The sequence below is a fragment of the Triticum aestivum genome, chromosome 6A (assembly GCF_018294505.1).
Source record: "Triticum aestivum cultivar Chinese Spring chromosome 6A, IWGSC CS RefSeq v2.1, whole genome shotgun sequence".
NCBI lineage: Eukaryota > Viridiplantae > Streptophyta > Magnoliopsida > Poales > Poaceae > Triticum > Triticum aestivum.
In genome coordinates this window covers 53,925,322-54,069,500 of record NC_057809.1, presented here as the reverse complement: position 1 = coordinate 54,069,500, position 144,179 = coordinate 53,925,322, and positions in this window count along the sequence as shown.

The window sequence follows — 144,179 nt, the reverse complement described above, 5'->3', positions numbered from 1 at the left end:
CTTCATCATATTAATCTCCCAATACTTAGTTTTTTCCTTTGCTTTTTACTTTGCTTTTATTTTACTTTGCATCTTTATCACAAAAATACCAAAAATATTATCTTATCATATCTATCAGATCTCACTCTCGTAAGTGGCCGTGTAGGGATTGACAACCCCTTATCGCATTGGTTGCAAGGATTTATTTGTTTTGTGCAGGTGCGAGGGACTCGCGCGTAGCCTCCTACTGGATTGATACCTTGGTTCTCAAAAACTAAGGGAAATACTTACGCTACTTTGTTGCATCATCCCTTCCTCTTCGGGAAAAACCAACGCAGTGCTCAAGAGGTAGCAAGAAGGATTTCTGGCGCCATTGCCGGGGAGGTTCACGCAAGTCAAGATTTGACTCCCGACAACGAGCCATTTCTGGCGCCATTGTCGGGGTGGTCTATGCAAACGTCAATATACCAAGTACCCATCACATAGCCTTATCTCCCGCATTACATTATTTGCCATTTGCCTCTCGTTTTCCTCTCCCCCACTTCACCCTTGCCGTTTTATTCGCCCTCTCTCTCTCTACCCTCCTTCTCTTTCCCGTTTGCCTCTTTTTGCCCACTTGCTTTTTGTTTGCTTGTGCGTTAGTTCGTTTGCTTGTCGTTATGGCTAGCCCCTCATCTTCTCCGTTGTCTCCCGAGAATGAAATTCTAAATTTTAATTAAAGGGAGGGGGAAAATCTAAAAGATGCTTGGTATAGAATTTGCAATGCTCAAAATAGATCTACCAGGAAGCAATCTACTTCCGTTGTTCTTCGCAATTTTTATGTAGGCATTACTCCTTGGCACAGATATGTCCTTGATACTATTACTGGAGGAAACTTCTTGGGTAGCCATACTTTTGATTCTTATAATGCTATGATAGATTTGTTTGGCTCACCCCCTCTTTTGGTTAATGGAACTGTATTAACTTTGGAGCATGTAATGCAAAGACTTGAAATTATTGAAAATAAGGTTGCCACCATAGAGTTAACTGAAAATTTGGATAAAAAGATCCACAACCGGATCTCTCAATATGGATCTAAAGTAGGAGTCAGTTTGAAAAATATTAAAGAGAAGGAACCCATAGTTAATGAGAAAATAAATCACGATTCCACTAGAATCGATAAACTTGAGTATATTATTACCAACTTGGAAACCGCTTTTTCTTCCGTAAAGAATACTCCAAGTCCTCCCACTAAAATTGCCAAGCTTATGTATGTTCCTAAAAATAAGGGTGAATCCTCTAGTAAGGAAACTGCGAATCTCAAATCTATAAGTATTCATCCCAATCTTTTTTCTATCATTAAGGAACCATTTGTTACAAATGATTTCTTCACTCTTGTGCCTAAAAGTTTGATAATCAATAAAAATAAAGAAATTCCTAAAGATGTTAGATGCTTCATTGAAGAATTTCCTACCAAAGATGGCAATACCTAGATCTATCCTTGCTTGTTATGCCTAGCTAGGGGCGTTAAACGATAGCGCATGTTGGGAGGCAACCCAATTTTATTTTTATTCCTTGCTTTTTGCTCCTGTTTAGTAATAAATAATTTATCTAGCCTCTGTTTCGGTTGTGGTCTTTTGTGTTTAATTAGTGTTTGTGCCAAGTAGAACCGTTGGGAAGACTTGGGGAAAGTCTTGTTACTCTTGCTGTAAAAAACAGAAACTTTAGCGCTCACAAGAACTGCTGCCACTTTTATTTGGAATTTAACAGTTAAATTACTCACGTCCATAAATTTATTTTAGAATTTTTGGGGTTCCAGATCTTGCGCTAGCTACAGATTACTACAGACTGTTCTGTTTTTGACGGATTCTGTTTTTCATGTGTTGTTTGCTTATTTTGATGAATCTATGGCTAGTAAAATAGTTTATAAACCATAGAGAAGTTGGAATACAGTAGGTTTGAACACCAATATAAATAAAGAATGAGTTCATTACAGTACCTTGAAGTGGTCTTTTGTTTTCTTTCGCTAATGGAGCTCACGAGATTTTCTACTTTGAGTTTTGTGTTGTAAATTTTTCAAGTTTTGGGTAAAGATTTGATGGATTATGGAACAAGGAGTGGAAAGAGCCTAAGATTAGGGATTCCCATGGCACCCCTAAGATAATCTAATTACACCTCAAAGCCAAAGCTTGGGGATGCCCCGGAAGGCATCCCCTCTTTTGTCTACTTCTATCGGTAACTTTACTTGGACCTATATTTTTATTCACCACATGATATGTGTTTTTCTTGAAGCATCTTGTATGATTTGAGTCTTTAATTTTTAGTTTACCACAATCATCCTTGCTGTACACACCTTTTGAGAGAGCCATACATGATTTGGAATTTGTTAGAATACTCTATGTGCTTCGCTTATATCTTTTGAGTTATATAGTTTTGCTCTAGTACTTCACTTATATCTTTTAGAGCACGGTGGTGAATTTGTTTTATAGAAACTATTGATCTCTCATGCTTCACTTAGATTATTTTGAGAGTCTTACATAGCATGGTAATTTGCTTAAAATCCTAATATGCTAGGTATTCAAGATTAGTAAAATTTTCTTATGAGTGTTTTGAATACTAAGAGAAGTTTGATGCTTGATGATTGTTTTGACATATGGAGGTAATAATATCAAAGTCGTGCTAGTTGAGTAGTTGTGAAATTGAGAAATGCTTGTGTTGAAGTTTGCAAGTCCCGTAGCATGCACGTATGGTAAACGTTATGTAACAAATTTGAAACATGAGGTGTTATTTGATTGTCCTCCTTATGAGTGGCGGTCGGGGACGAGCGATGGTCTTTTCCTATCAATCTATCCCCCTAGGAGCATGCGCGTAGTGCCAAGGTTTTTGATGACTTATAGCTTTTTGCAATAAGTATGTGAGTTCTTTATGACTAATGTTGAGTCCATGGATTATACGCACTCTCACCCTTCCATCCTTGCTAGCCTCTTCGGTACCGTGCATTGCCCTTTCTCACATTGGGAGTTGGCGCAAACTTCGCCGGTGCATCCAAACCCTGTGATATGATACGCTCTTTCACACATAAACATCCTTATATCTTCCTCAAAACAGCCACCATACCTACCTATTATGGCATTTCCATAGCCATTCCAAGATATATTGCCATGCAACTTTCCACCATTCTGTTTATCATGACACAATCATTATTGTCATATTCCTTAGCATGATCATGTAGTTGACATAGTATTTTTGGCAAAGCCACCATTCATAATTCTTTCATACATGTCACTCTTGGTCCATTGCATATCCCGGTACACTGCCAGAGGCATCCATATAGAGTCATCTTTTGTTCTAGTATCGAGTTGTAATCATTGAGTTGTAAATAAATAGAAGTGTGATGATCATCATTTTCTAGAGAATTGTCCCAAGTGAGGAAATAAATAAATAAATAAAAAGAGAGAAAGTCCATATAAAAAAATAGAAAGGCCAAATAAAAAAATGAGAGAAAAAGAGAGAAGGGACAATGTTACTATCCTTTGCCACACTTGTGCTTCAAAGTAGCACCTAATCTTTATGATAGAGAGTCTCTTGTTTTGTCACTTTCATATACTAGTGGGAATTTTCATTATAGAACTTGGCTTGTATATTCCAACAATGGGCCTCCTCAAGTGCCCTAGGTCTTCGTGAGCAAGCAAGTTGGATGCACACCCACTTAGTTTCTTTTGTTGAGCTTTCATACATTTATAGCTCTAGTGCATCTGTTGCATGGCAATCCCTACTCCTTGCATTAACATCAATCGGTGGACATCTCCATAGCCTATTGATTAGCCTCGTTGATGTGAGACTTTCTCCTTTTTGTCTTCTCCACATAACCCCCTCATTATATTCTATTCCACCGATAGTTCTATGTCCATGGTTCGCGCTCATATATTGCGTGAAAGTTTATAGGTTTGAGATTACTAAAGTATGAAACAATTGCTTGGCTTGTCATCGGGGTTGTGCATGATGAGAGCATTCTTGTGTGATGAAAATGGAGCATGACTAAACTATATGATTTTGCGGGGATGAACTTTCTTTGGCCATGTTATTTTGAGAAGACATAATTGCTTTGTTAGTATGCTTGAAGTATTATTATTTTTATGTCAATATGAACTTTTGTCTTGAATCTTTTGGATCTGAATATTCATACCACAATTAAGAAGAATTACATTAAAATTATGCCAAGTAGCACTACGCATCAAAAATTCTGTTTTTATCATTTACCTACTCGAGGACGAGCAAGAACTAAGCTTGGGGATGCTTGATACATCTCCAACGTATCTATAATTTTTGATTGCTCCATGCTATATTACCTACTATTTTGGACATTATTGGGCTTTATTACACACTTTTGTATTATTTTTGGGACTAACCTATTAACCGGAGGCCCAGCCCAGAATTGTTTTTTTTTCCTGTTTTAGGGTTTCCAAGAAAAGGAATATCAAACGGAGTCCAAACAGAATGAAACCTTCGGGAACGTGATTTTCTCAACGAACAAGACCCAGGAGGCTTGGACCCTACATCAAGACACAAAAGAGGAGGCCACGAGGTAGGGGCGTGCCTACCCCCCCCCCCCCCCAGGCACCCCCTCCACCCTCGTGGGCCCCCTATTGCTCCATCGACGTACTCCTTCCTCCTATATATACCTACGTACCCCCAAACATTCAGATACGGAGCCAAAAACCTAATTCCACCACCGCAACTTTCTGTATCCACGAGATCCCATCTTGGGGCCTGTTCCGGAGTTCCGCCGGAGGGTGCATCGATCACGGAGGGCTTCTACATCAACACCATAGCCCCTCCGATGAAGTGTGAGTAGTTCACCTCAGACCTACGGGTCCATAGTTAGTAGCTAGATGGCTTCTTCTCTCTTTTTGGATCTCAATACAATGTTCTCCCCCTCTCTTGTGGAGATCTATTCGATGTAATCTTATTTTTGCTGTGTGTTTGTTGAGACCGATGAAGTGTGGGTTTATGATCAAGTCTATCTATGAACACTATTTGAATCTTCTCTGAATTCTTTTATGTATGATTGGTTATCTTTGCAAGTCTCTTCGAATTATCAGTTTGGTTTGACCTACTAGATTGATGTTTCTTGCAATGGGAGAAGTGCTTAGCTTTGGGTTCAATCTTACGGTGTCCTTTCCCAGTGACAGTAGGGGCAGCAAGGCACGTATTGTATTGTTGCCATCGAGGATAACAAGATGGGGTTTTCATCATATTGCATGAGTTTATCCCTCTACATCATGTCATCTTGCTTAAGGCGTTACTCTATTTTCATTAACTTAATACTTTAGATGCATGCTAGATAGCGGTCGATGAGTGGAGTAATAGTAGTAGATGTAGGCAGGAGTCGGTCTACTTGTCTCGGACGTGATGCCTATATACATGATCATACCTAGATATTCTCATAACTATTCTCAATTTTGTCAGTTGCTCAACAGTAATTTGTTCACCCACCGTAGAATACTTATGCTCTCGAGAGAAGCCACTAGTGAAACCTATGGCCCCGGGGTCTATCTTCATCATATTAATCTCCCAATACTTAGTTATTTCCTTTGCTTTTATTTTAATTTGCATCTTTATCACAAAAATACAAAAAATATTATCTTATCATATCTATCAGATCTCACTCTCGTAAGTGGCCTTGTAGGGATTGACAACCCCTTATCGCATTGGTTGCGAGGATTTATTTGTTTTGTGCAGGTGCGAGGGACTCATACGTAGCCTCCTACTGGATTGATACCTTGGTTCTCAAAAACTGAAGGAAATACTTACGCTACTTTGCTGCATCATCCCTTCCTCTTCGGGGAAAACCAACGCAGTGCTCAAGAGGTAGCAGACGGTCATGGGTTGGATGAGATTTACGATGTAATTGAGTTAGTTTTGTTAGGGTTTGATCCCTAGTATCCACTACGTTCTATGATTTATGTTGCTATGACTTTGCTATGCCTAATGCTTGTCACTAGGGCCCGAGTGCCATGATTACAGATCTGAACCTATTATGTTTTCATGAATATATTTGTGTTCTTGATCCTATCTTGCAAGTCAATAGTCACCTACTACGTGTTGTGATCCGGCAACCTTGGAGTGACAATAGTCGGGACCACACCTGGTGATGACCATAGTTTGAGGAGTTCATGTATTCACTAAGTGCTAATGCTTTGGTCTGGTACTCTACTAAAAGGAGGCCTTAATATCCCTTAGTTTCCAATAGGACCCAGCTGTCACGGGAGGGTACGACAAAAGATGCCATGCAAGTTATCTTCCACAAGCACGTATGACTATATTCGGAATATATGCCTACATTATATTGATGAACTGGAGCTAGTTCTGTGTCACCCTATGTTATAACTGTTGCATGATGAATGCCATCCGACATAATTATCCATTATTGATCCATTGCCTACTAACTTTTCACATATTGATCTTTGCTTCGTTACTTTGCCGTTGCCACTGTTACAATTGCTACAATACTGCTACTGTTACTTTTGCCACCGTTACTGTTACTTCCATACTACTTTGGTACTAAATACTTTGCTGTAGGTATTAAGTCTTTTAGCTGTGGTTGAATTGACAACTCAGATGCTAATACTCGAGAATATTCTTTGGCTCCCCTTGTGTCGAATACTCTACCCTCGAAAACTGATGTGATCCCCTATACTTGTGGGTTATCAAGACCTTTTTCTGGCACCGTTGCCGGGGAGAATAGCTCTATTATCTGATTCACTTGAGATTTATATCTGTTGATCACTATGAGGAATCTGAAAGACAACAAAACCAAGATCTATCCCTCAACTACGAGGGGAGGTAAGGAACTGCCATCTATCTCTACACTTGATTCACCTTCTGTTTTGAGTAAACTTGCGACACCTACACCTGCTATTGATTCTGATATGTCCCATGTTATTGATGATGCCACTTCTGCTATGCATGATGCTTATGATGAAACTACTTCTCTACTTAGTAATACTATGCCACTAGGTGAATTTCTTGATGAACAACTTGCTAGGGTTAGAGAGAATTAAATTACTGAAACTGATGATCTTATTGAAACTTAAGATTATGATTCTCCCCCTAGATATGAATTGCATGTTGTACCTGAGGGTTATGCTATGGATGAAGAAACTGCTAGAGACGTCTTTGCTTGCAATGATAGAGAGGATCTTAAAAAATTGTTAGCTAAGCTGAAAGAAAAATCCTTGAATGCTAGAATGAAATCTAATCCTGCTTTTTCTACTTCACCTATCTTTGTTACTAATAAGGATTATGAATTCTCTGTCGATCCTGAGTTAGTTACTTTGGTTGAATCGGATCCTTTCTATGGTAATGAATCTAAAACTTTTGTGGCATATCTTACTAAATTGAATGATATAGCCACCCTATTTGCTCATGAGGAATAAATTTGCTATTACTATATTCTTAAATTGTGTCCTTTCTCATTAAAGGGTGATGCTAAGATGTGGTTTAATTCTCTTGATCCTGGTTGTGTGTGTAGTCCCCAGGATATGATTTACTACTTTTCTGCAAAATATTTCCATGCTCATAATAAACAATATTTCCCTGCTCATAAGAAACAAGCTGCCCTAAGAGAAATATTTAATTTTGTGCAAATTGAAGAAGAGAGTCTCCCACAAGCTTGTGGGAGGCTTCTCCAATTACTTAATGCTTTGCCTGATCACCCTCTCAAGAAAAATGAAATACTTGATATCTTTTATAATGGACTACCCGATGCTTCCAGAGACCACCTGGATAGTTCTGCTGGTTGTGTTTTTAGGGAAAGAACTATTGAGCAAGCTGGATTGTTATTGAATAATATATTGAGTAATGATAATGATTGGACACTTCCTGAACCAACTCCTAAGACAGCTCCAAAGAAAAGGGCTATTCTATTTCTCAATCCTGAAGATATGCATGCAAGAGGCAAAGAAATCTATGAAAGAAAAAGGTATTAAAGCTGAAGATGTTAAAAATTTACCGCCTATTGAAGAAATACATGGTCATGATAACCCGACACAGGTAGTAGAGGTAAACTCTCTCCGTAGATTTGATGAAGGTGATACTCCTCATAATAAGTCTGCTAGTCAATGCTTGGATGAGTTTGATAATTTTATTGTTAAACAAGAAAACCTCAATGCTTATGTTAGTAGACAATTGAGACGTAATGTTTACATGCTTGACCACTTGGGTGATTATATTATTAAACATGCTTACATGGTTACAACTCAAGTAGAACATGTACTTAAAGATCATGATGATTTTCTTAATGAGTTGAATAGTAAGAACAATGATAATGTTATTAGGGTTATGACTAGAGGTGGTAAAATGACCTAGGAACCTTTGTATCTTGAGGGCCATCCTAAGAGAGTTGAGCAAGATTCTCGGAGAATTGATACTGATGCACATACTCCATGTATTAAAAAGAAGAAGAAAACTGATAAGACTTTGCATGCTAGTGAACCTGCTTTAGACACACCTGAGAATCCTAATGACATTCCTATTTCTCATGCTGAGACACAAGATGGCAATGAACATGAACCTAGTGCTAATTTTAATGATGATGTTCATGTTGATGGTCAACCTAGTAATGATAATGATGTGTATATTGAACCTACTGTTGATCTTGATAACCCACAATCAAAGAATCAATGTTATGATAAGAGAGACTTCGTTGCTAGAAAACATGGTCAAGAAAGAGAACCATGGGTTCAGAAACCCATGCCTTTCCTCCTAAGCCATCCAAGAAAAAGGATGATGAGGATTTTGAGCGCTTTGCTGAAATGGTTTGAACTATCTTTTGCGTATGCATTTGATGGATATGCTTAAAATGCCTCCTTATGCTAAGTATATGAAAGATATTGTTACTAATAAAAGAAAGATACCCAAAGGTGATTGTAACAAGTATGCAGCAAGGTAGCCCAATCCTTTTGAGTCAAAGGACAGGTAAAAACGGTCTCTTATGATAAGCAAAGCATTCTTGAGGGTACACTGGAATTTCATCTAGTCACTTTCATCATGTTGGTTTGATTTGTGTTCACTACTTTGATAATTTCATATGTGGGTGGACTGGTGCTTAGGTGTTGTTCTTACTTGAACAAGCCTCCTACGTATGATTAACCCTCATGCAAGCATCCACAACTATAAGAAAAGTACTAAGGATAAATCCTAACCATAGCATTAAACTCTAGGATCCAGTCGATCCCTTATGGAATAGTGCATAAACCGAGGTTTAAGTTTCTGTCACTCTCGCAACCCACCATCTATTTAATACTCCAAAATGCATTCCCTTAGGCCCAAATATGGTGAAGTGTCATGTAGTCGACGTTCACATGACACCACTAAGGGAATCACAACATACATACTATCAAAATATCGAACACATATCAAATTCACATGATTACTTGAAACATGATTTATCCCGTGACACCAAGAACAAAAGTAACTACTCACAATAAACAAACATGCTCATGATCAGAGGGGTATTAATATGCATAATGGATCTGAACATATAATCTGCCACAAAATAAACCATATAATAATCAACTACAAGTTGTAATCAACAATACTAGCCACCCCTAGCAACAATCTATAGTTCCGGTAATAAGATTGAATACAAGAGATGAACTAGGGTTTGAGATGAGATGGTGCTGGTGAAGATGTTGATGCAGATTAACCTCCTCAAGATGGGAGAGTTGTTGGTGAATCATGATTTGGGTCAATAGTTGGGTTTGCCCGGCTCCTATGTTTTGGTGCCTTACGTTCCGCTATATCGGCTAAGGTAGCACTAGGAGACCTACTGTGATTGTGCCCTAGTTGAGATGGGCTGAGCACCTCAGTAGAGAAAGCTAAAACTGACTATCATGATGAGGCGAGAGACCGGTCACTGTTCGAGAGGTTTTTTGAGACCTTAAAGACTTATGCCCCTTTGAGCGAGGAACTGGCTTTGTCCGGCCAAGGCGTGGATAGCGCCCCGAACTCGGTCTTCTGAATACTAGGGGCTTCGCCGAAATTTAAAATTATAGAGTTCTATGGCTAAGTGAGAGTGTTCAAGCATTATAGTTCCCCTGGCAGAATCGCTCCGCCGGAGGGCGAAAGTGCTCTTGCGCAAGTTCCGCCTCGAGACGGCGGGGCTCTGTCCCGAAAGTATTATTCTTGTTTTTTCTAGGTCAAAACCACTTATATACCAGAAGATGGGCATCGGAGGTGGGCCGAGGAGGCGACAACCCACCAGGGCGCGCCAGGGGGGCCTGGCGCGCCCAGGTGGGTTGTGCCCACCTGGTGGGCCCCCTCTGGTACTTATTGGCTGCAATATTTCTTATTCAGCTCATTTGGAGTTGTGCAGAATAGGTGGCCTGACATAGATTTTTCAGGTCCAAATTTCCAGCTGTCGGAATTCTCCCTCTTTGTGTGTACCTTGCAAATTATGAGAGAAAAGGCATTCTAATTACTCCAAGGAGCATTATTATGGAAAAAAACATTGTTAATAATAGTAAGAAAACATGATGCAAAATGGACGTATCAACTCCCCCAAGCTTAGACCTTGCTTGTCCTCAAGCGAAAACCGAAATCGAAAAACATGTCTACATGCTTTGAGAGAGAGAGAGAGGTGTCGATAAAAACAAAATACGGACATAAAAGCATCATCTTGATTATTATAACAGCAACCAATTTTGAACACATGACTTTTATCATATGCTTCCTATGAATAAGTAATAGTTCATCACACAATCGAAGTATAAAGCAAAAACTTTATTAGGAATCAACAAACTATACTCGCAGTCAACTTTCAACTACAATTCATCATCTTTTCAGGAAGGGTCACATGTCGGAGCCTTTAGGCAAGTCCACATACTCAACCATCATATAGTCTTCTATGATTTCTAACACTCACCTTGTACCCATGAGCAAAACGTTTCAACCAGACACATAGAAAGATAGGGGCTTATAGTTTCGCCTCCCAACATACTCACCTCAAGGGTGATGTCAACAATAATAACTCATGCTATCTATATCCAACTGGACATATGTGCCTAGATGTTTCCTCACCACATGAGGCTTGCCAAAAGAGAAAAATAAAAGGAATAGAAGGAGAACTTTGACTCTTTGCATAAAAGTTAATACATACAAGTAAAAGATAGGCCCTTCGCAGAGGGAAGCAGAGGTTAACATGCGCTTATTTGTTTGCATGCTCAACACCTTAGTGCAAAAGAACGTCATGTTACATTGCCCCTTAAGATGACAACCTTTATTATGTAGTATGTCACTTTATTCGTTGTCATCCAAGTTCATGCAACGCTTAATTTTCTCTAACACTAAAAGATCTCGCATATTTAGAAGCAATTTTTTATTGCCTTTTTGCACCGATGACAACTTACTTGAGGGATCTTGTTCAATACCTACGTAGGTATGGTGGACACTTGAAAAAGATTTGGATTAAGGTTTTTGGATGCACAAGTAGTATCTCTACTTGGTGCGGAATTTTTGGCTAGCAAAGATAGGGGACAAGCACCACATGTCGAAGGATATATGACAATATGACTTCTATGTGAATATAAACATACATAAACCATTACTGTCTTCCTTGTCCAAAGTCAACAATTTTGGCATATAATATTTTGATGAGGGCTCACAATCACAAAAGATTTCTAGGATAGTATATATATATATATATATATATATATATATATATATATATATATATATATATATGAATCTCCCCCTCCCTTATTAATTTTTTCATGAATTGCATCACTGACCAATGCTATGTTTGTCAATCTCTAATAAAAATTTCTTACTTATACTTTTCCTTAGGGATTTTTGTATTCGTGCCCCTAGTTGGGTCACGCTTGACTGATTTGCCCCTATTTTTTCAACAATTGTGGTTTTGCCCAGCTCACTTCACTCGCCTTGTGTTTTTGCCCTTCCGGGGCGGTTCCGACTAGTGAGCAGTCACCACGTGGCGAACCGTGATTGGTCAGAACCGCCCCGGAAGGGCAAAAACACAAGGCGAGTGAAGTGAGCTGGGCAAAACCGAATTGTTGAAAAAATAGGGGCAAATCAGTCGAGCATGACCCAACTAGGGGCACGAATACAATTGTTCCTTTTCCTTATGTGGTGCTATCACCTACGATAGGATTAGTATATGATCTTATTGATCCATTTACTTTCTTTTATTTGCTTCCTTCCTCTTTTTCTTTTCTTTATTTGCAACATGAAAGTAAAGAAAGCAAAAAATCCAACTAGACTTTATTATATAACTTGCACACGATAACAATGATAGATCACTAAGCAAACTCTCAGAGAAGAAAAGATCGAACCAAACTTTATTCATCTAAGCAAAAGATTGAGCTAAGGTAAGTAACATCAAAAAGAAAGTGGGATGATATGATACCGGGGCACCTCCCCCAAGCTTGGCGAAAGCCAAGGGGGATGCCCATACCCGTTACTCAGGTCTCCTCTGGTGGTGTCCATAGGACCCTCCCTCTTCGTCTCGATCTTCATTAGCCAAACATCTTCTTCCATGTGGTTGGAGGAGCAGGAAGAGATGATGCCTAGCTTGATAAATCTGACCAGAAACAACAAGAAAAGAGAACATAGGATTTTCTCCATGATACGGTGGTTAACAAGTTAGGGAAGTATATATAGAATTTTTTATCTTGGAGGACAAGCATACAGAAGAGAAATGGAGTACGGGAGGTGTCACAGGTGGGCACAACCCACCTGGGCGTGCCAGGCATGCCTGGCGCGTCCTGGGGTCTTGTGCCAACCAGGGGACGCTTCCTGGAAGTTTCTTTATTTCCATAATTTTAAAATATTCCAAAACTAATGAAAAATATTTTTGCAGATTTTTCGGAGTCCATTTGCTTACCATACTACATACCTCCTTATTTTGATGATTCTGAAGTGTTCCGGAAGGACTCTTTTATGTATTCTTTTGGTGTCAAAGTTTCGATAATATTTCTTTCAACATTAATAGGTGTACCTGAGATATAATGCTTTGTTTGCTCGGCATTGACAACCTTCGGGTTAGTACCTTCAGAATTATTTATTTTGTTGGCACCGGACCGGTAAACCTCCTCGATGACATATGGGCCTTCCCATTTCGAGAGGAGTTTCCCTGCAAAAAATCTAAAACGAGAGTTGTACAAAAGAACATATTCTCCGACTTTAAACTCACGCTTTTGGATTCTTTTGTCATGACATCTTTTAACTTTTTCTTTGAATAAATTTGCATTCTCATATGCTTGGGGTTCTCCATTCATCTAATGAGCTTATATCAAATAACCTCTTTTCACCAGCAAGTTTGAAATCATAATTGAGTTCTTTCACTTCCCAGTATGCTTTATGTTCTAACTCAATAGGGAAATGAAAAGCCTTTCCATAAACCATTTTATAAGGAGATAAGCGGTCCGGCGAGTGCAGCTCCAGGCGGCGGTGATTCGGTGACGAGGTCCAGCACGTCGAGGTGGCGGGCCGTGACAGAGGCGGGATGGAGCATGCGGTGGGGCGCCGGAGATAGTGCGGTGTCGGGGCGAGGTGGCGCCGATGATCCGGCGACAGCGCACAATGGTTGGGGTGAAGCGGTCGGGGCTCGCTGCCCCGATCCAGACAAGGGATGGGAGAGAGGCGGGAGGGATCGAGGGGAGTGGGGGGAGAATCGTGGGGCGAGTGGGGTTGGGCTAGGGTTAGGTCAGGGGGAGCCGGGCCATATAGGCCAGGGAGGGGTGTCGGGAGTGGGCCGTCCTGACTGGTGGCCAGGTTGGCCGTGGCCCATTAGGGGGGTCTTAATCCCTTTTCTTTCAAAAACTTTTTTCTTTTATTTACTTTTTGAGCATTTAATCATTTTGTAAAAAGATGATTTCTCCACTAATATTACTAAATGACTATTTGCAACAACTTGAACATTTTTGTTTGCATGTTTGATAAATTTGAATCTTGACTTTAATTTGGATTTGAAATTTGAGTGATCTTTGAAAGCCAGTGAGGATTAGCAATAGTAAGAGCGATGACATGGCATCATTAGTAGGGGATCACTATAGCTTAATTACCCGGGTGTTATAAGTCTCCTCCACTACAAGAAATCTCGTCCCGAGATGTAGGAGCTAGAAGGAAACAAAGAGGGGTATTCGTCACGCAGGCGATCCTCGCATTCGCAAGTGGCTTAGTCTTCAGAGTGGCGCGACCATTGGACCTTGAGGAACTTGATTGCGTTCTGACGTGTGCGGCGTTCAGCTTGGTCGAGAATGCGGACCGGATGCTCTTTATATGAAAGGTCCTATTGTAACTCGAGCACTTCATGATCCACTACTCGGATTGGGTCCTTGAAGCAGCAGTGGAGCTGTGACATGTGGAACACATCGTGGACCTGAGAAAGGTTCGATGGAAGCTCCAACTGGTATGCCACTTTTCCACGCCTTTTGAGAATAGTGAATTGACCAATATAGCGAGGAGCTAGCTTGCCCTTTATCCCGAAGCGGTGAGCACCCTTCATTGGTGTGACCCAAAGATAAGCCTTTTCGCCAGGTTGAAAGACCATGTCGGTCATACTGACTTTTATGACTTGACTGAGCAGTTTCGAGATTCTCGCGAATGACGCGGACTTGTTCTTCGCCGTTTTGGATAATATCCAGACCGAAGAGTGGACGTTCCCTGGTTTCTGACCAGTTCAGAGGGGTTCGGCACTTTCGTCCATATAACACTTCGAAGGGAGCCATCTTCAGACTAGCTTGATAGCTATTGTTGTAGGAGAATTCAGCATACGGGAGGGGTTCCTCCCATTTCTAGCCGAAGGAAACAACACAAGCTCGAAGCATGTCTTTGAGAACTTGATTGATGCATTCAACTTGTCCCTGCAACTGAGGGTGAAAAGCAGTACTGAAAGACAGATGAGTTCCCATAGTGAGGGAGTCCTGGATTAGGGGGTGTTCGGGTAGCTGGACTATACCTTCAGCCGGACTCCAGGACTATGAAGATACAAGATTGAAGACGTCGTCCCGTGTCCGAATGGGACTTTCCTTGGCATGGAAGGCAAGCTTGGCGATGCGGATATTCAAGATCTCCTACCATTGTAACCGACTTTGTGTAACCCTAACCCTCTCCGGTGTCTATATAAACCGGAGGGTTTTAGTCCATAGGACAACTTCATCATACAACAATCATACCATAGGCTAGCTTCTAGGGTTTAGCCTCCTTGATCTCGTGGTAGATCTACTCTTGTACTACCCATATCATCAATATTAATCAAGAAGGACGTAGGGTTTTACCTCCACCAAGAGGGCCCGAACCTAGGTAAAACATTGTGTCCCTCGTCTCCTGTTACCATCCGCCTAGACGCACAGTTCGGGACCCCCTACCCGAGATCCGCCGGTTTTGACACCGACATTGGTGCTTTCATGAGTTCATCTGTGTCATCGCTTTTAGGCCCAATGGCTCCTTCGATCATCAACAACGATGCAGTCCAAGGTGAGACTTTTCTCCACGGATAGATCTTCGTCTTCGGCGGCTTCGCACTGCGGGCCAATTCACTTGGCCACCTTGAGCAGATCGAAAGCTACGCCCCTGGCCATCAGGTCAGGTTTGGAAGCCTAAACTACACGGCTGACATCCGCGGGGACTTGATCTTCGACGGATTCGAGCCATAGTCAAGCGCGCCGCACTGTCTCGATGGGCATGATATAGCTCTGCCGCCGAACAATGCCTTGGAGGCCGCACGCGCATCGGTTCCGACCATTGATTCGGAGCCTACTGCGTCGATCGAGGATCAGCGGTTGGACGCTGCCTCAAGGGCTGCGATCTCAGAGGCGATCGAGCCGAACTCCAGCCCCACACCCCGCATGGCCCGTGACTCCGAGGAGCCGGATTCCTCTCCGAACTCCGAGCCCCCGCGCCCCTACCGATCGAATCCGATTGGGCGCTGATAATGGAGTTCACCGCCGCGGACATCTTTCAGCACTCGCCCTTCTGCGACATCCTGAATTCTCTAGAGTCTCTCTCTTTATCAGGAGAGCCCTGGCCAGACTACGATCAGCAAGGTTGGGATACGGACGATGAAGAAATTCAAAACCCACCCACCACCCACTTCATAGCCACTGTCGACGACTTAACCGACATGCTTGGCTTTGACTCCGAAGACATCGACGGCATGGACGACGATGCAGGAGACGAACAAGAACCAGCACCTGTAGGGCGTTGGAAGGCTACCTCGTCATATGACATATATATGGTGGACAGTCCAAAGGATGGAGATGGCGATGGAACAGCGGGGGACGATAACTCTAAGAAACAGCCCAAGCGCCGGCGTCAGCGGCGCCGCTCTAAATCCCGCCAAAGCAAAAACGGTGATTCCGGCACGGGAGATAATACTACTCCGGATAGCACCGAAGAACACCCCCTCCAGCAAGATTCAGCACAGGAGGACAGAGAAGCCAGCCCTCACGAGAGGGCGGCGGACCAAGAGGTTGAGGACGATAATTATACATCTCCCTCCGAAGACGAGGCAAGCCTCGACGACGACGAGTTCGTCGTGCCAGAGGATCTCGCCGAACAAGAGCGTTTTAAACGCAGGCTTATGGCCACGGCAAGCAGCCTCAAGAAAAAGTAGCAACAGCTTAGAGCTGATCAGGATTTGCTAGCTGACAGATGGACTGAAGTCCTTGCGGCCGAAGAGTATGAACTCGAACGCCCCTCCAAGAGTTACCCAAAGCGCAGGCTGCTACCCCGACTAGAGGAGGAAGCACCTACGTCACCAGCGCATGACATGGCCGACCGGCCACCTCGTGGCCGCGATAGAGAGGCCTCTTGGCCCTCCACTCAAGCCATGCCCCGACGCCGCGTCAAGCATACTAAGGCACGGGAACATGCGCCCGACCTACGTGACATACTGGAGGACAAGGAAAGGCAAACAAGATCGATCTACGGATCGTGCAGGCGCCCCACGGCACGTGACGGTGATCGTCACTCCGGATGCAATAAACTCGGCCGAGCCGAACTCAACAGACAAAGCTCCTTCGTGCTGCGTCGTGATATAGCCCAATACAGAGGCGCCGCACACCCGCTATGCTTCACAGATGAAGTAATGTATCATAAGATCCCTGAGGGCTTCAAACCCGTAAACATTGAATCGTACGATGGCACAACAGATCCTACGGTATGGATCGAGGATTATCTCCTTCATATCCACATGGCCCGCGGTGATGATCTACACGCCATCAAATACCTCCCACACGAACTTAAGGGACCGGCCCGGCATTGGCTTAACAGCTTGCCAGCAGACTCAATCTGTTCTTGGGAGGACCTGGAAGCCGCATTCCTTGACAACTTCCAGGGCACCTATGTGCGACCACCGAACGCCGATGACCTAAGCCACATAATTCAGTAGCCAGAGGAATCTTCCAGGCAATTCTGGACACGGTTCCTAACAAAGAAAAACCAGATAGTCGACTGTCCGGATGCAGAGGCCTTAGCGGCCTTCAAGCATAATATCCGTGACGAGTGGCTTGCACGGCACCTGGGACAGGAAAAGCCGAAACCTATGGCAGCCCTCACGACACTCATGACCCGCTTTTGCGCGGGAGAAGACAACTGGCTAGCTCGCAGCAACAACTTAACCAAGAACCCTGGTAATCCGAATACCAAGGACAAAAGTGACAGGTCGCGTCGGAACAAACAAAAGCACCGCGTTAACAGCGACAGCAACGAGGATACGACAGTTAATGCCGTATTCCGAGGCTACAAATCCGGTCAACGGAAAAAGCCATTCAAAAGAAATACTCATGGCCCGTCCAGTTTGAACCGAATACTCGACCGCTTGTGCCAGATACATGGCACCCCCGAAAAGCCAGCCAATCACACCAACAGGGATTGTTGGGTGTTCAAGCAGGCAGGCAAGTTAAGAGCCGAAAACAAAGACAAGGGGCTGCATAGCGACAACGAGGAGGAGCCCAGGCTGCCAAACAACAGTGGACAGAAGGTATTTCCCCCGCAAGTGCGGACGGTGAACATGATATACGCAACCCACATCCCCAAGAGGGACCGGAAGCGTGCGTTGCGGGACATATATGCGATGGAGCCAGTCGCCCCAAAGTTCAACCCATGGTCCTCCTGCCCGATCACCTTTGATCGAAGGGACCACGCCACTAGCATCCATCACGGCGGCTTCGCCGCATTGGTTCTAGGCCCAATCATTGACGGATTTCATCTCACAAGTGTCCTCATGGACGGCGGCAGCAGACTGAACCTGCTTTACCAGGATACAGTGCGAAAAATGGGCATAGATCCCTCGAGGATCAAGCCCACCAAAACGACCTTTAAAGGTGTCATACCAGGTGTAGAAGCCAACTGTACAGGCTCAGTCACACTAGAAGTGGTCTTCGGATCTCCGGATAACTTCTAAAGCGAGGAGTTAATCTTTGACATAGTCCCGTTCCGTAGTGGCTATCACGCACTGCTCGGGCGAACCGCATTCGCAAAATTCAACGTGGTACCGCACTATGCATACCTCAAGCTCAAGATGCCAGGCCCTAGAGGAGTAATCATGGTCAATGGGAACACTGAACGCTCCCTCCGAACGGAGGAACACACGGCAGCGCTCGCAGCAGAAGTACAAAGCAGCCTCTCTAGGCAGTTCTCCATTTCGGCCTTCAAAAAGCCGGACACTGTCAAGCACGCCCGGAGTACCCTACAACAAGACTGCCTGGCACGTTCTGAGCTAGCGTAGCCCTCGCGATATAGCGAAACCAGTGCTTCGTGTACATAACTACGCTCTTGAAATACCATGGCCACAGGGGAAGGGGCACTATCACGGCACGCTCGAAATATAGCTTAAACCGCACCAGGGGCTGCCAGATTCCTTTTTTTCTTTTTTTCCTCTTACTCTCAGGACTCCATACTTCGGATGACCCGTTCAGCAATTCAACTGCCGCACAAACGATGCAAGATCCAGGAAAGCAGACAAGCCACGCCGCATTATGGAACTCCCAAGTGGTCTCTATTGCGAGAAGTATACCTGTTTTTGAATACAATTCCGCGACCTGCCCCTGGCCAGGACATGTTAAATAGTCCAATCTCTTTTGCTTATCACACTATTTGTATCGTTCTGCTTTCATAGCAGCCTTTCTATAAACAATGCATAGCTCTTTGTCTATTTTTTGCATTATCCTCTTTTTTATATATATGTTTATTAATAACATGTTGCATCCGTACACTGTGGTACGGAAAAAATATGCCAGGGGCTTCAGTACCCATCAATATGGCGTGAGAAGTCCGTACACTTTCACAAGTGCGGCACCCCGAACTTATAGCACTATATGCATCGGCTCTGAATCATGATTTGGGTCAATAGTTGGGTTTGCCCGGCTCCTATGTTTTGGTGCCTTACGTTCTGCTATATCGGCTAAGGTAGCACAAGGAGAACTACTGCGATTGTGCCCCAGTTGAGCTGGGCTGAGCACCTCAGTAGAGAAAGCTAAAACTGACTGTCATGATGAGGCGAGGGACCGGTCACTGTTCGAGAGGTTTTTCAAGTCCTTAAAGACTTATGCCGCTTTGAGCGAGGAACCGGCTTTGTCCGGCCAAGGCGTGGATAGCACCCCGAACTCGGTCTTCTGAATACTAGGGGCTTCGCTGAAATTTAAAATTATAGAGTTCTATGGCTAAGTGAGAGTGTTCAAGCATTATAGTCCGATTGCCTTGTTCGTTGTGCTGAGCGCCTCCCTCGACGGACCCAATCATGGGAAAAAGAGCGCTCAGGTTTATCCCGAACACCCCAGCACTAGTGGCATGGGGGTAGAAGCCGACGACTGGCCATCTGTCAATTTTTTGATTAACGGCCGCACAGAAAGTAATATTTTAAATTCAACAAGCATTGCTTAGCGCATATGAACAAGTTTTCAGCGCACAGGATAACACGAGTGAGTTCATTAAAAAATTACATCCTTGGTACATTCATCCGCCATAAGGCGGGCACCAGCCAGAACATCCTTGTAATAGTTCTCGGGCTTGCGATGCTCCTTCCCCGGCGGGGGCCCGTCCCTCACAAGCTTCTCACCGTCTAGCTTACCCCAGTGCATCTTTGCACTGGCAAGGGCCCTACGGGCACCTTCGATGCAGACGGAGCGCTTGATGACCTCGAGCCTTGGACAAGCCTCCACCAGCCGCCGCACCAGTACGAAGTAGCTCCCAGGCGGGGCCTCTCCAGGCCACAGCCGAACTATGAAGCCCTTCAGGGCTTGTTCGGCCGCCTTGTGGAGCTCGACCAGCTGCTTCAGCTGGTCGCTCAAGGGCACAGGGTGTCCGGCCTCAGCGTACTGAGACCAGAACACCTTCTTTGTCGAGCTGCCTTCCTCAGCTCGGTAGAATGTGGTGGCATCGGATACGCTGCGGGGAAGTTCTGCGAATGCCCCTGGAGAGCTCCGAATTCGGGTAAGTAACAAGTAGTTTACTTTTATATGTCTGCTTTGCATAGAGAATGCCTTACCTGCCGCTATCTTTTTCACCACATCCAATTCCTGGAGGGCCTTCTGGGCTTCGGCCTTGGCAGATTTGGCAGTTTTAAGGGCCACAGCAAGCTCGGACGCTCGCGTCTTCGAGTTGAGCTCCAAACTCTCATGTTTTTTCATGAGAGCCTGAAGCTCTTGCTGCACCTCGCCGACCTGCACCTCAAATTTCTCCCGCTCGGTGCGCTCCGTGGCCGCTTTCTTCTCGGCCTCGGACAGCGCCTGCTTGAGGGTCGCCACCTCAGTTGTGGCCCCTACAATAAGCAGTGTACTCCTGTCATTTTTTGCAATTGAGTCTTCTTATAGGCATTTTTTCTATAAGGTATCTCTTACCTTCTTTCTCCTCGAGCTGCCGTTTGACAAGGCCGAGCTTTTGCTCGGTCCGCTCGAGGCCCTGCTTCAGGGCACCCACCTCCGCAGTCAGTGCGGCTGTGGCCAGCAGCGATGCCTGCATACGTATATTGACTCCTTTTTAGTTAGACTCCTGCGATATTTAATAGATCCTCTATTCGGCTTTTCTTTCCGAACGCCAAACAGAGCATCAGGGGCTACTGTCTATGTGGTAATATTTTTACATATTTTTTACTTACCTCGAAGCCTGTTAGAAGGCTAGCACAAGCTTCAGTCAGTCCGCTTTTGGCGGACCGAACCTTCTGTACCACCGTACTCATGATGGCACGGTGCTCCTCGTCGATGGAGGCGCCCTTAAGCCCCTCCAGCAGATTGTCCGGCGCCTCCGGTTGGACGGAGGACGCCGGCTCGATAGGCTTGCTCCTCTTGGCAAGAGTTCGCCTGGCGCGGTCCAGAACCGTTGATGATTCCGGCGCGGTGTCCGGCTTAAAGCCGGACTTGGAGCCCTGGGGGGTCTTGTCCCCTTTACTCCTGGAGTCCGGGAGGTCGCCTCGCGGTTCCTCCTGGACCACCTCCTCTTGCCCCGGAGCTTGTCGCGACGCCACTTGAGCGTCATCCGCAGCACAGGGGGAGGTAGCGGGTGGAACTGAATTCACGTCTGATGAATCCAGGGAGCCACTCGATGACTCGTCGAACCCGCCCTTGGGCGGGCTGCATTGTTATATTCGACATTAGGGAAAGCTGCGCAACAAAAGGAATATCATGAGTTACTCTGGTATCCGAACACTTACGATTTCGCCGGACGCTTGGCCCTGTCCGGCCACTCCTCTTCGTCCTCGTCGGTGTCAGGGGCGTAGTCCGGCGGAGGGGTTTTCCTCTTCTTGGGGCGGCCTTCCTCTTCTTTCCTCCCCCCGCTGGAGGGGGAGAGGTCTCTTCTTCCTCCTCCTCGTCTTCACGGGAGGAGTGCGTCTCGGACTCGTCGGACGACGAGTCCGACACCACCATATGCCGGGAATTCTTTCGAGTCCCCGTGGCCTTCTTCTTCTTGGCCTTCTTCTCCGGCACCACATAAGGTGCCGGAACCAGCAGCTTCACTAGAAGAGCAGGGGATGGGTCTTCGGGCAAGGGAGCCGGACAGTTAATCAGTCTGGACTGCGCCTGCCAATCCTGTCAAAGGTGAGGGTGTTTAGATCCCGCATAGAGTCAAACTATGAAGAAAACTTAACATCATGTAAAAGATGAAAATATTTTACCTCGCCAGCAGGACGCTACGAGCTGAATCCGCGGTCTTCGGAGGCGGATGTGGGAGCCTCGGCGCCTTTGGTTAGCCCCCTCCAGACATCTTCGTACGTCGTGTCAAAGAGCCTGCTCAGAGTTCGGTGCTGCGCCGGGTTGAACTCCCACAAATTGAAGTCCCATTCTTGACACGGAAGGATCCGGCGGACGAGCATGACCTGGACTACGTTGACAAGCTTGAGCTACTTGTTCACCAGGGACTGGATGCATTTTTGTAGTCCGGTCACCTCTTCTTCGTCGCCCCACGACAAGCCCGTCTCCTTCCAGGACGTGAGCCGCGTAGGGGGTCCGGATCAGAATTCAGGGGCTGCAATCCACTTCGGATCACGTGGCTCGGTGATGTAAAACCACCCTGACTGCCACCCCTTCAAGGTCTTCACAAAGGAGCCCTCGAGCCATAGGACGTTGGCTATTTTGCCCGCCATGGCACCTCCGCACTCCGCCTGGTTGCCGCGCACCACCTTGGGCTTGACGTTGAAGGTCTTGAGCCAGAGGCCGAAATGGGGGCGGATGCAGAGGAAAGCCTCGCACACGACGATAAACGCCGAGATATTGAGGATGAAGTTCGGGGCCAGATCATGGAAATCTAGGCCGTAGTAGAACATGAGCCCGCGAACAAATGGGTGGAGAGGAAAACCCAGTCCGTGGACGAAGTGGGTTAGAAATACTACCCTCTCATGGGGCCTTGGGGTGGGGAGAAGCTGCCCCTCCTTAGGAAGCCGGTGCGTGATGTCTTTGGACAGGTATCCGGCCTTCCTTAGCCTTTTGACATGGCCCTCCGTGACGGAGGAGACCATCCACTTGCCTCCCGCTCTGGACATTGTTGGAGAGGGTTGAGGTAGGAAGTGCGGGCTTGGGTGCTGGAGCTCGGGTGCGCAGAAGATGGATAGGCAAAGGAGGAAGAAGGCATAGGTAAAAAGGTGGATCCTTATCCCCTTATATGGGCGGATGCGACTATGCGTCCCCACCAGCCTAGTAAAACTCACTTGCCTCCCAAGCGCCCTAATAAATGGCGCGGTTGGGTTACCCGTGTCCGTATTGATGAGAATCCCGTAAATGGGGAACACGATCTCTGCTTTGACAAGACGTGCCAAGGAAACCGCCTCGCAAAACACGCTGAGGTGGAAAAGTGAAAACGACTCGAATAAAGGCTTGGCCGTAGTGTGATGTCACGCTGCGGAATACGTCAGCAGATTAGATTTGTGTTAATATCATTCTCTCTGTGGCAATACGTGGAAACTTATTTTGCCGATGGGACTTTCCTTGGCGTGGAAGGCAAGCTTGGCGATGCGGATATTCAAGATCTCCTACCATTGTAACCGACTTTGTGTAACCCTAACCCTCTCCGGTGTCTATATAAACCGGAGGGTTTTAGTCCATAGGACAACTTCATCATACAACAATCATACCATAGGCTAGCTTCTAGGGTTTAGCCTCCTTGATCTCGTGGTAGATCTACTCTTGTACTACCCATATCATCAATATTAATCAAGAAGGACGTAGGGTTTTACCTCCACCAAGAGGGCCCGAACCTGGGTAAAACATTGTGTCCCTCGTCTCCTGTTACCATCCGCCTAGACGCACAGTTCGGGACCCCCTACCCGAGATCCACCGGTTTTGACACCGACACATAGCTTCTTGGAAACTTGCCCAGAATCTTGAAGTGAATAAGCTGCCATGATCTGAACTGATTACCAATGGAATACCGTGAAGTGAAACAATTCTGGACATATAGAGAGTTGCCAGCTGACTAGCAGTGATCGTTTCTTTGACAACTAGAAAGTGTGCAACTTTCAAAAGCCGGTCAATGACAACAAGAATAGCATCATTACCTTTCTATGATATGGCAAATCCAGTAACGAAGTCCATTTCAACATGGTCCCATTTCCATTCGGGAATAGAGATAGGTTGCAGAGTTCCAGCAGGCCTTTGATGTTCTACTTTGATACTGCTACCTCTTGAGCATGTATTGGTTTCCCCTTGAAGAGGAAAGGATGATGCAGCAAAGTAGCGTAAGTATTTCCCTCAGTTTTTGAGAACCAAGGTATCAATCCAGTAGGAGACTACACGCAAATCGCCTAGTACCTGCACAAACAATCAAGAACCTTGCAACCAACGCGATAAAGGTGTTTTCAATCCCTTCACGGCCACTTGCAAAAGTGAGATCTGATAGAGATAATAAGATAAATATTTTTGGTATTTTTGTTGTATAGATTGGCAAGTAAAGATTGTAAAACAAACGGAGGCAAGTTGACAAGAAACTAATATGATGTAAAATAGACCCGGGGGCCATAAGTTTCACTAGTGGCTTCTCTCACGATAGCATATATTACGGTGGGTGAACAAATTACTCCTGAGCAATTGATAGAAAAGCGCATAGTTATGAGAATATCTAGGCATGATCATGAACATAGGCATCACGTTCGTGTCAAGTAGACCGAAACGATTCTGCATCTACTACTATTACTCCACACATCAACTGCTATCCAGCATGCATCTAGAGTATTAAGTTCATATGAACAAAGTAACGCATTAGACAAGATGACATGATGTAGAGGGATAAAATCAAGAAATATGATATAAACCCCATCTTTTTATCCTCGATGGCAACAATACAATACGTGCCTTGCTGCCCCTGCTTTCACTGGGAAAGGACACCACAAGATTGAACCCAAAGCTAAGCACTTCTCCCATTGCAAGAAAGATCAGTCTAGTAGGCCAAACTAAACCGATAATTTGAAGAGAATTGCAAAGATATCAAATCACGCATATAAGAATTCAAAGAAGAAGCAAATATTGTTCATAGATAATATTGATCATAAACCCACAATTCATCGGGTCTCGGCAAACACACCGCAAAAAGTAATACATCGAATAGATCTCCAAGAACATCGAGGAGAACATTGTATTGAGAACCAAAGAGATTGAAGAAGCCATCTCGCTAATAATTATGGACCCAAAGGTCTATGGTAAACTACTCACACATCATCAGAGAGGCTATGGTGTTGATGTAGAAGCCCTCCGTGATGGAACCCCCCTCCGGCAGATTACCGGAAAAGGCCCCAAGATGGGATCTCACGGGTACAGAAGGTTGTGGCAGAGGAAAAGTGGTTTCGTGGCTCCCCCTGATGTTTTAGGGTATAAGAGTATATATAGGCGAAAGAAGTAGGTTGGTGGAGCTACGAGGGGCCCACGAGGGTGCGGGCACGCCTACCCCCCTAGGCGTGCCCTCCTACCTCGTGGCCGCCTCGTTGCGTCTCTGACTTCCACTCCAAGTCTCCTAGATGACGTTTGTTCCAAGAAAGATCCTCGCGAAGGTTTCGTTCCATTTGATATTCCTTTTCCGTGAAACACTGAAAGAGGCAAAAAAAACAAAAATTTGCACTAGGCCTTCAGTTAATAGGTTAGTCCCAAAAATAATATAAAAGTGCATATTAAAGCCCATTAAACATCCAAAACAGATAATATAGTAGCATGGAACAATAAAAAATTATAGATACGTTGGAGACGTATCAACATCCCCAAGCTTAATTCCTACTCGTCCTCGAGTAGGTAAATGATAAAAAAACAAAAAATTTGATGTGGAATGCTACCTAACATAATTTTCAATGTAATTTTCTTTATTGTGGCATGAGTGTTCAGATCCGAAAGATTTAAGACAAAAGTTTAATATTGACATAAAAATAATAATACTTTAAGCATACTAATCAAGCAATTATGTCTTCTCAAAATAACACAGCCAAAGAAAGCTCGTCCCTACAAAATGATATAGTTTGGCCATGCTTCATTTTCGTCACACAAAATGCTCTCATCATGCACAACCCCGATGACAAGCCAAGCAATTGTTTCATACTTTAGTATTCTCAAACTTCTTCAACTTTCACGCAATATATGAGCGCGAGCCATGGACATAGCACTATGGGTGGAATAGAATATGATGATGGAGGTTGTGTGGAGAAGACAAAAAAGGAGAAAGTCTCACATTGACGCGGCTAATCAACGGGCTATGGAGATGCCCATCAATTGATGTCAATGCAAGGAGTAGGGATTGCCATGCAACGGATGCACTAGAGCTATAAATGTATGAAAGCTCAACAGAAGAAACTAAGTGGGTGTGCATCCAACTCTCTTTCTCACAAAGACCTAGGGCATTTTGAGGAAGCCCATCATTGGAATATACAAGCCAAGTTCTATCATGAAAAATTCCACTAGTATATGAAAGTGACAAAATAGGAGACTCTCTATTATGAATATCATGGTGCTGCTTTGAAACACAACTGTGGAAAAAGGATAGTAACATTGTCCCTTCTCTCTTTTTCTCTCATTTTTTGGTGGCCTTCTTTGGCCTCTTTTCTTTTATTATTTTTGTCCGGAGTCTCAACCCGACTTATGGGGGAATCATAGTCTCCATCATCCTTTCCTCACATGGAACAATGCTCTAATAATGAAGATCATCACACTTTTATTTACTTACAACTCAAGAATTACAACTCAATACTTAGAACAAATATGACTCTATGTGACTGCCTCCGGTGGTGTACCAGGATATGCAATGAATCGAAAGGGACATGTATGAAAAATGAATGGTGGCCTTGCTACAAATATCATGACAACTACATGATCATGCAAGGCAATATGACAATGATGGAGCGTGTCATAATAAACTGAACGATGGAAAGTTGCATGGCAATATATCTTGGCATGGCTATGGAAATGCTATAATAAGTAGGTATGGTGGCTGTTTTGAGGAAGATATAAAGAGGCTTATAGCAAGGTATTCTCTGCAAATACTGAAACAAGTGGTAACAGATAGTTTTGTGATAGGATAATTTGTAACGAGTAACAAGTAACAAAAGTAAATAAAGTGCAGAAAGGTGGCCCAATCCTTTTTGTAGAAAAGGACAAGCCTGGACAAACTCTTATATAGAGAAAAGCGCTCCCGAGGACACATGGGAATATCGTCAAGGTAGTTTTCATCACGCTCATATGATTCGCGTTTGGTACTTTGATAATTTGGTACGTGGGTGGACCGGTGCTTCGGTACTGTCCTTACTAGGACAAGAATCCCACTTATGATTAACCTCTATTGCAAGCATCCGCAACTACAACAAAAGTATTAAGGTAAACCTAACCATAGCATGAAACATATGGATCCAAATCAGCCCCTTACGAAGCAACGCATAAACTAACACCACTAGAGGAGAGACAACATACATCTCATCAAAATATCGAACAAATACCAAATTCACATGCCTACTAATAGAAAGACTTCTCCAATGTCCTCAGGAACAAACGTAACTACTCACAAAGCATAAACATGTTCATAATCAGAGGGGTATTAATATGCATATAGGATCTGAACATACGATCTTCCACCAAATAAACCAACTAGCATTAACTACAAGGAGTAATTAACACTACTAGCAACCCACATGTACCAATCCGGGACTTGCAGACAAGAATTGGATACAAGAGATGAACTAGGGTTTTGAGAGGAGATGGTGCTGATGAAGATGTTGATGGAGATTGCCCTCTCCCGATGAGAGGAGCGTTTGTGATGATGATGTGGATGATTTCCCCCTCCGGGAGGGAAGTTTCCTCGGTAGAACAGCTCCGCCAGAGCCCTAGATTGGTTCCGCCAAGGTTCCGCCTCGTGGCGGTGGAGTTTCGTCCGAGAAGATGGCTTCCTTTTTTCCGATCGAAAGACTTCATATAGCAGAAGATGGCCACCGGAGAGCCACCAGGGGACCCACGAGGTAGGGGGCTCGCCTAGGGGGGTAGGGCGCGCCCCCACCCTCGTGGGCAGGGTGTGGCCCCCCTGATGAATCTCTTCCGCTAAGTATTTGTTATATATTCTGAAAACGTCTTCCTTGAAGTTTGAGGACTTTTGGAGCTGTGCAGAATATGTCTCTAACATTTGCTCCTTTTCCAGCCCAGAATCCCAGCTGCCCGCATTCTCCCTCTTTATGTAAACCTTGTAAAATAAGAGAGAATAGGCATAAGTATTGTGACATATTGTGTAATAACAGCCCATAATGCAATAAATATCGATATAAAAGCATGATGCAAAATGGACGTATCAACTCCCCCAAGCTTAGACCTTGCTTGTCCTCAAGTGAAAAGCCGAAATCGAAAAATATGTCCACATGTTTAGAGATAGAGGCGTCGATAAAAATAAAATACGGACATGAGGGCATCATGATCATTCTTAGAACAACAACTTACATAATTCTTGTCATATGATTTCTTATGCTAGAGTAATAATTCAATCACAATTTCAAGTAAGAATCGTAAACTTCATTGAAAACTAACAAACTATAATCTCAGTCATTGGAGCAATTGCAATTTATCATAACATAGGAAAGAGTCAATATATAAGAGCTTTTCAGCAAGTCCACATACTCAACTATCATATAGTCTTTCACAATTGCTGACACTCACGCAATACTTATGGGTATGGAGTTTTAATCGGACACAGAGAAAAATAGGGGCTTATAGTTTTGCCTCCCAACGTTTTACCTCAAGGGTAATGTCAACAATAATAGTTCATGAAAACTCACATCCAATTAGCCATATATACCAGGATCTTTCTAACATACTGTGCTTGCCAAAGGATAAAATGTAAAAAGGAAGGGTGAAGATCACCATGACTCTTATGCAAGGTAGGAGATAAAAGTAGAAGATAGGCCCTTCGCAGAGGGAAGCAGAGGTTGTCATGCGCTTTAATGGTTGGATGCAAAAAATCTTAATGCGAAAGAACATCACTTTATATTGCCACTTGTGATATGGACCTTTATTATGCAGTCTGTCGCTTTTATTTCTTCCATATCACACGATCGTATAAATCTTATTTTCTCCCATGCTAATAAGTCATACATATTTAGAGAGCAATTTTTATTGCTTGCACCAATGACAACTTACTTAGAGGATCTTACTCAATCCATAGGTAGGTATAGTGGACTCTCATGATAAAACTGGTTTAAGGGTATTTGGAAGCACAAGTAGTATCTCTACTTGGTGCGATCAATTTGGCTAGCACGAGGGGGAAAGGCAAGCTCAACCATGTTGGATGATCCATGATAATATAATTTATCTCAGATGTAAGAAAACATAACCTATTATGTTGTCTTCCTTGTCCAACGTCAACTCTTTAGCATGTCATATTTTAATGAGTGCTCACAATCATAAAAGATGTCCAATATAGTATATTTATATGTGAAGACCTCTCTTTCTTTATTACTTCCTATTAATTGCAACGATGACCAAAACTATGTTTGTCAACCCTCAACAACTTTTATTCATCATACTTTTTCCTATGTGAGCTCATTACTCTCCATAAGACTCACATGATGTCTTTGTTTCTTTTTATTTCTTTCTCTTTTCTTTTATTCACTTAGGATCATGGCTAAAGAATCAAGCCCTTGACTCAACACTAATCTTTATTATATAACTCACGGACTCGATTACATAGAGGAATTATAAAGCAAAACTCACAACTAGATCATACTAAGAACTTTTATTCTACTCGATCAAGATATTACCAAAAGGATCGAACTAAGAAAAATGGTAAAGGTAAAAGTGATGGTGATACGATACTGGGGCACTCCCCCAAGCTTGGCAGTTGCCAAGGGGAGTGCCCATACCCGTGTGATTATGTCTCTCTTTTCGGGGATGGTGATGTGATATTCTTGGTGATGATGCCCCTCAGGATACGATTCTCCTCCTCAAGTTTATTGACTTGCTGCTTGAGGTACATTATTTCCTTTCGGAGTTTTCCTGTAACAGCCAAAGCTCCCTGCACCCAAGGGTGTTGCATAGCTGCGGGAGAACCAGTGACACTCTTTTTCATATTCTCATAAGAAAGAAATCTAACATTGGAAGAAATAACCGAATTTGGAATAGCTGAGCTCTGCAGTTCTCCCATTGTGAATCCAGCTCGGAAGCGGGAAGTGACTTCTTGATCCTCTTCCATGGCATCTGTCCTCTTCAATTCAGCCTCCATCTCTTCCTCCGTTGCTGGCCCAAAGAGGTCAACATTGTTGTTTGTAATTGATCTCGGTGCCAGATGAGACACCCGGCTCTCCCCGACTGACTCTTGCGAAGACATCTTGCCCTAATCTGCACCAGCAACGGCTCGAAACACAAACAGAAGATTTTTGCGTGATACGGGAGTCAAAACCCCCAGGAGATTATATAATGAATTTTTGCCGACCAAAATACGTAACGTGTAAGAAAACGGAGTCCGGAAAGCGCACGAGGTGCCCACGAGGTAGGGGGCGCGCCTAGGGTGGGTAGGGCGCGCCCTCCACCCTCGTGGAGCCCTCATGTCCTTCCCGGACTGCTTCTTATTTTTCTATTTTTCTAAATATTCCAAAACGGAGAAATATCGCCATAAAAACTGTTTTGGAGTCGGTTTACTTACCGTACCACATACCTATTCCTTTTCGGAGTCTGAAACGTTCCGGAAAGTGTCCCTTATGTATTCCCCCGACGTTACGGTTTCAATAACATTGGTTTCAACATTTATGGGATTACCTGAGATATAATGTTTGATTCTTTGACCGTTCACCACCTTCGGATTTGTGCCTTCAAAGTTGTTGATTTTTATGGCACCGAAACGATAGACCTCCTCGATAACGTAAGGGCCTTCCCATTTAGAGAGAAGTTTTCCTGCAAAAAAATCTTAAACGAGAGTTGTATAGCAATACATAATCACCTACATTAAACTCATGCTTTTGTATTCTTTTGTCATGCCATCTTTTAACTTTTTCTTTAAACAACTTGGCATTTTCATAGGCTTGGGTTCTCCATTCATCGAGTGAGCTAATATCAAATAACCTCTTCTCACCGGCAAGTTTAATATCATAATTGAGCTCTTTAATAGCCCAATATGCCTTGTGTTCTAGTTCGAGAGGTAAGTGAAATGTTTTTCCATAAACCATTTTATGTGGAGACATACCCATAGGATTTTTATATGCAGTTCTATAGGCCCATAATGCATCATCAAGTTTCTTGGACCAATTCTTTCTAGATCTATTAACAGTCTTTTGCAAAATTAATTTGAGTTCTCTATTACTCAATTCAACTTGACCACTAGACTGTGGGTGATAAGGAGATGCAATTCTATGATTAACATCATATTTAGCAAGCATTTTACGGAAAGCACCATGAATAAAATGTGAGCCACCATCAGTCATTAAATATCTAGGGACTCCAAACCTTGGAAAAATAACTTCTTTAAGCATTTTAATAGATGTGTTATGATCAACACTACTAGTTGGAATAGCTTCTACCCACTTAGTAACATAATCAACAACAACTAAAATATGTGTATATCCATTAGAGGAAGGAAAAGGTCCCATATAATCAAAGCCCCATACATCAAATGGTTCAATAACAAGTGAATAGTTCATAGGCATTTCTTGACGTCTACTAATATTACCAATTCTTTGACATTCATCACAAGATAAGACAAACTTACGTGCATCCTTGAAGAGAGTAGGCCAATAAAAACCAGATTGCAATACCTTATGTGCAGTTCTATCTCCAGCATGGTGTCCTCCATAAGCTTCGGAGTGACACTTGCGTAGGATCTATTCCTGTTCATGCTCAGGTACACAATGTCTAATAACACCATCTACTCCTTCTTTATAAAGATGTGGGTCATCCCAAAAGTAATGCCTCAAATCATAGAAGAACTTTTTCTTTTGCTGGTATGTGAAACTAGGTGGTATAAACTTAGCAACAATGTAATTAGCATAATCAGCATACCATGGAGTAGTATGAGAAGCATTTATGACATTTAATTGCTCATCAGGAAAGCTATCATCAATAGGAAGTGGGTCATCAAGCACATTTTCTAACCTAGACAAGTTGTCTGCAACGGGGTTCTCAGCTCCCTTTCTATCAACAATATGTAAGTCAAATTCTTGTAGCAAGAGAACCCATCTAATAAGTCTAGGTTTAGCATCTTTCTTTTCCATGAGATATTTAATAGCAGCATGATCAGTGTGAATAGTTACTTTAGAATCAACAATATAAGGTCTGAACTTATCACAAGCAAATACAACTGCTAAGAATTCTTTTTCAGTGGTAGCATAATTTCTTTGAGCATTGTCTAGGGTTTTACTAGCATATTGAATAACATTTATTTTCTTATCAACTCTTTGCCCTAGAATAGCACCTACAGCATAATCACTAGCATCACACATAATTTCAAAGGGTAAATTCCAATTAGGTGGCTGAACAATAGGTGCAGAGATCAGTGCTTTCTTAAGTATTTCAAATGCTTCTACACAATCGTCATAAAAACAAATGGTATATCTTTTTGTAATAAATTAGTCAGAGGCCGAGAAATTTTTGAGAAGTCCTTAATGAACCTCCTATAAAATCCGGCGTGACCAAGGAAACTTCTTATACCTTTGATGTCCTTGGGGCATGTCATCTTTTCAATAGCATCAACCTTGGCTTTATCAACTTCAATACCTCTTTCAGAAACTTTATGCCCCAAGATAATACCTTCATTAACCATAAAGTGGCACTTTTCCCAATTCAAGACAAGATTAGTTTCTTCACATCTCTGCAAAACTCGATCAAGGTTGCTCAAGAAATCATCAAAAGAAGGTCCATAGACAGAGAAATCGTCCATGAAAACCTCACAAATCTTTTCACAAAAGTCAGAGAATATAGCCATCATGCATCTTTGAATGGTAGCAGGTGCATTACATAAACCAAAAGGCATACGTCTATAAGCAAAGGTACCAAAAGGGCAAGTAAAAGTAGTCTTGGATTGATCTTTGGCTGACACAGGTATTTGAGAGAAACCAGAATAACCATCTAGAAAGCAAAAATGTGTAAGTTTGGATAGTCTTTCTAGCATTTGATCGATAAAAGGTAAGGGGTAATGATCCTTTTTAGTGGCCTTATTTAATTTGCGGAAATCAATTACCATCCTATAACCTGTAATAATTCTTTGAGGAATCAATTCATCTTTATCATTAGGAACAACAGTAATACCTCCCTTCTAGGGGACACAATGGACATGACTTACCCACTGACTATCAGCAACGGGATAAATTATACCTACCTCAAGGAGCTTTAGTATTTCCTTTCTTACCACTTCTTTCATTTTAGGATTCAGCTGTCGTTGATGATCACAAACTGGTTTAACATCTTCTTCCAAATTAATTTTATGTTGACATAGAGTGGGACTAATGCCCTTAAGATCATAGAGAGTATACCCAATAGCAGCACAATGCTTCTTTAGAATTTTCAATAATCTCTCTTCCTCATGCTCTGAAAGGTTAGCACTAATAATAACATGATATATCTTTTTCTCATCAATATAAGCATATTTAAGAGTATCAGGCAATGGTTTAAGCTCAAACATGGGATCACCCTTGGGTGGAGGAAGATCCCCTAGGATTTCAACAGGCAAATTGTGTTTCAGAATAGGTTCTTGTTTAAATAATACTTCATCTATTTCCCTTCTTTCATTCATAAACATGTCATTTTCATGGTCTAGCAAATATTGTTCTAAAGGATCACTAGAAGGTACGACAATAGAAGCAAGACCAATAATTTCATCCTTACTAGGTAATTCTTCTTCACGGTTTTGTCTACTAAATTTAGAGAAATTAAATTCATGAGTCATATCATCTAAACCGATAGTAACAACATCCCTTTTGCAATCTATGGTAGCATTAACAGTACCAAATATAAAGGGACAAAAGCTATCTTGTGGGGAACCAAGAACAAGAAAATCAGCAGGATATTTAGTTTTCCCACACAAGACTTCAACATATCTAACAATTCCCATTGGTGAAATAGTATTTCCATTGGCATGTTTAATTGTGACATCAATATCTTCTAACTCAACAGGTGCAATATCATGCATAACTTCTCTATAAAGGCTAATAGGTATTGCACTAGCACTGGCACCCATATCACATAAGCCATGATAAAAATGATCTCCTATTTTAACAGAAATAACAGGCATGCCTACCACATGTCTAGGTTTATCTTTAGCACACGGTTTAGCAATTCTAGTAGTTTCATCACAGAAATAAATAACATGCCCATCAATATTATCAGACAAGAGATCTTTAACAATAGCAATATTAGGTTCAACTTTAACTTGCTCAGGAGGTGTATAAGTTTTAATATTGCTTTTACGAACCACAATTGAAGCTTTAGCATGATCCTTTATCCTAACAGGGAAAGGTGGTTTCTCAACATAAGCAGTAGGAACAATAGGATCATTATAAGTTACAATATTTTCTTCAACTTTATTAGGTGTAGCTACTTTTACTTCTATGGGAGGATGATATTTAAACCACTTATCCTTGGGGAGATCAACATAAGTAGCAAAATATTCATAGAAAGAAGCTACTATCTCAGAGTCAAGTCCATATTTAGTGCTAAATTTACGGAAAACATCGGTATCCACAAAATATTTAACACAATCAAACTTAGGTGTCATACCTGACTCCTTACCTTCGTCGAGGTCCCAATCTTTAGAGTTGCATTTAATTCTTTCCAATAAATCCCATTTGAATTCAATAGTCTTCATCATAAAAGAGCCAACACAAGAAGTATCGAGCATGATGCGATTGTTATCAGAAAGCCGAGCATATAAATTTTGAATAATCATTTCTGTTGAGAGCTCATGATTGGGTCATGAATATAACATTGATTTAAGCCTCCCCCAAGCTTGAGCGATGCTTTCTCCATCACGAGGCCAAAAATTATATATATAATTGCGATCACAATGAACAAGATGCATAGGATAAAACTTCTGATGAAATTCCAATTTCAATCGTTTGTAATTCCAAGACCCCATATCATAACATAGCCTATACCATGTCGACGCATCTCCCTTCAAAGATAAAGGGAAGACCTTCTTCTTAACAACATCTCCGGGTACACCTGCAAGCTTAAATAATCCACAAAGTTCATCCACATATATTATATGCACATCAGGATGTTTTGTTCCATCTCCTAAAAAGGGATTAGCTAGCAGTTTTTCTATCATACCCGAAGGAATTTCAAAGCATACATTTTCATTTTCAGTAGGTTCAGTAGGTTGAGGAGCAACTCTTTGCTCTACTGGTCGGGGTGAAGATACCCCGAATAAGCCCCTCTGAGGATTACTTTCCATAGTAATAAGTGACAGTAAATTTCAGCACACTATATAAAGTTTTCCTTACCAAATTCCACCTACCAAAGGCGCTTAACTCCCCGGCAACGGCGCCAGAAAAGAGTCTTGATGACCCACAAGTATAGGGGATCTATCATAGTACTTTCGATAAGTAAGAGTGTCGAACCCAACGAGGAGCAGAAGGAAATGATAAGCGGTTTCCAGAAAGGTATTCTCTGCAAGTACTGAAACAAGTGGTAACAGATAGTTTTGTGATAGGATAATTTGTAACGAGCAACAAGTAACAAAACTAAATAAAGTGCATCAAGGTGGCCCAATCCTTTTTGTAGGAAAGGACAAGCCTGGACAAACTCTTATATAGAGAAAAGCGCTCCCGAGGACACATGGGAATATCGTCAAGGTAGTTTTCATCACGCTCATATGAGTCGCGTTCGGTACTTTGATAATTTGGTATGTGGGTGGACCGGTGCTTCGGTACTATCCTTACTTGGACAAGCATCCCACTTATGATTAACCTCTATTGCAAGCATCCACAACTACAACAAAAGTATTAAGGTAAACCTAACCATAGCATGAAACATATGGATCCAAATCAGCCCCTTACGAAGCAACGGATAAACTAGGGTTTAAGCTTCTGTCACTCTAGCAACCCATCATCTACTTATTACTTCCCAATGCCTTCCTCTAGGCCCAAATAATGGTGAAGTGTCATGTAGTCGATGTTCACATAACACCACTAGAGGAGAGACAACATACATCTCATCAAAATATCGAACGAATACCAAATTCACATGGCTACGAATAGCAAGACTTCTCCCATGTCCTCAGGAACAAACGTAACTACTCATAAAGCATAAACATGTTCATAATCAGAGGGGTATTAATATGCATATAGGATCTGAACATATGATCTTCCACCAAATAAACCAACTAGCATCAACTACAAGGAGTAATTAACACTACTAGCAACCCACAGGTACCAATCCCGGACTTGGAGACAAGAATTGGATACAAGAGATAAACTAGGGTTTTGAGAGGAGATGGTGCTGATGAAGATGTTGATGGAGATTGCCCTCTCCCGATGAGAGGAGCGTTGGTGATGACGATGGCGATGATTTCCCCCTCCGGGAGGGAAGTTTCCCCGGGAGAACAGCTCCGCCAGAGCCCTAGATTTGTTCCACCAAGGTTCCGCCTCATGGCGGCGGAGTTTCGTCTGAGAAGTTGGCTTCTTATTTTTTTCCCATCGAAAGACTTCATATAGCAGAAGATGGCCACCGGAGAGCCACCAGGGGGCCCATGAGGTAGGGGGCACGCCCAGGGGGTAGAGCGTGCCTCCACCCTCGTGGGCAGGGTGTGCCCCCTTGGTGAATCTCTTCTGCTGAGTATTTTTTATATATTATAGAAACATCTTCCGTGAAGTTTCAGGACTTCTGGAGCTGTGTAGAATATGTCTCTAATATTTGCTCCTTTTTTAGCCCAGAATCCCAGCTGCCGGCATTCTCCCTCTTTATGTAAACCTTGTAAAATAAGAGAGAATAGGCATAAGTATTGTGACGTGATGTGTAATAACAGCCCATAATGCAATAAATATCGATATAAAAGCATGATGCAAAATGGACATATCACTTATGTGTGATAGAGTGTATCATATCATGAGGTTTGGATGCATCGGCGAAGTTTGCACCAACTCTCGAGGTTAGAAAGGGAATGCATGGTACCGAAGAGGCTAGCAATGATGGAAGGTTGAGAGTGCGTATAATCCATGGACTCAACATTAGTCATAAAGAACCCACATACTTATTGCAAAAATCTACAAGTCATCAAACCTAAAGCACTAGCCGCATGCTCCTAGGGGGATAGATTGGTAGGAAAAGACCATCGCTCGTCCCCGACTGCCACTCATAAGGAAAGCAATCAAAGAACACCTCATGCTTCAAATTTGTCACACAACGGTTACCATACGTGCATGCTACGGGACTTGCAAACCTCAACACAAGTATTTATAAATTTCACAATTACTCAACTAGCATGACTCTAATATTACCATCTTTATATCTCAAAACAATTATCAAGTATCCAACTTCTCATAGTATTTAATGCACCCTATATGAAAGTTTTTATTATACCCATCTTGGATGCCTATCATATTAGGACTAATTTTATAACCAAAGTAAATTACCATGTTGTTCTAAAAGACTCTCAAAATAATATAAGTGAAGCATGAGAGATCAAAAATTTCTGTAAAATAAAACCACCACCGTGCTCTAAAAGATATAAGTAAAGCACTGGAGCAAAATTATCTAGCTCAAAATATATAAGTGAAGCACATAGAGTATTGTAATAAATTCCAATTCATGTGTGTCTCTCCAAAAGGTGTGTACAGCAAGGATGATTGTGGTAAACTAAAAATCAAAGCCTCAAATCATACAATACTCTCCAAGCAAAACACATATCATGTGGTGAATAAAAATATTTCCTCAAGTAAAGTTACTAATAGACGAAGACGAAAGAGGGGATGCCTTCCGGGGCATCCCCAAGCTTAGGCTTTTGGTTGTCCTTGAATGTTACCTTGGGGTGCCTTGGGCATCCCCAAGCTTAGGCTCTTGCCACTCCTTGTTCCAAAATCCATCAAATCTTTACCAAAAACTTGAAAACTTCACAACACAAGACTCAACAGAAAATCTCATGAGCTCCATTAGTATAAGAAAACAAACCACCACTTTAATGTACTGTAATTAACTCATTCTTTATTTATATTGGTATTAAATCTACTATATTCCAACTTCTCTATGGTTCATACCCCCCGATACTAGCCATAGATTCATCAAAATAAGGAAACAACACACAAAAAATAGAACAGTCAGTAGTAATCTGGAGGTTTCAAATACTTCTATAACTCCAAAAATTCTGAAAAATTAGGATGTCCTAAATAATTTGTATATTGATATACTGCAATTGGAATTGGTATTTTATTTCTCTCTTGTAAAAAATTAAAATTATTCTCATGAGCGCATACTTTCTGTGTTTTGAGCAAGATCAAACAACAATCTCCCAAGAAGATCCTAAAGGCTTTACTTGGCACAAGAACTAATTAAAACATAAAAAACAGAATCATAACAAAGGCTAGATAAATTATTTATTATTAAAAAGGAACAAAAAGTAAAGAACAAAATTAAAATCGGGTTGCCTCCAAACAAGCGCTATTGTTTAACGCCCCTAGCTAGGCATTGATAATTTCAATGATGCTCGCATGAAAGACAATAATTGAAGCACAAAGAGGGCATCATGAAACACGTGAAAAACACATCTAAGTCCAACATACTCCCTATTCATAGGCATCTTATAGACAAACAAATTATCATAGCAAGCAGAAACTAGCATATGCAAGGAAGCGGAAAGAGACAATAGCAATCTCAACATAACGAGAGGTAATTTAGTAACATGCAAATTTTTACAATCATATTTTCCTCTATCATAATAATTACATGTGGGATCATAAGCAAATTAAACAAAATAGCTGCACATAAAATATTCTCAACACGATCCACATGCATGCAAAGTTGACACTCTTCCAAAATAGTGGGATTAACATTTTAACTAAAGTCATGACCTCTCCAAACCCACTTTTATCAAAAACTTCATAAGATTGAACATTCTCCAAATATGTGGGATCTAAAGTTGTCATTCTTCCAAACCCACTTTCAATATTTTTGCAAACATTATTATCAATCTCATATTCATCATGGGGCTTAAATAAATTTTCAAGATCGTAAGAAGTATCACCCCAATCATGATCATTGCAACAAATAGTAGTCATAGCAAAACTAGCATCCCCAAGATTAGGGTTTTGCATATTATTAGCACAATTTACATCAATAGAATTTATAATAAAATCATTGTCGGGTGGTTGGTGCGACATATGCCAATGGGTGGCTTATCATTGTGGGAGCCAATAAAACATCACCGGTGCCTGGAAACGGGATAAGGCGAAGACATGCATGCCGGCGGATCTTACCCAGCTTCAGGGCTCTCCGTGGAGATAACACCCATACTGCTGCTCTGCCCGGTCTCCGCATGGTCACTAGATCGACAAGTAGCTACAAGAGGCTCCTTAAGCTGTTCGGTGAAAGGATGAAGAAGGGCAAGGCTAGCCCACTTCTCCTCTCAATGTGGTGTCTAAAACTACTGAAAAAGGATCCTCCTACATGGGTGCCCTGGGGGGTTTATATAGGCCTACCCCCCAGGGGTACAATGGTAATCCGGCTGGGCGTGAGCCCCAGCCGTCTGTGTCTATGCTCGCCGGCTTCTCCACCGACTGATGGGGCCCGCCGACTGGTGGACCCCGCCGGCTGCCGGCCTTCTGGTCGACAGGCCGGTCCCACCGCTCGGGGGTCTTGTCGGAGGCTGGTCATTGTTGCCTCGCCTCTGGTGACAAGGGCCTTGTCGTGGTAAGCATGGCTATAGGGCTGCCGCCTGGCGGCTTATTGCTACAGCCTTACCTCGTCTTATCTCCTTAATGGGGCGCCTCCTTCGAGGGTGTGAACTAGCCGGCTATTGGAAGTCAGCCATACGCCAGGCCGACTGGGGGAGGCCTAGCCGCCTTTAGGTGTCTCCCTGACTGAGGGGGCCCGCCACCCACGGGTCGTACTGACAGCTCGCCGTGGGTGACGTCATGGTCAACATTGCAACAGTGTCGCGCCGGACGGGTGATGGCTGCCCCGTACGGTGCACTGTGGCCATGCGCGTCCCGGGATTCGGGGGTGGTAGGTTTCACTGTAGTCACGCCCCGTCTCAACGCCATTATGTGGGTGCAGACTCTGAGGGCACGATCTTGGCCGCCTGCTGGGGGGCCGGCTTCTTGGAGTCGGCCTTCTCGTGGCCGGCTTCTTGGAGCCGGCCCTCTTGTGGTTTCCTTCACGAGGATTTTAGGGCTGGGCCGCCTTCGTGCAGCCGACCTGAGAGGTAACCGGCTGGGGGAAGGCGGCCCTACGTCTTGGATGCTTGAAGGCTCGATCGGCCTATAATTTTTCTGAAGAGCCAGGGGAAGCCGGCTAGGCTACCCGTGGTCATTTACTTCGACAGTAGTCCCCGAAGCTGGTTGGGTTCCGAGGCAGAAAAAAGAGGAGAATCTCAATCAGCTTCCTATCTTGAGGAGCCGGAAACTGGGAGCCGGCTTTGATTAGGTGTGCCGTCCTTTGGAGGTTTCATAGCTTGAAGGTGGGAACCAGGCGGCGCACAAGTCAGGCTGCGAGCTGACCGCTTGTTGCCTGTGCGCCATGTGGCACCCTACGGCTGGAAGGGTCTACCAGCCCACACGCGCGACTGGACGCCGCCGCAGTCCGGGGCCCGCCACTACCGAGCCTTGGTCCACGCACGGATCTTCTGTGGCTCGGATGGACCACGCGCCTCCCAGCGGCGGTTACCGCATGCCATGAAGGCACAATAATCACGGGGCATGGGGGAGTGGGTGCAGTTAATCCCGCGTCCCCCCACGCCTCGCATCCTCGGCTTCGCCGCACGAGGCTATAAGTAGGGGGGAGGAGGGGAGTGACAAACACTCCCTTCCTTCTTCTTCTTTCTCTCCATCGCCACAGCTTCCTGCCGTCACCCGGCTCTTCCGCCAATCTTCTTTGCTCGCCGTTGCTTTGTCGTGATAGGGTCGCACGCCTCTCCGCCATCGCACATTTCTCATTGCCGCGTCGTCCCCATGGCGCTGTCGAGCTCCTGGGATGGCTCCAACGTCCATGACGACCACGTCGACTTCCTCCACCAAACGGGGTGGCTGCCAGGCGCGAACTACATGCGGGTCCATCTCATGCCAGAGAGGGAGATCTCACCGGCACCGGAGGAGGACGAGTGGGTAATCTTCCGCTCGCACTGCCTGTGCGGCTCCAGCCTGTCAGCGAGCGGGTACTTCCGCTCCTTCCTTGAGTTTTATCGTCTCCAGCTGCATCACCTCACTCCAAACATGGTGATGCTACTGTCGGCTTTCGTCGCCCTGTGCGAGGGCTTTCTTGGCGTCCTCCCCACCCTCGAACTCTGGGGGGAATTCTTCCAGTGCAAGCTTGGCACTATCATCGCGGGCGTGCCTGCCCCTTGCGGTGCCTTCATCGCCATGCAGAGGACGAGCGACAAAAATCCGTTTCCGGCCATCCCGTTGATCCAGTCGGTGAAGCTTTGGAAGAAATCGTAATTCTATGTGAAGAACATCGCTCCGCAAGGCGACTTCGTCAATCTGCCGGCTTACGTAGCCGGCTCGCCGGCTGGGAGGCAGCCCTCATGGTCCTATTGGGCCAGGTCGCTGTCTCAGGGTGGGGCCGCCTCCGTTGCACGGGTCCGAGTGATGATCCAGTCGGAGGGTCTGACCGGGGTCGACCGGGTGGCCGCCTTCGTGGAGCGCCGGGTGCTCCCGCTCCAGGGCCAACCTCACATGATTTGTCAGATGAGCGGCCGCTTCGACCCGTGCCGGCTAAGCACCAAGGAGATGCGTCACGCTGAGGTGTCTTACATGGTGAACTATATTTCCAACTGCAAGCTCACCGAGGAGTGGCAGTACGGCAAGTAGCCGTACTCTCGCGCCAATCCTCCGCCTATGGTAAGTTTCTCTTCCTTTCTTCTATTCTTGTTGCCGGGTTCATGATGGCCGACTCCTAACCAGTCGGCTTGTTTTTGGCAGAATCCCATGCTTCCGCCGGCAACCGGGGCTGCGGGGGTGGAACGCCAGTTCCTCCCCAACAGCACGATGGACGACGTTGATGACCCGGACCTGGGGGCGGCCGCCATGGAAGATGACGTCGCAGGGGAAGGCGGCGAGGCAGGCGCCTCTGGGCTCGAGGCCGCCTTCGAGGACTGGCCATATGATGACGAGGCCGAAGTCATTCTGCGTCGCCGACCGGCGCCCGATCATCTAGGCACGGGCCCATCTGCCGCGCCGGCTGCTCATGGTGGCGCGCAGAAACGTCGGGCCGCGTCGACCCACTTTGGCAGTCGGCCAAAGAAGCCCAAGAGTACCGCGGCGGCGACCAAGCGGGACGAAGCGGCTGCGAAGGCGGCCCGCTTCCACAAGGTGGTGACGCAGCCGCAGGCGATTTTAGCGTAAGTGTCGTTTTTCTTACGCCTTTCTTTTTCTTCTTTGATTGATATTTTTCAAAGCCTTCTTCTTGACCTATCAAATAGGGCCCCACTTTCTCTCGGGCGGGTTCCTGGCGCCTCCATAGTCGGAGCCGTGGGAGGATCTTCAAGCTCCCGCCGTGTGGATCCTCACGCCGATCTCCTAGAGGCAACGGAGCGGAATGCGCGGGAGGCGCGGGAGGCGGAGGAGCGGAGGGCAGCTCGGGAGGCGAGGGAGAAGTCGGCGGAGGCGCGAGCCGACGCTGCTGCCAAGGTCCAGGCGGAGGCCGCGACCGCGGAGAGGGAGGCGGAGGCCCTGCAGAACCAGCCGCCGTAGCTCGTCATCCCCCTTCGCGCCGCGGCTCCCGACATCCCAGTGCCCCCGACGAAGGAGGCTGGCCGCGGCCAGCCGGTGATGGAGAGGGAGGTGGTGCCGTCACTGCCGACTGGAACGGGCCAAGGAAGTCGGCCTGATGCACCACCCGTGCAGTCGGCTATGCGGGTGGATCTTGTGGTCTCGTCGCTGTCTCGTCGGCGCACGGGGAAGGCGACTTCGGCACCGGGGCCACAAAAAACTGCGGGCGCCAGCTCGTCGGCCCAGGACCTGGAAGCGGCCAGCGATAGCTCGTCCGGGTGGACGCCGGGCGGCGGGACGGCCGCGCTGAACGTGGCGGCACAGGACATCCGGAACCGGCTTCAAGACCAAGCTACCCGCTGAAGCAGTACACTCAAGAGTTTCTCACGACGCGAACGGTTATTCGGGTGAGTCCTCCTGCTCTTCGTCGGTTGCTCCTGATTTCTTCTGTGGGGGCACGTCAGTGCACCCACTGGGTGTAGTCCCCGAGTTCCGAGTCGGCTGCTGAGCAGGCGGCTTGGAACTTCTTGGTAGACTTCGATTGCCGCCTTGTTCTTACTCGCATCTCTTATCTTATCTGCAGGAGTATTATAACCTCCGCGCAGCTGCTTTCAACTCCCAGGCCCAGGAGTTGAATCAGAAGGCCACTGACCTGATCAAGAGCCGGAGTAAGTGCTTCATCTTTTATCTCAAGTGGGGGCGCGTCAGCGCACCCACTGGGTGTAGTCCCCGAGATTCTGGCCGACTGCTGAGCAGTCGGGTCGGATCTTTTCCTGACGACTTCTTTCTTCATATCTGCAGGGGCCAATGCCGACTTGAGGGACCAGCTAAGTGGAGCCCAGTCCGCCCTTCGCGCCAAGGAGGCCGAGTGCGCCGCCCTGGCTCAGGAGCGCGATCGCCTGGCCAAGAAACTGGCCGGCCATTAGGAGAGCCACAAGGTGGCCCTGAATGCGGCGCATGACAGCAAGGCCGCCCTCAAAGTCGAATATGAGACCGAGGCGGCGAACTGGGCCGAGGCAAGGCAGGCACTGAGTCAAGGCTATAGCCGGGTGGAAGACTTAATCGATGGCAGGCCTTCTTCTTCTTCACTTCTTTGCCTGCCTCCTGCCATCTGGTCCGTCTTTTGATTTTGTGCTACTGCTTTCTTCTTTGTGAAGATTACTTTCCCGGTTACTCTGTTGCCGCTACACAAGCCATCGAGGCCTACCGCGACACGCGACGGCAGGCAGGGCCAAGATCGCACCGGATGCCGGCCGGTCACTTGAGGAGCAGCTTCTGGCGCTTCAAGCCCGCCTGCAACTGGCCCACCGCATGCTCCGCCGTCTTCAGCACACCGGGGCGCAATTGCTGGCTGCCCTCTGGCCCGGCGAGGTGGTTCCCCACACCCCAAGTCGGACTGCCGACTGGCTGGAGGTCGTAGTCGGCCGCTTCGAGGCTTGGAAGGCGTCAGCGGCCCGGTCCGGCGCTGGGCGGGCGCTGGAATTTGTCCGAGCCTAGTATCCTGGGCTAAACTTGGACCAGCTAAGCACCTGGCGGCAGGAGGCCGACGAGGAGCTGGAAGCAGTGCGGCCGACTATCGTCCAGCGCGCCTCGGCGATCGCCGAGTACACCGACACTAGCGCCTTTGCCCCTGAGGTGGATGATGCTGGCGTCGCTCAACCGGAGGAGTGGTTCGGGCTGAACCCGGTAGAAGGTGAGGACTCGGTGGAGGAGATTGCTTCCAGCGATGAGGGCGAAGCGGAAGAGGGAGAGGATGGTGAAGACGTTGTGCCAGACAGCGAAGCGACTAGCCGGCCTCAGCCTGATCGTGCCTCCAGCAACGAGGTGATGATCATGCCGAGATTCGCCAGCCGATCACTCCTCCAGCCGGCACTGCCGTCTCCGCCAACCTGCCCAACTCGACCGTCGTTCCCTTGGCCTAATCCGTCGTCCTTGCTTTCTGCTTTTTAACTATAAAATCTTTGGAGGAGATTGGCGTTCCATGGTCGTTCTGACTCCTTGCCAGAATCATCTCTCTTGTGTGCCTTCGGCTTCTGTGTGTCGATAAAGTAGTAGGAGTCGTTGCCTAAAGCTCTGCTGATGACGAAGGGGCCGTCCCAAGGGGCCGAGAGCTTGTGTTGGCTGGTTGTTCGTTGGATCAGGCGGAGCACAAGATCGCCCTCTTGGAAGGATCTTGGCTTGACCTTCCGGCTGTGGTAGCGGCGCAGACCCTGCTGATAGATGACGGATCGGCTGAGGGCTAACAGCCGGACTTCTTCCAGCAGGACGACGTCGTCTTCTCGTGCTTCCTTGGCCTCCGCCTCAGTGTACATGGTGACCCGAGGTGAGTCAAACTTGATGTTAGTTGGGATGACAGCCTCGGCACCATATACAAGGAAGAAAGGGGTGAAGCCGGTTGACTTGTTTGGGGTAGTGCGCAAACTCCAGAGGACGGCCGGCAGCTCGTCGAGCCAACAGCCGGCCGAACGCTCCAGTGGCACGACCAGTCGGGGCTTGATGCCGGAGAGGATGAGGCCGTTTGCTCGCTCGGCCTAGCCGTTTGACTGGGGGTGGGCAACGGATGCTAGGTCCAGCCGGATGCCTTGTGTTGCACAGAAGCGTGCCAGTGCTCCCTTGGCAAAATTTGTGCCATTGTCGTTGATGATGCTGTGCGGTACGCCGTACCGGGTTGTGATATCTGGGATGAACATCACGACAGTCGGCCCATTCAGCTTCTTGATCGGCTTTGCTTTAATCCACTTGGTAAATTTGTCCACAGCGACGAGCAAATGTGTCATGCCGCCGCATGCCATCTTGAATGGGCCCACCATGTCCAGCCCCCAGACGGCAAAAGGCCAGGTGAGGGGGATGGTCTTGAGTGGAGAAGCCGACATGTGTTGCTTGGAACTGAAAACTTGGCACCCTTTGCAGTGTTTGACTAGTTCCTTGCCATCATCCAAAGCAGTCGGCCAGAAGAATCCATGGCGGAAAGCTTTGGCGACAAGTGATCTTGAGGCCGTGTGGTGGCCGCATTCACCTTGGTGGATGTCCTTGAGGATTGCTATGCCCTTCTCTGGCTCGACGCAGCGCTGGAAGACTCCAGTGACACTGCGCCTAACAAGCTTTCAGTTTACTATTGTGTATGCTCCGGCTCGGCATTGGACTTGTCTTAGCAAGATCTTTTCAGTTGGTAACTCTCTGTTTACTAAGAAGTTGAGGATGGGCTGGGCCCATGGTGGAGCTGTGACTTCTTCTACTGTCAAAATTGCTACTGTGACCAGGGCGGGTGGGCTGGGTGGTGAAGAGTTGGAGTTGGCCACCGCCTGTTGTGTCGATGCAGTCCCCGGGCCGGCTGCAGTATCCCCTGGGCCGAGTTCCAAAGTTCCCGAGCCGGGTGCGACTATGGCAGTCCCCAGGCCGCCTGTCGAAGTCCCCGAGCCGCCTGCTTGGTTCCCCAAGTCGAATCCGACTGCGTCGGGGTCAGGCGGCATGAAGATGGAATCGGATTCTGGAGACAACTTTATAGACGGCTTGAGGAGGCGGTGGAGAGAAACGCCGGCTGGTATAGCTTGCCGGGTGGAGCCTATTCATGCCAGGGCGTCTACTTGCATGTTGTCGGCCCGTGGTACATGAAGGAACTCGCACCCTTCAAAATATCCACTGATTTGCTGAATGAGGAAGCGGTAGCTCGCCATATTCGCGTCCTTGGTGTCCCAGTCGCCAGATGACTGCTGGACCACCAAATCCAAGTCGCCATAGCATAGGATCCGGCGGATGCCGAGCTCTTTGGCTAGCCAGAGCCCGTGTATGAGCGCCTCGTACTCGGCCACATTGTTGGAGGCGGCAAAATGAATTTGCAATGTGTACTTCAGCTTGTCTCCCTTGGGAGAGGTGAGGATGATGCCGGCTCCCAAGCCGGTGTGCATCTTGGACCCATTGAAGTGCATCCGCCAATGAGTGGAGTCGGGGGCCGGTGGCAGGTACTGGGTTTCGGCCCAGTTGATGAGGAAGTTGGCCAATGCTTGGGACATAATGGCGGTGCGGGGCTGGTAGAAGATCGTGTAGGGAGCTAGCTCAATGGCCCATTTTGCCACCCGGCCGGATGCATCCTGGCTGCCTATGATCTCGGCGAGCGGGGCAGTACGTACGACCGTGATGGGGTGCTCTTGAAAGTAGGGCTTGAGCTTCTTGGCGGCGAAGTACACACCGTAGCACATCTTCTGGTAGTGTGGGTAGTTCTGCTTCGAGGCGGATAATACTTCACTTAAATAATACACCGGCCTCTATACTAGCTGAGCTCGGACTTCTTCTGGGCGCTGGACCACGATAACTATGCTGACCACCCGGCTAGTGGCGGCAATGTAATGGAGCATGTGCTCTTTTTCAGTCGGTGCCGCCAAGAGAGGTGTCGTGGTCAGCATCTTCTTTAGCTCGTGGAAAGCTTGGTCTGCTTGGTCGTTCCACTTGAAGTGAGTGGACTTCTTCATGAGTCGGTAGTGGGGGAGAGCTTTCTCTCTGAGCCGGCTGATGAAGCGGTTCAGGGAAGCCAAGCATCCGGTGAACTTCTGGACGTCTCGAAGCTTGGTGGGAATCTCCATTCTCTCTATGGCCTTGATCTTCATCGGGTTGCACTCGATGCCGCGTTCGGAGACCAGAAAGCCTAGAAGCTGGCCGGTTGGTACTCCAAACACGCATTTCTCGGGGTTAAGCTTGATTTGAAACTGGCGCAAGTTTTCAAATGTCTCTATGAGGTCTTCCAGCAAGGTGCCGCGCTTCTCTGTCTTCACCACAATATCGTCTACATAGACGTGGGCATTTCTACCGAGCTGCTTGAGGAGGCATTTCTGCATGCAACGCTGAAAAGTGGCACCGACATTTCTCAAGCCGAATGTCATAGTCAGGTAGCAGAAAGCTCTGAATGGTGTGATGAAGGAGATCTTCAGGTGGTTAGCTGGATCCAACTTTATCTGGTGGTAGCCTGAGTAAGCATCCAAGAATCTCAACAGCTCGCATCCAGCTGTGGAGTCTATTATTTGATCAATCCTTGGCAGGGCAAAGGGATCTTTGGGGCAGGCCTTTTTGAGGCTAGTGTAGTCTATACACATGCACCACTTGTTAATTTTCTTCAGCACGAGGACCGTGTTGGCGAGCCACTCAGGAAAGAAAACCTCCATAATGAAGCCGGCTGCCAGAAGCTGAGCTATCTGTTCTCCTACAATCCTTCTCTTCTCTTCCGATAGTCGGCGGAGGGGCTATTTGACTGGTTTTGCACCTTCTCGGACGTGTAGTTTGTGCTCGGCGAATTCCTTCGGAACACCCGGCATGTCCTTGGGGGACCATGCGAAGATGTCCCGATTCTCACGGAGGAAATCGATGAGCTCGCCTTCCTATTTGCTGTCTAGGTTTGCCCCGATGGTGGCAAACCTTTCCGGGTGCTCTGGGTCCAGAGGTATCTTCTTTGTCTCTTTGACCGGTTGGAAAGAACCTTGGGCATCATACTCCTTGGGGTCCGGGGACACGGCCGGCTGCTTGCCAGCCATGGCCACGACTCGATCCAACATCTTCTTCTCTTCAGCAAGCACGAGGGACTCGGCCAGCCGGCTACTAGCTGCCGCACACTCGGAGGATTTCTTGTAGTCTCCGGCTATGGTGATGATGCCCTTGGAACTCGGTATCTTCATATTGAGGTAGGCATAGTGGGGTACAGCCATGAACTTGGCCAGAGCAGGTCGGCCAAGCAACGCGTGGTAAGGGCTCTCCAAATCCACTACCTCAAACCACACTGCCTCTCGACAGAAATGATCCTTGTCCCTGAAGAGGACATCTATCTTGATCTTGCCGATTGGGGAGCAAGACAGGTCGGGTACGATGCCATGGAACACAGTCCTACTAGGCATGAGCTGCTTTGTCTTGATGCTCAGCTTCTCCATGGTGTCACGGTACAGTATGTTGATGCTGCTCCCGCCATCTATCAGCACGCGGGAGAAGCGGGCAGCTCGCCTTTCTGTTGCGAGGGTGGCGTCCAAGACCAATGCGTAAGAGCTGGGAGACGGCATCACCTCTGGGTCATCGGCCCGGCTCCAGCTGATAGGCCTTTCTGACCAGTGCATGAACTCGGGGTTGTTGGAGGCAACTGCGTTGACTTATTGGTGCTATCGGCGCCGGCTACGCCGATCTTCTGGTTGGCTCATAAAGACGACGTAGGCGGCATGTTCGTCAGGGAACTCGTCTTGAATAGCCCCGACTGCTGGTCGAGCGGCCGGCTGCGGAGGGGACGGAGGCGGCTGACCAACAGGTGGAGGCGGCGCTATCCCATCACCCTTGGAGATCCTCGTGAGCCAGTGGCATTTTCGGGTCGTGTGGTTTGAAGTCTTCGCGCCACTATGGAACTTGCAGGGGGCATCAAGTGCATGCTTGTAGGAGAAAGCCGACTGCCAAGCCGGCCTGCTGCCTTTCTGCTTCTTGGCCGTGGGCCGCCCTTCGGGTTGTTCGTCTTCGACTGTGGCCACCTGCCGACTGGTGGAAGGTGGCATGGGAGCCTTGCACTTGTGGTTGTTCTGGTATGGGCGTCGGCTGGAGTCTCCTGCCGGTGTCTTGGGACTCGGAGCGAGCACCTTCCCGGAGGTGTCTACTTGGAGCTCGGTCTTCATTGAGGAATCGGCCGTGGCGTACTTATCATCTATGACTAGCAGCTCGTCGAGGGTAGTCGGCTCGTCACAGAGGAGTCGGTGCTTGAGGAGGGTGCCTTCTCGGCACCCGGCGGTGAACTACTCTATAGCTTGAACCTCGTGCACCCCTTCGCAGGAATTGCGGAGCTCGGCCCAACGCGTGAGGTAGTCGCGAGTTGATTCGTTGGGCCCTTGGACACACAAGGAGAGCTGTCGGGGCTTGAGAGCCCGCTTGTAGGTGCTGGTGAAGTTACAGATGAAGGCTTCTATGAAGTCTAGCCAGGTGTTGACGCTGTAAGGCTTGAGGCTGTTGAGCCAGGTGCGCATCATGCCTTGGAGCATGAGGGGGACATACTTCACGGCAACACGCCTGTTGCCGTTCGTGATGCTAACCGCAGTGGAGTAGTCGATCAACCAATCTTCCGGCTTCACGGAGCCATTGTACTTGGGCGTGTCTCTTGGGAGTGAGAACCCTTTGGGGAAGGGCTCGTCGCGGATGCAGGGGCCGAAGCAAGGCGGGCCGCCATCATCTTCTTCTTCCAGAGCCAGGGATCGCGCTAGGCGGTCGATCCGGTGGCGGGCATCATTCTCGCCGACTCCTTCGCGGCAGCCCAGTCGGCCGCTGAGAGTCAGATGCATGACAGGCGAAGGAGTAGGATATCTCTCCCCATGAGGCGGAGGAGGAGGCGGGTCGCCCCGCCACTCCACAGCTTGAGGGCGGCCTTCTGCGTCATGCTCGATGGAGATTCGAGTCCGGCTGCGGCTGACAGCCGACTCCTTTTCTTTCCTCGCGCGGGTGTTGCCCGCAGTCGGCGTTCGGGATGTCGCACTATGCTCTCGGCATGGGGGAGGACTTTCGGCGCGGACACCGGCTTCATGTTGCTCTGTGGCCGCGTCGATAAGCTGCTGGATGCGTCTGGTCATGTAGGGGAGCTCGTCGGGCCCTAGTCCATTCAGCTCGTCTGCAGCCGCCTGGGCGGCGCGGGTTCTCGAGAGGCGTGGCATAGACTAGGCGGTCTGCTCCTAGCATGTCGGCGATAGCCACGCCGTCTTTCTTGATGATGCCGACGTGGCTCGGCCTGTCGGGAGCCGGCGTGCCGAAGGCGGCGCGGTCGACTTCGCGCTGGTGAGCCTCGATGAGGCATCTCATGGAAGCTAGCTTCTGGCCCTCCGCAATGAGGGCGAGGCGGCGCGCCTCCAATGTCTTGGCGTCGGCGTCGGCCGGGATGGGGGCGGACAAGTCGTGCAGCGCCGTCTGCAGGGCATCATGGGTGTTTTCACCAGAGGCGGCACCGTGGCTGATGACCAGTACCTCGGTGATGGCGCTGCCGCTGCTGTCGGCTCGAGGAAGAGGGTCGTTCATAATTACCACGTTGAAGGGGAAGGCATCAAGCGACGCCGTGTCAGAGTCGACAAGCATCGGGTCGGTGGAGCCAACTGACTCCCAGTCCACGGCAAGCTCGCCGGAGACATGGAGTTGGTCGAGGAGGCTGACGAGGTGGCTCTCGGGGCAACCTATGCCTGCGTCGGATGCGGGCTCATCGGAGATGCGAGCCTCGCCAAGAAGATTGGCGAGGCAACTCGCCGCGCAGGAGTCGGCGACGCCTTGCAGCGCCTCAGGCCAAGCGTCATTGGGCGAGACGGGCTGGCTGCGCTCGCTGGGAAGGAAGAGGGTTCCCGTCCAGAACAGGTTTCTGGACGATGGTGCACCTGGCCCCATGGTGGGCGCCAAATGTCGGGTGGTTGGTGCGACATATGCCAACGGGTGGCTTATCATTGTGGGAGCCAATAAAACATCGCCAGTGCCTGGAAACGGGATAAGGCGGATCTTACCCAGCTTCAGGGCTCTCCGTGGAGATAACACCCCTACTGCTGCTCTGCGGGGTCTCCGCATGGTCACTAGATCGACAAGTAGCTACAAGAGGCTCCTTGAGCTGTTCGGTGAAAGGATGAAGAAGGGCAAGGCCAGCCCGCTTCTCCTCTCAATGTGGTGTCTAAAACTACTGAAAAAGGATCCTCCTGCATGGGTGCCCTGGGGGGTTTATATAGGCCTACCCCCTAGGGGTACAATGGTAATCCGGCTGGGCATGGGCCCCAACCGTCTGTGTCTACGCTCACCGGCTTCTCCACCGACCGATGGGGCCCGCCGACTGGTGGACCCCGCCGGGTGCCAGCCTTCTGGTCGACAGGCCGGTCCCACCGCTCGGGGGTCTTATCGGAGGCTGGTCACTGTTGCCTCGCCTCTGGTGACGAGGGCCTTGTCGTGGTAAGCATGGCTACAGTGCTACCGCCTGGCAGCTTATTGCTGTAGCCTTACCTCGTCTTTTCTCCTTAATGGGGCGCCTCCTTCGAGGGTGTGAACTAGCCGGCTATTGGAAGTCGGCCATACGCCAGGCCGACTGGGGAGGCATGGCCGCCTTTAGGCGTCTCCCTGACTGAGGGGGGCCGCCACCCATGGGTCGTACTGACAGCTCGCCGTGGGTGACGTCATGGTCAACATGGCAATAGTGCCGCACCGGACGGGTGATGGTTGCCCCGTACAGCGCACTATGGCCATGCGCGTCCCGGGATTCGGGGGTGGCAGGTTTCACGGTAGTCACGCCCCGTCTCATCGCCGTTATGTGGGTGCAGACTCTGAGGGCACGATCTTGGTCTCCTGCTGGGGGGCCGGCTTCTTGGCGTCGGCCTTCTCGTGGCCGGCTTCTTGGAGCCAGCCCTTTCGTGGTTTCCTTCATGAGGATTTCAGGGCTGGGCCGCCTTCGTGCAGCCGGCCTGAGAGGTAGCCGGTTGGGGGATGGCGGCCCTACGTCTTGGATGCTTGAAGGCTTGATCAGCCTATAATTTTTCTGAGGAGCCAGGGGAGTCGGCTAGGCTACCCGTGGTCATTTACTCCGACAATCATGCTTTTTATTCAAAGATCTATCATGAATTGCTTCTTAAAGTAATTCATCACACTCTTCAGATTCACGAATTTCAAGCAAAACCTCATAAAGATAATCTAGTGCACTCAACTCACTAGCAATAGGTTCGTTATAATTGGATCTCTTAAAGAGATTAGCAAGTGGATGAGGATCCTTAAACTTTTAGCAAGCGAAGATGCAAGCAAAAAGAAGGTACATGTTAACACAAGATCCAACAGAAGAAGGGCGAAAGAAAAGGCAAAGGTGAAGTGGGGGAGAGGAACACGAGAGGAAAATGGCAAATAATGTAATGGGAGGGAGAAGAGTTTATGTTGGGTACTTCGTATGTCTTGACTTGAGCGTAGATCTCCTCGGCAACGGCGCCAGAAATCCTTCTTGCTACCTCTTGAGCATGCGTTTTACCTTGAAGAGGAAAGGGTGATGCAGCAAAGTAGCGTAAGTATTTCCCTCGGTTTTTGAGAACCAAGGTATCAATCCAGTAGGAGACTACACGCAAATCTCCTAGTACCTGCGCAAACAATCAAGAACTTTGCAACCAACGTGATAAAGGGGTTGTCAATCCCTTCACGGCCACTTGCAAAAGTGAGATCTAATAGAGATAATAAGATAAATATTTTTGGTATTTTTGTTGTTTAGATTGGAAAGTAAAGATTGCAAAATAAACAGTGGCAAGTTGACGGGAAACTAATATGATGTAAAATAGACTCGGGGGCCATAGGTTTCACTAGTGGCTTCTCTCATGATAGCATATACAAATTACTGCTGAGCAATTGATAGAAAAGCACATAGTTATGAGAATATCTAGGCATGATCATGAACATACGAATCACGTCCGTGTCAACTAGACCGAAACGATTCTGCATCTACTACTATTACTCCACACACTGACCGCCATCCAGCATGCGTCTAGAGTATTAAGTTCATAAGAACAGAGTAACGCATTAGGCAAGATGACATGACATAGAGGGATAAACTCAAGCAATATGATATAAACCCCATCTTTTTATCCTCGATGGCAACAATACAATACATGTCTTGCTGCCCCTGCTTTCACTGGGAAAGGACACCACTAGATTGAACCCAAAGCTAAGCACTTCTCCCATTGCAAGAAAGATCAATTTAGTAGGCCAAACTAAACCGATAATTCGAAGAGAATTGCAAAGATATCAAATCATGCATATAATAATTCAGAGAAGAAGCAAATATTGTTCATAGATAATCTTGATCATCAACCCACACTTCATCGGATCTTGGCAAACACACTGCAAAAAGTATTACATCGAATAGATCTCCAAGAACATCAAGGAGAACTTTGTATTGAGAACCAAAGAGAGACAATGAGCCATCTAGCTAATAACTATGGACCCGAAGGTCTGTGGTAAACTACTCACACATCATCGGAAATGCTATGGTGTTTATGTAGAAGCCCTCCGTGATCAAATCCCCCTCCAACATATCGCTCGAAAAGGCCCCAAGATGGGATCTCACGGGTACAGAAGGTTGCGGCGGTGGAAAAGTGGTTTTGTGGCTCCCCCTGATGTTTTTAGGGTATAAGAGTATATATAGGCAAAAGAAGTAGGTCGGTGGAGCTACGAGGGGCCCACGAGGGTGGGGGGCATGCCTACCTCCCTGGGCGCGCCCTCCTACCTCGTGGTCGCCTCGTTGCATCTATGACTTCGACTTCAAGTCTCCTAGATGACGTTTGTTCCAAGAAAGATCGTCGCGAAGGTTTTGTTCTGTTTGGATTTCGTTTGATATCTCTTTTCTGTGAAACACTGAAATAGGCAAAAAAACAGTAATTTGCACTGGGCTTTTGGTTAATAGGTTAGTCCCAAAAATAATATAAAAGTGCATATTAATGTCCATTAAAAATCCAAAACAGATGATATAATAGCATGGAACAATTGAAAATTATAGATACGTTGGAGACTTATTAGATACGACGACAAACATCACATTCAGCAACCTAACGAGCAATGTCTTGCTTCATATTAGACCACCATAATCTCTGATGAATGTCTTGGTACATCTTGGTACTACTGGGATGAATAGACAATGGAGTGTCATGAGTTTCTTTCATAACTTCCTAAATCATATCCATGTTGTCTTTTGAAGGAACCACTAGGCGACCTTTAAAGAACAAGGTGTCATCATCTTCAGGTGTGAAGAATGAGGGCCTTCCTTATGCGAGGTAGAGCTTAATCGAGTCATATTTCTGTAGCCTTTTGATGCTCTCCATGAGATCTAGTTCGACAACCAGGGTATTGAGGGAACCCTGAGGAAAAACACAGACGTTCATCTTGCAGAACTCTGGAGGACGGGGAGCGAGTACACCAGGTGGAACAATATCAAGGTTTAGCTTTCTGAGTTCTTCAACAAGCGAGGGATGAACTTTGTGAACCTCGAGATGGTTGCAATATGACTTGCGTCTCAAAGCATCATCCATTACATTAGTCTTGCCTGGGGTATAGGAAATACCCACGTCAAAATTTGCTACAGTCTCCATCTATCTCTGCTAACGATGGTTCAAATCTGGCTGAGTAAATAGATACTTCAGACTTTGATGGTCGGTGAAGATATCACAACGATTACCAAGGAGGTAATGGCGCCACTATTTCAGTGCATGAATGACAGCAGCAAGCTAGAGGTCATGAATTGGATAGTTCTCTTCGTGTGGTCGTAACAGACGACAGGCATAGTCAATCACTCTGCGTTCTTGCATTAGGACACAGCCTAATCCTTGTCGTGAAGCATCGCAGTAAATGACGAAAGCCATCTTCGTATATGGCAGAGCAAGCACTGGGGCAGAAGTCAGCTTGTCTTTGAGTGCTTGGAAACTTTCCTAACACTTTTCTGTCCACTCAAACTTGACGCTTTTGTGAAGCAGACCAGTCAGGGGCTTTGCGATCTTGGAGAAGTTCTCGACAAATCGATGGCCGTAGCTGGCGAGTCCGAGAAAACTTCTGACTTGTTTGACATTCTTCGGAGGAGTCCAATTGAGAATAGCCTGAACTTGCTCGGGGTTGACGACAATACAATCCTTGGAGATGACATACCCAAGATAGGTCACTTCGGGTAGCCAGAATTCACACGTAGAATACTTGGCATATAGTTGATGTTCTCGTAGCTTTTCCAGAACAAGTCAAAGGTGTTTAGCATGTTCTTCTTTATTGTTCAAATATACCAAGATATCATCCAGATAAACCACGATGAACTTGTCGAGGTATTCCATGAATATACAGTTCATAATGCGAGAGAATGTCGCAGGAGCATTGGTCAAACCGAAGGACATGACGGTGTACTCGTATGAACCATAGCGAGTAACGAATGCAGTCTTGAGGATATCCTCTTCATGAACCCGGGTCTGGTGGTAACTGAGGGGGTCCTGGATTATGGGGTCCTTGGGTGTTTGGGATACGTGATGTGGGCCGGACAGATGGGCCGTGAAGATACAAGATAGAAGGCCTTCCCTCGTGTCTGGATGGGACTCTCCTTGGCGTGGATGGCAAGCTTAGCGTGCAGATATGAATATTCCTTTCTCTGTAAACCGAATCTGTACAACCCCATCCCCCTCCGTGTCTATATAAACCGAAGGGTTTAGTCCGTAGAGAAAATCATAATCATACAGGCTAGACAACTAGGGTTTAGCCATTACGATCTCGTGGTAGATCAACTCTTGTAACCCTTATACTCATTAAAGTCAATCAAGTAGGACGTAGGGTATTACCTCCATTAAAAGGGCCTAAACCTAGGTAAACATCATGTCCCTTGTCTCCTATTACCATTGATCCTTAGATGCACAGTTCGGGACCCCCTACCCACGATCTGCCGGTTTTGACACCGACATTGGTGCTTTCGTTGAGAGTTCCACTGTGCCGTCGTCGAAAGGCTCGATGGCTCCATAAATCATCTGCAACAATGCTACTGTGAAGGAGATTTTTCTCATTGGCTACATCTTTGTATTCGGCAGCTTCGCACTGCGTGCCAACTCAGTTGGCCACCTGGAGCAGATCGACAGCTATGCCCCTGGTCACCAGATCAGTTTTGGAAATCTGAACTATGTCGTTGATATCCGAAGACTTGATCTTCCAAGGGTTCGCAGCCTCAACCACCGCTCGGCCTTAGATCCGGAGCGCGTCATTAGGTCCGAAGGCGGGAGTCTAGATCCCGCCGGACTCTCTGCGGCCTTAGAGCTCAGCACCAAAAGAATAGCGTCTTCGGCAATCATTGAAAGGCCGGACTCTTCTCCGGCACTACTTCCGAACCCTGGAGGCCTGCGTCATGCGAGCTCGGCCCAGAAACTTCCGACCATGTCCAAACCCCGATCTTAAATGAGGCTTTGGACCTAATGCGATCCCTCGTCATCAAAGAGGAACCGCTTCTGAACCACGCCCAGCCCGGACCAGGGGCTGGAAATAGGGAATTTTACTTCCCACCCACCACCCACTTCATAGCCACTGTCGAGGACCTAACGGACATGCGACGATTTCGGAGAGGAGCAGGCCCAAAACCCGCCGGTCATCGGACGTTGGACGACCACCTCCTCATATGACGTATATATGGTGGATACACCTAAAAACGGCGATGGCGATGATGAGAAAAACCCAGTCAAGGATGAACCTCCTGAGATACCGCGGAAACGACGACGCCGGAGGTGCCACTCTAAATCGCGTCGCGGTAAGAATATTAATACCGGCACCGAAGAAAATGATACTTCGGAGAATGCCGAAGACGAAGAAAACCCTATCGAACAGGATGATCGGGAGGACGGGTAAGTTGACCTTGACGAACAAACAGGGGACAACGACTCGGACGACAGCAACTATCTGACACTCTCCGAGGACAATGTAAGCCTCGGCGATGAAGATTTTATTGTGCTAGAGGAACCCCTCGAACAAGAGCGCTTCAAGCATCGGCTAATAGCCACGGCTAGAAGCCTAAAAAGAAACATCAAAAGCTTCAAGCCGACTAAGATCTGCTCAATGACAGATGGACTAACGTCCTCGTAGCTGAAGAATACGACCTTGAAGGCCCAGCAAAGAGTTACCCAAAGCGTAAGCTGCTACCCCAACTCGACGATGAGGCGTTGGAACCCATACCACCCGTGCGTAATGCGGCTGACGGACCTGATAGACCACCACGTGGCCAGGACAGAGCGGCAACTCAAGTGGAACACCAGCCCGCACCACCTCGCCATAAAAGCAGAGATACAATAGCTCAGCGATACAGATACGACCTACGACAGGACCTGGAAAATAGGGCAGGTCAGACCACGTCAATCTACGGATTGCAGGGGCGTGCTCCGGCGCGAGAGGCGGGCTATCAAGCCTGGTGCGATCAACACAACCAACCCCGGGCTGAAAACCGCATATGGACTCCATCTGAACTGCGTCGTGACATGGCCCGATACAGAGGCGCCGCACACCCCCTATGCTTCACCGATGAGGTAATGGAACACGAGTTCCTTGAAGGGTTTAAACCCGTGAACATCAATCATACGACGGCACAACAGATCTAGCAGTATGGATTGAAAATTTTCTTCTCCACAGTCACATGGCTCGCGGTGATGATCTACACGCCATCAAATACCTTCCCCTAAAAATTAAGGGGCCGGCTAGGCACTACTTAAACAGCCTCCCAGAAAACTCTATTAGAAGCTAGGAAGACTTGGAAGATGCTTTTAGAGACCACTTCGAAGGCACTTATGTCTGGCCACCGGATGCCGATGACCTCAGTCATATAGTCCAACAGCCCGGAGAGTCGGCCAGGAAATTCTGGACCAGGTTCCTAATTAAAAAGAATCAGATTGTTGATTGTCTGTACACCGAAGCCCTAGCGGCCTTCAAACACAGCATCCACGACGAATGGCTCGCCCGACACCTCGGCGAAGAAAAGACGAAGTCCATGGCAGCCCTTACATCACTAATGACCCGCTTCTACGAGGGCGAGGATAGCTGGCTAGCCCGTAGCGGTAACAGTACCAGCGACCCCGGCACTTCCGACGCCTGAAACGGCAATGGAAGGCCCCGACGCAACAAACATAAGCGTCGGAGCAACAATGATGATAAAGAGAATACGATAGTCAACGCCGGATTCAGTGGCTCCAAATCCGGTTAACGGAAGAAGCCATTCAAATGAAACAAAGATGGTTCATCAAGCCTGGACCAAATACTTCATCAACCCTGCCAGATCCACGACACTCCTGATAAGCCTGCCAACCATACCAACACCAGCTGTTGGGTATTCAAACAGGCCGGCAAGTTAAATGTCGAACATAAGGAGAAAGGGTCACCCAGTGAGGATGACAACGAGGAACCTCGCGTACAGAAAACATGGGGTCAGAAGAAATTTCCCTCCGAAGTCAAAACGGTGAACGTGATATACGTCACCCATCTCCCCAAGAGGGAGTGCAAGCGGGCGCTAAGGGACATCTATGCGATAGAGCCAGTTGCCCCAAAATTCAACCCATGGTCGAGCTATCCGATCACCTTCGATCGCAGGGACCATCCGACCAGTATCCGTCACGGAGGTTCGGTCGCATTAGTCCTCGATCCAATCATAGAGGGATTTAACCTTACGTGAGTCCTCATGGACGGTGGCAGCAGCCTTAACCTTCTCTATCAGGACACAGTCTGCAAGATGGGTATTGATTCGTGAAGAATCAAGGAGTGATACCCAGTGTAGAGGCCCGCTGCACGGGCTCAATCACATTGGAAGTGGTCTTCGGCTCGCTGGACAACTTCCGCAGAAAAGAATTGATCTTCGATATTGTCCTCTTCCATAGTGGCTGCCACACACTGCTCGGACGAAACGTGTTCGCTCGTTTCAATGCAGTCCCACACTACGCCTATCTCAAACTCAAGATGCCCGGACCACGCGGTGTTATAACAGTGAATGGAAACATGGAATGCTCCCTCCGCACTGAGGAGCACACCGTGGCCCTGGCAGCAGAAGTACAGGGTGGCCTCATTAAGCCAACTATTACATCGGCGGCCAAGTCCTCGGACACTGTCAAACGAGTCCGGACTACCCCATTGTATGATAGTCCAGCTCATGAGGAGCTCGATTAGCAATGTGGCCTCCACCTCATCCCCTACCGAATTATGGCATATGTACCATGCGTACAAAATTACGCACTAAAAATACCATGGGAAAGGACGGAGGCAGAATAAGGACAATGTCTGCAATACTGCTAGACCCTATGAGGACACTTACATTTCCTTTTTCTTTTCTTTTTATTTTTCCAGGTTCCTCGCAACCCACACCACCCTTTTGATGGTACCAAGGCCTCTTTCGTGGCCTATTATAAAAACACAGGTCGATGATCCTCTCGAAGGACAATACACCAAGGAGAAAAGCAGCATAGACGCATGCCAAAGTACCTAAAAGATCCTTAAAGATGACCTCGTCCACTTTCAGGATGCATGCATGGTTTCCCCTTGTGTTCGGCATGTAAAATAGCCTTGTTTCTTGATACGTCCATTTTTCATCATGCTTTTATATCGATATTTATCGCATTATGGGCTGTTATTACACATTATGTCATAATACTTTTGCCTATTCTCTCTTATTTTACAAGGTTTACATGAAGAGGGAGAATGCCGGCAGCTGGCATTCAGGGCTGGAAAAGGAGCAAATATTAGAGACCTATTATGCACAACTCCAAAAGTCTTGAAACTTCACGGGAGCAAGTTTCAAAATATATAAAGAAATATTGGGTGAAAGAAGTACCAGAGGGGGCCACCCACCATCCACGAGGGTGGGGGTGCACCCTACCCCCCTGGGCACGCCCCTACCTCGTGGGGCCCCAGGCAGCCCTCTGATGCCCATCTTAAGCTATATGGAGTCTTTCGTCCAAGAAAAAAATGATAAGCAAGCTCATGGGACGAAACTCCGCCACCACGAGGCGGAACCTTGGTGGAACCAATCTAGGGCTCCGGCGGAGTAGTTCTGTCAGGGAAACTTCCCTCCGGGAGGGGGAAATCATCACCATCGTCATCACCATAGATCCTCTCATCGGGAGGGGGTCAATCTCCATCAACATCTTCACCAACACCATCTCATCTCAAACCCTAGTTCATCTCTTGTATCCAATCTTTGTCCCAAAGCCTCAGATTGGTACCTGTGAGTTGCTAGTAGTTTTGATTACTCCTTGTAGTTGATGCTAGTTGGTTTATTTGGTGGAAGATCATATGTTCATATCCTTTATGCATATTAATACCCCTCTGATTATGAACATGAATATGATTTGTGAGTAGCTACGTTTGTTCCTGAGGACATGGGAGAAGTCTTGCTATAAGTAGTCATGTGAATTTGGTATTCGTTCGATATTTTGATGAGATGTATGTTGTCTTTCCTCTAGTGGTGTCATCTGAACGTCGACTACATGACACTTTGCCATTGTTTGGGCCTAGAGGAAGGCATTGGGAAGTAATAAGTAGCTGATTGGTTGCTAGAGTGACAGAAGCTTAAACCCTAGTTCATGTGTTGCTTCGTAAGGGGCTGATTTGGATCCATATGTTTCATGCTATTGTTAGGTTTACCTTAATACTTCTGTTGTAGTTGCGGATGCTTGCAATAGGTGTTAATCATAAGTGGGATGCTTGTCCAAGGAAGGACAGTACCCAAGCACCGGTCCACCCACATATCAAATTATCAAAGTACCGAACGCGAATCATATGGGCGTGATGAAAACTAGCTTGACGATAATTCCCATGTGTCCTCGGGAGCGCTTTCCTTTATATTAGAGTTTGTCCAGGCTTGTCCTTTGCTACAAAAAGGATTGGGCCATCTTGCTGCACCTTATTTACTTTTCTTACTTGTTACCCGTTACAAATTACCTTATCACAAAACTATCTGTTACCGATAATTTTAGTGCTTGCAGAGAATACCTAACTGAAAACTGCTTATCATTTCCTTCTGCTCCTCATTGGGTTCAACACTCTTATTTATCGAAAGGACTACGATAGATCCCCTATACTTGTGGGTCATCAAGACTCTTTTCTGGTGCCGTTGCTGGGGAGTGAAGTGCCTTTGGTAGGTGGAATTTGGTAAGGGAAAATTTATATAGTGTGCTGAAATTTACTATCACTTGTTACTATGGAACATAATCCTTTGAGGGGCTTGTTTGGGGTATCTTCACCCCAACCAGTAGAGCAAAGAGTTTCTCCTCAACCTACTGAACCTACTAAAAATGTTTACTTTGAAATTCCTTCGGGTATGATAGAGAAACTTCTAGCTAATCCTTTCACGGGTGATGGAACATTACATCCTGATTTGCACCTAATCTATGTGGATGAAGTTTGTGGATTATTTGAGCTTGCAGGTATGCCCGAGGATGTTATCAAGATGAAGGTCCTCCCTTTATCTTTGAAGGGAAAGGCATTGACATGGTTTAGGCTATGTGATGATATCCTATGCATCTTGGAATTTCATCAAAAGTTTTATCCTATGCATCTTGTTCATTGTGATCGTAATTACATATATAATTTTTGGCCTCGTGAAGGAGAAAGCATCGCTCAAGCTTGGGGGAGGCTTAAGTCAATGTTATATTCATGCCCCAATCATGAGCTCTCATGAGAAATTATTATTCAAATTTTTTATGTTCGGCTTTCTCTCAATGAGCGCTCCATGCTTGATACTTCTTGTACTGGTTCTTTTATGATTAAGACTATTGAATTCAAATGGGATTTACTGGAAAGAATTAAACGCATCTCTGAAAATTGGGATCTCGACGAAGGTAAGGAGTCAGGTATAACACCTGAGTGTGATTGTGTTAAATCTTTTATGGATACCAATGCTTTCCGTGAATTTAGCACTGAATATGGACTTGACTCTGAAATAGTAGCTTCTTTCTATGAATCCTTTGTGACTCATGTTGATCCCCCTAAGGAGAAGTGGTTTAAGTATAATCCCCCCATTGAAGTAAAAGTAGTTTCACCTATTAAAGTTGAAGAAAAGACTATCACTTATAATGATGCTGTTGTTCCTACTACTTATATTGAGAAACCACCTTTCCCTGTTAGAATAAAGGATCATGCTAAAGCTTCAATTGTGGTTCGTAAGAGTAATACTAGAACACCTACTCCCTCTGAGAAAATTAAAGTTGATCCTAGTATTGCCATGGTTAAAGATCTCTTGGCTGATAATATTGATGGGCATGTTATTTACTTCTGTGATGGAGCTGCTAGAATTGCTAGACCCGATACTAAAAATAAACATAGACCTGTTGTAGGCATGCCTGTTATTTCTGTTAAAATAGGAGATCATTGCTATCATGGCTTATGTGATATGGGAGCTAGTGCAAGTGCAATACTTCATTCCTTATATAAATAAATTATGCATGATATTGCACCTACTGAGATAGAGGAAATTATTATTACAATTAAGCTGGCCAATAGAGATACTATTTCACCAGTTGGGATTGTTAGAGATGTTGAAGTCTTGTGTGGGAAAGTTAAAGATCCTGCTGATTTTCTTATTCTTGGTTCCCCACAAGATGAATTTTGTCACATTATATTTGGTAGACCCTTCTTGAATACAGGTAATGCTAAGATAGACTGCAATAAGGATATTGTTTTTGTTGGTTTAGGGGATATATCTCATGAGTTTAATTTTGCTAAATTTCATAGACAACCCCATGATAAAGAATTTCCTAGTAAAGATGAAATTATTGTTCTTGCTTCTATTGCCGTGGCTCCTAGTGATCCTTTAGAAAAATATTTTCTAGACCATGAAAATGATATGTTTATGAATGCAAGAAGGGAAATAGATGAAGTATTATTTAAACAGGGACCCATTTTGAAACAGAACTTGCCTGTTGTAATCCTAGGGGATCCTCCTCCGCCCAAGGGTGATCCCATGTTTGAGCTTAAACATTTACCTGATACTCTCAAATATGCTTATCTTGGTGAGAAAGAGATATATCCTGTTATTATTAGTGCTAACCTTTCAGAGCATCAAGAAAAGAAATTATTGAAAACTCTGAAGAAGCACTGTGCTGCTGTTGGATATACTCTTGATGACCTTAAGGGCATTAGTCCCACTCTATGCCAACACAAAATTAAATTGGAGAAAGACGTGAAACCGGTTGTTGATCACCAACGATGGTTAAATCCTAAGATGAAAGAAGTGGTAAGAAAAGAAATACTAAAGCTTCTCGAGGCAGGTATAACTTATCCCATTGCTGATAGTCAGTGGGTAAGTCCCGTCCATTGTGTCCCTAAGAAGGGAGGTATTATTGTTGTTCCTAATGATAAAGACAATTTGATCCCACAAAGAATTGTTACATGTTATAGAATGGTAATTGATTTCCGCAAATTAAATAAAGCTACTAAAAAGGATCATTACCCTTTACCTTTTATTGATAAAATGCTAGAAATATTATCCAAACATACAAATTTTTCCTTTCTAGATGGTTATTCTGGTTTCTCTCAAATACCTGTGTCAAAAGAGGATCAACAAAAGACAACTTTTACTTGCCCTTTTGGTACCTTTGCTTATAGACATATGCCTTTTGGTTTATGCAATGCATCTGCTACCTTTGAAAGATGTATGACCGCTATATTCTCTGACTTTTGTGAAAAGATTGTTGAGGTATTCATGCATGATTTTTCCGTATATGGAACTTATTTTGATGATTGCTTAAGCAGCCTTGATTGAGTTTTGCAGAGATGTGAAGAAACTAATCTTGTCTTGAATTGGGATAAGTGCCACTTTATTGTTAATGAAGGTATTGTCTTGGGGCATAAAATTTCCGAAAGAGGTATTGAAGTGGATAAAGCTAAGGTTGATGCTATTGAAAAGATGTCGTGTCCTAAGGACATTAAAGGTATAAGAAGTTTCCTTGGTCATGCCGATTTTTATAGGAGGTTCATTAAGGACTTCTCAAAAATCTCCAGGCCTCCGACTAATCTCTTACAAAAAGATGTTCCTTTTGTCTTTGATGATGATTATGTAGAAGCATTTGAAATACTTAAGAAATCTTTGATTTCTGCACCTATTATTCAGCCTCCTGATTGGAATTTACCATTTGAAATTCTGTGTGATGCTAGTGATTATGCTGTAGGGGTTGTTGTAGGACAAAGAGTTGATAAGAAATTATATGTTATCCAATATGCTAGTAAAACTCTAGATAGTGCTCAAAGAAATTATGATACTACTGAAGAAGAGTTTTTAGCAGTTGTATTTGCCTGTGATAAGTTCAGACCTTATATAGTAGATTCTGAAGTAACTGTTCACACTGATCATGCTGCTATTAAATATATTATGGAAAAGAAACATGCCAAACCTAGACTTATTAGATGGGTTCTCTTGCTACAAGAATTTGATTTGCATATTATTGATAGAAAGGGAGCTGAGAACCCCGTTGCAGACAACTTGTCTAGGTTAGAGAATGTTCTTGATGACCCACTACCTATAGATGATAGCTTTCCTAATGAACAATTAGCTATCATAAATGCCTCTTGTACTGCTCCATGGTATGCTGATTATGCTAATTATATTGTCGCTAAATTTCTACCACCTAGTTTGACATACCAGCAAAAGAAAAAGTTCTTCTATGATTCAAGACGTTACTTTTGGGATGACCCACACCTTTATAAAGAAGGAGTAGATGGTGTTATTATACATTGTGTACCTGAGCATGAACAGGAACAGGAACAGATCCTACGCAAGTGTCACTCTGAGGCTTATGGAGGACACCATGCTGGAGATAGAACTGCACATAAGGTTTTGCAATCCGGTTTTTATTGCCCTACTCTCTTCAAAGATGCCCGTAAGTTTGTCTTGTCTTGTGATGAATGCCATAGAATTGGTAATATTAGTAGACGTCAAGAAATGCATATGAATTATTCACTTGTTATTGAACCATTTGATGTCTTTGGCTTTGATTATATGGGACCGTTTCCTTAATGGGTATACACATATTTTAGTTGCTGTTGATTACGTTACTAAGTGGGTAGAAACTATTCCAACTAGTAGTGCTGATCATAACACCTCTATTAAGATGCTTAAAGAAGTTATTTTTCCGAGGTTTGGAGTCCCTAGATATTTATTGACTGATGGTGGTTCACATCTTATTCATGGTGCTTTTGGTAAGATGCTTGCTAAGTATGATGTTAATCGTAGAATTGCATCTCCATATCATCCACGGTCTAGTGGTAAAGTAGAATTGAGTAATAGATAGCTTAAATTAATTTTGCAAAAGACTGTTAATAGATCTAGGAAGAATTGGTCCAAGAAACTTGATGATGCATTATGGGTTTATAGAACTGCATATAAAAATCCTATGGGTATGTCTCTGTATAAGATGGTTTATGGAAAAGCATGTCACTTACCTCTTGAACTAGAACATAAGGCATATTGGGCCATTAAAGAGCTCAATTATGATTTTAAACTTGCCGGTGAGAAGATGCTTTTTGAAATTAGGTCACTTGATGAATGGAGAACCCAGGCTTATGAGAATGCCAAGCTGTTTAAAGAAAAAGTTAAAAGATGGCATGACAAAAGGATACAAAAACGTGAGTTTAATGTAGGTGATTATGTATTGTTATACAACTCTCATTTAAGATTTTTTGCAGGAAAACTCCTCTCTAAAAGGGAATGTCCTTACATCATCCAGGAGGTTTACCGTTCCGGTGCCATAAAAGTCAACAACTTCGATGGCATAAATCCGAGGGTGGTGAACGGTCAAAGAATAAAACATTATATCTTAGGTGATCCCTAAATATTGAAACTAATGTAATTGAAACCGTAACCCGGGAGGAATACATAAAGGACACTTTCTAGAACGTTTCAGACTCCGAAAAGGAATAGGTATGAGGTACAGTAAGTAAACCAACTCCAGAACAGTTCTAATAACAATTTTTCTCTGTTTTGGAATATTTAAGAAAATAGGAAAATAAGAAGCAGTCCGGGAAGGACACGAGGCGTCCACGAGGGTGGAGGGCGCGCCCTACCCCCTGGGCACGCCCCCTGCCTCGTGGGCACCTCGTGTGGTCTCTGGACTCCGTTTTCTTGCACGATACTTCTTTTGGTCGGTAAAAATTTATTATATAATCCCCCAAAGGTTTTGACCACCTTGTCACGCAAATATCTTTTGTCTTTGTTTCGAGCTGTTTTTCTGATAGATCTAGATTGCCATGGCGTCTTCAAGTGCCCCCAAGGACAAGTTCTTCGAGAAGGTCATCAACCCCTACCTTGCGGAAGTGCTGCAACACCCTCAAACCATTGAGATGTGGGAGGGGTTGCTGCACATCCGCGATGTTGAGGGACCAAGCAAGACCGGAAGCGTGAAGACAAGACTCGAAGCAATGGAGCAACAATTTTCAAGTGCCAGGAGATGGTGGAACGTGGACTCGACACCAACCACATAATGATCACGGAGTTCACCAACACCGCCAAGCTAGATGCCAGAAACATCGAAGAGACCATCTTCAAGCTTCACGAGAAAATCAAGCATCTCCAAGCCTAGATCTATGATCTGCAAAACCAAAACTGTGAGTATGAATATAGATTCAAGAGGATGAGTTTGGATGCAGATTCAAGGATCCCGGAGACTCGATCATCCTTTGATGATGGTGAGCCTATGCCTTGGAAGATGGACGACAAGCCTACATCATCAATAACTCCATCATCACTACCTCCGAGGAAGGAGACATAAACACATGGGTATGGGCACTCTCCTTGGCAATTTCCAAGCTTGGGGGAGTGCCTAGGTATCGTATCACCATCACTTTTATCTTTACGGTTTTTCTTAGTTCGATCCTTTTAGTAATATCTTGATCTAGTAGAATAAAGTTTTAGTATGATCTAGTTTTGAGTTTTGGTTTATGATCCTTCTATGTAATCGAGTCTGTGAGCTATATAATAAAGATTAGTGTTGAGTCAAGGTTTGATTATTTTGCTATGATCTTGAGGAAATAAAATAAAAGAGAAAGAATAAAAAGAAATAAAGAGAGCATATGGATCTTATGGAGAGTAATGACTTCATATATAAAGAGTATGATGAATAAAAGTTGTTGAGAGTTGACAAACATAGTTTTGGTCATGGTTGCAATTAATAGGAAGTAATAAAGAAAGAGAGGTTTTCACATATAAATATACTATTTTGGACATCTTTTATAATTGTGAACACTCATTAAAATATGACATGCTAAAGAGTTGACGTTGGACAAGGACGACAACGTAATGGTTTATGTTTTCTTACATCTGAAATAAATTATATTGTCATGGATCATCCAACATGTTGAGCTTGCCTTTCCCTATCATGCTAGCCGAATTCTTCGCACCAAGTTGAGATACTACTTGTGCTTCCAAATATCCTTAAACCCAGTTTTGCCATAAGAGTCCACCATATCTACCTATGGATTGAGTAAGATCCTTCAAGTAAGTTGTCATCGTTGCAAGTAATAAAAATTGCTCTCTAAATATGCATGATTTATTAGTGTGGAGAAAATAAGCTTGATACAATATTGTGATGTGGAAGAAATAAAAGCGATGAACTGCATAATAAAGGTCCATATCACAAGTGGCAATATAAAGTGACATTCTTTCGCATTAAGATTTTGTGCATCCAACCATAAAAGCACATGACAACCTCTGCTTCCCTCTGCGAAGGGCCTATCTTTTATTCTTGTCTTATACTTCATGCAAGAGTCACAGTGATCTTCACCTTTCCTTTTTACACTTTATCCTTTGGCAAGCACAATGTGTTGGAAAGACCCTGATATATATAGCTAATTGGATGTAAGTTTCATGAACTATTATTGTTGACATTACCCTTGAGGTAAAAGGTTGGGAGGTAAAACTATAAGCCCCTATCTTTCTCTGTGTCCTATTAAAACTTCATACACATAAGTATTGCGTGAGTGTTAGCAATTGTGAAAGACTAAATGATAGTTGAGTGTGTGGACTTGCTGAAAAGCTCTTATATTGACTCTTTCTGATTTTATGATAAATTGCAAATTCTTCAATGACTGAGAATATAGTTTGCTGGTTCTCAATGAAGTTTATGATTCATACTTGAAACTGTGAATGAATTGCTACTTTAGCGTAAGAAATCATATGACAATATTTATATATGTTGTTGTCCTAAGAATGATCATGATGCCCTCATGTCCGTATTTTATTTTATTGATGCCTCTATCTCTAAACATGTGGACATATTTTTAGATATCGGCTTCCTCTTGAGGACAGGCGAGGTCTAAGCTTGGGGGAGTTGATACGTCCATTTTGCATCATGCTTTTATATAGATATTTATCGCATTATGGGTTGTTATTACACATTATGTCACAATACTTATGCCTATTCTCTCTTATTTTACAAGGTTTACATGAAGAGGGAGAATGCCGGCAGCTCGAATTCTGGGATGGAAAAGGAGCAAATATTAGAGACCTATTCTGCACAACTCCAAAAGTCCTGAAACTTCACGGGAGCAAGTTTCAGAATATATAAAAAAATATTGGGAGACAGAAGTACCACAGGGGGCCACCCACCATCCACGAGGGAGGGGGGCATGCCCCTTGCCTCGTTGGCCCCCTGGTAGCCCTCTGATGCTCATCTTTGGCTATATGGAGTCTTTCGTCCAGGAAAAAATCATAAGCAAGCTCATGGGACGAAACTCCGCCGCCACGAGGCGGAACCAATCTAGGGCTCTGATGGAGTTCTTCTGCTGGGGAAACTTCCCTTCGGGAGGGGGAAATCATCACCATCGTCATCACCATCGATCCTCTCGTCGGGAGGGGGTCAATCTCCATCAACATCTTCACCAACACCATCTCATCTCAAACCCTAGTTCATCTCTTGTATACAATCTTTGTCCCAAAGCCTCAGATTGGTACCTGTGGCTTGCTAGTAGTGTTGATTACTCCTTGTAGTTGATGCTAGTTGGTTTATTCGATGGAAGATCATATGTTCAGATCCTTTATGCATATTAGTACCCCTCTGATTATGAACATAAATATGATTTGTGAGTAGTTACGTTTGTTCCTGAGGACATGGGAGAAGTCTTGCTATGAGTAGTCATGTGAATTTGGTATTCGTTCGATATTTTGATGAGATGTATGTTGTCTTTCCTCTAGTGGTGTCATGTGAATGTCAACTACATGACACTTCTCCATTGTTTGGGCCTAGAGGAAGGCATTGGGAAGTAATAAGTAGCCGACGGATTGCTAGAGTGACAAAAGCTTAAACCCTAGTTCATGCGTTGCTTCGTAAGGGGCTGATTTGGATCCATATGTTTCATGCTATGGTTAGGTTTACCTTAATATTTCTGTTGTAGTTGCGGATGCTTGCAATAGGGGTTAATCATTAGTGGTATGCTTGTCCAAGGAAGGACAGTACCCAAGCACCAGTCCACCCACATATCAAATTATCAAAGTACCGAACGCGAATCATATGAGCGTGATGAAACCTAGCTTAATGATAATTCCCATGTGTCCTCGGGAGCGCTTTCCTTTATATAAGAGTTTGTCTAGGCTTATCCTTTGCTACAAAAAGGATTGGGCCATCTTGTTGCACCTTCTTTACTTTTATTACTTGTTACCCGTTACAAATTACCTTATCACAAAACTATCTGTTACCGATAATTTCAGTGCTTGCAGAGAATACCTTACTGAAAACTGCTAATCATTTCCTTCTGCTACTCGTTGGGTTCGATAGTCTTACTTATCGAAAGGACTCTGATAGATCCCCTATACTTGTGGGTCATCATTGCTTATTGCACTATTTGTTTTAATATGTTTTGACGTATCAATCAGACTATAATGGAAATAGTTTTTAGCCCAAACCTACATGGCGTTGGCTCATCTCTTAACATATGTTTCCCTATTTTTGTCTGATTATCATGTACACCTCGGTATGGCCTAAATTGCGAGGGGCTTTATTAATCTGTGTACATCTTTTAAATATTAAAAAGTCTGAACACTTTAATAGTGCAATTTGGCGTCCCGAATATAGCATTATATGCATTGGCTCCGAATCATGTCTTTGGTCAATAGTTGGGTTGCCGGCTCTTGTGCTTGCTACCTTACGTTCCGTTTGATCGGCTAGGGTAGTAAAGGGATAACTACTGCGATTGTGTGTCTGGTTCACCCGGACAAACACCTTAGTAGAGAAAGCCGAAAACTGACTGTCATGATGCGGCGAGAGCTGGTTAGCTATTCGGTGACTAAGTATAAATCTTTAGCGATTTTTTCCGCATTATGTGATAGGCCGACCTCCACCCGATCGGGCATTCACAGCACCTGAGTTCGGATAATCGAACAATACTAGGGGCTGCGCCCGCACTCTCACTATAAAACTCCTATGGCTAAGTGAGGGCGATAAAGCCGCATAGTCCGATTGCCTGGTTCGCCGCACTAACACCAACTTCACGGACCAGTATGTTGGGTCAAGTGTGCTTAGGTGTTATCCCAAACACCCCCGTACTATCTACATGGGGGCTGAAGCCGATGACTAGCCAACTCTCAGATATCATAAATAGCCGCACATGAGGAGATATTTTAAAGTAAAATAAGCAATATATCATACATAAGCCTTGTCTTATGACACAGAATTGGACAACATGAATACATTCATTCAAAAATGATGTCCTTCGAACATTGGCCCTCTACAATGCGGGATCCTTTCAGGACATCATCAAAGTAGTGCTCCTGCGTGCGATGCTCTTTTCCAGCGGGCGGTCCCTCGGTTGCAAGCTTGACGGTGTCCATCTTCGCCCATTGCACCTTGATGCGAGCGAAGGCCATCCGTGCACCTTCAATACAGACCGACCACTTCAGGGCATCAAGCAGAGGGTAGGCGCTGACCAGCCACTTGACGAGACCGAAGTAGCTACTGGGCATGGGTTCGACGGGGCAAAGACGGATTATCAAATCCCTCTTGGCCAATTCAGCCACCATGTGTAGTTCTATCCATTGCTTCAGCTGATCGTTGAGGGGCACAGGATGCTCTGGTGCAAGGTACTGCGACCAGAACAGTTTCTCCGTTGAGCTCCCCTTTCGTCTCGGAAGAACTCCGCGGCATCAGCAACACTCCGGGTTAGGTCCACAAACACTCTTGGAGAACTCAAAATCCGGGTTAGAAGGATGTACCTTTCTTCACAAATTTGCTCTGCATGTTAAAGGCCTTACCTGCAGCAATTTTCATTGCCTGCTGGATCTCCCGGACAGTGCTTTGGGCTTCGGCCCAGGCCTCTTGTGCACTTTGGAGTGCCTTGGCATGTTCGGAATTTTGCTCCGAACTCTTGCACTCTAAGGACTCGCATTTTCCTATGGCTTCCTTGAGCTCTTGCTGGACTTCCTCCACCCGCAATTCATGTTTAAGGCGGGAGGCTGGTTCCTCCTCCGCCTCCTTCTTGGCCTTGGCCAGCGCACTCTTGAGGGCCTCGACCTCAGACGTGTCAGCTGCAAACATAATTATGGAACTCATTGATATCCTACATCATAGCTGGCATCGTTGCAGACATACTTCGGTATTACATACCTTGCATTTCTTCTAGCATCCGCCTTAGCTCAGACGCTTCAGTGGCATGGGCAGCTGCCGCCTCCCTCGCAGCCTGCTCGTTCAAAATAGATATGTGCGTTAGTCTCTCGCATGAGTTATTAGATCCTCTATTCGGTTTTTTTTCCAAAAACCAAACAGAGTCTCAGGGGCTACTATCTATACATAGGCATTCTTTTAAAAGATACTGCAAAGCACATACCTCAAAGCCTCTTAAAAGGCTGGTGTAGGCTTCGCTCAGTCCGCTTTTCACGAACTGAACCTTTTCAATCACCATACCCATAAGGGTATGATGTTCTTCCACAATGGTGGCGCTTTCACTGGTAGAAAAAGGCCTGTTGTCCCGGTTCGTAAGGGCTTTTGTCCCGGTTCTAGAACCGGGACTAAAGGGTCGGTACTAATGCCCTATCCCTTTAGTCCCGGTTCAATCCAGAACCGAGATAGATGGGCCTCCACGTGGCCTGTGCGTGGAGCCCAGGAAGGAGACCCTTTGGTCCCGGTTGGTGGCACCAACCGGGACCAATAGGCATCCACGCGTCAGCATTTCTGTGGTTGGGGTTTTTGTTTTTTTTTGAAAGGGGTGGGGTTGTGGGTTTTGTGGGGTTAATTTAGGTGTTTCATATATTATGTTAGCTAGCTATAATTAATAGAGAGAAGTGTCCTCTCTTATGTCCGTGCTTGGTCGACGCTACGTACTATACATACGTATAGAGAGGACTAGACACGCTAGCTAGCTAGTAAGAAAACGAAGGAAACAGAAGATCGTCATGAACATATATGCATACAGAGAGAAGTGATATTGTCCACCTCTCCTTCTCCGAGAGATTGGTCGAACACCAAGTTCTCATATATCTATCCGACACTACCGGCTACATATATACAATAATTATCTCTTACAAATATAATCATACGGACTCAGGTCCACATAGTATTCTCCGTCTTTAGGGATCACGTGGTCAAGAAAGAATGCTGCCAATTCCTCTTGAATTGCTCGCATGCGAGCTGGTGCTAGGAGTTCATCCCGCTTCCAAAACATCTAATTTAAAGAAGGGGGTCAATACATATATATATGAATGAATGAAACTCAACACAAATGATGGTAATAAAATAAAATTGTGAATGTTGTTATTTACGTACTTCATATTGTTCGTCAGTGTAGCCCCGCTCACAGGTCATGTGGCGGATGGACTCGCAAACGTAGTATCCACAGAAATCATTCCCTTGTTCCTGCCACAACCACTTTACAAGAAATAGAGGTCAATCAAACTGATAAGCAAGAATGCCAAATGGTATTGATGAAACTAACGCTTGAATGACTAGTAGATGCGCGGAACATGCTACTATAGTACTTACTTTCTGGTGTCTAAATTGCAGTCCTTCGGCAGTCCCGGAGCTTTTCTGGTGAATTTTCTCCAAACCCTGCCGGACAAAGAAAACAATTACTTGATATATCAGGAAATGAACAAAGTTGCTGATATGGTGGATAATGATCGATTTAACTTACTTCTCGAGTATTTGAGTCATGTCTGCATAGTCCTGGGGATCTTTTCGTCTTGAGTCTAAGACGGTTACTAGTCCCTGCTCAAGCTTAATCTCTAGGAGAATATAGTGGAAACTACACATGCATGCATAACTCATCAATTACATTACTATAACCTTAACTAATATATAGGGGAAACCGAATACGCACAAGACAGTAACACTCACTTGAAGTTGTAAGGAAAGAGTATTATATCTTTGTTTTCATTTATTACGAACGATCGTAGCAAGTTGGCCTCGGTAGCTATGGCATGAAATTTAACCTGAGTTGCATCTATGAGATATGTGTTAATGAACCCAATATCACCGACTTGTCTTTTGTTCAATTCAGCGATCTTCAATCTACATAATATAGTGAGGATGATTATAAATACATGCAATGAAAGAGCTGAGCTATATAGAGAGACTTAATGACAGAAGTAGTACTACTTACAGACAGTAGCAGGTGACCGTTGTTTTATCGAGGGCCAATTGATTGAAAAACTGATAGAACTCCTCAAATGGAACAGGCAATAGTTCAATTCCAACGAGGTCATGCTCCTTTTTAACTTTCACATACAAAGTACTCCTCCCCCAGAGTCTCTGCAGATTTTCAAGTACCAATCATGAAATCTTCGCATCGTCATTGATAGAGATCTTTCATCTTTGACGAGAGGCTTCCCGTACTCGTATCTTTGTATCTGCACCTCCATGGGTTCATAATGTACATCGTCGGGCAGGTAATCTGCAAGATTGCTATAACCGGGCACCATCCTCGGATCATTAGCGACGTTGTGGCTAGGCACCTTGAGCGGGGGGCATGATTGCTTCGCTTGTTCGCCGAGCTGGGCAATTTGTTTCCCAGCTTGTCGTTCTTTCAGCCTTTGATCACTGACAGTACTTCCCGACCGCTCCTCTTCGGCAAATTCCTTTCCAATAATGCGCTCATAGTTTCCTTTCGGCGGAGACTTGGGTGGTTTTGTCAGGGCGGCCAGAGTGCGCTTCGCTTTCACCGGATCTACGTTCTCCTCCGGAAGTGGATATCTCTTTGCTTTCAACCCTTGAAACCAGTCATCCACTTTGGTACATGCAATCTCGGCGTTCTCCTCTGAGGTCCCCTCGTATGGTAACTACTCTGGAGTCTTCAGAGAAGGACCAAATCTGTATGTCCTCCCGCCTCTGGCTGTACTGCTAGACGCCGGCCGAGCAGACGGAGCGGTTGTCTTCTTTACTTGCTTACGAGGCGGAGGAGAAGGACTACGACGCGCCGGAGCAGCCGGAGCGGCGGCAGGTCTCTTCCTCCCTTGCTGACGAGGCGGAGAAGGAGGAGGCTGGCTGCTCGGGCGCGTCGGCGCAGGCGGAGAAGGAGCCGGTCGAGTGCCCTGATCGTCACTCGCCGGAGGAGGAGGCGGTGGAGGAGGCGGAGTGCCCTGAATCACCGAAGGAGGAGGCGGTGGAGGAGGCGGAGTGCCCTGACTTGCCGGAGGAGGAGGAGGAGGCGGAGGCGTCCAGTTCGGAAGGTTGATGAGCTCTGTCCGCCATAGGCATGGAGTCTTTAGAGCAGACCCCAGCCTAGTCTCCCCTTCACCGGTAGGGTGGTCAAGCTGGAGGTCCTCAAATCCCTTCGTTATTTCATCCACCATCACCCTAGCATATCCTTCTGGAATTGGCCGGCAGTGAAAAGTTGCGCCGGGTTCAGTAGGATAAACAGAGCCAACAGCCGCCTTGACCTTCAAATTCATCCATTGCGTCATAAGGTGGCAATTTTGAGACTCTGTGATAGCATCCATGGGATAGCTGGCAGGAGCCGTCAAGGCATGCTCCGGCTGAAGCAGCTCGGTGGAAGCCATACTGCTTCTCCGCTGAGATGGCGGGGTAGCTTCGGGGGAAGCTTCGGCAGTATGTTTGCTGCAATTTGCTTCTCGTTCCTCTATCGCTTGTACCCTTGCTTCCAGCGCCTGCATTTGGGTCTGCTGCACCTCTCATGGGATTTGTAACCGCCTGCGTCCGGAAACCCAACCTTCCACGGAATGGAGCCTGGCGTGCCTCGTGTCCGTCCAGGGTGCTCAGGATTTCCAAGGGCCATTGTGAGCTCGTCGTTCTCTCTGTCTGGAAGGAACGTTCCTTGCCGCGCTGCTTCGATATAGTGCTGAAGCTTCCTGACTGGTACGTCCATTTGATCATTCGTCCAAATGCACTTCCCTGTTACAGGGTCCAAGGTTCTGCCAGCCCCGAAGAACCAAGTCCGGCAACGGTCTGGCCAGTTAATTGTCTCTGGTTCGATCCCTTTATCAACCAGATCATTCTCAGTCTTGGCCCACTTAGGCCGGGCTACGAGGTAGCCACCTGACCCTGTGCGATGGTGATGCTTCTTCTTCGCAGCATTTTGCTTGTTTGTCGCCGACATCTTATTACTCTTTTCCGATGTCTTGTGGGCCACAAATGCGGGCTAGTGATGTCTGATCTTCTCATATCTGCCCTTGAATTCTGGTGTCTCATTATTTTCGACAAACTTATTCAGCTCTTTCTTCCACCTCCTGAATAGTTCTGCCATCCTCTTAAGAGCAAAAGACTTGATTAATTGCTCTTTAACTGGCTTCTCTGGATTATCCTGTGGCGGTAGGGTGAAATTTGACTTCAGCTCAGTCCAAAGATCATTTTTCTGCATATCATTGACATAAGACACCTCAGGGTCTTCTGTAGCCGGCTTAAACCATTGCTGGATGCTGATCGGGATCTTGTCCCTAAGAAAAACACCGCACTGAGCAACAAATGCACTCTTTGTCCGGAGGGGTTCAATCGGTTGGCCGTCGGGCGCGATTGCTATGATCTCAAACTTTTCATCCGAGCTCAACTTTTTCTTCGGGCCTCGTCTCTTTACCAAAGTTGTGCTCGATCCGGAGGGCTAGAAAAAAGAACAATGACTTAATTAATATGTGTACATACCAAAACAATGAATGCATCAATTAGCTAGTCAGCAGAAGCTTAACTAATATATATACCTGGTCGGACTCGGTTCGGTCACCGGAGACGTCATCACGGTCTCCTTCTTGCACCAGCATTGGGTCACCGGAGCCGTCCTCACGGTCTCCTTCTTGCACCGGCATTAGGTCACCGGAGCCATCATAATCAGCTGCTTCAAGACCATCGGTCTCGTTCAGAAACAACGAGCATATGGCATCACTTCCTCGTGCGATTATGTCCCCCAACAACTCTTCTTGTACTTCGTCTCGGCGGTGTCCATAGTTTCTACAAATATTGACAACATGGCAATTATTATTCAATCATGACAGATGGATAAATTAGTGGCAAAAACATAGAACTAATATTAATTAGTGGCCTCGACACTGCTTCTCTAGGGTTTGGGGTGGCCTTGACGCTGCTTCTCTAGGGTTTGGGGTGGCCTCGACAATGCTTCAAGGATAAAAAAAGAAGAGGAAGAAGAAAAAAAGGGGAGTAAAAACTCCTCTATTCTTTCTTCTCCTCTTTTTTTCTTCTTCTTCCTCTTTTTTTATCGGGAACGAGGGTCGTCGAGGGTCACCGAGCGATAGAGGAAACCCTAAATAGCAAGTATCGTGGGTGTGAGATACATGTGGCCGTCGGTGTCGGACACTACATCCACGTCCCACAAGTGACATGTGCGTCGAAGCCCGCGCCACTTGTGGGACGTGGATGTAGTGTCCGACACCGACGGCCACATATATCTCACACCGACGATACTTTCTATTTAGGGTTTCCTCTACCGTTCGGCGAACCTGACCCTCAACAACCCTCGTTCTCCTCTTTTTTTCTTCTTCTTCTCTTCTTCTCTTTTTTTTCTTCTTCTTCCTCTTTATTTTATCGAAAACGAGGGTCGTCGAGGGTCAGGGTCGCCGAACGGTAGAGGAAACCCTAAATAGCAAGTATCATGGGTGTGAGATACATGTGGCCATCGGTGTCGGACACTACATCCACGTCCCACAAGTGACGTGGGCGTCGAAGCCCGCGCCACTTGTTGGACGCCCGCGCCACTTGTGGGAGGTGGATCTAGTGTCCGACACCGACGGTACATGTATCTCACACCGACGATACTTTCTATTTAGGGTTTCTCCTCTACCGCTCGGTGACCCTCGACGACCCTCGTTCTCGATAAAATAAAGAGGAAGAAGAAGAAAAAAAAGAGGGGAAGAAAGAATAGAGAAGAACTCTCTATTCTTTCTTCTCCTCTTTTTTTTCTTCTTCCTCTTCTTTTTTTATCCTCTTCTTCCTCTCATGTTCGAGAGGATCGCCGAGGGGTCGGGAGGTTGCCTAGTGTCAAAGAATTCAACAAAACCATGTCTTCATCATTAGGCGAAAGTAACAGGTGCATGATGGTACGAAGCTCTCCAAAGTTATTTTGGAACGAAGTCCCAGATAAGATAATTCACTTTTTGGTACAAAGTTCAGCAAGAACCTTCCAAATATCGTTATTTGGAAGGCCTTTGCTGAAATTCATACAAAAAGGCAAATTATCCTATCCGGCACACCATTCCAAAATAACTTTGGAGGACTTTGTCATGCCCTGGTTACTTCCGGCTAATGATGAAGCCATGGATTTCTTCAATACTTTGACACTAGGAAACCTCTCTCGACCCCTCGGCGATCCTCGACCCCTCGAACCCTCGACGACCCTAGACCCCTCGAACCCTCGATGACCCTAGACCCCCTCTCGACCCCCTCATGTTGAAGTTATCGGGTAGGGGTATATCGACAACGACATACCCAATACATGCATACATACATACATATCACATGCATCCATACATATATGAACAAAATTAATATCTACTAATTAACAACCTAAATAAAAAAACTAATACATATAGGAAGAAGAAGAAAAAAGAAGAGAAGAAAGAATAGAGGAGAAGACTTCCTCTTCTTCCTCTCCTCTTCTTCTCCCTCTTCTTCCCCTTCTTCCCTTGACCCCCTAAACTAGTTCTCAACCCTCGACCCCCTAAACTAGTTCTCGACCCCCCTCATGTCGAAGTTATCAGGGAGGGGGGTATATCGACCCCCCTCATGTTGAAGTTATTGGGGAGGGTTATATCGACCCCCCTCCTGTCGAAGTTAACGGGGAGGGGGTATATCGACAATGACATGCATACATGGAAAAAATGCTATCCATCTATACATACATAGCCACATACATATATACATGGAAATAATGCTATGAAAAAAAATATGAACAAAAAAATGCTATGAACAAAAAAAATAATACACATAAACAAAAAAATACATATATGAACAAAAAATGCTCCGAACAAAAAAAATAATACACATATATGAACATCTATACATACATATAGCCCCATACATATATACATTATATATACGTACAAAAAATGAAAAAAATGATAAACAGGTGGCGGCGGCTCACAACAGCAAGGTTGACTGGCGAGGGCGACGGCGGGGGCGGCGAGGGCGTCGGCGAGGGCGGCGGATGGCTCGGAGAGGAGGGTGGTGAGGGCGGCACGGGCTCTGGGAGGAGGGCTCAGGGACGACAGTGAGATCGGGGGCGGCGTGGGCTTGGGGATGACGGCGAGCTCGAGGGGCGGCGTGAGCTCGGGGAGGACGGCTCGGGGACGACGACGAGCTCCGGGGCGGCGCGGGCTCGAGGGCGGCAAGGGCTTGGGGGCGGCGCGGGCTCGAGGAGCGGGTGGCGGCGGCGACGAGGAGCGGGCGGTGATGGCGACGGCGGCCTCGGGGCGGTGACGGCGAGCACGGGCAGCCTGGCGGCGTTGTTGGGGCGGGATCAAAGAAACTGAACCAAATTTTTCACAAGTGTGGCTTATATAGACGGAGCATTGGTCACGGTTCGTGGCACAAACCGTGACCAATGCCCCCCCTTTAGTCCCGGTTGGTGCCACCAACCGAGACCAAAGGCCTTGTGCGGCTGCTGCGTCGAAAGTTTAGTCCCACCTCGCTAGTTGAGAGGGGTGCGCAGTGGTTTATAAGCCCCACTGCCGCACCCCTCTCGAGCTCCTCTCCATTGCAGGCTTACGGGCCTAATTGTCACTGCTATGCCTGTGGGCCTAGTGGGCCTCCTGCGGGCCTGAATCCTGGCCCTTGGATGGGTTTCTAGTCGTATTCAGGCCGTGGGGGCCCAGTAGGTGGCATTTTTTTGTTTTTTGTTGCTTTATTTATTTTCTTTTGTTTTTTGCTTTATTTTTTAATTCTTTATGCTTTTAGTTTTAGAAAAATTATAAACTTTTTGTTAATGCCATTAGTTTTCAAATTTGAAAACACTTTTTTGTTTTTTTGTTTTCTTTGTTGCTTTATTTATTTTATTTTGTTTCTACTTACAACAAAATACTTATTGTTGCTATTTTTTCCAGTTTTTTGTTTTGTTTTCTGCATTATTTATTTTCTTTTGTTTTTTGCTTTATTTTTTAATTCTTTTTGCTTTTAGTTTTAGAAAAATTATAAACTTTCTGTTAGTGCCATTAGTTTTCAAATTTGAAAACACTTTTTTAGTTTTTTTGTTTTCTTTGTTGCTTTATTTATTTTATTTTGTGATTAACTTTACTATAAAAATAGTTTTTTCCTGTTTTTTTGATTTGTTTTTTGCATTATTTATTTTCTTTTGTTTTTTGCTTTAATTTTTAATTCTGTTTGCTTTTAGGTTAGCAAAATTATAAACTTTCTGTTAGTGCCATTAGTTTTAGAAAAATTATAAACTTTCTGTTAGTGCCATTAGTTTTCAAATTTGAATAGTTAAAATTTGAATTCTTTGAAAATTGTTTGAATCACAAGTTTGTGATTAACTTACTAAAAAAATGAGAATAGATGTGCTTATAGAAAAAATTCAACCTAAATTCCTAGTAAATTTCTATGAATTTCAGAGAAATTCACTATGAATTTAGGTTAAACTTTTCTCTATTAGGGCATCTATTTTCACTTTGAGAGGAGCTCAACAAGGCAGAGAGGGAAGGGCTTATAAACCGGTGTTAGCCCCCTTTGGTTGGCGAGGTGGGACTAAACTCTGCCCGCAACAAGGACCAACCCTTTAGTCCAGGTTTGTGGCACAAACCGGGACTAATGGTCATGGGCTAGGGGCGAGGAGAAAAATTATAAACTTTCTGTTAGTGCCATTAGTTTTAGAAAGTTGAAAGTTGAAAGTTGGCATGGGCCAGGGACTAATGGTCATGGTATTACGAGGGCCAAACCGTAAGACATGAAAGCATTTCAAATGAACTCTGCAAAAGTTGAAAGTTGGCATGGTATCATAATTTCACCCACATAGCATGTGCATGTACAAAACGGACAATGGTAGCATGTTCGTGTGTTACAAAGTTGGCATGGTATCATCATAATAGTTGCGGGAGAAAGTCTTCACTTTTTCTTCGCTTGTGTCATTTGCTTATTGCACCGTAACCACGGATAATCTTCATTGTTTATCAGGATGCTTGGGTCAGCCTTGACATTGAAGGGAGGAATTTCATGAAACTTTTCATAATCTTCAGACATGTCTGTCTTGCCGTCCACTCCCAGGATGTCCCTTTTTCCTGAAAGAACTATGTGGCGCTTTGGCTCATCGTATGATGTATTCGCTTCCTTATCTTTTCTTTTTCTCGGGTTGGTAGACATGTCCTTCACATAGATAACCTGTGCCACATCATTGGCTAGGACGAACGGTTCGTCAGTGTACCCAAGATTTTTCAGATCCACTGTTGTCATTCCGTACTATGGGTCTACCTGTACCCCGCCGCCTAACAGATTGACCCATTTGCACTTAAACAAAGGGACCTTAAAATCAGGTCCATAGTCAAGTTCCCATATGTCCACTATGTAACCATAATATGTGTCCTTTCCGCTCTCGGTTGCTGCATCAAAGCGGACACCGCTGTTTTGGTTGGTGCTCTTTTGATCTTGGGCGATCGTGTAAAATGTATTCCCATTTATCTCGTATCCTTTGTAAGTCAATACAGTCAAAGATGGTCCCCTAGACAACAAGTACAACTCATCACAAACAGTGTTGTCACCTCTAAGACGTGTTTCAGACCAACTGCTGAAAGTCCTGATGTGTTCACATGTAATCCAGTCGTCGCACTGCTCCGGCTGTTTGGAGCGCAGACTGTTCTTGTGTTCATCCACATACGGGGTCACCAAGGTAGAGTTTTGTAGAACTGTGTAGTTTGCTTGAGACCAAGAATATCCGTCCCTGCATATTATTGAGTCTCTTCCAAGAGTGCCTTTTCCAATCAGTCTCCCCTCATACCACGATTTAGGGAGACCTATCGTCTTAAGGCCAGGAATGAAGTCAACACAAAACCCGATAACATCCTGTGTTTGATGGCCCGTGGAGATGCTTCCTTCTGGCCTAGCGCGGTTACGGACATATTTCTTTAGGACTCCCATGAACCTCTCAAAGGGGAACATATTGTGTAGAAATACGGGCCCCAGGATGACTATCTCGTCGACTAGATGAACTAGGACATGCGTCATGATATTGAAGAAGGATGGTGGGAACACCAGCTCGAAACTGACAAGACATTGCGCCACATCACTCCTTAGCCTTGGTATGATTTCTGGATCGATCACCTTCTGAGAGATTGCATTGAGGAATGCACATAGCTTCACAATGGCTAATCGGACGTTTTCCGGTAGAAGCCCCCTCAATGCAACCGGAAGAAGTTGCGTCATAATCACGTGGCAGTCATGGCATATTTATTATTCCCTTTATATTCGACGAGAAGCCAGTCATGACCTTCATACTGAGCAGGCATTCAAAGAAGATTTCTTTCTCTTCTTTCGTAAGAGCGTAGCTGGCAGGACCTTTATACTGCTTTGGAGGCATGCCGTATTTTTCGTGCAAACGTTGCAGGTCCTCCCATGCCTCAGGTGTATCTTTTGTCTTCCCATACACGCCCAAGAAGCCTAGCAGGTTCACGCAAAGGTTCTTCGTCACGTGCATCACGTTGATTGAGGAGCGGACCTCTAGGTCTTTCCAGTAGGGTAGGTCCCAAAATATCTTCCACATGGGTGCGTGTCCCTCAGCGTCATTTGGAACAGCTAGTCCACCGGGACCCTTTCCAAAGATTACATAGTGTAAATCATTGACCATAGCAAGCACGTGATCACCAGTGCGCATGGCAGGCTTCTTCCGGTGATCTGCCTCGCCATTGAAATGCTTGCCTTTATTTCGACATTGATGGTTGGTCGGAAGAAATCGACGATGGCCCAGGTACACATTCTTCCTGCATTTGTCCAGGTATATACTTTTGGTGTCATCTAAATAGTGCGTGCATGCGTGGTATCCTTTGTTTGTCTGTCCTGAGAGGTTACTCAGAACGGGACAATCGTTGATGGTCATGAACAGCAACGCCTTAAGGTTAAATTCCTCCTGTCTGTGCTCATCCCACGTATGTACACCGTTTCCATTCCACAGCTGTAAAAGTTCTTCAACTACTGGCCTTAGGTACACATCAATTTCGTTGCCGGGTTGCTTAGGGCCTTGGATGAGAACTGGCATCATAATGAACTTCTGCTTCATGCACATCCAAGGAGGAAGGTTATACATACATAGAGTCACACGCCAGGTGCTGTGATTGCTGCTCTGCTCCCCGAAAGGATTAATGCCATCCGCCCTTAAAGAAAACCATACATTCCTTGGGTCCTTTGGAAACTCATCCCAGTACTTTCTCTTGATTTTTCTCCACTGCGACTCGTCAGCGGGTACTCTCAACTTCCCATCTTTCTTTCGGTTCTCACTGTGCCATCGCATCAACTTGGCATGCTCTTCGTTTTTGAACAGACGTTTCAACCGTGGTATTATAGGAGCTTACCACATCACCTTCGCAGGAACCCTCTTCCCGGGGGGCTCGCTGTCAACATCACCAGGGTCATCTCGTCTGATCTTATACCGCAATGCACCGCATACCGGGCATGCATCCAGATCCTTGTATGCACCGCAGTAGAGGATGCAGTCATTAGGGCATGCATGTATCTTCTCCACCTCCAATCCTAGAGGGCATACGACCTTCTTTGCTGCGTATGTACTGTCGGGCAATTCATTATCCTTTGGAAGCTTCTTCTTCAATATTTTCAGTAGCTTCTCAAATCCTTTGTCAGCCACAGCATTCTCTGCCTTCCAGTGCAGCAATTCCAGTACGGTACCGAGCTTTGTGTTGCCATCTTCGCAATTGGGGTATAACCCTTTTTTGTGATCCTCTAACATGCGATCGAACTTCAGCTTCTCCTTTTGACTTTCGCATTGCGTCCTTGCATCGACAATGACCCGGCGGAGATCATCATCATCGGGCACATCGTCTGGTTCCTCTTGATCTTTAGTAGCTTCACCCGTTGCAGCATCATTGGGCACATTGTCTGGTTCCTCTTGATCTTCACCAGCTCCCCCCGTTGCAGCATCACCGTATTCAGGGGGCACATAGTTGTCATCGTACTCTTCTTCTTCACCGTCTTCCATCATAACCCCTATTTCTCCGTGCCTCGACCAAACATTATAGTGTGGCATGAAACCCTTGTAAAGCAGGTGGGAGTGAAGGATTTTCCGGTTAGAGTAAGACCTCGTATTCCCACATTCAATGCATGGACAACACATAAAACCATTCTGCTTGTTTGCCTCAGCCGCATCGAGAAACTCATGCACGCCCTTAATGTACTCGCGGGTGTGTCTGTCACCGTACATCCATTGCCGGTTCATCTGCGTGCATTATATATAATTAAGTGTCCAAATTAATAGAAGTTCATCATCACATTAAAACCAAAGTGCATACATAGTTCTCATCTAACAACATATAGCTCTCCAGAGCATCTAATTAATTAAACCATACATTCAAACTATGTAAAACATTTCAATGCGAAAAAAATGCGATCATAATCGCAACCAAGGTAACAATTGATCCAACGGCATAATGATACCAAGCCTCGGTATGAATGGCATATTTTCTAATCTTTCTAATCTTCAAGCGCATTGCATCCATCTTGATCTTGTGATCATCGACGATATCCGCAACATGCAACTCCAATATCATCTTCTCCTCCTCAATTTTTTTATTTTTTCCTTCAACAAATTGTTTTCTTCTTCAACTAAATTTAACCTCTCGACAACAGGGTCGGTTGGCATTTCCGATTCACATACATCCTACATAAATAAAATCTATGTCACATTGGTCGGCATAATTTTCATAAACAATAAATGAACCAATAGTTATAAAGATAATATATATACCACATCCGAATCATAGACAGGACGAGGGCCAACGGGGACGGATACCAAAACCATCGCACTATATAAGATGCAATAATAAAAGTAAGAAAATAATACAAGTATCTATGTAAACATACAAGTAAGAATATTTTTCCTTTCAGAAAGAAGATAAGAACAAGAGGCTGACCACGGTGGTGCCGGCGATGAGCTCGGCGCGGGTGATCGACGGCGGTGAAGACGGGGACGGGGCGTGACGGACCGCTAAACCTAGACAAATATTATGGAAATTGAGCTTGGAGGTCGAGCTTGGAGAGGAGAAAGCTTAAGTAGTGTGGCTCGGGCATTCCATCGAACACCTTGTGTGCATAGGAGGTGAGCTAGAGCACCACCAAGCCCTCTCCCCCTCGGCTAGAGAAAAACAGAGCACTGGGGTGATCTGCTCGCGAGCGAGGGGTATATATAGGCACCTCATTGGTCCCGGTTGGTGACATGAGCCAGGACTAAAGGTGAGCCTTTGGTCCCGGTTCAAGCCACTAACCGGGACCAATGGTGGTGGGCCAGGAGCGAGGCCCATTGGTCCCGGTTCATCCCACCAACCGGGACCAAAAGGTCCAGATGAACCGGGACCAATGGCCCACATGGCCCGGCCGGCCCCCTGGGCTCATGAACTGGGACCAATTCCCACATTGGTCCCGGTTCTGGACTGAATCGGGACTAATGGGCTGACCCGGCCTGGACCAAAGCCCTGTTTTCTACTAGTGTTTGAAGCACTCTCACCAAAGTGTCTGGCGCCTCCGCATTGACAGAGGTCACTGGTATAGTAGGCGCGCCCCCTTTTCACGAAGAGGGTTTCTCCTCTGACTCCGGAACCGTTTACCGAATGACATTTGGTTGGGGGCCAAACTGGACATGGCCCCCGTCTCCTATCTCCATGGGGGTTGGTTCCCCCATGTTCTTGGCAGCCTTCAGCATCTCTCCCTGTTCCGAAAGGGTCCTTCGGGACGAAACCTCGGTGTTATCCGTGGTAGTGGGGGAGGAAGCTGGTGGAGTCGAATCGCTCCCCATCATGTTTGGACCCAGCGAATTCCCGGAAGAGTAGGATCGCTGGGGAAGGACCTTAACCGGAATGCAGCATACAATTTAAATGCATTACAACTATAAGCCAGAAAAGCCGGACATATATATATATATATATTTATATATATATATAGGGTCGCGCTATTCGTCACCCTAGGTGAGGAATAGTTATTCTTCACCCCTCTCTATTTTACCATCAATGCACCGTAATTTTACATTCCGCAAGTTTTGTCTTATTTCCGACGCAAAAAGGGACCGTAAGAAAATATATAACCGCCGTAAAAAATATTTTATATTATGTAAAACTACAAATGTAAAAACATAGTCTAAAATACACATAAACTGTAAATTTTCTTCTCTTATGACCTATATTTTTATTTTTCTTATGTCAAATTTTACATAGTGAATCAATACGAATGTAACTATTTGAATTCGAAACGTAATTTAATTATGAAATGATCATAAGATTACCTCGGGTGAAGAATAACTTATTTTGCACCCTGGGTGATGAATAGTAACACTATATATATATATATATATATATATATATATATATATATATATATACCTGTGAGTAATTACGATCTGGCCAGGGGCTTCGGCCTCGGGCGCCACTCATCAGCGTCCGACTCGGAGTCATCCGTAACGGAGGTCCTTCCTTTCTTGGACACTCCCGCCTCTGGATCGGCGGAAGCTGCCCTCTTCTTCTTCTCTTCCTTGGGTGGGGGATCTCTCTCTTCCTCCTCCTCTTCCTCTTCATCAGGAGACGAGAGAGTTTTGGTGTCTTCGGACAATACGTCTGAGGCGCCTTTACGGCGGAGGCCACTCTTGGCCTCCTTGCCCTTCTCCTTGGCCTTCTTTTCTAGTGCCTGGTACGGCACCGGGACTAGCATCCTCGTCAATAGAGGAGTAGCTTCGTCTTCGGGCAGCGGAGCCGGACAGTGAATCCGCTCCGCTTTCCTTGTATAGCCCTGCAAAAGGAAATGGAAAGTTTAGTGTGCTCCTTGGGCTCGCAAAGTAATGTTATCAAAGAACTTATGGGGGTCGCAGCATGGGTGTTGTCGTAGCCGAGGTCTTCGGTTGTCTCCGGCCATGACTTTTGGTTCTTGAAGAGCAGCTTCCACATGTCTTCGTGCTTCGTGCCGAAGAACTGCTGCAGGGTCCGGGGATCGGCCGGGTTGAACTTCCACATGGGCTCTTGACGCGCCTGACAAGGGAGTATCCGGCGGAAGAGCATCACTTGTATCACACTAGCAAGGCTGGTATTTTTATCGACCATGCTCGTGATGCGCTTCTCCAGCATCGTTACCTCATCAAACGACGCCCAGTCCAGGCCCTTGTTCAGCCAGGATGTCAGCCGCATTGGGGGCCCGGACATGAACTCCGTGGGAGCAGCCCATGTGGAGTCACGGGGCTCTATGACATAGAACCACCCCTGCTGCCATCCCTTCACGGTCTCCATGAAGGTGCCCTTGGGCCAAGTGACATCGGGCAGTTTGCTCACCATAGCGCCACCACAGTCCGCGTGCTGGCCGTCCACCACTTTTGGATTCACATTGAAGACCTTGAGCCATAGGCTGAAGTGGGCGGAAACACGGAGGAAGGCCTCGCATACGTCGATGAACGCCGAAATGTTGAGGAAAGACTTCGGGGCTAGATCATGAAAATCTAACACGTAGTAGAACATGAGGCCGCAGACGAAAGCATGAAGGGGAAACCCCAGTCCATGAAGAAAATGAGGGATGAACACTACCCTCTCGCCGGGCTTTGGAGTGGGTATGATCTGCTTTTTGGCTGGAAGCCGGTGGGCGATTTCCTTGGCCAGATACCCCGCTTCCCGGAGTTCCTTGATGTTTTTGTCCGTAACGGAGGAGGCCATCCACTTGCCTTGCGCTCCAGATTCGGACATGGCTGGAGTACTTTCTGGGAACGGAGTGGATCGAAGCTTGAGCGCTGGAGCTTGAGGGCGGATCGACTGAGGAGGGGGAAGGCGTGGGGTAAAAAGAGGGAATCTTACCTCCTTATAAAGGCAGTAAATACCATGCGTCCCCCACGAGCCTTAAAGCTCGCCTATTTTCAAGGGGTCGTGTGAAACGGCACGGTTGGGTTTCCCATACCTGTATTGATGAGAATCCCATAATAAGGGGCACGATCTCTGCTTTGAAAAGACGTGTTGTCGGTGGTTGCATCTTGAAACGCGAAATGGAAGGCCAAAAAACAGTTTGAAATAATAGAATGGCCAGACGTAACGTCTCACCAGTGGAATCTTCGGAGGACAGAACTTATCTGTATTCTAATTCAGATGTATGACTATTATACAGAGACGGATATAGTACTTACGATCAGCTGCTTTGAAGAATTCGGAGGAGGAACCCGCCTTGCATTGCCAAAGACAATCTGCGTGCCGGACACATCGTCATTGAAGACTGGTTCGGGGGCTACTAAGGGAGTCTTGGATTATGGGGTCCTCGGGTGTCCGGGCTGCGTCATGTGGGCCAGACAGATGGTTCGTGAAGATACAAGATAGAAGGCCTTCCCTCATGTCCGTATGGGACTCTCCTTGGCATGGAAAGTAAGCTTAGCGTGAGGATATGAATATTCATTTCTCTGTAAACCGACTTTGTACAATCCTAGCCCCCTCCGGTGTCTATATAAACCGGAGGGTTTAGTCCGTAGAGACAATCATAATCATATAGGCTAGACAACTAGGGTTTAGCCATTAAGATCCCGTGGTATATCAACTCTTGTAACCCTTATACTCATAAAAGTCAATCAAGCAGGATGTAGGGTATTATCTCCATTAAGAGGGCTTGCACCTGGGTAAACAACGTGTCCCTTGTCTCCTGTTACCATCGATCCTTAGACGCACAGTTCGGGACCCCGTACTCGATATCTGCCGGTTTTGACAGCGACAGTAACCCAACCTCAAATCAAGTTTAGAGAATACTGAAGAACCAGCAAGTTGATAATATAGGTCGTTGATTCTAGGAAGCGGATACTTGTTCTGAATTGTTGCTTGGTTGATAGGTCGGTAATCTTGGACCAAACTATGCGCACCATCCTTCTTCTTGACAAAGAGAGAAGGTGCTCCCCAAGCAGATGAACTAGGGCGAATGAAACACTTGATAAGAGATTTGTCGATTCCCTCCTTAAGCTCAAGGAGTCCATGCGGCGGCATCTTGTAGGGACGCTTAGCTATAGGAGTAGTGCCCGTTTTCAAGTCTATGACGAATTTGACTGCACTAGCAGGGGGTATTCCTAGAAGTTCTTCTAGGAAGACATCTTCGAAATCACAAACAATTGGAATGTTCTATGTTCCCTCAAGAGGTGAAGCATCCAATGCATTCAGAACATATATCTGGTTCTCGGCATCCTGAGTTGTTCGGGCTGAGTATTGGACAGTCTAGCCAGAAGGGTGAGTGAGCTGGACTGTCTCAGCTGCACAGTCGATCAGGGTTTGGTGAGGACCCAACCAATTCATGTCCAGAATTACATCTATGGTAGAAACCTTGAGGGACATAAGTGAAGTAGTGAATACTAACCCTCCAATTTCAATGTGGTTGTTGTGCGCTATCATCGAGGTATCCCACCTGGAGCCTGGAGAGCTAACCACCAGTGGAGGGTACATATTTTCGAATGATAATTCTTTCTTGCATGCAAATGCTTCAGAAATGAAAGAATGTGATGCTCCTGAATCAAAAAGAACATAAGCTGGGACTGAATTCACTAGGAGGGTACCCATCACAATCTTGGAGTCCCATCGAGCTTCTTCAACCTTTACATGATTAACATGACCATGACTGAGTGCAGGCGGCTAGCATTTGGGTTTCTAGGTTGACAAGCTCGTGCCTTTTTATTCAGAGTCGGGCAGCAGTTGGTAGCACGGTGCCCTGGCTGTCCACACTTGTGGCATAAACCATCATTATGAGGAGGAGCCATAACATTGGGTTGTCCACCCTGGATCGTTAACTGTCTCGGCGGCGGAGGCATACGAGGTGCAACATAAGACAGTCTTGGTGTTGGAGTAGGTCGGTGATGAACATTATGTGGGATCCAGACTCAATGTTTCTGAGCAGGCTGACTCGAGGATGGGCCAACATCTTGAGTAAAGTTGAGCGACTCCTGGTACTCAGTTAGACCATTTTTAGTTCGGAAAGCTTGGCTGACAAGCATCGCAAAGTTTGCGCAATCATGAGCAACAAGTGCGAGCTTTATATAGGGATGCAGTCCTTCACGGAATTTCTCCTGCTTGCGAGCGTCAGTGCAGACGTCATCCACAACATAGCGAGATAATTCAAGGAATTTCCTCTGATATTCATCCACGATAATTGTGCCCTGTGAGAGTTTGCGGAACTCCTTCTTCTTCTGGTCCATCAGACCTTGAGGAATGTGTCGTGCACGAAAGGCTAACTGAAATTCCTGCCAAGGGGTTATAGTCTCTGCAGGCAACATAGCCATGTGGCTTTCCCACCATTGAGCAGCTGGACCTTTCAAGTGAAATGTCGCAAAGATGACGTAAATGGCAGGTGCTACATTAGCTGACTCCATCTCAAACAGGATGTCACGAAGCCAATCATCAGCATCCATAGGATTGTGGAGTTGTGTAAAATGGACGGGTTGAGGTGCACAAATTCTAGTAGTGTTATTGGGGCAGGCTATTGATGAGCATTCTGGTTCGGGAACTGGGCCATTACCCCAGTCATAAACTGACGATTTAGTTCAAACTTCTGCATCATTGGGGCAATATAGGGTGGAGGTGGAGGATCGTCAACCATCCTGCTAAAAACATCAGGGAGCGATTTAATAAGGGGCGGAGCATGTGTATGAAGTCATTCATGATGTAACTTGAACAATGAGACAAGGTGCAGTATGTATAAAGCAGTAGTCATTAAAGACATATAGATACATATACAGAGCCATTTACACGTTCTTTATATGAGCTCGGACAAGAGAATCATCCTGGACATACTAGGTGGCACGCTGGCACGTGCTGGAGGGATACAACAACGGGACATAGCAAAGGCTTCATCTACGTCGGAGAAAACCAGTAGAGCGAGGAATCTGCAGGGGACGACGCAGGGTTCCCTCGATAAAAGGATCATGCAGTCCGTGAACAATGTGAAGCAGATCTTGGCCCTCAATTCAAGAAAGGCGTAATACAAATATCCGGGTGGATGTGATCATGAGACCCTACTGTTAGAATTAGCAAAATTATTTAACCCGAATAGAAGAGAGATCAGAGTCCCAGAGTATAGATCAAAGTAAAAGATCCTAATACCACCCAATGGCGAAGTGGGCCCATAAGCCACACAGCCAATTTAGCAAAACAGTTTTTTCAAAGACTAGACTCAACTTCAGCCAAGGAGTTGGAAAGGGGGTTCCTATAGGTAGTCGGCTCTGATACCAACTTGTGATGCCCCCGAATTCAACCGTACACTAATCATACACGCAAATGTGTACGATCAAGATCAGGGACTCACGGGAAGATATCACAACACAACTCTAGACACAAATTAAAATAATACAAGCTTCATATTACAAGCCAAGGGCCTCGAGGGCTCGAATACAAGCTCGATGCACAAGAGTCAGTGGAAACAACAATATCTGAGTACAGACATAAGTTAGACAAGACTGCCTTAAGAAGGCTAGCACAAAAGCAACAACGATCGAAGAGGCAAGGCCTCCTGCCTGGGACCTCCTAACTACTCCTGGTCTTCGGCGGCCTCCATGTAGTAGTAACCTGATACGTCTCCAATGTATCTATAATTTATGAATTATTCATGCTGCTATTTTATCATTCTTGTATGCTTTACAATCATTTTATAGCAACTTTATATCATTTTTTGGGACTAACCTATTGACCCAGTGCCTAGTGCCAGTTGCTGTTTTTTTTGCTTGTTTTTTACATTGCAGAAAATCAATATCAAACGGAGTCCAAACGCAACGAAACTCCACGGGAATTTTTTATCGACCAGAAGACTCCTGATGGGCCAGAGCAGCACGTGGGGGTGCCCCGAGGTGGGCACAACCCACCAGGGCACGCCAGGCCCACTGGCGGCCCAGGTGGGTTGTGCCCACCTTGATGGCCTCCCGTACCCCTTCTTTGCACTATAAATTCCAAAATATTCCGAAACCCATCGGGATTAACCTAGATCAGAAGTTCCGCCGCCACAGGGCTCCGTAGCCACCGAAAACCAATCTAGACCTGTTCCGGCATCCTGCCAGAGGGGGAATCATCTCCGGTAACCGTCTTCATCATCCCGGCTACCACCATGATTAGGAGGGACTAGTCCACCCTCAAGGCTGAGGGTTTGTACCATTAGCTATGTGTTTAATCTCTCTCTCTCCCTCTCGTGATCCATGTCATGGGCTTTGTTAATATAGTTGGATCATATGATGTTTCTCTCCTCTATACCCTTATTGTGATGAATTGAATCTTTACCCTTTTAAGTTTTGCCTTGTTGGATTGAATATTCAAATATGAGAACACATGATATATGTCTTGCGGTGTGAATACTTGAGGTGACAATGAGGTATCATATTGATTCACTTGACATATGTTATGGTATTCAACTCGCGGATTCCCGCGGTGATATTGGGATAATCTATATATTCATAGGGGTTGATGCACGTTTTTATTATCTTTTCTCCGACAGAAAACTTGGGGTCTCTTTATAGTTCTTGTGTGGATTGAGTATTATGAATATGAATTTGCTTTGGTGTTATTCTAGTACGAACTCTTGAATAGATCGAACGGAAAGAATAGCTTTGAGGTGTTTCGTACTCTACAAACAATTCCTATCTTTTGTTATCCGCTAATATGAACTTGGGAGTAATTCTTTATTGTACTTTGAGGGATAATCATATGATCCAACTATGTTAGCACTGTTGAGAGATTGCACTAGTGAAAGTACAGACCCTAGGCCTCAGTTTTAAGCATTGCAACACTATTTTTGAGCCCGTTTACTATTAGTCACCTTGCTGTTTTTATAATTCCAGATTACAAAAACCAATATCCACTATCCATATTACACTTTTATCACCATCTCTTCGTCGAACTAGTGCACCTATACAATTTGTCATTGTATTGAGTGTGTTGGGGGACACAAGAGATTGCTTGTATTTGGTTGCAGGGTCGTTTGAGAGAGACCATCTTCATCCTAAACCTCTCATGGATTGATAAACCTTAGGTCATCCACTTGAGGGAAAATTGCTACTGTCCTACAAAACTCTACACTTGGAGGCCCAACACGTGTCTACAAGAATAAAGTTGCGTAGTAGACATCAAGCTCTTTTCTGGCGCCGTTGCCGGGGAGGTGAGTGCTTGAAGGTATATATTTAGATCTTGCAATTTAATCTTTTAGTTTCTTGTTTATCACTAGTTTGGTTTATAAAAGAAAACTAAAAATGGAATTGAGGTTGCACGATGTTATTGATCATCTTTATAATATCTATCTTGAAAATGATGGTTCAGAAAATTGTTCTCAATTGTTATAAGAAGAAGTCAATAAAATGCTTGGCACAAAATATTTGAATGATGAGCAAGATTCGAATGTTGTTAGTACGAATTCTATGAATCTCCAAAATGCTAATGATGATTGCACAAGTCATGACAAAAATATTTCTTATAAGCATGTCATTTTTTGCGGAGTAAATTGGTAATGCATTTGCGCACCAAAAATGGAAGATAGATTTTGTAAGAAGCATAAATGTTTAGAAATGAGAAAGTTTCAAGAGAGGCTAGATGATTGTGCTGAAAGATTTAAATTTTTTCGCCATCCTTGTGAACTTTGCAATGAACATGGTCATTTAAATCTCTAATGCAAATTCTTTCATGATCGAATTGTGTCCAAAAATTGTGATAACTTGATTACCCTTGAGCATCATAAAGAGCTTAATCTTCTTTTGGGGTATGAAGAAATGAAACGTATAACTAAGGGTATTCAAAAAATTAATCTTGAGAGATTTCTTGATTTTGATCTAGAGGAAATTTATATGTTTTGTGGGGTGAATTGCATTGAGAATCCTTATATTGCCAACTATCTAAAGTCAAGAGAACAAATAGAATATGAGGAGAGTACTAATGAAAGGGAAAATATTTCCCAAAACCCTCCTAGTATTTATTATGATAAATTAGGTAATGAGGAGGAGCTTCCTATCCAACCAATCTCATCAACAAGAAGCTTGAAAAGATTAATTAAACCCACACGTGATGTGGTGAAGAAGAAGAAAAGAAGAAAGAAGAGAGGTAAAAAGGTATCTCTCCCAAATACTGTTGCTCCTATTATTGTTGTGCCCCATGAAAATGAATCAAAAATATTTGTGGAAGATAATGCACTTGATGATGATTTTGTTATGCCTATTGCTTGTTGTGATGATTATGATTGGGAAGATAATGATACTTCTTATAATATTGGAACTCTTTTTGGCACCAACTTGGGAGATTATTATGATAGAAATTGTTATACCATTGGTGCCATTCATATTATTAATGATGAGAAGGATTATGCTTATGATATGCCAAGCCACAAGCTTGGGGATGCTATGTTTGATGAGAATGACATGTTTGAGAATTTATTTGCTGCAATTAATGTTTGTCCCAAGCTTGGGGAGACTATGTTTAATGAAGATGATCTTTTTAGTCCCCCTAATTTGAATGATCAAACTTATTTTGCTGATAGCATGCCTCCTATTTATGATGATTACACATTGATAAAAGTGGGTGTGGAAGAGTGTCAACTCTAGGCAGTAGTGATTCCACTATTTTGGAGGGTGTTGAATATTATTAAAATATTGATGAAAGTGATTTGGAGATGTCATGACATTATTTAGTGATACATCCACTATTTTGGAAGAGGTTTCAACTGACTATGGCAATAAAGTTGCTTTCTATGATGATTATTATGATGACATGTATGCCATAGAGAGTAATAAATTTTCTATGCTTGTGGATCATGAAAAGAATGCTTTATGTAATGGTTATATTGATGAATCTATTCATGATTCTACTGAAAATTATTATGAGAGAGTAACTTCTGATGCATGATGTTCTCTTTATGTTTCAATTCTTATCTTTTATGCGAGCATCATTGAAATCATCATGCCTAGCTAAAAGGCATTAAAGAAAAGCGCTTGTTGGGAGACAACCCAACACTTTCACCTACTGTTTTTGTGTTTTAACATGATTGTGCTACTGTATTGATCATGTTTTATTTCTTTTGTTTCAATAAAGTGCCATGTAAAGCCTTTGGGATCATGTTGGATGATAGTTGATTTGACTCTGCTGAAAAACAGAAATTTTTGCGCTCACGAAAATAGGTCTCATTTTTAGCAGAAGAGTGCCATTGAGTTGATTCTTTTTTCAGAAGTTATATATACAAATTGCTCACGTGGTCATTATTTTTTCATAATTGTTGGAGTAGCATAAGTATGGTAGTTATCCAGATTACTACAGACTGTTCTGTTTTTGACAGATTCTGTTTTCAATGCATAGTTTGCTTGCTTTCTAGTTTCTATGGCTTATATTAATCAATATAAATTGTGGAAATGATATGATACAGTAGGAATTGTGTGTAAACAATTATGAATATTGCCTTTGACAGTACCAAACTTAAATGGTTTGCTCTTTATCATACTAACCTATTTCACAAAGTTCCGTTAAGTTTTGTGTGATTGAAGTTTTCAAGTTTTGGGTGAGATATCGATATGAGGAGAATAAGGAGTGATAAGACTGTAATCTTGGGGATGCCCAAGTTACCCCAAGGTAATATTAAAGTATGGTTCAGGCAACTAAGCATGGGATGCCCCGGAAGGCATCCCCTCTTTCGTCTCCAACATTATCGGTAACCTCACTTGGAGCTATGTTTTCATTCGTCACATGATATGTGTTTTGCTTGGAGCATCATTTTATTTTGTTAGTATTTGCTTGCTGTTATTTATAATAATGTTTTTCATTTTTTATTTCAATAAAAGTGGCAATGATAGCCTTTGCCATGCTTATTTTGCAAGTATACATGTTGCTGTTTGAAAACAGAAAGTTTACCGATGTTGCAAAAATTCCCGAGGAAAGTCAGAGTGTGATAAAATGTTGAAACTTTTTGCATAATGAGATCTGATAAAGTTTCTTCAGTATGGTAGAATTTTATAATGTTTGGAGTTAGGGAAGTATTTATACTCTTGCATTATTTACAGACTGTACTGTTTTGGATGATTGTTGTTGTGTTTGCATTGTTTGCATATGTTTGCTTGTTTAATGATTCTATTCGAGGATAGGAGTATTAAATATACAGAGGCATTTAGTATGCAATGTTGAATAATAATTGTTTTGATTTTCTAAAGTAGAGTATGATAAGGTTTTTGCATTGGTTTATACTAACTTATCTCACGAGTTCTTGTTGAGTTTTGTGTGGATGAAGTTTTTAAGATTTAGGAAAACCTTAAAATAAAAGGAATTAAGGAGACACAAAAGCTCAAGATTGGGGATGCCCAAGGCACCCCAAGAAAATATTTCAATTATGTCTCAAGCACTTAAGCTTGGGGATGCCCCGGTAGGCATCCCACCTTTCTTCATCAACAATTATCGGTTTGTATCGGTTGAGCCTAAGTTTTTACTTCTTTACATGAGTTGTGCTATTCTTAGAATGTCATTTTATTTTTGTTTTTCTTGTGGTTTTAATAAAATACTTTGATTTGAATGTTTTAAATAAGAGAGAGTCCACACATAGCTATCTATTTACTTAACTACTCATTTGATCTTCACTTATATCTTTTTGGAGTAGCTTGTCATTTACTCTTGTGCTTCACTTATTATGAGTAAATTGTTGAATATAAATTGAATGTCATGAAGTTGAAATCATATCATGCCTAGTGATAGCCTCACATTGGGTTTAGAAAATGAAACATTTGAGGCTTGACAATCACAATTTTGGTCACACAAGCAGTTCAAAAATAATTAGTATAAGGAAGAGAACTTTCACATGCAAATACACTATCATGGAAATCTTTTGTGATTGTGAGCCCCCATCAAAATATTATATGCCAAAATTGTTGACGTTGGACAAGGAAGACAACGTAATGGTTTATGTTTGTTCATATTCACATAGAAGTTATATTGTCATAGATCCTTCAACATGTGGTGCTTGCCCCCCATCTTTGCCAGCCAAAAATTCCGCACCAAGTAGAGATACTACTTGTGCATCCAAAAAACCCTTAAACCCAAATCTTATTTTCAAGAGTCCACCATACCTACCTAAGGATTGGGCAAAATCCTTCAATTAAGTTGTCATCGGTGCAATAAGGCAATAAAAATTGCTTCTAAAAGTGTGAGATCATTTAGTGTAAGAGAAAATTGAGCGTTGTATGAACTTGTGATGGCAAAGAATAAAAGCGACAGACTGCATAATAAAGGTTGCTATCATAAGGGGCAATATAACATGATGTTATTTTGCACTAAGGGGTTGAGCATACAAACAAATAAGCACATGGCAACCTCTGCTTCCCTCTGCGAAGCACCTATCTTTCACTTTTATGTATTTACTTTTATGCAAAGAGTTAAAGTTCTTCTCTCTATTCCTTTTTTATTTTTCTCTTTTTGCAAGCATCATGTGGTGAGGAAAGATCTAGGCACATATGTCCAGTTGAATATGGGTACCATGAGTAATTATTGTTGACATCACCCTTGAGGTGAATACGTTGGGAGGAAAAACAATAAGCCCCTATCTTTCTATGTGTCCGGATGAAACATTTTGCTCATGTGTACAAGGTGAGTGTTAGTGCTACCTCTTGAGCACTGTGTTGGTTTTCCCTTGAAGAGGAAAGGGTGATGCAGTAAAGCAGCATAAGTATCACTACTAGGAAAAGGGCTACTCATGGCGCACCAGTTTTGCCTACTAATGGCGCACTACTGGTGCGCCATTAGTATCACGCCACTAGTATTTCATACTAATGGCGCCATTAGAACACCATGCGCCATTAGTATGCCTCCCAGGGGGGCATATTTAACCATGTGCTTTGGCATACTAATGGCACACTGTTGGGTGATGCACCATTAGTATACTTTGGCATACTAATGGCGCACTCTGTAGTGATGCGCCATTAGTATGAATATTAGGTTTTTTTACTTTTCTGATTTTTGCATAGGTTACAAAATATATTATTTGACAGAATATAGACAGCAGCAGACAGCAACAGCAGATTCATCGAATACAATAGAAGATTAGTCTCTGAATACAATTCATCATATTAGTCTCCGAATTCAAAAGACCAAACAAAGATAAAATATTACAAGTCTCGAGACCGCGAGTATCGAGTTTGTCTTCACATTACAAGTCGATATTGATCATCTACACTACCATCACATAGAAGAGAGCTGCGGTCATCACGATGAGCATCATCGCGATGAAACTGGTCTTCATCCGGTTCCTCTAACGCTCCCTCCTCTCTCCCGCTAGATAGCGGGCGTATCTAGATTCCGCCTCCGCCCTAGTGGTGTACCCTTTGTAACTGTTACTGCTGAAACAGTGAACCTGTCTCCGACACTCCTCCCAGTCGTCATAGATTCTGGGAACCTTACCCTTGTACACGACATACGACGGCATTTCTATGCACAAGCCAAACAACAGACAATACATACATAAGCAATATATTAGTATGCAACAAAAGGATCGGAAGAGAAAAGCAAGACATTAATAGCATGATTCATGGTCCTACTAATAAATAGCATCGATTATATCTAAGTTGAACGACTGTCCAAACCAAAGAGACATACAATTCATTAAAGTTTAATTACAACATGAGCCAATCAATGTTTCAGAACTACACATCACTACTTTCGACTCGACTCATGGGACAGGAGCATGGATGAAGCCGCTGTCTGTCGTGATGGTCATGAAATCGCGTGCGTTGTCAGCCTGCATTTTTAGCGTTCCGTCTATCTCACCGTTGGATGGTTGATATCTGAGGAAGAACTGCCCCGAGGTATGAAGGACATCTTGATGGATGATGTTCGCAAACTCCGACTGGATGCGAAAGAATTCTTGTCTGATGTCCGCGTCCTGGATTGCCGACAAGCTCGCGGCCCAATCTTTGAGATTATCTGGTAGCAGAAGGTGATGAAGGTCCCTTACGATCGCCCACATTTGATGGAGGGCGTAGTAGGCATCCTTCTGACCGCCAGGCGGCTGCTTGACGCAGCAGAACGTCGTATTGTGGGCGAACACGTGCTTGCCGTACTTACGAACTGCCCTGGTGAAGGTGCCTCCAGATTTGGCGTAGCCGGGGAGAACATCATCAAGAACTTTCTTGATATTTGTGTAGTCTATCTTGGAGTCATGGTTCGGATCGAAATACGTGGCCATGGAATATTTCGGCCTTAAGAGCATGAGTGTGCAATGTGTGTCACTGCACAGAACACGGAATGTTAGAAAAAAAAGAACGATCGAAATCTAAGAAATCATATGTTACGGGGCGGTTAAGGGATGACTTACTCGGGAAAGTAAGCCACAAGGAAGTTATCCTTATCTGGGTTTGCCAGAATGACGCCTTCGAGGTGTGAACTCGCGACTTGGTGGTCCCCAGCGCTGCTCGAGAGCTTGGCCCGCATGTAGAAGGGGTCGACTATCACGATGTCCGGGGTCTTGTCTCTAATGATCCGCATCTCCATACTCAGCGAAAATAGCTGAACGAAGGTGTAGTGCAGCGGATGAAGGTTAAACATACCAAAGATTTCATCAAACCGCAGGACGATCGTGCCCCCGATGTCGCCATCCACAAAGCCCTTACCCTCTAGCACCTTGGCCACGAAAACCGGGTATGCCACATCATTCTCTCTGAGACACCGCTTCTCCAAAGAAAGAACACTATCGTGCAGACTCCGCATAGCACCGGTTGCAGCATTGAGCATATTTGTTGGTAGCATCGCCCTACCCGCCACAACACCCTCCTCGAGATATCCTTAGGTGAAGGTGGCCCGTCTTGAGCACGGATCGTACTCGGTGCCGGCTGGCTCGCACCGGCGCCCTTTTTAGTCTTCCGTTTCCGGCTCTTCTTCTTGATCTGCTGTAATGGGATGGAGTTCTGCTCACAGACCGCCTTCTTGAGCGTGTTGGGGCTGATAATATTTGGCACCTCAGCTATCTGAGGCTCGGTGAAGGCGGCAGCTGGAGGCGTCTCCTGATAACTGAACGCCAGACAACGCCTGTTGCAACTAGGTTTCTCCGCTGTACCAGCTAGATCGCGGTCGTCTTGGTTGGGTTCTTGAGGAGGCCCGCAGAACTCGTCACCGTACCCATGTTCGGCAAAGTACTTATCAACGTTGGTAAATGTACCGTCGTCGTTGTCGTCGTCGTCCGGATCCTGTGCCATATGCATGTCCGGATCCTATGCCATAGGGATGTCCGGCATGTCCGGTAGCGTTGCGGCGTTCTTGCCATGGCTTGGCGCCGGCACGACTGGCGGTCTTGTTTGTGGGGTGGTGGCCCCCGCCCCCAAACGAGTCTGGCTCTTCGGCCAAAGCAGGGGCCAGCTTACGCAGGCGCTGAGGGTCATCTCATCTTCTTCGTCGACCCCAGCGGGTCGAATCGGAGGTAACAGCTCGTCGTAGCCTGGCAGCACCCGAACCACTTCAACCCTATACACTATGGGTGGCATCGGATTACCGTGGAACACGGGGTTGCCCGGTTGAACGATTCTGCCCTTGGTGACATCGATCAACTCGCCGCCCACGAACTGCAGGAGAGTGCAAGGAATGTCGGCGGCGCCCCGCGAAAACATGTAGGGCGTCAGGGATGCCCAGTCAAAGGCAAGGAGATGAAGTCATTGGCCAAGAGGCTTAGTTACCGTGATGCCGTCGAGCTCGGCTAATGTCGAGGCACCACCAACGGCGGGCGTGCAACTGATGGAGGGGCCGCTTGCTGGCGAGGTGCCGGCCGGCGTACACCCAGGTGCATTAAGCTCCAATGCCCGTGTCGGCGCCGGAGACACGAATACCGCCTCCGCCGGAGACACCAATGGCGCCGCCTGCGCGTTGTGTGAGTTGCTGGCCGTGAAGCTGGGAACCGGGGGAGGCCCCTGTTGGCCGCCCACAATCCATGTCGTCAGCCCATGAACCAACGTAGGCACCATGGCGTTGAGCTTCGTTCCCAGTTGTTGTTCCACTTGCTCTTGGACAAGCTCCGGAATCCGCGCCACTTGTGCCTTGAGTGCTTCAACCTCGCGCGACTGGCTTTCCGAGCTGGTCTTTTTCTCCTTTCGCCCACCAGCGGTATAGTATGACGACTATTTTGTGGACAAGCCTTTGCCGGCCACACGACCAGCTGACGTCGCCTTACTGAGCTTATCCTTGTTTTTCATTACGTTCAACGCCCTATTCAAAGGGGTGTCGAAAGGGGAGCTCTGAGACGACCCCGCGCTACTGCTTTCTTTGTCCTGCGGAAGGGACGTGAACCATTTAGAAATATTGGGGGTTAATTAGAATGCAACCATATGGAGCTAATTACGCAGGGGTGTATTCCTTACCAGAACAAGGTCAAGCGCCTTGGTCTTCGGAACCGTGGTAAGCTCCTTTATTATCGGGTCCTCCTTGTACCGGCCCCTGAGAAAGTTCCTGGTCTACGGTATTTCTCGAAGCGGGGCGGTAGGCCTTGCTCGGCACGCTCCGCGTCCTCCTTGTCCCATATAGGCTCCGCCACTCTGTAACCACCGGGACCGAGTTGGTGGACCCCTAAGTTCAACTGCCGCATTTCTTTCCCCCACTGACTTGATTCGGAGGTTGCGGGGCTCTCGCACTTGATCTTGAACTCCTTGTAGTCATCTTCACTCATCAAAGGATATTTCTCCTTGATCTTTTCATAACTATCACCTTTTTTAAATCATTGCCTTCACCGTGCTTTTCCAAGTAGACAGGGCCGTGCTCATCCTCGTGAGGGCGGCACCGTTCACTTTATTCCCTGATAGGCGTGTGTTTGCATACTCAGCGGGGAACTTGTATCGTTCGTCCAGCTTCGTGAAGAGGAGGCTGCGCAAATTCCCTCGGTCCTTATGCCTTAGGTTCTCGGTGTTGATCGAGACGGTGCTCCGGAGAATGCACCTAAGCTGAACAGAGTACCCCTTGACTACGTGTTTGGGTGCCGTCGGATTCCCGTCGGAGTTCACTTTAGTAAATTCCTCCCTGACGGTGCTGAGCACGTTCGGGCGCCGGTCCTTCCGTTGCCTCTTCGGTTGGCTGCCATCTGTGCGTGCGCCGCCATCATCAGTGGTGGCATCCGCGGCGCCATCATTAGTGGTGTCATCCCTGACGCCACTAGGGGTTGTGTAGTCAGGATCGGTGTCTTCCGCGGCGTCCTCATAGCGGTGAGGTTCTTCCTCCAACTCCTGGGATAGCTCCCAGAATTGCTTGCTGCCCGAACCGCCGGCATCATCGTTGTGGGCCATGTTTCGCTCTAAATAGGAAAAAGTTTGGTCAAAAAGTTTGTTATTGTCAAGGAACAAGATCACGGTCTCATCATTTAGGGTTTGTCGACACCGAGGCATCCTAAAACCTAAGCTTTTATCATTTAGGGTTTGTTGACGCTGAGGCACCCTAAAAGCCTAAGCGTACATCATTTAGGTTCTCATAGACACCGAGGCATCCTATAGAAGCCAAGTTAAGTTTTCATCATTTAGGGTTTATCGATGCCGAGGCACCCTAGGTTGGGCCTAATCACTTGGCACTAATCACTTGGCACTAATCACTTGGCACTATTGCCACCTATGTTGGGTTTATCATCTAGGGTTTATCGATGCTAAGGAGAATTCTAAGTTGGGCCTAATAACTTGGCTCTATTGCCACCTATGGTTTAATGCAGCAAGAATGGCGGGGCAGTTGATCCTACTTAACTAAGTACTAAGATACCCCGGCCCATGCATTAGTCGCAAGTACCCCATATGTCCTATTTTTAGCAAAGTCATGCTAAAATTCACGGAAAATTTCGGCATGACCTTTGCTGAAAATAGGACATATGGAGTACCCGAATTTGCCGGAACGGAAGTTAATCGACATTCCGGCAAACTCAAGGGCCTCTCGGGGTACCTGCAAATTCATCACGACACAATGGTCGGAGACAAAACCCAGCAAACTAGCAAGATGATCATCATCTTTGCAAGTCATTACTTGTCAAATACAGAAGAAGGAACAATTTATTTGTGACATAGTTGGCCCATACAGAAGAAGCAACACCCTGCACTAGCCTAAAAACAAGTGAAGTTTCACCCGTATAAGAACAACTTTATAAAATCAGAGAAGTTGCTATGTTTTTTCTACTACTAGGAAAAACATCACTCATTGGAAATGACAATCTCAGTACCAGCATTTTGAACTTTGAAATGAAATACAGTAGTAGTATTAGTAGTATATGGAGTAGTATCTTGTCTAGTAGTAGTATTAGTTGTATATGGAGTAGCAAGTTTTGCCTCAGAGACCGCAAAAGCTATGTTTTTTCTCAATTCAGATAGCTAAGTGGAAAACCACGTCAAGTTTTGTTTTAATACTCTATTTGTCAATGCATGCAATTGGTTTCATCTGGACTACATCATAGAACCACCAATAAAGGACACTGAAAAAAATATAGAGAAGCCTAGGGTTCCTATCCTTGAGTAGCATGATTAGAGATGAGTAGATCTCCTAAAGGTGTCCTAAGCACCTGCTGTTACTATTGAAAGCAATGCAAACATGTAAAAGTTATTACTGTTCACAATACTACTCAAATATCCAACTATCAGGACACAAGGCATGATAATCCATCTAATCTAATGAAATCTGAACTCAACCTGATCATGGTTCATGCCCTCAGAAACATCAGCACCTCAAGAATGCCATGACAAAAATGAAAAGGACCAAGATAATGTTCAGTTAACAGAAAGGGGGGGAAGGGGAACCGGTGTAGCTCACCAAGAGGAAGACGATGGCGAGCTCGTGCGGGGCCGGGGTTGACGAGGTGACGTGGATCGACGGTTAGGCGTCGGTGTCGTAGAGGCGTTGGAGACCTTGCCCTGCGAGACAGAGAAGGGGCCGTCAGCCCCGGCGCAGGCGGGGGGCAAGGGGAGGAGGAGGAGGGGAAAGGAGAGGAGGAGGGTCGGGGGGCGTACGGTGCTGCCTCGCTGCTCGGCGCCGACGGCGAGGAGGAAGGCAAAGACATTGAGGGTCGGGGTGGCGGTGGTCGGGGCGCGGGGCCGCGGGGGCGCGGGGGCGGCGGGGTGGAGTCCGGCGGGGGTGGGGGCGTGGGGGCGTGGGGGCGGCGGGGGTCGGGGCGGCGGGGTGGGGGCGCCGGGGTGTGGGGGCGGCGGGGGTGGGGGCGCGGGGGCGGCGGGGGTGGAGTCCGGCGGGGGTGGGGGCGTGGGGACGCGGGGGCGCCGGGGGTGGAGTCCGGCGGGGGTCGGGGCGGCGTTGTCGTGGGTCTGGCGAGGGAGAGAGGGACGAATGGATGTGGCGAGGGTGAGGGAGGACTTAGCTATAGGGGGAAGCTTACTAATGGTACACCACCCGTCGGTGCGCCATTAGAAATCGTTTTTTAGATAGCAATGGCGCACCCACCGCTGGTGCGCCATTAGAAATCTTTTTTTAGATAGCAATGGCGCACCACCAGGCCGGTGCACCATTAGTATTTTATTATTATTATTTTCTAATAAATGAATATGAATATGAAACAGTAATCCATGCATTTAAATAATTATTGTGTATTTGTATTCTGATAAATATTTGTTAGTTATTATGCCTGATTTATAGAATAATTATTGAAACTAGTTTAGTGGGTAAACCAAGTTAAGATTTATTTGTGGTGATGTTATAAATAATTTTTGTTATGAATGTTAGTAATTGTTTAAAGGTTTGTTCTTGCATACATAATTTGACCAGAGCGGGGGAGGGTGCGGGGGGTGCGCTTCGGCGGCGGTGGAGTGGGGGAGGGTGCGGGGGGTGCTTGTCAGCGGCGGTGGAGCGGGCCAGGGAGGGTGCGGTGGGTCGTCGGCGGCGGTGGAGCTAGCGGGGTGCGGGTGGAATCGAGATGGAGGGTGCGGGGGTGCTCGTCAGCGGCGGTGGAGCGGGGGAGGGTGCGGTGGGTCGGCGGCGGCGGTGGAGCTAGTGGGGGAGGGTGCGGGTGGAATCGAGATCGAGATGGAGGGGGATCGAGATCGAGTGTCCTCATGAATTCAAAAAGTGCCCATGAAATTTAAAAATATTCATGATATCAAAAAATGCCCATGAAACACAATCGAGAAATGAAGACTACGATTTAAATACAATCGATCTTAGCTAGCTATCTGTTCACAATCTTCTTGCCCTTCTTTTTCGCAAATGGAGTTCTTCTGTGGAATGGACGTCCTTTAGGTAGGGTGGTCCTGCTTCTTCTTGTGGTGTATGCTGCTACTTCATCATCGTCGTCATGTTCGATCTTCGTGTCACCGTACTTGTCGAAGTCTTGCTCATTGGCTACTCCATCCATTCCGATGATCTTCCTTTTGCCTCTCCTCATGACAACACGAATGGGCTTTGACGGGTCGGTAATGAAGAATCATTGGTCCACTTGGGAAGCTAGTACCCATGGCTCATTTTTCGCGGTGACGTTTGCGCCCGCGGTCTTGGATTTGGCTTCGGGTATAACCATGGTGGTGAAATACCGGTCTTCTTTTAGGACGCTCTTGGCCCATCTGACACGGAACATCGGGACCTTCTCTCCAGCGTAGCTCAGCTCCCAGATCTCCTCGATCCTTCCGTAGTATCTGTCCTTGTCGTTACCGGTGTAGGATTCCATCATTACCCCGGAGTTCTGATAACCATCGCTCTTCATGTCCTTGTCCTCGGTGTAGAATGTGTAGCCGTTGATATCGTACGCCTCATAGGTCATTAGGTTGTGCTCGGCGCCCTGTGACAAGGCGAATATGAGTTGTTCTTCCGCGGAAGAATCCTCATGTAAAGGGTACGACAGAAGCTTCTGCTTGAACCAACGCGTGAAACATGAGTTGTGCTCTTTGATTATATCTCCGTCCGTCCTCTGTTGGCCTCGGTCATTGTACGTCTTCTCAATAAAGGTTTTGTGCTCTACCACCCAAGGATCGACCACGTCTATGTGTTGTAGCACGACTAGGTTTGCTCTTTCAAAGTCGGCGAGTCGACCCTCGAAGTCGACATGCATTTCGCGGCGACCCTCACGGTGACCCCATCCAGCGAGCCTGCCGAGGTGCCTGTTGACGGGCAGACCAACGGGGTTCTCGATGCCTAGATAATTCGTGCAGTAGGAGATGCACTCTTCGGTCAGAAAGCCCCTGGCTATACTTCCCTCTGGACGTGACATGTTGCGAACGTATCCTTTGATGACACCATTCATCCTTTCGAACGGCATCATGCTGTGCAGGAACGTCGGCCCGAGTTGGATGATATCCTCCACGATATGGACCAGCAGATGCACCATAACGTCGAAGAATGCGGGCGGGAAGTACATCTCAAGCTCGCATAGTATCACCACGATCTCTTCCTATAGCCTTCTGAGTTGCCTCACCCCAACCGACTTCCGAGAGATGACGTCGAAAAAGTTGCATAGGCCAAATAGCGTTTCACGGACGTGCACGTCCATGATCCCACGGATTGTAATTGGAAGTATCTGCGTCATCAGCACGTGACAGTCGTGAGACTTCATCCCGCTGAACTTCTGCTTCGCTGGGTCTAGGTATCTGCTTATCTTCCCCGCGTAACCGTAAGGAAGTTTTACTCCTACGAGGCAGGTGAAAAACTGCTCGATCTCCTCCTGACTTAGAGTGAAGCATGCGGGAGGGTAGTCATTTTCGGTCTTCTTGGCCTTTTTTCCTTTGCGATGACTTTCTGTGTCCTGCTTCGCCTCACCATCATCATCATCATCATTAGCGTGAAGCTCCTGCCTGATGCCCATTGATTTCAAGTCTGCCCTTGCTTTCGGCCCATCTTTGGTCCTCTCTGGCATGTTGAGCAGGGTACCAAGCAGACTCTCGCACACGTTCTTCGTGATATGCATGGCATCAAGGCTGTGAGGCACACGGTGGATCTTCCAGTACGACAAGTCCTAAAAAATAGACCTCGTTTTCCATACCTTTAGCAGCGGCTCTGGCGCCTTTCGCTTCTTTCCCGGCTCTGACGCCTTTTCCTTCTTTCCCGGCAATGGGCAATCTTTCCAATGTTTCAACAGCCCATCTATTTCCTCGCCGCTCCTCGTATGCGGGCGTCTTCGGGGTTCAGTTTCACCATCGAACAGATCCTTGCGTTTCCTCCACGGGTCGTCGTCGCGAAGCCACCTTCGATGTCCCATGAACACGGTTTTCGAAGACCCGGGATCTCTATCTAGCTGGCGATACGTTGTGTCATCCATGCACCTGACGCATCCAGAAAATCCGTGGATAGTCGTGCACCATCGTGAGCAGTGCGGCTCTCATAGGGAAATATTCTTTATCTGCAGCGTCCCACGTATTGGCTGGCATTTTCCACAGCGTGTCTAACTCCTCTTTCAGCAGCCCCAGATACAGATTAATGTCGTTCCCTGGTTGTTTCGGCCCTTCAATTAGCATACTCATGTGAATGTACTTCCTCTTCATGCACAACCAGGGGGAAGGTTGTACATCCACACAAACACAGGCCAGGTGCTATGTGTGCTTCTCTGGCTGCCAAACGGATTGACTCCATCGGTGCTCACGCCCAACACGATGTTCCTTGGATCCTTCCCAAATTCTGGGTGTTCGAAGTTCAACGCCTGCCACTGGCTCCCATCCTTAGGGTGACTCAGCATCTTGTCTTTTTTATTTATCTTCGGATCATTTGCGTCATCTTCTCGCTTCTTCTCCTCCCTATCCGCGTGCCAATGCAGGAGCTTTGGTACCTTAGGGTCCGCGAAATACCACTGCAGACGAGGAGTGATCGGAAAGTACCACACCACTTTTCGAGGAGCTTTCTTCCTCTTCTTGTATCGAGTGACGCCGCACACCGAACATATGGTAGACTCTGCGTGCTCGCCCCGATAAATGATGCAATTGTTCATGCACACATGGTATTTCACGTGCGGTAAATCCAGAGGACACACGACTTTCTTCGCCTCCTCGAAACTGGTCGGGCACTTGTTCCCCTTGGGAAGACGTTCGTGCCATAATGACATGTTCTCGTCGAAGCATGCGTCGGTCATTTTGTGTTTTACCTTCATCTCCAAAGCCATGAGCGTTACTTTCAGGCGGGTATCCTCGGGTCTGCATCCTTCATACAATGGAGTAACCACGTCTATCTCCAGTTGATCCAGTTTGGCTTTCTCTCGAGCGGCAGCTCTTGCGTTATCCGTCGGCTTGAGAAGCAGCTCTTGAATATGAGGGTCCTGCACCCAGCCCATCGATGGTCCATCGTCGTCTGCTCCGCCGGCATCTTCATCTTCATGATCATGCCCTTCGTCTGCTCCGGCATCTTCCTCATCATCATGTCCGGCATCTTCTACATGACGACTGTGTACAGCATCACCGTCGTGATCATGTCCTGGAGATTCTTCGTCTTCTCGCCCGCCTGAGCCACGGTGGTTGTCTTGCTGCCCTTCCTCATTTCTTGCCCGGCCCCCATGGACGACTTCATAGTCATCTTCATCACCTTGCCACCGATAGCCATCCATGAAACCACGCAAGAGCAGTTGGTCCCGCACCTGCCCGGAATCCGGGTCCGCAATAAGGCTCTTCAGCTTGCATCTTCGACACGGACATCTTATCTCCGTCTCGTTCTTTTGAAGCATCTCGGCCTTCGCGGAGCTCAAAAACCTATTCACGATGCCTTCGGTCATCGTGCGGACCATGGTCGCCTGCGGGGTAGAGCAAAACGATATTTTAGAACCAAGAAAAAATTTGGCATGACTTTCCCTAAAAATAGGACCAAAAAGAATGCATAGTGCCAAAATTCTCGCCGAAACGGAAATGAATCAACATTCCGGCAAAATATTGGCAACTATCGCATTTCAAATACCGGTACCTGCAAACACAAACATATATGCAACACCACAAACATATGCAACACCACAAACATACATAGATCTAGCTAGGCCACAAAAAGTGCATGTGCACGTTGTTGGAGCGAGCTAGGGAGAAAAAAAGTAGATCTACAACATGAAGATAGCTTTCCCCTTACTTACCTATCAAAAAAGGTAATTTCACCACTTAATTTTGATGAATCTATGGTGCAAATGAGGTGAGGAGGAGGAGGCAGCCGACAAGCTTGGAGAAGGAGGTGGAGGGAATGAAGTGGGGAAAGTGAGTGTGTAGGTGTGGTTGTCCAAAATATCTAGCTGGTCCCAGGCTACTAATGGCGCACTATACAGCCATGCGCCATTAGTAACCCAACATACTAATGGCACACCTGCTGGCCGTGCGCCATTAGCAGTTTTGCAAAAAAAGTAAATAATATATATATATATATATACTAATGGCGCACCGTGGCAGAGTGCGCCATTACTAGTTTAAACTAGTAATGGCGCACTTTGCAACGGTGCGCCATTAGTAGTTTTGCAAAAAACAGAATAAAAAAATACAGTAGTGGCGCACTCCATGGCTGGTGCGCCATTACTAGTTAGAACTACTAATGGCGCACTTTGCCAGGATGCGCCATTAGTATGTTTGGAAAAATGAAAAAAATTGTTACTTGTGGCGCACCTTGTGCCTGGTGCGCCATTAGTGTCTTCCACACTAATGGCGCATCGCCACATGGTGCGCCATTAGTATATAGTAGTGGCGCACCACTTCTCTGGTGCGCCATTAGTGTCAATTTCATCTATAGCCCTTTTCCTAGTAGTGTATTTCCCTTAGTTTTTGAGAACCAGCGTATCAATCCAGTAGGAGACCACGCGCGAGTCACATCGTACCTACACAAACAAATAAGAACCTCGCAACCAACGCGATAAAGGGGTTGTCAATCCCTTCACGGCCACTTGCAAGAGTGAGATCTGATTGAGATGATAATAATAATAAGATAAGCATTTTTGGTATTTTTATGATATATAGATTGAAAGTAAAGATTGCAAAATAAACGGTAATGCAAATAACGGTAGATTAATATGATGGAAGATAGACCTGGGGGCCACAGGTTTCACTAGTGGCTTCTCTCAAGATAGCATAAGTATTACGGTGGGTGAAAAATTACTATCGATCAGTTGATAGAAAAGCAAATAATTATGAGAATATCTAGGTACAATCATGTATATAGGCATCACGTCCGTGACAAGTAGACCGACTCCTGCCTGCATCTACTACTATTACTCCACACATCGACCGCTATCTAGCATGCATCTAGAGTATTAAGTTCATAAGAGCAGAGTAACACCTTAAGCAAGATGACATGATGTTGAGGGATAAACTCATGAAATATGATATAAACCCCATCCTTTTATCCTCGATGGCAACAATACAATACGTGTCGTTTCCCTTTCTGTCACTAGGATCGAGCACCGCAAGATTGAACCCAAAGCTAAGCACTTCTCCCATTGCAAGAAAGATCAATCTAGTAGGCCAAACCAAACTATAAATTCGAAGAGACTTACAAAGATAAACTAATCATACATTAAAGAATTCAGAGAAGAGTCAAATATTGTTCATAGATAAACTTGATCATAAACCCACAATTCATCAGATCTCGACAAACACACCGCAAAAGATGAGTTACATCGAATAGATCTGCAAGAGAATCGAGGAGAACTTTGTATTGAGATCCAAAGAGAGAGAAGAAGCCATCTAGCTAATAACTATGGACCCGAAGGTCTGAGGTAACCTACTCACACATCATCGGAGAGGCCATGGAGTTGATGTAGAGGCCCTCCATGATCGATGCCCCCTCCGGCGGAGCTCCGGAAAAGGCCCCAAGATGGGATCTCTTGGGTACAGAAGGTTGCGGCGGTGGAAATAGGGTTTCGTGGTGCTCCTAGATGTTTTCGGGGTATGTCAATGCAAGGAGTAGGGATTGCCATGCAACAAATGCACTAGAGCTATAAATGTATGAAAGCTCAACAAAAGAAACTAAGTGGGTGTGCATCCAACTTGCTTGCTCAAGAAGACCTAGGGAACTTGAGGAGGTCCATTGTTGGAATATACAAGCCAAGTTCTATAATGAAAAATTCCCACTAGTATATGAAAATGACAAAACAAGAGACTCTCTATCATAAAGATCATGGTGCTACTTTGAAGCACAAGTGTGGAAAAAAAGGATAGTAGCATTGCCCCTTTTTATTTTCGTTTTTTTGGCCTTCTTTTTTTATGGGACAATGCTCTATTAATGATGATCATCACACTTGTATTTATTTACAACTCAATGACTACAACTTGATACTAGAACAAGATATGGCTCTATATGAATGCATCCTACGGTGTACTGGGATGTGCAATGACTCATGAGTGACATGTATGAAAGAATTATGAACAGTGGCTTTGCCACAAATATGATGTCAACTACATGATCATGCAAGGCAATATGACAATGATGATGCGTGTCATAATAACGGAACGGTGGAAAGTTGCATGGCAATATATCTCGGAATGGCTATGGAAATGCCATAATAGGTAGGTATGGTGGCTGTTGAGGAAGATATAAGGAGGTTTATGTGTGATAGAGCGTATCGTATCACGGGGTTTGGATGCACCGGCGAAGTTTGCACCAACTCTCAAGGTGAGAAAGGGAAATGCACAGTACCGAAGAGGCTAGCAATGATGGAAGGGTGAGAGTGTGTATAATCCATGACCTCAACACTAGTCATAAAGAACTCACATACTTATTGCAAAAATGTACAAGTCATCAAAAACCAAGTATTACGCGCATGCTCCTAGGGGGGTAGATTGGTAGGAAAAGACCATCGCTCGTCCCCAACTACCACTCATAAGGAAGAAAATCAAATAACACCTCATGTTTCAAATTTGTTACACAACGTTTACCATACGTGCATGCTACGGGACCTGCAAACTTCAACACAAGTATTTCTCAAATTCAGAACTACTCAACTAGCACAACTTTAATATCACTATCTCCATATCTCAAAACAATCATCAAGTATCAAACTTCTCTTACTATTCAATGCACTTATATGAAAGCTTCTTATTGTGCCTAAAAGCAATTTGCCATGCTGTTCTAAAGGACTCTCAAAATAATATAAGTGAAGCATGAGAGATCAATTATTTCTATAAAATAAAACCACCGCCGTTCTCTAAAAGATATAAGTGAAGCACTAGAGCAAAAACTATATAGCTCAAAAGATATAAGTGAAGCACATAGAGTATTCTAATAAATTCCAATTAATGTGTGTCTCTCTCAAAAGGTGTGTAAAGCAAGGATGATTGTGGTAAACTAAAAGGCAAAGACTCAAATCATACAAGATGCTCCAAGCAAAACACATATCATGTGGCGAATAAAAATATAGCTCCAAGTAAAGTTACCGATGAACGAAGACGAAAGAGGGGATGCCTTCCGGGGCATCCCCAAACTTAGGCTTTTTGGTGTCCTTGTATTTTACCTTGGGGTGCCTTGGGAATCCCAAATCTTAGGCTCTTTCCACTCCTTGTTCCATAATCCATCAAATCCTTACACAAAACTTGAAAACTTCAGAACACAAAACTTAAAAGAAAATCTTCGTGAGCTCCGTTAGTAAAAGAAAACAAACCACCACTTCAAGGTACTGTAATGAACTCATTCTTTATTTATATAGGTGTTAAACCTACTGTATTCCAACTTCTCGATGGTTTATAAACTCTATTACTAGCCATAGATTCATCAAAATAAGCAAACAACACACGAAAAACAGAATCTGTCAAAAACAGAACAGTATGTAGTAATCAGTAGGTTTCGAATACTTCTGGAAGCCCAAAAATTCTAAAATAAAATTATGGACGTGAAGAATTTATATATTAATCATCTTCAAAAATAATTAACTAAATATCACTCTTCAGTAAAAAATGGCAGAAATTCTCGCGAGCACTAAAGTTTCTGTTTTTTACAGCAAGATCGCAAAGACTTTCCCGAAGTCTTCCCAAAGGTTCTACTTGGCACAAACACTAATTAAAAATAAAAACACAACCAAAACAGAGGCTAGATAAATTATTTATTACTAAACAGGAACAAAAAGCAAGTAATAAAAATAAAATTGGGTTGCCTCCCAACAAGCTCTATCGTTTAACGCCCTTAGCTAGGCATAAAAGCAAGGATAGATCTAGGTATTGCCATCTTTGGTAGGCAATCCATAAGTGGCTCTCATAATAGATTCATATGGTAATTTAATTTTCTTTCTAGGGAAGCGTTCCATGCCTTTCCTTAACAGAAATTGGAATCTAATATTCCCTTCCTTCATATCAATAATTGCACCAATCATTCTAAGGAAAGGTCTACCAAGAATAATAGGACATGAGGGATTGCAATCTATATCAAGAACAATGAAATCTACGGGCACATAATTCCTATTTGCAACAATAAGAACATCATTAATTCTTCCCATAGGTTTCTTAATAGTGGAATCCGCAAGGTGCAAGTTTAAATAGCATTCATCAAATTCACATAAACCTAGCAAATCACACAAAGTTTTTGGGATCATGGAAACACTAGCACCCAAATCACACAAAGCATAGCATTCATGATCTTTAATTTTTATTTTAATTGTAGGTTCCCACTCGTCATAAAGTTTTCTAGGGATAGAAACTTCCAACTCAAGTTTTTCTTCATAAGATTGCATCAAAGCATCAACGATAAATTTAGTAAAAGCTTTATTTTGACTATAAGCATGAGGAGAATTTAGCACGGATTGCAACAAGGAAATACAATATATCAAAGAGCAATTATCATAATTAAATTCCTTTAAATCCAAGATAGTGGGTTCATTGCTATCTAAAGTTTTGACCTCTTCAATCCCACTTTTACCAATTTTTGCATCAAGATCTAAAAACTCCGATTTTTTGGGACGCCCTCTAACTAAAGTTGACTCATCTCCAGTCCCATCATTATCAAGATTCATATTACAAAACAAGGATTTAATAGGGGAAACATCAATCACTTTTAGATCTTCATGCTTATTATCATGAAAACTCGAAGAGCACGCTTTCACAAAACAATCTTTCTTAGCACGCATCCTAGCGGTTCTTTCTTTGCACTCATCAATGGAAATTCTCACGGCTTTGAGAGACTCATTGATATCATGCTTAGGTGGAATAGATCTAAGTTTCAAAGAATCAACATCAAGAGAAATTCTATCCACGTTCCTAGCCAACTCATCAATCTTGAGTAATTTTTCTTCAATCAAGGCATTGAAACTCTTTTGTGAAGTAATAAATTCTTTAATCCTAGATTCAAAATCAGAGGGCATCTTATTATAATTTCCATAAGAATTGTTGTAGGAATTACCATAATTATTAGAGGAATTACTAGGAAATGGCCTAGAATTAAAATTACCTCTATCATTCTTGAGGAAATCGTTAACTGGTAGCTGCTCAGTCGGCTGGTGAGTAGGGGATTAATAGGCTAATCGGCAAGTTAACCGGCCATTTAATCAATTAATCGGACGATTTATCGGGTAATCGGCTACTCGGGGACCCTATGAGTAGGGATTAATCGGCAAGTTAACAGGTTAATCGGATGAATTTTTGAACAAGGACCTCTATACGTGTTATTACCAAAATTGTTCCTACCAACAAAATTCACATCCATAGATTCATTATTATTCTCAATCAAAGTAGACAAAGGCATATCATTAGGATCAGTAGGAGCACTCTTATTAGCAAACAATTTCATAAGTTCATCCATCTTTCCACTCAAAACATTAATCTCTTCAATTGCATGCACCTTTTTACTAGTAGATCTTTCAGTGTGCCATTCAAAATAATTAACCATAATATTATCTAGGAGTTTGGTTGCTTCTCCTAAGGTGATTTCTGATACGTCTCCAACGTATCTATAATTTTTGATTGCTCCATGCTATATTATCTACTGTTTTGGACATTATTGGGCTTTATTATCTACTTTTATATTATTTTTGGGACTAACCTATTAACCGGAGGCCCAGCCCAGAATTGCTGTTTTTTTGCCTATTTTAGGGTTTCGAAGAAAAGGGATATCAAACGGAGTCCAAACGGAATGAAACCTTCGGGAACGTGATTTTCTCACCGCACATGATCCAGGAGACTTGGACCCTACGTCAAGAAACAAAGGAGGAGGCCACGAGGTAGGGGGCACGCCTACCCCCCCCCCCCCCCCGCCAGCGCGCCCTCCACCCTCGTGGGCCCCCTGTTGCTCCACCGACGTACTCCTTCCTCCTATATATACCTACGTACCCCCAAACGATCAGATACGAAGCCACAACCCTAATTCCACCATCGTAACTTCCTGTATCCACGAGATCCCATCTTGGGGCCTATTCCAGAGCTCCGCCGAAGGGGGCATCCATCACGGAGGGCTTCTACATCAACACCATAGCCTCTCCGATGAAGTGTGAGTAGTTTACCTCAGACCTTCTGGTCCATAGTTATTAGCTACATGGCTTCTTCTCTCTTTTTGGATCTCAATATGATGTTCTCCCCCTCTCTTGTGGAGATCTATTCGATGTAATCTTCTTTTTGATGTGTGTTTGTTGAGATCGATGAATTGTGGGTTTATGATCAAGATTATCTATGAACAATATTTGAATCTTTTCTGAATTCTTTTATGTATGATTGGTTATCTTTGCAAGTCTCTTTGAATTATCAGTTTGGTTTGGCCTACTAGATTGATCTTTCTTTCAATGGGAGAAGTGCTTAGCTTTGGGTTCAATCTTGTGGTGTCCTTTCCTAGTGACAGTAAGGGCAGCAAGGCACGTATTGTATTGTTGCCATCGAGGATAACAAGATGGTTTTTTTTATCATATTGCACGAATTTATCCCTGTACATCATGTCATCTTGCTTAAGGCGTTACTATGTTTTCATGAACTTAATACTCTAGATGCATGCTGGATAGCGGTCGATGAGTGGAGTAATAGTAGTAGATGCAGGCAAGAGTCGGTCTACTTGTCTCGGACGCGATGCCTATATACATGATCATACGTAGATATTATCATAACTATGCTCAATTCTGTCAATTGCTCAACAGTAATTTGTTCACCCACCGTAAAATACTTATGCTCTTGAGAGAAGCCACTGGTGAAACCTATGGCCCCCGGGTCTATCTTCATCATATTAATCTTCCAATACTTAGTTATTTCCTTTGCTTTTTTACTTTCCCTTTATTTTACTTTCAATCTTTATAATAAAAATATGAAAAATATTATCTTATCATATCTATCATATCTCACTCTCGTAAGTGACCGTGAAGGGATTGACAACCCCTTATCGCGTTGGTTGTGAGGAGTTATTTGTTTTTTGCAGGTACTAGGGACGCGCGCGCAACCTCCTACTAGATTGATACCTTGGTTCTCTAAAACTGAGGGAAATACTTACGCTACTTTGCTGCATCATCCTTTCCTCTTCGGGGGAATCCAACACAGTGCTAGAGGTAGAAATTTCCATAAAAGTGCCTCCCGCGGCCGAATCTAAAAGATTTCTAGAAGCAAAATTCAATCCGGCATAAAATTTTTGTATAATCATCCATAAATTCAAACCATGTGTAGGGCAATTATGTATCATTAATTTCATCCTCTCCCAAGATTGTGCAACATGTTCATGATCAAGTTTCTTAAAAATCATAATATCGTTTCTAAGAGAGATGATCTTAGTGGGAGGAAAATACTTAGAGATAAAAGCATCTTTGCACTTACTCCATGAATCAATACTATTTTTAGGCAAAGACGAAAACCAAGCTTTAGCACGATCTCTAAGCGAAAACGGAAATAGCTTAAGTTTAACAATATCGTTGTCCACATCTTTCTTATTTTGCATATCACACAAATCAACAAAGTTGTTCAGATGGGTAGTGGCGTCTTCACTAGGAAGGCCAGAAAACGGATCTTTCATGACAAGATTCAGCAAAGCAGTATTAATTTCACAAGATTCAGCATCGGTAAGAGGAGCAATCGGAGTGCTAATAAAATCATTATTGTTGGTATTGGCAAAGTCACACAATTTAGTATTATCTTGAGCCATCATGACAAGCAAGCAATCCAACACACAAGAAAACAAGAAATGGGCAAAAGAGGAAAACGAAAAAGAGGCGAATGGAAAAGAGAGGGCAAATAAAATGGAAAGGGTGAAGCGGGGGAGAGGAAAACGAGAGGCAACTGGCAAATAATGTAATGCGAAGGATAAGAGTTGTGATGGGTACTTGGTATGTCTTGACTTGGCGTAGATCTCCCCAGCAATGGCGCCAGAAATCCTTCTTGCTACCTCTTGAGCACTGCGTTGGTTTTCCCTTGAAGAGGAAAGGGTGTGATACGTCTCCAATGTATCTATAAATTTTGATTGTTCCATGCTATTATATTATCTGTTTTGGATGTTTATGGGCTTTATTATACACTTTTATATTATTTTTGGGACTAACCTATTAACCCAGAGCCCAGTGCCAGTTTCTGTTTTTCCTTGTTTTAGAGTATCGCAGAAAAGGAAAATCAAACGGAGTCCAATTGACCTGAAACTTCACGGAACTTACTTTTAGACCAGAAGAAGCCCACAGAATATCGGAGATGGACCAGGAGAGTCCCAGACTGCCCACGAGGGTGGGGGGAGCGCCGACCCCCCTAGGCGCGCCCCCTGCCTCGTGGACAGCCCGGAGCTCCACCGACGTACTTCTTCCTCCCATATATACCCATATACCCTAAAAACTTTGGGGAGCACAATAGATCGGGAGTTCCGCCGCCAGAAGCCTCCATAGCCACCGAAAACCAATCTAGACCCGTTCCGGCACCCTGCCGGAGGGGGAAATCCTTCTCCAGTGGCCATCTTCATCATCCCGGTGCTCTCCATGACGAGGAGGGAGTAGTTCACCCTCGGGGCTGAGGGTATGTACCAGTAGCTATGTGTTTGATCTCTCTCTCTCTCTCTCTCTCGTGTTCTTGAGGTGATACGATCTTGATGTATCGTGAGCTTTGCTATTATAGTTGGACCTTATGACGTTTCTCCCCCTCTACTCTCTTGTAATGGATTGAGTTTTCCCTTCGAAATTATCTTATCGGATTGAGTCTTTAAGGATTTGAGAACACTTGATGTATGTCTTGCTTGGGATACCCATGGTCACAATGGGGTATTCTATTGATCCACTTGATGTATGATTTGGTGATCAACTTGCGGGTTCCGCCCATGAACCTATGCATAGGGGTTGGCACACGTTTTCGTCTTGACTCTCCGGTAGAATCTTTGGGGCACTCTTTGAGGTTCTATGTGTTGGTTGAATAGATGAATCTGAGATTGTGTGATGCATATCGTATAATCATACCCACGGATACTTGAGGAGACATTGAAGTATCTAGGTGACGTTAGGGTTTTGGTTGATTTGTGTCTTAAGGTGTTATTCTAGTACGAACTTGTCAGGACCCCGACTCAATGCCACATTGATCTAGCATGTAACACCTCATATCACTTTGCGGCCTCACGCACGGTATTCCCACGGGTGTCGCCTTACCTTTGCCCGGGACCGTTTGCGCCTTTTGGCACACGTATATGACAGTGTCGCTAGCATCCATATGATAAGGAGCCCGGGCTGACATGGCTAGTCGTAAACCCAAAGCGGCACAGACTTACAGGGACAGGCATCCATGACCCAGCATCGAACGTGTCGGTCATCAGCGAGTGAATCCAGGCTGTAGCACTGGGCTAGCAGGACTCCGGTGAACCGGGCTGTAGCGGGCTAACAGGACTCCGGTATTCACCGCGTGACATTTCCCCGAAGGGACAGACACAGGAACGAAGAAGGACACATGCCGGCCAGCCTAAGTGTTCCGGAGCAGTAGCAAGCTACCATGGCTCGGTGGAAACACTAGGAGACATTTCCCGGTAAGAGAGGCTACTAAAGATAAACAACTAGATGGTCAGATCCCACACATACCAAGCATTTCAATAACATACACACAATATGCTCGATATGTGCAAATACAACATGGCATCACAACATGACTCTATGACTCAAGTAATTTATTCAATAGGCTCCGAGGAGCGAGATATTACAAACATGGGTCTCATGACCCAACATTCAGAGCATACAAATCAAAGCACAAGCGGAAGCTATCATGTCTGAGTACAGACATCTATAAATGAAAAAGGCTGAGAAGCCTGACTATCTACCAGATCCTGCCGAGGGCACAAGATCGTAGCTGAGGTAACAAGCTAAACGTCGAAGTCCACGCGGAACTACTAGTGAGACTGAAGTCTCTGTGCAAAAACATAAAATAGGCAAACGTGAGTACAAATGTACCCAGCAAGACTTACATCAGAACTATCTACATATGCATCATTATCAACAAAGGGGTGGTGGGGTTTAACTGCAGCAAGCCAGCTTTGACTCGGTGGCTAACCTGAACTATGACTGCAAGTAACTCTTTTGAGGTGGCGCACACGAGTCCACATATTCACCATATCAATACACCACTATGGATCCGCTCCCGTCTCCCTACGAGAACGCCATCCATAGCACTCACGCTTATCTTGCGTATTTTAGAGTATCCACTTTCACTTGTCTATGAACTGATATAAGCAATCCAGAAGTCCTTTTCCGCGGACACGGCTATTCGAATAGATGATGTTAACCCTGCAGGGGTGTACTTCTTCATACATGTTTCCACCACTTAGCGTCTGCACACGACATGTGCTCGGCAGACTTCAAGCGAAAGCCGACGTGGGTGTAGACCACGACCTACCTAAACACTCAAGTCTCTAGTCCAGGTTTATCGCCTATTCGGGTTCCATCCATGAGGAGATCCGGCCGGAGTTTCGCTCACAGCCCCAAACGATGTGAACAGGGTTCCCGAGATACCAAACGGGCATCCGGTACACCGTGCCACGTACCTACCGCATCACAGCCCACCCCTACGGTCAGCGCTGTCCACGGCCTCCAGTAAGCTACAAACACCAGAAACTACTTGCAACTCCTGGACAGAGGACTAGGGTGAATAAGAAGTCGAGCGGGGTCATATTTCAGGGCCCAATGCATGGTAGTAGCTGAATCATGGATCACAAACACAGAACTCAGTTCCTAAGGACGGCTTCAATGAGACAACCCACCATGTACTCCTACATGGCCTCTCACCGACACCTTTTACCAAATCGTGTTCACACACTTAGCTCACACATAGTAGGACATGTTCACACACCTCTGATTCATCCTCGATGAATCAGACCTGACTCAACTCTAAGCAGTAGCAGGCATGACAAACAAGCATGAATGAGTAGGCACATCAGGGCTCAAACAACTCCTACTCATGCTAGTGGGTTTCATCTATTTACTGTGGCAATGACATGTCATGCAAAGGATAAAGGGGTTCAGCTACCGCAGCAAGTAACAGATGAATCGGTGTTGTCCTAATGCAGTAAAAGAGAGCAGGAGCGAGAGAGTAGGATTGTATCGGAATGAACAAGGGGGTTTTGCTTGCCTGGCACTTCTGAAGATAACATTGAGTCTTCATCAGTGTCAACGATCACATCATCGATATCACGTCTATCGAGGGGGGACAATACCGGCAACACAAAAGGGAACAAATCAATGCAATGCACAATATGATGCATGATCATGACATGGCAAAATGAATGTGTTTGAGCTAATGCAACTAGCAACAGATTAAATGAAGTTGGTTTGAATCCAAGATTCAAATTCAAACTCCATATGTGATTATTCAAATGCCATTTACTTCATTTGTCCTAAACAGTAGTGATAAGTTGTTCTAACATGCATGAAAATGGTACAGATGGATTCCTTGAATTTTTCTGATAATTTTTCATATATAATTTATTTAATTTGGAGTTACGGTTAATTTTCTATGATTTATTGAAGTTTTAGGCATTTTCTGGAATTTCCTGATTATTTTTAAATCCAGAAATACTTATTGCGTCAGCCTGACATCATCATGACGTCAGCAGGTCAACTGGGTCGCCCAGAGTCAAACCTGACGTGTGGGGTCCACACGTCAGTGACTAACTAACTAACCTAATTTAATTAGAGCCTGGGCCCGCATGTCAGTGTCAGCAGAGGGGGTAATTAGTTAAAATAGACTAAACTAATTAGCAGGGGGCTGGCCCCACCTGTCATCGACCCAGGGGGGGTCAAACCCCTGGTCAGCGGGGCCTAACCCACCGGCGTCTAGCCGCCGGCAACGACTAGACGCGGCGGAGGCTCGGGAATCGCCCACAGGGCACGATTCGAGCTGCAGCTAGGCGCGCTAGAAAGCCCGCGATGCGGCGCATCCAGTGGTGACCGCGGTGTGTGCTGGGGCAGCGTGTAGGGGCGGTGGTGACGGGCCGGGCGGCTGCCGGAGCTACGGCTGCACGGGCGCGAGGGCTGCAGCGCATTAGCCAGAAAGCAGAGAGGCGCATCGGGATCCTAGGGACTGGGCGAGCACGCGGGAGCTACTAAAATGAGTGGAAGAGCTCCGAGGCGCGAGGTTCGCCGGCAATGGCGATGGCCGGAGCTCGGTGCTTGCGGGGATGGCGGCTACGGCACGGGAACGAGCAGGAGAGGAGGGGGAAAACGAAGGAGTCCTCACAGCGGAGTCGTTGAGCAGCTCGGACGGCTCGGGGAGGCCCTCTTTGGCGCGAATCGACGGCGGGGATCCATGGTTGCCGGCGAGGAAGACGATGATGCTGACGGCGATGCAGTGCGCCCCGGGCTTCTGATCTTGAGCGCGCAGATGAGGAAGACCTTCTCTCAGCAGCTGGACACGGGGCGAGGCCTAGGGTGCACGATGGCTACGGTGCTCGTCATCGGCGGCGACGGCTACGTTCGGTCGCGCTCGAGGAAGGGACTGGAGGGCGAGGGAGAGAACAGGGGATCGAGTGAGCGAGTCGGACGGACTGGGACGACACCGAGGAGGGGATTCGCGGCGTCGCGCTGTCCTCGGACGCAGGCAGGCAGCCTGGTGGCGTGGCGCTCGCGCGCAGGCGCGTCGACACGCCTCTGCCTACTGGCAGAGGTTGAAGACGGTGGGGAGCTGGGCTGGGCCTCAGCCGCATTGCTGGGCCAGGTGGGGCGCTAGGTGGGCTGCAGGTAAGTGGCCCAGGTAGGCTTCTGTTCTTTTTTTATTTCTGTTCTGTTTTTTTTTATTTAATTATTTTGCCACTGTTTTGAATTTAAAAAATAATTCAAACAATGCCAAAAACTCCTCTGAATATTTTATATTGCTAGATGGACTTTTCCAAAAGCTTATAAAATATTTCAGGGGTATTTGAAATTATATTCTAATTATATGAATATAATTCAAATTCAAATAGCTAATGAATTAAATCCAAAGTCCCAAAAATAATTCCTCAAAAATGTTCAATATTTTGGTTGGGACCAGAACCCTTACCAAAAATTATCAAACATTTAAGAAGAGCCTTTTGGAGCAATGAATGAGATTTCTAGGGTTTTTGCCCCTCTTTTATTTAGGGTTTTGAGGCTTCCAATATTCCTCAATTCAAGTTTCAAAAATATAGACATGATGCACACATGAAGCTAGCCTAGAGCATTACCAGAAGTTAGGGATGTGACAACTCACCCCCACTAAACAAAAATCTCGTCCCGAGATTCAAGCGTAGGGTAAGGTGAAGGGGAGACGCAAACTGGTATAATCTTCACGATCCAGGTTGCACTTCAAATGAACGTTGATTTGAACACCATCTTTGTCTTGTCGTCTTGCTCTGAGAACTTCAGCTAATCATGACAAGAAGAGGAAAGGAAAACCCTAGAACAATCGATCTTCGAGAAGACCGAACAACTTAGGATCAACTCATGGAATGAGACATAGCAACATCTCTCGAGCTGCGAGGCGAAGCACACATCCATAGGAATGGAGTGAAGCAAATGACGAAGGTTCACTAGGTAGACAATAATTTCATGCTTAAGAAGGTGGTAAACGATTGTCAACGTAGCGAGGAGTTGAGTTGCCATGATACCACGAAGAAACATCCTGGAGGAGGGTGATTCATAGATTATTACCCTAAGTGGCAAAGAGAATTACCTTTGATCCAGAGATCATTGAAACTCTTTATACCAGCCTAAGGCAATCACAAGCGATCATTTGGAGGGGGTCGGTAGAATGACATACTCGGACTTGGATGATGTGGATTACCTTGTTGAAGACAACGTAATGGATGAATTTGCTTATCACCGGAAATGGAAGAGACCCATGGTAGAATGGCACATTGGCGGTGCAAGCTGGGAACAAAATGCAAATGCTGGGAATGATTCTGGTAACTGGGGAAGAACCCAACAATAGAGAGTGAATTCACTGTTGGAGTGGTTATAGCATAACCGAGGAAATCTGGGGCAATCCCAGCTAGTGCCGATGATAAGACGTAGCGCTTGTGCGTGCTCTCAAGAACTTGAGCATTTCCACAATCATCAAGGTTTTATCAACAACCGCGTCAAGGGTGCTGACAACACAACATACTACCATGATGAATAGCGATGGACGATGCAGATGCGAAGGAGGATAACACTTTCTCAGATTTCACCTTAGCGAGGCCAAGCAAATAAAATCTGGATGATCGACCGAGAGACATTTAGCACTCCGCTTCTAATGTTCTCCTTGATGTGCTAGTATAACCCATTCATAGATATGGTTTGATATCTAAAACATCAAGTAAAAGGTCGGACTTCGGGAACACAAAAATCCATAGGGGCAACTAGGGAGTAAATCCTACGAAATCCCTAGGGGGGGGGTGGCCAACTTCCTCAAACAAGATACTATAATAATAGGTCTACCGGATGGGTGTGTTGGCCACGACATCCACCTTACCGGTTATCGAGAGACCAATATTATAGTTCTTAGGGAAATGTTCCAACCATCATATCTGCCTGAGATTCAGCTCTGGTTGGTGTTAGGATATTCCAGGCTCATCGAGTCTTAGGAAGAAAAATGAAAGTTTGCAACACAAATCGACGAGATGACGTTGCGGGATTCTCGGGAGATGAACTACGATAGCAAGCTCCAAAACATGAGCTGGTTCTGCTACAAACATGTGAACACATTGTCCCAGACAAGCATGACCACGTGGTAGTCTTATAATAAAACACTACCGAGTTCAGGAGGGGGAACCATCAACGAGGGTATCGAAGTTCTTTCATAAGTCCGGATTAGCTCTTATGAAGGAACTCCTTCTCCTTGAACAAATCAATCAGTGGCTTGGTGTGCTAGGGATACATATAGATTGAAGGTTGCAAGTCTTCAAACCACAGCATTCTTCGCACGTGTGCATGACTGATTTGGAATGATTCCAAAGAAAGCAACATTGACTTTCTCGAATCCACGGCGGCAACTTGCATCAGATGCACATGAATTAAAGGAAGTCACTACCTTCATCCAAACATATGCTTCATGAGCTAGCATGAACAAATGCTTTCAAAAGTTTCCAACACTAGCTTAATGTTCAGCAAAATTATGGAGAAGACAAGGATGTTGTCAATGGGCTCAACAACAATTCATCTAGGTTTCCTTTTAAAAGGAATTCCATAGTTAAGTGAACAAGTGATAGCATTGGTCAGACCTAAAAGATATAATGGTGTATGCTCGAGGGATCAACCACGAATAAGACAACATTACGAGCATCGTTGGTACTGATTTGATTTGACGATAGCCCACACTCAAATCAAAGGATTGATAAGACAATAGGTCCAGCAACTGATCACAAGGACCAATCGATGAAGATATCATCTTTCTTCAACACACACTACACAAGAATATCCCTTTGGAACGAACTAAGTCAGACAAGCTTTTATCTTCCAACTCTCCAAGTTGTTGTCTAGCTTAACCAACTAGCTCAGGGATATCTAACACCGATTCTTGGAGAGAAGGTGGTTCACAAGAAACCAACTTGATCACGAACTCAACATAGCGGTCAGGTGGCAACCCGGTAACACCTCCAAGAAGATATTTGGAAAGTCACAAACCACCGGTATGTTACTAAGCTCGAGAACAATCTTGCTTTTGAGGGCAAGACGATATGATCAAATGAGTGAGGACTTGACAAGATCCTAACTCATCAATCGAAGGGTGCACCGAAATAAGGACTAGGTAGCACGATCAATCTTAGAATGGTGATTCAATAACCAACATACTAAGAATAAAATTATTATCCTTTAACTACCAAGCAACAGAGTTGCTAGCAGTATTGATTTCACACATCACAATTCATTTGTCGGTATTCCGGTTGCATCAACATGAGGGCCGAGGAATGACTAATGATGGTGAGAAGTATCACTGTACCAAGAGTTTATAGGATGGTGTGCAATTCCTATAACAATCTCGATATAGAATAAGGTAATACTCCAAGGTAGAACAGAACCAAAAGCTGGATTAGCAATTAGATCTGCGGAGCACAACTTCTTTGACCCAATCCTGGATATGGAAGAGGTGCTGGAGTTTGTTTCTCCAAGTCAATCCGAACTAGAACAGCTTGACGGACCACAAGAATAACGAGCATCGGTGAACACGAATGCACGACATCAACTTGACTATCAACTGATAGACGAGGGTCAGAAGACAACTAAAGAGGGACAACTCAAAGGAACATACGATTTTCTGAGTTGTGGATGCATGGTTTAGCATGTCGAACGAATTCCACATATTTCTTCCGGATAACCCATGCAGAAGGGTTGAGCTGGCAGAGTCACAATATAGAATCGAGAACCCATCGAGAGCACTCTGATTGTGATCTTTCGATCAGCGAGGAACATCTGCCATAAGCGGTTCATAGTATTTGGATGAAAGGAATACCACGAACATCGAGGACTAATGCAAAGGTTACTAATAACCTAAAGGAACTAGCAATTACTATCAACATGAAGTAGGTAGAGTGAATCTCGGGTTCAGAACCCAGGAGTAGAATACCTACTACTAAGTAGCATCACGGGATGCTTCCGAGAATAAAGGCCAGAATCTTCACACTAGGACACAAATCATGGCTAGACCACTAGATGATCCCCTAAGCACTTAGGGTCATAATAATAATTCCAACATATATGTCGAGGCAATAATTACCTCAACACACCGATTAGTGTGGTTAATCTGGCCCATGGGAACATCGGAAACAGAAGGAAGGGATTTGCAAATGCATCAGACTATTTAGAAACCTGGGATGACTCGGACAGCATAACGGCTGTAAATGCTCAGAAAAGATTTGAGACATTCACAAAAATGGTGGCATAACCACTCAGAAGCACAATATCAAGGTTTCGAGATCAACAGTTAACATACGGAAGTAGTAGGAGCTGAACTGAGGCTTGAATCAACAATCTTATAAGTCTACGGATTAGTAACACGTGATCCTGATAGAAAGAAGGGAAAGCCTAGTTCTTAATCCCCGTAGAAGAGAAGATGATGACTCAGATCAGAAGGCCATGAGGTATAAGGAGTAAAAAGAGCCTTACGTTCCATCCCACAATCAATTCCCTTATATAACTAAAGCATTTCTAGACTCAACTTCGACCAGTTTGGCTTGGTAATCCTACAGGCAGTCAAGCTCTGATACCAACGCTGTCAGGACCCCGACTCAATGCCACATCGATCTAGCATGTAACACCTCATATCACTTTGCGGCCTCACGCACGGTATTCCCACGGGTGTCGCCTTACCTTTGCCCGGGACCGTTTGCGCCTTTTGGCACACGTATATGACAGTGTCGCTAGCATCCATATGATAAGGAGCCCGGGCTGACATGGCTAGTCGTAAACCCAAAGTGGCACAGACTTACAGGGACAGGCATCCATGACCCAGCATCGAACGTGTCGGTCATCAGCGAGTGAATCCAGGCTGTAGCACTGGGCTAGCAGGACTCCGGTGAACCGGGCTGTAGCGGGCTAACAGGACTCCGGTATTCATCGCGTGACATTTCCCCGAAGGGACAGACACAGGAACGAAGAAGGACACATGCCGGCCAGCCTAAGTGTTCCGGAGCAGTAGCAAGCTACCATGGCTCGGTGGAAACACTAGGAGACATTTCCCCGTAAGAGAGGCTACTAAAGATAAACAACTAGATGGTCAGATCCCACACATACCAAGCATTTCAATAACATACACACAATATGCTCGATATGTGCAAATACAACATGGCATCACAACATGACTCTATGACTCAAGTAATTTATTCAATAGGCTCCGAGGAGCGAGATATTACAAACATGGGTCTCATGACCCAACATTCAGAGCATACAAATCAAGCACAAGCGGAAGCTATCATGTCTGAGTACAGACATCTATAAATGAAAAAGGCTGAGAAGCCTGACTATCTACCAGATCCTGCCGAGGGCACAAGATCGTAGCTGAGGTAACAAGCTAAACGTCGAAGACCACGCGGAAATACTAGTGAGACTGAAGTCTCTCTGCAAAAACATAAAATAGGCAAACGTGAGTACAAATGTACCCAGCAAGACTTACATCAGAACTATCTACATATGCATCATTATCAACAAAGGGGTGGTGGGGTTTAACTGCAGCAAGCCAGCTTTGACTCGGTGGCTATCCTGAACTACGACTGCAAGTAACTCTTTTGAGGTGGCGCACACGAGTCCACATATTCACCATATCAATACACCACTATGGATCCGCTCCCGTCTCCCTACGAGAACGCCATCCATAGCACTCACGCTTATCTTGCGTATTTTAGAGTATCCACTTTCACTTGTCTATGAACTGATATAAGCAATCCAGAAGTCCTTTTCCGCGGACACGGCTATTCGAATAGATGATGTTAACCCTGCAGGGGTGTACTTCTTCATACATGTTTCCACCACTTAGCGTCTGCACACGACATGTGCTCGGCAGACTTCAAGCGAAAGCCGACGTGGGTGTAGACCACGACCTACCTAAACACTCAAGTCTCTAGTCCAGGTTTATCGCCTATTCGGGTTCCATCCATGAGGAGATCCGGCCGGAGTTTCGCTCACAGCCCCAAACGATGTGAACAGGGTTCCCGAGATACCAAATGGGCATCCGGTACACCGTGCCACGTACCTACCGCATCACAGCCCACCCCTACGGTCAGCGCTGTCCACGGCCTCCAGTAAGCTACAAACACCAGAAACTACTTGCAACTCCTGGACAGAGGACTAGGGTGAATAAGAAGTCGAGCGGGGTCATATTTCAGGGCCCAATGCATGGTAGTAGCTGAATCATGGATCACAAACACAGAACTCAGTTCCTAAGGACGGCTTCAATGAGACAACCCACCATGTACTCCTACATGGCCTCTCACCGACACCTTTACCAAATCGTGTTCACACACTTAGCTCACACATAGTAGGACATGTTCACACACCTCTGATTCATCCCGATGAATCAGACCTGACTCAACTCTAAGCAGTAGCAGGCATGACAAACAAGCATGAATGAGTAGGCACATCAGGGCTCAAACAACTCCTACTCATGCTAGTGGGTTTCATCTATTTACTGTGGCAATGACAGGTCATGCAAAGGATAAAGGGGTTCAGCTACCGTAGCAAGTAACAGATGAATCGGTGTTGTCCTAATGCAGTAAAAGAGAGCAGGAGCGAGAGAGTAGGATTGTATCGGAATGAACAAGGGGGTTTTGCTTGCCTGGCACTTCTGAAGATAACATTGAGTCTTCATCAGTGTCAACGATCACATCATCGATATCACGTCTATCGAGAGGGGACAAATACCGGCAACACAGAAGGGAACACAATCAATGCAATGCACAATATGATGCATGATCATGACATGGCAAAATGAATGTGTTTTGAGCTAATGCAACTAGCAACAGATTAAATGAAGTTGGTTTGAATCCAAGATTCAAATTCAAACTCCATATGTGATTATTCAAATGCCATTTACTTCATTTGCCCTAAACAGTAGTGATAAGTTGTTCTAACATGCATGAAAATGGTACAGATGGATTCCTTGAATTTTTCTGATAATTTTTCATATATAATTTATTTAATTTGGAGTTACGGTTAATTTTCTATGATTTATTGAAGTTTTAGGCATTTTCTGGAATTTCCTGATTATTTTTAAATCCAGAAATACTTATTGCGTCAGCCTGACATCATCATGACGTCAGCAGGTCAACTGGGTCGCCCAGAGTCAAACCTGATGTGTGGGGTCCACACGTCAGTGACTAACTAACTAACCTAATTTAATTAGAGCCTGGGCCCGCATGTCAGTGTCAGCAGAGGGGGTAATTAGTTAAAATAGACTAAACTAATTAGCAGGGGGGCTGGCCCCACCTGTCATCGACCCAGGGGGGGTCAAACCCCTGGTCAGCGGGGCCTAACCCACCGGCGTCTAGCCGCCGGCAACGACTAGACGCGGCGGAGGCTCGGGAATCGCCCACAGGGCACGATTCGAGCTGCGGCTAGGCGCGCTAGAAAGCCCGCGATGCGGCGCATCCAGTGGTGACCGCGGTGTGTGCTGGGGCAGCGTGTAGGGGCGGTGGTGACGGGCCGGGCGGCTGCCGGAGCTACGGCTGCACGGGCGCGAGGGCTGCAGCGCATTAGCCAGAAAGCAGAGAGGCGCATCGGGATCCTAGGGACTGGGCGAGCACGCGGGAGCTACTAAAATGAGTGGAAGAGCTCCGAGGCGCGAGGTTCGCCGGCAATGGCGATGGCCGGAGCTCGGTGCTTGCGGGGATGGCGGCTACGGCACGGGAACGAGCAGGAGAGGAGGGGGAAAACGAATGAGTCCTCACAGCAGAGTCGTTGAGCAGCTCGGACGGCTCGGGGAGGCCCTCTTTGGTGCGAATCGACGGCGGGGATCCATGGTTGCCGGCGAGGAAGACGATGATGCTGACGGCGATGCAGTGCGCCCCGGGCTTCTGATCTTGAGCGCGCAGATGAGGAAGACCTTCTCTCAGCAGCTGGACACGGGGCGAGGCCTAGGGTGCACGATGGCTACGGTGCTCGTCATCGGCGGCGACGGCTACGTTCGGTCGCGCTCGAGGAAGGGACTGGAGGGCGAGGGAGAGAACAGGGGATCGAGTGAGCGAGTCGGACGGACTGGGACGACACCGAGGAGGGGATTCGCGGCGTCGCGCTGTCCTCGGATGCAGGCAGGTAGCCTAGTGGCGTGGCGCTCGCGCGTAGGCGCGTCGACACGCCTCTGCCTACTGGCAGAGGTTGAAGACGGTGGGGAGCTGGGCTGGGCCTCAGCCGCCTTGCTGGGCCAGGTGGGGCGCTAGGTGGGCTGCAGGTAAGTGGCCCAGGTAGTCTCTCTCTCTCTTTTATTTCTGTTTTATATTTTCTTCTGTTTTGTTTTATTTAAATTATTTTGCCACTGTTTTGAATTTTAAAAAATAATTCAAACAATGCCAAAAACTCCTCTGAATATTCTATAATGCTAGATGGACTTTTCCAAAAGCTTATAAAATATTTCAGGGGTATTTAAATTATATTCTAATTATATGAATATAATTCAAATTCAAATAGCTAATGAATTAAATCCAAAATCCCAAAAAATAATTCCTCAAAAATGTTCAATATTTTGGTTGGGACCAGAACCCTTACCAAAAATTATCAAACATTTAAGAAGAGCCTTTTGGAGCAATGAATGAGATTTCTAGGGTTTTTGCCCCTCTTTTATTTAGGGTTTTGAGGCTTCCAATATTCCTCAATTCAAGTTTCAAAAATATAGACATGATGCACACATGAAGCTAGCCTAGAGCATTACCAGAAGTTAGGGATGTGACAGAACTCTTGAATAGATCGATCTGAAAGAATAACTTTGAGGTGGTTTCGTACCCTACCATAATCTCTTCGTTTGTTCTCCGCTATTAGTGACTTTGGAGTGACTCTTTGTTGCATGTTGAGGGCTAGTTATGTGATCCAATTATGTTATTATTGTTGAGAGAACTTGCACTAGTGAAAGTATGAACCCTAGGCCTTGTTTCCTAGCATTGTAATACCGTTTGTGCTCAATTTTATCATTAGTTACCTTGCTGTTTTTATATTTTCAGATTACAAAAACCTATATCTACCATCCATATACCACTTTTATCACCATCTCTTCGCCGAACTAGTGCACCTATACAATTTACCATTGTATTGGGTGTGTTGGGGACACAAGAGACTCTTTGTTATTTGGTTGCAGGGTTGCTTGAGAGAGACCATCTTCATCCTACGTCTCCTACAGATTGATAAACCTTAGGTCATCCACTTGAGGGAAATTTGCTACTGTCCTACAAACCTCTGCACTTGGAGGCCCAACAACATCTACAAGAAGAAGGTTGTGTAGCAGACATCAAGATCTTTTCTGGCGCCGTTGCCAGGGAGGTGAATGCTTGAAGGTATATCTTCAGATCTTGCAATCGAGTCTTTCAATTTCTTGTTTTATCACTAGTTTAGTTTATAAAATACAAAAAAATGGAATTAAGTTTGCCTCATATGCTTCATCTTTTTAATATCTTTCGTGAGTATGATGGAAAGGAAAATTGTGCCAAAGTGTTAGAAGAAGGATGCATTAAAATGTTTGGCACTAAATCTTTGAATGATGAGCATGATTGCAATGTTGTTAGTATGAACTCCTTGAATATCCATAGTACTAATGATGATTGCCCTAGTTATGATGAAAATGTCTCCTATAAACATGTCAATTTTTGTGGAGTGCATTGGGTTTGCAAGTACACACCAATTTGGGAAGATAGATTTTGCAAGAGGCATAAGTACTTAGAAAGTAAATTGTTGCAAGAAAGGCTAGATGTTTGTGCTGAAATTTTAAATTTTCCTGGCCATACTTGTGAGCTTTGCAATGAACGTGGTCATTTAACCATCTGATGAAAATTGTTTCATGATCTAATCGTTTCCAAAAATTGTGATGACTTGATTTCTCTTGCACATCATAATGAACTTAGTTTGCTTATGGGTTACGAAGAAATGAAACATATAACTAACTATCTTCCAGTATTTGCCCATGATAAACTTCTTGGCTTTGATCTAGAGGAAATTTATATGTATTGTGCAGTAAATTTTATTGAAAATCCTTATATTGCCAACTACATAAAGAAAAGAAAACAAATAGAATATGAAGAGAATACTCATGAAAGGGAATAGACTTCCCAATACCCTCCTATTATTTCTTATGATAAATCAGGTAATGAGGAAGGGCCTCCTATTCAACCAATCTCATTAATAAGGAGCTCCAAAAAGAGGATTGAACCCACACATGATGTGGTGAATAAGTAGAAAAGAAAAAGGAAGAGAGGTAAAAAGATATCTCCCCCAAATAATGTTGCTCCTATTACTATTGTGCCTCATGAAAATATAATTGTGTAAGAAAATGATACTTCTTATGATCTTGAAAATCTTTTTGGCACTTGCTTGGAAGAATATGATAATTGCTATACTATTGGTGCTATCCACACTATTAATGATGAGAGTGATTATGCTTATGATATGAAAAGGCCCAATCTTGGGGATGCTATGTTTGATGAAGATGATGTTTTTGAGAATATATTTGCTGCAATTAATGTTTGCCCCAAGCTTGGGGATGCTACGTTTAATGAAGATGATATTTGTAGTCTCCCAAGTTTTGATAGGTAAATTTTTTATAATGATAGCATGCCTCCTACTTATGATGATTATATTGATGAAAGTGGATTTGGAGAGGTCATGACTTTATTTAGTAATGATTCCACTATCTTGGAAGATGTTTCAATCGATTATGATGGGAATATAGTTGCTACTTGTGATAATTATTGTGATGATACATATGCTATAAAAAGTAGTGATGATTATATTTATAAAACTTGTCATGATTATGATTACCCTTTTTCTGAACATTACTCTTTTAATGTGGAAACAATTTACAGTATTCGAGTCTCTTATGATACTCCCACTATTCCGAAGGAGAAGAATCTTGCTTATGTGGAGAGTAGTAAATTTTCTATGCTTGTAGATCATGAAAAGAATGCTTTAGGTGCTGGTTATATTGTTGAATTCATTCATGATGCTACTGGAAATTATTATGAGGGAGGAATATATGCTTGTAGGAATTGCAATAATATCAAGCTTCCTCTCTATGTGCTTAAAGTTTCAAGGTTATGCCTGTTTTGCCTACCTATGCTAGTTGATTATTGTTCCCATAAGTTGTTTGCTCACAAAATCCCTATGCATAGGAAGTGGGTTAGACTTAAATGTGTTAGTCATATTGTTCATTGTGCTCTCTTTATGTTTCTATTCTTATCTTTTATGTGAGCATCGTTGAAATCATCATGCCTAACTAGGGGCGTTAAACGATAGCGCTTGTTGGGAGGCAACCCAATCCTATTCTTGTTCTTTACTTATTTTCTCCTGTTTAATAATAAATAATTCATCTAGCCTCTATTTAGATGTGGTTTTAAGTTTTAATTAGTGTTTGTGCCAAGTAGAACCTTTGGGAAGACTTGGGTGAAGTCTTTGCGATCATGCTGTAAAAAACAGAAACTTTAGCGCTCACAAGATTTGCTGCCATTTTTTATTGGAGAGTTCTATTTAGTTAATTATTTTTTCAGATTATTAATAGATAAATTACTCAGGTACACCATTTTATTTGAGAATTCTATGAGTTCTAGAAGTATACGTTTTGTCGGTGTACTAGAGTAGGGGTACCCTATTACCCCGAACTCGTGCACGGGCAGTTGCAGCGCCCCGCGGCAAGGCTTGCCGGGTGACCGCCAGGACCCTCCGTGGTTCCCTTGAAGACCATTCAAGAACAAAGTATTCAAATCAAGGCCCCGGCAAGAGGAGCTTGCCGGGAAGGCCAACCAAGGCCCCGGCAAGAGGAGCTTGCCGGGAAGAGACAAGACCCCGGCAAGAGGAGCTTGCCGGGAAGGCCACTCAAGACATACCAAGAAAGCTTGCCGCGACGCGCCCTGCGTCCCGGCAAGATCCGGCGAGCGACAAGCTTCCAGACGCGACAAGACGACGGCCGCGGCAAGGAGCTTGCCGCAGAAAACCTCCACTTCGTGCCCGTGCTCTAGCTCACCTGCTAACGTGTCGCTCTGGGACTCTCCCAAGCACATGTGGCGGGAGGCTGTGCAGCTAGGGGTACGTGGTGGCCAGCAGAGATGAAGAGAAGCCCATCGTGGCAAACGGTGGCTCTCCTAACGGTCACCCTTTTGCACTGTTTAGGAGACTCAGACAGGCATTTAATGCCCTTGTCCCCTGCCGTCAGAGTTAGGTAGGGCACATTGTATCCACAGTAGCGGTAGCTGCACCTACCCATCCTTTTCCATTTTTACCCTTCTAGTGTACGTTGCCACCTGTCGGTAACCCCTTGAGAGTATAAAAGGAGTCCCAAGCGCAACGTAGAAGGGGTTCCGAGAGGTTCGGAAGTTCAGAGGCTAGGCCAATTCGGCTCGTTCAGCACCAGGGACACTCTCTTGCTCAGTTTGGCAGCGTCCATCTCTCCTGAGCAAGAATCCAATATACATAAACAAGCAGCAGTAGGGTTTTACGCATCCGTGCAGCCCGAAGCTGGGTAAAATCGCCCCGCGTGCACTGCCTCGATCCGCTCTTTGTGCGCTCTCCGCCCCCCACCGAACCAAAAAGGGGCCCTGTCCCCATAGGTGTTGGCGGGAATCAGCATCGCCCCCGGCAAAAAGTTTCTCCTTGCCGGAAAGTAGACGACAGAAAAGCTAAGTTGCCAAAGCTTGAGCAATCAGTTTTTCTAAGTTTTTGAGTTATTTTCCTTGAACGACCGTGCTTTGTGTGGAAAACCTGTGCGCGGAGGAACCAGTTCACAGCTAGCTGCGCCCTTACTTTGTTTCGAGTCCGCTCAGCAACTTAAGTGAGCCGCTAGCGCCCTTACTTTGTTTCGAGTCCGCTCAACAACTTAAGTGAGCTGCAACTAGTTGCGACAAGGTTGCTTGTCGGTAGCGACCCCGCCAGCAGGCTGCTGAAGTTCCGCATTCGGCACTCGCGGCAAGGGTGCCTGCACCGGCAAGTTTCCCTAGAAAGCGTAGGGCAGGACCATACAAAGCCAAGAGTCGAGTAACGGAAGTAACACAGCAATGTTTTACCTAAGATAGAGTTATATTACAAGAATAACTTTCGCGCCTCTAATAAAGTGTCCCCATGACATGACTGGCAGCGACAAGAAAAGAAGAAAACGGACGGCCTAATCTACGCGATCGCCGTCAACCCTTTTGACCTCGTTCACCCTGTCGACGATGGGTGCTACGAGGGCCTTAAGTGCGTCAAGATCAGCGTCCACCGGCAGCTTCCTGAGGACGTTGGTGAGGTTGAGGGCCGGATTGCGGAAGGCCACCTTCACCAGCACCTTCTCCAGAACTCCGGTGCAAATCGAGCGTGACTCGTCGGCCAACTGCTTTGGGATCCGTTCCTGGAGTTGCTGAAGCGCTGCCGCCACGCCTTTGAAGAACAGAGTGAGCTTGGCGCTGGGTTGGAGGTTCTCGTCGGAGGGATACCCGAAGCCTTCCACCCCCAATTGCACCAGCTCCTCTTCGATAACTGCAGCAATGTCCACGAGGCCCTCCGTCCAGAGCTCCACAGTATCTCTGAGAAGATTCTGGGTTTCGGCGGCCCTCGCTAGCAGCGCCTCGTTGGCCTCGATGTCCTTCTTCAAGTCTGCCTCCCGTTTCCTGGCGCTGTCCAACGTCTCCGTCAAGGTGGCCAGCTTCAGTGTCAGATCAGCGTTGGAATCCTTGGCGGCGCTCAATTCCTTGCCCCTCTCGGCGAGTCGGCCCTGCAGTTCACCGTGGGCAAGGGCGTCCTTCTCGCGCTCTAGCTTGAGGGCGGCAAGCTCTTCGCCCCCACCCTTCAGATCAGTTTCTAGCTGCGCCACCTTTCCCTCCAATTCTTTCTTGGCGGCCTCGGCAGCCGCAGCCGTATCCTTTGCCTCTTGGAGCGTCCCGCCGAGTGCCCGTTCGCGTGTGGCAAGCTCCTCTTCATGGCTGTCGAGGTTCACTTTCTGCTGAGTCAGCTCGCCTTCTCGCGCGTACAGCTTCTCACCGGTGAGCCGCTGCTGCTCTTCAGCTTTGGCCTTCTCGAGGAGGAAAGCCTTCCGTTCCTCGGCAAGCTGCTCCCGCTCCTCCGCCAAGGCCCGGAGAGTTTCTTGACAAAGACCCCGGAGCTCCTCCGCACGCTTCTCTATGTCCACGCTCGCCCTCGCGGCGAGCGCTTCCCGGGACTCCAACTTGACTTGGCGGGCGCGGTAGAGCGCCAGCAGCCTCCGCAGCAGCCGCTCCTCCTCGAGCTCTTCACTGCTGCTTCCCGGCGCGTCGACGATCGACAACCCGGCGGAGGCAAGCACCTCCCCATCCAGAGCTTCTCCTTCCACCGACACCTTGGAGCTCGACGCCCAGGGGAGCTTGATGAAGATACCCTTGCCAGCCTTCAGATAGGCGCCGGGCTGGGGCTCCTCGGAGCCTGGCGCTGCGGCAGCGGCGGAGGGATCGGCGGTCGGTGCAGCGCCTGACGCTCCTGCGGCCTCAGGGCTGTCAGTGCGATTGCCAGATCCCCCTCCAGCTTCCTTGGCGGCAGCCTTGGCGGCCTCTTCGCCGGCGGGCACGTTAGCGCCGGCTCCTTCTTCGGTGGCCGCGGCATCATCAGTATTGCCGCGTGCGTCTTCTTTGCCGCCCACCTCGATCCACATCGGATCCGTGGAGGGTGGGTCTGACGACCAAAGAAGAAGGAGAAATCAAACAAGTGTTCGAGAAGAGAAATCAAGCAGAAGACTACAAGGAAAGTTTCGGGCAAGAAGGGCTACCTGTGCTAGGATCTGCCGTCGTGGCCTCCACCACCGGCGGATCGTTAGCGCTATCCCTTGCCGGAGACTCCTCCCTTGCCGGAGGCTCCTCCCTTACCGGAGGACGCTCCCTTGCCGGGGAGTCCGCCCTTGGCGGCGTAGTCGAAGCAGACGACGAGTCGGAGGAGATCACCACGCCCTCCTGATCAAGCTGTTCTGCTCCTGCACAAGCAAAACAGAGATCGGATGTCAACAAAGGAAAAGAGCAACCACGCGCATCCAGAAGCAGAAAGTAAACCGTATGCTTACGCTGGGGGCTGCGCTGGGGGCTGCTCTGCAAAGTGATGGCCGGGTCCGGCAAGGTAGTCTCGGGCGCGCCTCCTGTCGTCGCAGTGGGCTCGTCCTCGATGACCACCACCTGAGCCTTGGCCCTCTTCGCCGCCCTCTGGGACAAAGTCCTGAAAAGGAGAGCCCAGGGTGGATCAGATCCGATGCAAGACAAGATCAGCAAGTTGAAGAACTACAAGAACAAGCAAGGGAATCTTACTCTTCTTCCTCTTCCTCATCAGAGCTGAGCGCGGAGAGGTCAAAGTTCGGCCCACCTCCGGCGCGACGAGGTGGAGGGGTGGGATCCCTTGGCCGCTTGGCGAGGACTGCGGCGCCAGCCCGAGACGACCCCGCCCCAATTGCCACTGCGGCGGGAGGCGCCCCCGCGGCGACCGTACTTGCGGCGGTGGAGCGCGTCATGCGGCGCTGCGGCTGTTGACCAGCTTGCCACCCCGCTGCATCCCCGATCCTGCTGAGGCGCCTTCTTGGCTGCACTGGGGGCTGCGTTCCGGGTCCTGCTCCCGGCAAGCTCCCCGGAGGTGGCGGGCCGCTCGTACCCTCGGCGGGCTCGTTCGACTCGGCGTCGGGTGCGGCGAGCTCTTCTTCCTCTTTGGGCTGCTCCCGTTCGGCAATGCTCATCGCCAACGCCGCGTCCGCTTCCTCCATGGTGAACCCGAATTCACCTACGGCCACGGCTGCCGCTGCCTCTTCCGCCCTGGTGGCGATGCGCTCCATCTCTTGATCAGTGGTGTCGCGGGTGAGAAGCTTCTTCTCGTCAGTGTTGACCGCCACCTCCACTAGGCTGTCAAAGAACTGCTGCACGACGTCGCCGGCGAGCTCTTGCCAAGTTGGAGCGATCCCGTGCGAGTCACACAACGGCATCATTGCGCAGATGCGATCGCGTGAGGAGTTGTTGCACAGAGGAACGACGCCTGCCGGCAACCTGAACCACTCGGGATGCTGTGGGTTATGCTTGAATATCTCCTTAAGCATCCCGTCCAGCTCTAGGACGGTGAAATTGAAGTTGAGGCCTGGACGCAACCTCATTATATCTGCCGGGCCTCCAAATTCCCAGGCAGGTCTCCCCCTCGCCTGTAGAGGGGCGATGCGCCGGCGGAGGAAATCTGCGCCGACAGCTCCCACAGTTAGCCCGGCAAGCCTGAGACGCAAGATCCGAGTGGTGGCGATCGTCAGCTTGTCGTCGTCCGCGGACAGAGCGCTCCAGTCATTGCCGCGCACTGCTGGGGCTTGGCGCAAGGCGGTGAACGGCTGCGAGCTCTCTTCTACAACCCAGCACCAATCTGCTCTCCACTCGTCCCACTTGCTGCGGAGCTCCCCCTCCAGATAGGTCTCCTTCTTGCCGGCCCGCGAGATCCAGGCGATCCCGCCGGCAAGAGGTTCCCCTCTCTCGTCACGAGTCATAAAGAAATGGCGGAAGAGAGCTACATTGGGGTGGACTCCGACAAAGTTTTCGCATAGATGGGCAAAAACTGCCATGGTCAGAACAACGTTGGGGGTGAAATCAAGGAGGTGGAGTCCGTAGGTGTTCATGATATCACAGAAGAAATCAGAGAATGGTGGGCAGAGACCGCAGTAGAAGAACACGGCGAAGAAAGGATATCCGTTAGCTGGAGCTGCTCGTGAGGCGACGGCGGAGAGTACCTTTGTGCGCGGATGTACCCGCATCTCCGTCGACCAGAAGAGATAGTACCACTCCCTCAGCTCCTCCGCGGAGAGCTCGGGGGGGAAAGTGGCCCGCTCCTTCCGCAACGCCTCAAGCCGCTGCGCTTCGGTCGACTTCACAGCTTTCGCGGTCACGGCCTTCGTGGCCTTCCCCTTCCCAGGCTTCGGAGGCATGGCGGAGGCGGTGGGGGAGATCGACGGCGCTGGTGGTGGCGGCGGCGACGGGAGCGGAGCGCTGCTCTCTTTCGACTTTGGAAGCGGATGGGGGCGGCGGAGGCTTCTGAGATTGCAACAGCGAATGGCGAAGATGGAGGAAGTGCCCCTGTTTCCCCTGCTTATAAAGAGGGACGGGGTGGACGTTTCGGCCTCCCAAGTGAACAAACTCCCACGATCTCTCCCACAACGCCGCGTTTGACGCGTGCCGTTCTGGGCGTGCGCGGTGGGAGTGGAGTTAGATTCGGCGTGACCTAGGCCGCGCGTGCCCGTGCACTGTTTTGGGCCTGGCCCAACAGCGCTCGGCACCGTGTATGGCCCAGGCCCAGGGGCTCCTGTCGGTGTACTAGAGTAGGGGTACCCTATTACCCCAAACTCGTGCACGGGCAGTTGCAGCGCCCCGCGGCAAGGCTTGCCGGGTGACCGCCAGGACCCTCCGTGGTTCCCTTGAAGACCATTCAAGAACAAAGTATTCAAATCAAGGCCCCGGCCAGAGGAGCTTGCCGGGAGGGCCAACCAAGGCCCCGGCAAAAGGAGCTTGCCGGGAAGAGACAAGACCCCGGCAAGAGGAGCTTGCCGGGAAGGCCACTCAAGACATACCAAGAAAGCTTGCCGCGACGCGCCCTGCGTCCCGGCAAGATCCGGCGAACGACAAGCTTCCAGACGCGACAAGACGACGGCCGCGGCAAGGAGCTTGCCGCGGAAAACCTCCACTTCGTGCCCGCGCTCCAGCTCACATGCTAACGTGTCGCTCTGGGACTCTCCCAAGCACACGTGGCGGGAGGCTGTGCAGCTAGGGGTACGTGGTGGCCAGCAGAGATGAAGAGAAGCCCATTGTGGCAAACGGTGGCTCTCCTGACGGTCACCCTTTTGCACTATTTAGGAGACTCAGACAGGCATTTAATGCCCTTGTCCCCTGCCGTCAGAGTTAGGTAGGGCACACTGTATCCACAGTAGCGGTAGCTGCACCTACCCATCCTTTTCCATTTTTACCCTTCTAGTCTACGTTGCCACCTGTGGGTAACCCCTTGAGAGTATAAAAGGAGGCCCAAGCGCAACGTAGAAGGGGTTCCGAGAGGTTCGGAAGTTCAGAGGCTAGGCCAATTCGGCTCGTTCAGCACCAGGGACACTCTCTTGCTCAGTTTGGCAGCGCCCATCGCTCCTGAGCAAGAATCCAATATACATAAACAAGCAGCAGTAGGGTTTTACGCATCTGTGCGGCCCGAAGCTGGGTAAAATCGCCCCGCGTGCACTGCCTCGATCCGCTCTTTGTGCGCTCTCCGCCCCCACCGAACCGAAAAGGGGCCCTGTCCCCATAGGTGTTGGCGGGAATCAGCATCGCCCCCGGCACGTTTGATACAGATTACTACAGACTATTCTGTTTTTGACAGATTTTGTTTTCTATGTGTTGTTTGCTTATTTTGATGAATCTATGTGTAGTATCGGAGGGTATGAACCATAGAGAAGTTGGAATACAGTAGATATTACACCAATATGAATTTAGAATGAGTTCACAACAGTACCTAAGTGGTGATTTATTTTCTTACACTAACGGAGCTTACAAGTTTTTTGTTAAGTTTTGTGTTGTGAAGTTTTCAAGTTTTGGGTAAAGATTGGATGGACTATGGAATAAGGAGTGGCAAGAGCCTAACCTTGGGGATTCCCAAGTAACCCCAAGGTAATATTCAAGGACAACCAAGAGCCTAAGCTTGGGGATGCCCAAGTAACCCCAAGGTAATATTCAAGGACAACCAAGAGCCTAAGCTTGGGGATGCCCCAGAAGGCATCCCCTCTTTCGTCTTCGTTCATCGGTAACTTTACTTGGAGCTATATTTTTATTCCCCACATGATATGTGTTTTGCTTGGAGTGTCATTTTATTTTATTTTGTTTTGCTTGCTGTTTTAATAAAATACCAAGATCTGAATTTCTTAAATGTTAGAGAGTCTTCATATAGTTGCATAATTGTTTGACTACTCATTGATCTTCACTTATATCTTTCGGTGTAGTTTGTCATTTGCTCTAGTACTTCACTTATATCTTTTTAGAGCACGGTGGTGGTTTAATTTTGTAGAAATAGATGAACTCTCATGCTTCACTTATATTATTTTGAGAGTCTTTAGAACAGCATGCTAATTTGCTTTGGTTATGAAATTAGTCCTAATATGATGGGCATCCAAGAGGGATATAATAAAAACTTTATAAGTGCATTGAATAGTAAGAGAAGTTTGATACTTGATGATTGTTTTGAGACATGGAGGTAGTGATATCAAAGTTTTGCTAGTTGAGTAGTTGTGAATTTGAAAAATACTTGTGTTAAAGTTTGCAAGTCCCGTAGCATGCACGTATGGTAAATGTTGTGTAACAAATTTGAAACATGAGGTGTTATTTGATTGTCTTCCTTATGAGTGGCATTCAGGGACGAGCGATGGTCTTTTCCTACCAATCTATCCCCCTAGGAGCATGCGTGTAATACTTGGTTTTTGATGACTTGTAGATTTTTGCAATAAGTATGTGAGTTCTTTATGACTAATGTTGTGTCCATGGATTATACACACTCTTACCCTTCCATCATTGTTAGCCTCTTCGGTACCGTGCATTACCCTTTCTCACATTGAGAGTTGGTGCAAACTTCGCCGGTGCATCCAAACCCCGTGATATGATACTCTCTTTCACACATAAACCACCTTATATCTTCCTCAAAACAGCCACCATACCTACCTATTATGGCATTTCCATAGCCATTCCGAGATATATTGACATGCAACTCTCCAACGTTCCGTTTATTATGACACGCTCCATCATTGTCATATTGCTATGCATGATCATGTAGTTGACATTGTATTTGTGGCAAAGCCACCGTTCATAATTCTTTCATACATGTCACTCATGAGTCATTGCACATCCCGGTACAGCGCCGGAGGCATTCATATAGAGTCATATCTTGTTTTAAGTATCGAGTTGTAATTCTTGAGTTGTAAGTAAATAAAAGTGTGATGATCATCATTAATAGAGCATTGTCCCCAAAAAAAGAAAAAAAGAAAAAAGAAGAAAGGCCAAAAAAAGAAAGGCAAAAAAAAGAATGGCCAAATAAAAAAATAAAAAAATAAAAGGGACAATGCTACTACCCTTTTTACCACACTTGTGCTTCAAAGTAGCACCATGATCTTCATGATAGAGAGTCTCTTGTTTTGTCACTTTCATATACTAGTGGGAAATTTTTTTTATAGAACTTGGCTTGTATATTCCAACAATGGGCTTCCTCAAATGCCCTAGGTTTTCATGAGCAAGCAAGTTCGATGCACACGCACTTAGTTCCTTTTGTTGAGCTTTCATATACTTATAGCTCTAGTGCATCCGTTGCATGGCAATCCCTACTCACTCACATTGATATCTATTAATGGGCATCTCCATAGCCTGTTGACACGCCTAGTTGATGTGAGACCATCTTCTCCCTTTTTGTCTTCTCCACAACCACCATTCTATTCCACCTATAGTGCTATGTCAATGGCTCACGCTCATGTATTGCGTGAAGATTGAAAAAGTTTGAGAACATCAAAAGTATGAAACCATTGCTTGGCTTGTCATCGGGGTTGTGCATGATTTAAATACTTTGTGTGGTGAAGATGGAGCATAGCCAGACTATATGGTTTTGTAGGGATAGCTTTATTTAGCCATGTTATTTTGAGAATACATGATTGCTTAGTTAGTATGCTTGAAGTATTATTATTTTTATGTCAATATTAAACTTTTGTCTTGAATCTTATGGATCTGAACATTCATGCCAAAATGAAGATAATTACTTATAGAAATATGTTAGGTAGCATTCCACATCAAAAATTCTGTTTTTATCATTTACCTACACTAGTAGAAAATAGGGCTTTGGCCTAGGCCGGGTCAGCCCATTAGTCCCGGTTCAGTCCAGAACCGAGACCAATGTGGGCATTGGTCCCGGTTGGTGAGCCTAGGGGGCCGGCCAGGCTATGTGGGCCATTGGTCCCGGTTCATCTGGACCTTTTGGTCCCGGTTGGTGGGATGAACCGGGACCAATGGGCCTCGCTCCTGGCCCACCACCATTGGTCTCGGTTGGTGGCTTGAACTGGGACCAAAGGCTCCCCTTTAGTCCTGGCTCATGTCACCAACCGGGACCAATGAGGTGCCTATATATACCCCTTGCTCGTGAGCAGAGCACCCCAGTGCTCTGTTTTTCTCTGGCCGAGGGGGAGAGGGCTTGGTGGTGCTCTAGCTCACCTCCTATGCACACAAGGTGTTCGATGGAATGCCCGAGCCACACTACTTAAGCTTTCTCCTCTCCAAGCTCGACCTCCAAGCTCCATTTTCCATAATATTTGTCTAGGTTTAGCGGTCCGTCACGCCCCGTCCCCGTCTTCACCGCCGTCGATCACCCGCGCCGAGCTCATCGCCGGCAACACCGTGGTGAGCCTCTTGTTCTTATCTTCTTTCTGAAAGGAAAAATATTCTTACTTGTATGTTTACATAGATACTTGTATTATTTTCTTACTTTTATTATTGCATCTTATATAGTGTGATGGTTTTGGTATCCGCCCCCGTCGGCCCTCGTCCTGTCTATGATTCGGATGTGGTATATATATTATCTTTATAACTATTGGTTCATTTATTGTTTATGAAAATTATGCCGACCAACGTGACATAGATTTTATTTATGTAGGATGTATGTGAATCGGAAATGCCAACCGACCCTATTGTCGAGAGGTTAAATTTAGTTGAAGAAGAAAACAATTTGTTGAAGGAAAAAAAATTGAGGAGGAGAAGATGATATTGGAGTTGCATGTTGCGGATGTCGTCGATGATCACAAGATCAAGATGGATGCAATGCGCTTGAAGATTAGAAAGATTAGAAAATATGCCATTCATACCGAGGCTTGGTATCATTATGTCGTTGGATCAATTGTTACCTTGGTTGCGATTATGATCGCATTTGTTTTCGCATTGAAATGTTTTACATAGTTTCAATGTATGGTTTAATTAATTAGATGCTCTGGAGAGCTATATGTTGTTAGATGAGAACTATGTATGCACTTTGGTTTTAATGTGATGATGAACTTCTATTAATTTGGACACTTAATTATATATAATGCACGCAGATGAACCGACAATGGATGTACAGTGACAGACACACCTGCGAGTACATTAAGGGCGTGCATGAGTTTCTCGATGTGGCTGAGGCAAACAAGCAGAATGGTTTTATGTGTTGTCCATGCACTAAATGTGGGAATACGAGGTCTTACTCTAACCGGAAAATCCTTCACTCCCACCTGCTTTACAAGGGTTTCATGCCACACTATAATGTTTGGACGAGGCACGAAGAAATAGGGGTTATGATGGAAGACGGCGAAGAAGAAGAGTACCATGACAACTATGTGCCCCCTGAATACGGTGATGCTGCAACGGGGGGAGCTGGTGAAGATCAAGAGGAACCAGACGATGTGCCCAATGATGCTGCAATGGGTGAAGCTGCTGATGATCAAGAGGAACCAGTCGATGTGCCCGATGATGATGATCTCCGCCGGGTCATTGTCGATGCAAGGACGCAATGCGAAATTCAAAAGG